This window comes from Aplidium turbinatum, chromosome 17, assembly GCF_918807975.1.
Source record: "Aplidium turbinatum chromosome 17, kaAplTurb1.1, whole genome shotgun sequence".
Classification (NCBI taxonomy): domain Eukaryota; kingdom Metazoa; phylum Chordata; class Ascidiacea; order Aplousobranchia; family Polyclinidae; genus Aplidium; species Aplidium turbinatum.
In genome coordinates, this window is record NC_137488.1 from 10,954,626 (window position 1) to 11,096,386 (window position 141,761).

The 141,761-nt window shown below is 38.2% G+C and overlaps 5 protein-coding genes across 8 annotated transcripts; 2 read left to right on the top strand and 3 right to left on the bottom strand.

Annotated features, from left to right (window-relative positions):
• Positions 1–316: 316 nt before the first annotated feature.
• LOC145786485 (oxidation resistance protein 1-like) lies at positions 317–38,810 on the bottom strand. 2 transcript variants are annotated; one of them, XM_082598150.1, is made up of 16 exons: positions 38,583–38,810; positions 38,111–38,218; positions 37,607–37,756; positions 35,787–35,852; positions 30,756–30,855; positions 29,630–29,760; positions 28,106–28,278; positions 25,522–25,676; positions 25,181–25,250; positions 8,337–8,492; positions 7,294–7,418; positions 6,592–6,701; positions 4,548–4,676; positions 4,033–4,191; positions 3,707–3,876; positions 317–3,260 (listed from the first exon to the last, which is right to left on the bottom strand). In XM_082598150.1, the coding sequence occupies exons 1-16, from the start codon at positions 38,664–38,666 to the stop codon at positions 3,122–3,124; spliced, it is 2,025 nt and encodes a 674-aa protein (XP_082454276.1). In that variant the 5' UTR covers positions 38,667–38,810; the 3' UTR covers positions 317–3,121. The 2 variants fall into 2 exon arrangements, with proteins under 2 accessions (XP_082454276.1, XP_082454275.1); XM_082598149.1 differs by having other exon boundaries at positions 25,435–25,676.
• A 22,077-nt stretch (positions 38,811–60,887) lies between these two features.
• LOC145786767 (SH3 and multiple ankyrin repeat domains protein 3-like) lies at positions 60,888–110,837 on the top strand. 3 transcript variants are annotated; one of them, XM_082598502.1, is made up of 30 exons: positions 60,888–60,988; positions 61,903–62,078; positions 62,225–62,372; positions 62,978–63,097; positions 63,369–63,440; positions 66,168–66,281; positions 73,211–73,400; positions 73,886–74,061; positions 74,443–74,610; positions 76,384–76,599; positions 77,383–77,452; positions 78,231–78,331; positions 80,539–80,603; positions 83,346–83,446; positions 88,110–88,238; positions 93,514–93,642; positions 95,310–95,355; positions 96,222–96,391; positions 98,662–98,786; positions 99,176–99,287; positions 103,922–104,047; positions 104,190–104,302; positions 104,422–104,542; positions 105,363–105,527; positions 105,856–106,120; positions 106,403–106,610; positions 107,031–107,218; positions 107,955–108,142; positions 108,319–108,375; positions 108,727–110,837. In XM_082598502.1, the coding sequence occupies exons 2-30, from the start codon at positions 61,972–61,974 to the stop codon at positions 109,449–109,451; spliced, it is 4,515 nt and encodes a 1,504-aa protein (XP_082454628.1). In that variant the 5' UTR covers positions 60,888–60,988; positions 61,903–61,971; the 3' UTR covers positions 109,452–110,837. The 3 variants fall into 3 exon arrangements, with proteins under 3 accessions (XP_082454628.1, XP_082454629.1, XP_082454630.1); XM_082598503.1 differs by lacking the exons at positions 104,190–104,302; positions 104,422–104,542; XM_082598504.1 differs by lacking the exons at positions 103,922–104,047; positions 104,190–104,302; positions 104,422–104,542.
• A 278-nt stretch (positions 110,838–111,115) lies between these two features.
• On the bottom strand, positions 111,116–120,254 carry LOC145786769 (uncharacterized). Its single transcript, XM_082598505.1, has 9 exons — positions 120,118–120,254; positions 119,180–119,356; positions 118,675–118,866; positions 117,680–118,023; positions 117,027–117,356; positions 115,636–115,845; positions 114,816–114,936; positions 114,218–114,501; positions 111,116–113,865 (listed from the first exon to the last, which is right to left on the bottom strand). Exons 1-9 carry the CDS (start codon positions 120,173–120,175, stop codon positions 112,609–112,611), a joined length of 2,973 nt encoding a protein of 990 aa, XP_082454631.1. The 5' UTR covers positions 120,176–120,254; the 3' UTR covers positions 111,116–112,608.
• A 3,265-nt stretch (positions 120,255–123,519) lies between these two features.
• On the top strand, positions 123,520–132,064 carry LOC145786175 (lysosomal alpha-glucosidase-like). The gene is made up of 6 exons (XM_082597820.1): positions 123,520–123,644; positions 126,328–126,475; positions 126,923–127,246; positions 127,528–127,789; positions 127,956–128,146; positions 128,742–132,064. Exons 1-6 carry the CDS (start codon positions 123,520–123,522, stop codon positions 130,353–130,355), a joined length of 2,664 nt encoding a protein of 887 aa, XP_082453946.1. The 3' UTR covers positions 130,356–132,064.
• Positions 131,925–140,132, bottom strand: LOC145786470 (putative ATP-dependent RNA helicase DDX27). Its single transcript, XM_082598133.1, has 17 exons — positions 140,032–140,132; positions 139,629–139,772; positions 139,492–139,557; positions 138,027–138,135; positions 136,922–137,079; positions 136,653–136,788; positions 136,220–136,393; positions 135,915–136,065; positions 135,469–135,568; positions 135,110–135,251; positions 134,489–134,589; positions 134,211–134,345; positions 133,668–133,845; positions 133,396–133,590; positions 132,873–132,958; positions 132,475–132,674; positions 131,925–132,103 (listed from the first exon to the last, which is right to left on the bottom strand). The coding sequence occupies exons 1-17, from the start codon at positions 140,110–140,112 to the stop codon at positions 132,076–132,078; spliced, it is 2,184 nt and encodes a 727-aa protein (XP_082454259.1). The 5' UTR covers positions 140,113–140,132; the 3' UTR covers positions 131,925–132,075.
• Between the last annotated feature and the right edge of the window lie 1,629 nt (positions 140,133–141,761).

The following is a 141,761-nucleotide window of genomic DNA, read 5'->3' on the forward strand; positions in this document are numbered from 1 at the left end:
CCCTGAAACGTGGCAAAGAGGTTATTTTTCCAAAAGCTTAAGGTCTACCATCAACACCCAGAAGGTCCGGATTTGGACCGCGGTACGCCAGTTGAGTAGCCCTGGACTAGACCATATGCTCGTTTCGTTGTCTCCCTGTCAGTATGGGAACTTGTGCCACTTTTGCAGTGTAGCATATAGGCTATACCACTTGCATATTTCGACCATGTACTGCTCCTGTTTCTGGCAAATAAACCATTGGATGATTAGTACTCTAGTCTTAGTCCACTTCGTCTGCAAAAAATTAACCAATAGCGATGCCTCATTCTAAACAAAATCTTTTTGCATTAGTTTAATACTTGCAAACGCAGAACAAAATTTAAAAAAAGAATTTAATTTACTGACAGAGGTTGTCTCAAGCCAAAGCCAAGGCATCATGAGCTTCAGGTCCAGGACTGCAATCACCAGGAAAATGTCAAATCACGACCAACAATATATTTCAAATGGACTTTACACAAACAGTTAAATTGCACGCAATAGAGACGATGTGATAAGCAGCATTGATGGAAACTGGGCACTGAATCCATTAACTGTAGCAATGTATAATCACATAGGCATTAGCTATAACAAAAGCGGAGACCACTTTTATTAATTTTTTTCAAGCCCGACTGAACTTTATGAATGTCGTGAAACATGCAAATCGTGAAACATTCACAGCACAAACAAAAATATGTCAAATTGGCTTAAGAGTGCTGGTGAAGGCAACTGGTTTCCAAACGCAGCGTAAGTGATCCAGTTCCTATTGGAAGATTTACAATGAAGCGATCGATGTACAGATTCAAGATTGTTTCCAAACTTCAAATATGAAAATCTGCACATACGTAACAGAAAGCTTAATTGAAAGCCATGGAATTCACACACACGACAGGCAGTAAATTACAGAATGCGTCTTGGCAGTGCTTGATAAAGATAGCTTGGGTTTTTATTCACCTGCTACCCAGACCATTTTTTACACTGCAGACGGACGGTGAATCAATGTAAAAAACGGTTAATTTGCTGTCTGGGTATGGTGACTTACAAGCAAATTGGCTTCCACATCGGCTATCTTATATCGTCACAGCACCAACACAAACACAAAAAATTTATCGCAAATTGATTAACTTATTTTTTATACTAAAAGGGAACTTTCTTTTAACAAAACTGACGTGCAATCAACATTCCAATAATAATCGCAGAATTAGAAAACTACAACTCAATATTTCATGCAAATATGAAGAAACAGCATACCGATGTTAGGTAACCAGGAATGCCGTTGATTTTGCAAAAGCATTATGTTACCTGCAGCAGCTTCAAGGAGCAAGTATAAAAATAAGAAACCAAAAACTTGTAACAAAACGAAAATACTTTCTTCATAAATACACGTTTCACTTTCAATCATGTATTGTAGACCAAGGGTGTGCAAACCTAGGTTTAACTTTTTGGGCCGCGGTTTGGTCCGGATTTTAAATAATGTATGGTCCGCCAGACAACTTTCATTTATGTCACAAGTTTGCAACGTTTAATAAACATTATTTTTTGTTTGGCAACCCGAAAAGTTCAACCAGTGTGAAATTGGGCTAGCTAGGCGTGATGGTCGTTTATTGTGCACACATTCGTCATAATATAGTGAACAATGGGCATCCAGTGAACGCAAGTACGGGCACATGACAGTACAGTAGTATTGTTCTTTTTCAAGAATATAGCTAGTTGCGACAGTGCTGATGGTATGTTATCGCATGTTGCCTAGATTGAGGCTACCTATGTATTTTACATGGTCACAACATTGTCTGTGGAACACAATGTGGCCCGCGGACCAACCTGGTTATGTGTATGTGGTCCAGTAGTGCTGCCAGTTTGCACACCTCTGATGTAGACCCTTCGATAATTTAATTTTGGTATTGCAAATATATAAAACCAACTAAAACCGCAAGGTTTAACATGGTGTTTTGCGTAAAATTAAGATGTACATCCCTGTGGAGTTACTCGGTTTTATGTTTAACGTAATATACTTGACTACTGTGCGACATCAAGTTAATGTTTGAAAAAAATAAATCAAAGTAAGGTAGACGTCGAACCAAAGTCGTTTTGCATGTCGGCCAAACGTCACTACTCGGCCAAGCTGTCGAGAAGGCATTGAAGTAGAGAAACCAACAACCGTTTGTACATTCACAGTGGTAACATCTTGGCTAGCAAACCTTTTTTACATTAATTTAATATCTGCTGACGTTGAATTAATGCAAGAAAGAATTGATTTTCTGACTAGGAACGTGGACACGACGAACGAGGCCAGCCGAGAAAACATCTCAGGGAAAGTATTGACAAGCAAACAGAGCATCTTATGCGCTGCCTCTCCGTCAAAACAAAAGTGACCCAGACAGCAAAATTCGTCATTCTTGCGTTGATTCAACAACTGCAGACGTTAAATCAATGTAAAAACGACGAATTTTGCTGTCTAGCGAACCATTTAATTAAACAAAAATTAGCGGATGTAAATCGTTTAGAGCAGCGTTCTTGTAAATAAAATTATTTCAACAACAAAAGTATCATGCTACATTTGTGAAGGTGAGAATAAAAGTCTTGAATGTCGTCAAAGGCTGTAAATGTAAACTCGATCGATTTTCGTTCGATTGTACAATAATTTGCAAAGACGAGTTTTTTTTAGTTCAGTCATTACAAGTTCAAATTCTCTCATTAACTTCGTTTTCAGCAATACGTGGAACTTCTGTAAGCAATCTTGAAAAAAAATTACGGCAATAGCAAAGCAGCAAAATTAAAATTTGTTTATATTTGTTCCCAAGCCCCCCGATTAGTGTAATCAACCAACTTTTATTTGTTCCAGTTCAGAGGTGTTGTTTTTCGTGTTTGAAAAAAAGTTTCGCAGCTCTGATGCCGTTGCAAATGAACTGACAACGTTGTTCGTGAAAGATGTTTCCATTCAACACACACCAATCACCTTGAAAAAAATACTTATTTTATAACGAAACAGGATAACAACGTCACAAACAGTTCTCCTTCCCTATGTGTGTCCTACAACGCAGATTTTTCAAGCAAATCCGCAAACAGATCTTTCTTCACTTTAAAAACGCATATAAGCGTGTCTCGTTCAACCGTTGATGCCCCAAACTTCGAGGCTCTGAATGAAAAAGTCCTCTTTCGACGACAAGGAAGCGTTGTTGTACGTCAGACAAGGCCGCGTTCTTCCACGCAAAACGCTCTCATCGATCCAAAGACCAGCTGTTCCGCTGTAAAAAGTCACATGTTAGAAGCTGGCTTCTACTACGTGTGAGGGTCTTTCAGGCTTGGTGTTCTACCAATCGGGCTACAATCTTAGCACAGTTAGTAAAGTCTAGTTGTACGAAGTGGAACTGTTTTTTACTGTAAGGCAACAAATGTCCAGCTAACATAGGTTGTCCACTGTCACTTCAATTTCTAGACTAGAGATTTTGAGTAGGCAACTTAGTTTAGCCGGGGCCAGATTAGGAACAAGGGTTTACGACATAGTTTTCTGAACTCATTTTTCTTTCAAATACGAGATAAGATAAGAAAGTATGAGAGAAAGTACAAGTTACATCTGGTTATCAGACCTACAGTCAAAACACGTGGTATCGCTGTTCTTGCTGTCATACATTCGGCTGCCGAACCATCACAGTAGCCATATTTCACAAACAATGAAAACCATTGCACTTACTCTCCGCCACCGAACATGAGTGAGTTGTTGTTTCCTTTAATGAAGAAATTGTTTTCACCGGTCCAATCGTAGAATTCGATTTCAGGCTCAAGTTTAAAAAGAAAAGATTCCCCGTTGCCATAGAAGTGGTCACTAACACGAGGGCGAGATGGACAAAAAACACCAAAAACCTAAAGTAAAGTTAAAAAATCATTAACTTTAGATTAAAAATGGGAGTTATATTGTAGATGGTGGTAGTGATATTTTTGTATTGTTTCAACGTATAAACGCATACCATTAAAAATTTAAAGCAAATTTTATTTCGGTTTAAATCAACTTAAACTTACATTTTTGTCGCCATCTTTTATCAATATCACAGCCGAAGAATCCCGATCGATGTGATTCATCTTCCTGTACAATGTGCGCAGGCTCATGCCGTGTTCATCGGTGCTGTACAACAATCTCCATGGATAACCTACGGAACGAGCTGGTAGGTGCTTGCACAACTGGAAAGGAATTGACAAATCTTGAAAACGTTACTTTCGACATAAAGCTGTTTGAATCGTCACTGGTGTAATGCATCAAATGTCTCAACTTTTCAATTACCATTGTTTTATTGTTGTTACTTTTGTGCTCAGAAAAAGACATTGACTTTTCATTACAAAGGACAGAAATGCCAATATTGGGTATAAAAGCCAAACTTCTCATGCCAATTTTACCAAGCCAAACGTTCCCTACTAAAGAGAGAAAGTGCTAACATAAAACACCGAAGTCAGTTTGGCAACCACATAAAATTAATCAACTGGTAACATCGAACACTTCGCAGGAAGTTGATGAAAAGTGAGAACACACAAAAACTTACAGCGAGCAATGTGTCGTCATTCAAGAGCGGGCACGGGTCTAAAAGGTCAGGGATGAGAGATGAATCGTCATTTGCCAACTCCAACGGACTCATGGAGGCTCGCTTCTTTGCTTCATCAGAGCTGATGATCTGGGAAGAAAGGGGGACGGTGAGAGGATGAAAGACGCAAGGCTCCGCTCCATATAACTCTCTAAGTTAGTGAACGTTCAAGAAACGTAAATATTTTTTTTAATAGTTCTGAATTCCCTTAAACTATAATAGTACATTAAAAAAATCAAAGACAAAATTTTTGATAGAAACGAAGATCTGTGCTTTGACAAACATTGGAACCAAGACGATTACATTTTATCTATTGCTATCAATACACAAGCTTACGGTGTTTTTTGTCTCAGTCTATTAAATTTCGATTGATATCACGTCTAAATTGGGCTTAATGTAACATGTAACTCATCTAAACAACCGTACGCGCAGATAGAAGTTATTTACAGGTTTAAGAAGAGATTGCTGTTGGCCATCTTCTTCTTCATACGAAGACAGTTTGACGATGGTGTCGCTGTAGCTACTTGAGCCTTTCCTCAACAACGATTTCCTGGATGGACTTCTCTCATTGGTTAACTGGTTCATCACGTGAAAGAAAAGGTGTATGACGACACGAAGACCTTTGCGAGTTCCAATCAGACAAAAAGCAAGCAAGGTCCTGACTCGTTGACGAACCCTCCAATTGAACAAGGACAGGGCAAACAAGAAGGCTAATATATGCCACAGAGAGAACGTATCACCATGACGGGCTAAAGGCATACTTGTCTCCGAAGCGTGGTACTTGTCACAACAGAAGACACTTCACTGTATACTCGAGCTGGCAAAGTTGAAAGCTTCGTTTACTAAAAGCTGGGTTTTACCAACGCTGCTTTTTCAAAAAAAGTAATTTAATATGTTTATGAGGTAGCTCAGCTTTCTGTTCACTCGTCTGGTATTTGATGTTGACCCCGAACAAAGCTGCAGTTCGCTCACAAGTTTCTGCTGTGCATTATTTTTAAAAACAATCTCGCGACTCAATCCGTATTTTTCTAACATTGTAAAGTCTGCGAGAAATTGACCATATGCTGCACAACTGTAGCTGCAGTGCAGTTGGCTTCTAGCCCACACAGCCTTGATAGCACGTTGCTGCCGGTGCCTGAAGCTGACAAACCTAGACCTGCTGCACTGAACGACGGTCACGCAAAACTGAGCACACACACAACAAACACGTCATTGAACGTGTCACGTGATCCTACAAATTGAAAGCTCGACAGTTGTGATTTAGCGACATCTTCCGGCACAAGCACATTTGCAGCAAAAGAAACGCGAAGTGATTGCGCAAATTATATCGGCAATATGATGTTGCAATGCATTGAACGGATGATTACAACAGCAAAGCAGCGTGCGATTAGCAAGAAGTTAAAACGAAAAAAAACTCAAATTTCTGAAACTAATGGAAAGTGTTTCCTTAAAAAAATACAAAAGCGTACGCAATTTAAGTTCAACAACTTTCCAGATGGTAAATGCAATGTCAATGTAATCAATGTTAAAATGGTGGGCTTTTTAGTGATGTGGAGTTACCGGAACGGAGTTAATAAATTAACAGCTATATTAAGTTACGGCTAGATGCGGTAACAAGAAATTTCAACATGGTTTGACATTTTAGCAGAGAAATAGGAAGTTTGTTTTGGACGCAGCAAAAACTACGCGTCACGAAACACGTGGCAACATTGGTGGAAATAAGCTGGTGCTAGTAAATTTTTTGAACAGATGTGAGGGATTGGTGGAAACGTTGACACGTTGATGAAAAAAGATTTACCATTACCCCATTCACCTTGAGGTACTAGTCAGTAATTAAACTATTCTTTTCTCTTCAAGTGCAACAATAAGTTGGCCTGCCTATTCCCACGATATAGGCTAAATCTTTGGATAAGATGTCACAAAACTATTTCAACTCAGATATCAACTTTCGACTCGTGCAACGACTGAAATTATGCAATTTTATATATTTTCACTGTAAAATTACCTCCCATTCTTTATTGAAGTGCTTGTCCTCCAAAAAATAGTCGTCCACGAACTCTAATGCAGAGTTAGTGTGCGATCGAATGCGAAATTCCCGGTACGGTGAGTTTTTGTCTGCAAAACAACAATTTCGATAGCCAAAATACGTTGCGATAAAGCAGTCATTATTGTTTAATAAACTACCTGTTAGAGAACTTGCCGTTGGTGAACACCCAGTGAAATTTTTTTTTAAGGTTTTGTATTTTCAAATTTCATTTTATTTATTTTCTTCTCCAGTTGCACCACATGATCTCATAACTTGAAGAGTCGTAAGTAAAACACAAAATGGTGCAATCATCTTTTCTAGAAACCGTTGGTGCAGTAAATTAACCTACTAATCAAAGACTGATACTTCATCGATGGGAAACATAGAAACTTCATATCAATGAAAAGCACACGAATAAAACCAACTTCGAAAAACGAACAAAGTGAACAATTGAAGCTCCCACTACTGTGCCGGCCCCACAGTTGGTATGTTCAACCCATATTCCCCTGTTCTTGATCTGGCTTTCTCTATGTGCTTTTACACCGACTATCTTGTAAGTTCAAATTACGACGTCGCCTTACAAAACAAACATTGGAGTCACAGAACTGTTGTACTGACGAGTCAAGGAAACTCGCTTTAAATCAATTCCAAAGTTTTACAGAATTCAAACTAAGGACTGACCAGATTTTGTAGGAAACTCGGTGTCACCAAACGAGTCGGCTACGATGAAGCCGCTTTGCTCGGCAAAGTCCAATGTGTAGTTGTCCGGGCTCCACTGCATAAAGAACGACAAGAGACCGTCAGATCTGAAAGAGAAAACAGCCTTGAGTATCATAATGAAACCATCAGCATACATCTCTTTGCATGTTGTCGAAAAAATTTTTAAAAAAACTTCCAAAACCGTTGTTTTATGTTTGCTGAACTAAATCAGCAATTAAACGTAGAGGTATATTGGACATAAATCGTACTTTTTCCTGAATCAGGTCGCAACTAATTATAATTGAAAGTCATCCACAAGTAGAAGATTCAACATTAATTTGCGCAAAAGCAACGTTATTTCAGCTTATGTTTTCCAGCTACAAGCGTTCAAACTCAAGATATTATCTGCAATGATTTCCTGCAAAGTCATTAGCACCTCGCTTGTCTCAGTGCAAAACCCTAATCGAGTTTGTGGCTGAGCACTTGTAACAATTCTAAATATAAGGTACGATCGTGAATGCTTGCAATGACTAATTCAAAAATTTACATGTATCCTGTAAGTGGGTGTGGCCGTCAAATCCACCGCTGTATAGAATGCACTTCTAATACAACGCTATCTTTGATTTTAAATATCATTCAAATCGTAGCCACCAAGTGAAAGTTCGTTCAAACTTATTGTGGTTTCGTTGAACTGCTTTGACCAGGTTTATTCTTCATTACAGATGTGCTCGTTTTGCTCAAATGCAGTAAGGTACAAATTACGACACAGAAATGACACCCATGTGTTAACGAAACGATTTAGGGATGTTCGAAAAAAGCACAACGTAAAATTTTCCTTCTTTTGACGCAAAACTTCTTTGGGCAGGTTTCGTTTCAAATTTATTTTTAAGTAGTCGTAGTTTAAACCACCTTTTCATTGAAAAAATCTTTCTTCGTCTAAATCTGAATGAAAATCGTTCTGAGCACTGCTGCTACAATCTCGGTAACTTTAAGTATAGCAAATCAGCGTGATATACAAAAGTTACCTGATACGAGGCACTTGGAACCAACCCTCCTTGACTTCTTTCTTCTTCGATTCCGTGTCTTTGCTCTCTTTCTTTGGACTGTGCGTTAAATTACCCAGCAATGAAAACGTTTTCATCATAGGATTTCGAGATCGTACACAAAGAAACATATACTTTCTGAAATAAAATTTTTGAAATGTTACTATTAAAAAAAACGTGCAAATTGGTCAGAATCGTTGTAAAAAGTCAAAACCTGTACATTTGGCCTAAAAAAGCAGTGCTATTTTTTTTAACCACATACTGGTGGAGTTAATTGCCTGACAATGAGACTAGCAATGTGTTTTTCATCTGGGCAAATGCAACATGTCAGATTGCTTTGCATGCGCTCTGATGATTTGTTTTTTTGACCGGACGTTGCAGCGTGTTTGTCGTTTGAATGCATTTTCACGACTTTGTAACGACCTTAGTTATTTATTGGTATGAAACCTGCAGTGATAGACTAGTCGCGGCGAAGCAGCCCAGCTGACAAACTCACAGCTCTTTTGCACTTCGGAATAAAAAGCACTACTGATTTTACTGTGCAAAGGAAACTTTATTAAAGTGACGCTTTATAAAAACTTTTTATGAGTGAGATGATAACTTTACTCTTCCAAAAGCATTTACTCTTCCAGTTTAAGCTGAACTAAACTATCTTGGTCGTATATCAAGCGTATTAATTACTTTCTGGCTGGAGATGCATCCGTGCTGATTGCTGACATTAGACAGATAATAACCAACAACCAAATACCAAAGCATATATACGCCGCAAAGTTTCGCAATATTTCAAACCTTGAGGCACTTTCTAGAGCTGCAGAACGCCTCGTCACGAAGTGTTAGCGTTGGCGAGGGATTGCGTAATTTGACCGGTTCTAAATTAGCATATTCGTTACAACTATAAATGGAGCAAGAGTGAATGTGCCGGTTTCGACATGCATTCACCTCACACACGACGCAAATCGCGTACCAATTAGCATCACAACAATATAAAAGTGCAATATTCTGACTCATGTACTAATTCTAAACTTCTGACACCTGTTGCAAAGCATCGGGCAAAAAACGTATGCGAGCAACTGCAACTACCAAAGAATCATGCTCGTTTCACGTGTCATCCACTTGTCACCGACCAACTGTCATTACTTCGCTTGCCATTGCTCCAACTGCGGAAGATTAAATATCTCAAAAATATGATAAGCTTCTTAACTGAAGGTTTCACGAATAAGTGGAAAAGCAAGTTATTTTCAGATACTCGTCTCGAAAATCGGCCACTGATAAAATGGTTCCTGTTATTCTAGATCCGAGGCAGTATTGTTATTCTTCGTCGTATGAGCTGTTCTTCTGGACTATATGTTTGGGCATGATGTCATCAGCCACTCGACAGTCTCGTCATCCAGGGCCTTCAGTCCAGGCGCTCCATGTGGTGGTTGATGGATTGGGCAGTCATGGACGACATGATCTACTGTCTGGTCTGTGGCGCCACACTCGCATCCCGGTGAGGAAGCCAGGCCCCATTTGCACATGTCTGAACGAAAGCGACCGACGCCGGTTCGTAGGCGGTTAAGCCGGACCCACGCAAGTCTTGCGAGGGACATTCCCGGAGGGTGGGGATCGACGTCGGGTAGGAAATCACGGAGTCGGGAGGTGTTGTTTTGCCACTCCATGTTCCATGTGTAGTTCGTCCAGTGTGCCGCACTTATTCCAAGATCTTCAACGTTGTTCAGAAGCTGTCGTGCGGCGGGCACAAATGGGCGTCTTGATTTCAGTCGCTGCTGTCCTCCAGGTAGGCGCTGAAATGTACTGTGGAGGAGGTGGTCGGGGTCCAGTGCGCGACGAGCAAGGGAAATCATGGCTCCTTTACGGCGAAGCTCAGCAGGTTGGATGCCTGCAAGGATGGGAAGGCAGTCCGTTGGAGTGGGACGCAGGCATCCAGTCACAGTGCGTAGTGCGTCATTGATGGCGGTGTCAATGTGGTGGGTGTGAGAGCTGCGGCACCACACTGGTGCGCAGTACTCAGCAGTAGAATGGACAAGGGCCAAGGTAGCTGTGCGAAGGGTTTTCGCATCAGCTCCCCAACCGGAACCCGCCAGCCGCCTCAAAAGTGCAACGCGCGCAGATAGTTTTTTGCGCAGTGACTCCAGGTGTCGTCGGTACGTGAGTGACCTGTCCAGGGTTACGCCGAGGTAGGTGGGTTCGGCGCAGTAGGGGAGGTGTTCGTCATCGGTGGTAATGTTGATCTCACGTTTTGCTTCCTTGTTGTTTAGGTGGAAGGCCGCCGACACTGTCTTTGCCTTGCTGAGCTGTAGCTTCCATTTCTGGAGATATGTTGATATAGTTGACATGTCCTGGCTTAGGTTCCTCTCCATTGACTGCCAATCTCCGGCTGGATGCAGGAGAGCCAGATCGTCTGCATAAGCATACTTCCTGGAGATGGTGTCAGGCAGGTCATAGATGTAAGTGTTAAAGAGGAGGGGAGCCAGGACAGAGCCCTGTGGGACGCCGTTCCTGAGTCGACGTAGTCTACTTCGTCGGCCGCTACCGGTGGAAAGGGTAAAGCTGCGGTTTTGCACAAGTTCCATAATCATATGGACCATGTGCCTGTCAGGAAGGAGACGGAGTAGTTTGCAGGTAAGGCCGCTGTGCCATACAGTGTCGTAGGCAGCCGTGAGATCGACAAACACGGCGCCAGCCTTCTTTTTTGCCGAGAAGCTGTCCTCGATGTCTTGGGTCATCAGAGTGACCTGGTCTACAGTTGATCTTCCGTGGCGAAAGCCGGCTTGTTCCCGAGGGAGCTGAGGGTCTATTATCGGTTCGACACGGGCGTAGATAAGTCTTTCGAGTATCTTGAAGGGGATACAGAGCAGAGAGATGGGACGATAGCTCTTCGGATCCCCTGGGGGCTTCTTCGGCTTTGGGACTGCAACCACTAGGGCTCTTCTCCAGATTCTTGGGATGCGCAGGTGACGCAAGCAGCAGGAAAGGAATTCTTTTAACCAGGACCTCATAGAGGGAGCAGCTTGGAGTATTAGTTCCGGGCATAGGTGGTCAAGGCCCGGGGATTTGCCTGGCTTTAGGTGCTGGAGGGCGGAGGCAAATTCTTCTGGGGTAAACTCACCAGAGATGTTGCCCTCGACAGGTGTTGGGACCTTCCAGAGGTCCGTCATTTCCTTGAGGACGGACTTGTCTGATTCACGGTCTCTCGTTCTGTACACTCCATTTTTCACAAGTTGTGAGGCGATGGCATTTGCTGAAATGGGGCATTGGCGACGAGAGGCACGTGATCTGCCAGTGAGGTTGTTGAGTGTACTCCAAGCTGTGCGGCTGGAGTGCGTGAAGTCGATTGAGTCTATGGCTTCTGTCCAGCGCTTCTTCCTCTTTGAATCCAATCTTGCCAGCAGGGCTGTTGCTGAGTTGGTGGTGGCGGTACCCTGGGGGGAACGGAGGAAGTCGCGGTAAAGCCTGTCGCACTCCACATCCCAGCAAGGTATGTAGTTTTTCCGTCGACCTCGCGGGATGGAGTCTTTTGCCGCAGATATGATTGCATCACAGAAGTCCTGGTAGGCTTCATCCACTTTGATGGTGTGTGGGGATGGGAGGTACTGCGTAGCTTCGTTTGTGAGGAAGCTGTAGTATTCCCAATCGGCCTTTCTGAAGTTCCATCGCTTGACAGGCTTGCTCGGAATAGGTGTGGCAAGCAAGGGGGCCGTGATTAGCGAGGGTCGGTGTTGAGACCTTGGGAACTTCTCTAACACACGTCTGTCCGGCTGGCGATCATCGGGGTCATCACTTGCGAAAGCCAGGTCTGGGTTCGTGCCAGTGTTCCAACGACCGGAGTGGAAGCTCGGTGTGCCCTTAGGATCGTATAAGAGGGCGAGGTTGTTGTTGGTTGCCCAAGCGGCCAGACTATCTCCGTCGTTGTTGATGGAGTTGTACCCCCAGTCAGTGTGGTGGCAGTTAAAATCGCCAGCGTAGAGGCTGGGGTGGGGGAACACTGGGATGGCTGTTGATGTTATCCGCGAAGGTGGGGGCTTGTAGACATTGACGATGTTGTAGCCTGCTACATCTACACAAAGCCACTCGATCTCCGATTGAGCTTGGGATTGGTCAACCAAGGACCAGCTCAGCCGGTCATGGACAAACGTGGCGAGGCCGTGTTTCCTGCTGCAGGTTGCGCCTGCGAGTGTGAAGTTGGTTATTACCAACTTATCCACAGATGTACAGTGAGTCTCCTGGAGGAGGATGATGAGGGCTTGATGCTTGGTGGCCAGGTGCTCGATGATGTTGAGCTTGCTGGCAGTGATGCCCTCGGTGTTCAGCTGCAGTACGGTGGGTCGTCGGTACTTTTCGACAGTGCGAGCACTGCCGTGCCCTGAAAAGGGCATTTTCCTACCCACCCTGCGCTGAACAGTCTCATTAGCTCTTGTTTGACAGCATTGTATTGACAGTATTGTTATTGACAGTATTGTTTGACAGCATTGCATTGACAGTATTGTTATTGACAGCACAGGTCGCCAACTGCTTCCGATTTGTCATTTATTTCAACAATTATCTTTGTTCTGCTTAAAGTATCTCGCGTGGTTAGCCGTGCTTCTTAAAATAACTGACTTGGCTGAGATTTGTAATCTAATAGATTGAGATTCACGCAGTTTCAAATGCACTGAAAACGAGCACATGGATACCAATACAGTTCAAGTTAATGCTTTCAAAGAATGTAAAAAAAAGTACAAATAAGGATTCTCAATTTAGCGGTTCTTCCACTGTCTGGATATGAATGACCGGTGACAGCTAAAAAGCACGCCAACTAAGTATCTTCCCGACCGAGCAACAAAACATTCCTCTTTGAAAACTGATATGCTGGTTTCGCAAAAGCAAACGTTAGTTAGTTATTAAAGCTTTAACCCTACAACTACTACCTGTGGCAACTAAAGCAGCTATTTTAAGTAAATTTGTTTAAGGTTGAGCCAGCAGCAAAGATTGTTGCTGACATCAATCATGAGTTTATTGATTTCTTGTCAACTGAAAGCTCCTCTGTAAATGCAAATAAACACCATATGTATCTGGCAGATTTTTATGCTCCTGGTGACTTTCAAAGACTTGCCTGATACAAATGCAGCAGTTGGTTACTTTGTAAGACCAAGTGGTGAGATCCATACAAAACGCTGAATATATTCTTGCCATAAAGAAATTTTAGTGACTGATAAGTTATAGTGCTGCAAATTTGCAACAATGTGAACTTGCCAAGCATCAATGATACTCATGGTTCCTGGTCGTGGTGGTCGTAATAAGTTTGCAGAATAGGCCGCTGCTTGGCAATGGTTGCACTTGCTGTGCGGTGTTCAACTGAAATTTCGGGCAAACTTCAAGCATCGGCTTTGTTGAGAAAACTTTTGTTGATCTGATAGTGCAATGCACCTTCAACTGTTTCGCCAAAATGAATTGAAGCACTTTAAAAAGTGCTCGATCGGGTAAAGAAAATGTCAAGTGCGAAAACTCACTTGTAAAGGGTCCTACAAAAAGGAAGATTTGATGTCGGTTGTTGGCTTTTGGGATGGTTGCCTCTACGTCACTGGTTTGTAACGCCATCATATCTTGTATCATTTCTTGCAAAATGTAAATTATTTCAGAATGTTCTGCTAAAGGTTTTCATAGAATGAACGCTATTAATGATGACTTCAGGAACTATTAATAGACTACGCTGATTATGACGTTACGCTTTGTGACGTTATAAACTTTGCACGACTGCAAAACTGGTAACCAAGATGCCGTGATGAATTAATTATCATAGTCAGATCTTCGCTGCATTTCTGTTAACTGGTGCTGAGCACACAAAAAGGCTGACAACCATGCTTATGGCCGTGCGGAAAACTGAGTTTCTGGTCTCGAAGCAACGTCCAGAAGAATAATCCTTGGTTTCTTCTTGAACTTCATCCTTCACCTTGACCACATTGCTTCACAAAAAAAAGTAGGCACACCACTGTATTCCTCTGTTTTATAACTGTGAAATATGATATTTCCGGTGATGGAGTTCGTGGGTCTACCCTGTACACTGATATTATGTTTTTTAAGCTAAACATCAAAGGGATTTTCTAGACAATGGAATCTGATAGTGTCATTTTTAAGTAACTTCTAGCAAGAGGCAAAGATAAATACGCTATCAGCAGCTACAATGACTTCACAAATTTTGTAAGCTTTCATCAAGGGGATTACCGCGTGGGCTCCAAACCCACTTTGCTGATCTCCAACACACGAAAACGTTTCTAAAACGCAGTAAACATCACACAACTTTCAAAACTTTATGCCTAACTTATGCGCTTTTGTAGCATGTTGCGTGTGAATTGGCATCAAAAATAAATATTGATACAAGAGTACAGATATGGTAATACTATGTAACTGTAATCTAGTCTAGTCTTGCCTTGACCTGCAACGGAAACGTTGCTCATCAACTGTAGCACGAACGTGAGGAAACGAAGACTTTTGACCAGAAATTTGTTAGCAGCTCATCTCTCCATTTCAAAAATCGATTAAGACATAGATAGACCAAAAATGGTTCCAACGTTTCCTTTCTGAAGGAGAACTCGGCATCTTCTTATTGCCTCGTTTCAGCTTTCGTAAATTTCATAACGTGTTCAAGGTTACTACGGCACCACAACTCTTGCAACACACCTTAGCACTGTCTACACTTGCAAGACTAAACCGTTTCGTGCCCGGCGTTGTCTTAAATATATTTCCTTTATTTTCACATCTATGATGAAGTAAAAATTGAGCTTCTCAGGGTGTCATCTCTTCAGACTATCTGCTCTTTGTCTGAAAAAGAGGGAACTTCATTTTTCAAACTACTTCATAACAAACAGCAAGTTGATCTATTATCCTGAATTCTCGCTGCATGCAATTAATGGTTTCATTCCTTTCCTTTCGTCAAGCTTGCTTTGTTTACAAGCTGCTGATATAATGTCTAAATGAAGGGAAGCTGCAACTTTTCAAAGATTTTATTCTAACAAACAGTCTTCAAACAAGCCCATTATTACTGCGCGTGCGCATAAAAAGTCAAAGAGTGTAAAATCAACAAACGTAAACTTAGCGGAACAATTTCTATGAAAAGAATTAAAAACAGTGACACGTTTTCCATTCCTTTCCGTCATACTTAAGCCAAGATTTAATCGACCCCATAGGTGATTTCCGTAAAAAAAAGTTTCGGAGGCTCTCAGAGAAAATAGAATCGCCAATGCCAAGAAGATGATTACAATACTGCTGAGTATAATACACCCTTTAAAGTTTAAACCAAGCGTCTCAAACACGCGGCCTGCGACAATATTTTCTTGCTGGAAAGTCGATTGCAAGATGTCTCCAGGTCCAGGTCGTTGTTTGCTTTTTTCGTTTGCATTTTTTTCTTGTGTTTTCAATGTGTTTTTTTTACTTCTTTTTTCTAACTACTATGCATATTTCTTTTATTGCGTTCTTATACTTAATTATTTTGCTAACTGATTTTTTATTGTGTATTGCGGCCGTCGGGTTAATTTTCGAGTATTGATTTGGTGAGTTTGAGACCCCTGCTACTGCTTGTCAGAAAACATCATTGAAAAAGCTGACATATATCAAGAACTGAAAAACATCTAATGAACAAAGTGCAGAGGGCACTGCCGGTGCCGGTAGCTTTGATAAATAAATTCAGTCACAAAGCAACGCAGGCGTTTTCATGTCCGAATGATGTCAGAGCCGGTACACACGCTCAGTGCAACAGCTGCAAAAAACTCGTAATTTGCCGGTTTACGTTTAGTAGACATTCAACTCGACAACACAATATTGTTGTTGATCAGCACTGCTACTGAAAGTCCGTGCTACAAAAATGCTGATGGCAATACAAGTAAGCAAAGTTTTGACATGATTATTATCTCTTTATCTCTTGGTATTTTACTGTGTTAATGGTTTGTGCTGTGCTTTTTTTGTCGTTTATGACGTGCAAACAGAAGTCTGTTTGTTCAACAACACAACGCAAACTCAAATTAAAAGCGTCAGAAACCTTGCAAAAAAAACTGGGAATAATGCAGGAATGTAAAGTCGGGCGAAAAGTATACGACTCCGACTCCTCGATTTATAACTGGCAAACTCTGATTTCAGTGTTGCTAAGTTTTTTGAAAGGTTTTGTCCTTTTTCATTTTTTTTCAAATTGAAGTTTACTTAAATTGCGATAAATTACAAATCGGGATCTCATCCACCAAGCAAACGTGACAATGACTTTGTTTGGGGAAAAAAGGTGTCTTTACTTGACGAAACAAAAATTTTTGAAGTTCTGTTCACTTTGTAATGTTCTTAGTATAGAAACATAACATTTGGCTCAGCAACGCATTTGACATAGCTGCTCCAAACGAAATTAAAAAAGTTTTTCAAAATTGCTGACTCTGAAAATTAAATCGCTTTACTTTGGTTTGTATTTTGAAGATTTTCTTTTGACTTTTTCTATTTGCAATGATATTTATGCGGAGTTTGTTGCAGTAATGCAGCTGTGTACTAGCCGCGGGCGTAAAAATCCTGCCACAGAAATAGCAGCTAACCCACAGCTTAAAACTGACAAGATTCAGCCAATTGCTCCTGTTCGTTGGTATGCTGGATTAGTGCATATGCTGTACCGGAGATTACATTTCTTGTCACAAAAACACATCGAAGGTAGCAATAATACGATTTAGAATGGTCGAGTTCAAGCATGAAGCGATATAATCGAATAATATGAGCAAGATGTCAAAGAGCTGATATTATTGAAATGTCAGTTGTTGCCAAAGGGGCAGGATATGACATATGTTATGAAGCTTGAGAAAAGGGAACAAGCCAATACAGGTCTTTATTTGGTCAAAACAATAAGGAACCAAGGACTCGAAGCAATCCATCAACTTCGCGTTAACTGAATAATCAACTTGCAGGCTTGATAGCATGTTGACAACACGAATAGGGATGCGGACAGCCGGACACGTTCAAATCATTTATTTTTCCTTTTTTCAAATTAATGTTTGACTGAAACGAGAATTTTTTGAACGTTTTGCTCATGCACCGATTATAATTATCTGAATGTTACCATTCTGAGAAAAAAAAACATTGTAACACTGACGTTTCGTACGTCACGTCAGAGCGCATCCTCACAGCGAACTCTGTGCACAATTTTGAGGCAGAAAAACATACTCTCTGCAACAACTGATGGAATTTGAAGGAGTAAACGAAAGACGCTGAATGAAACATTCTATAAAAATCCATTCAGGTCATTCAAGTGCAACCGACCTCACCAATACCTTCATATTGAATAGTGCCGATAAGCAAGGAAACCAAGATTTTACAAAATGTAACAACCTTGTTTTTCAAAAGTACGTCAAAGTTGTCATTTGTTGAGAAGCAATCTGTGACACAGGGGCGTATTCACTATTCAAACGTCCAATGTTCAGCAATAACAAAAACAAAGTCGCATTTTCAAGTTGTTTTTGATGTATTCATAACAAACATAGGTAGACATAAACATGATTCTTAACAAAGCGAATGGACAACACATTTGGACATATGGCTTTTCTCACCACAGACCTAGATAATAATCCTCTTTAGAAATTTGGAAAAAAAAGTTGACCGTCACGTTGATTAAACATTAAACTGCACAAATATGACAACGCAATATCTCAAAATAGCAACACTGAACAAGGGAATGGAACTGGTTGAGGGCGAGGTCGTGTTAGTTGCTGAATCAGTGATGATCCACGAGTTGAAGGACTCAGACAGGCAGGAAGCACGGGTAAACATCAACAGCTCAATCAAATCAACTTTATTGGATCTTGATGGCAAACCGTCGTGATATTTTATCCGTATCAGCAAATTAAAATAAAATCGAGCAGACAAAAAGAAAATAACAAACGAACGCCACAATAACATGGTAGATAAATACGATTTATTCAAATTGTAAACTAAAACGGTAAAGCAACAAGCAAACGGACATTGTTAGCAACGAACCATGCTGTTTCGCTATAACTCTGAAAAGGCGGTTTGCTCTAAGTTGCGTGTATTCTATTACGCGTTACGTTTCTTCAAAAGTCAAGAGTGCTGATGGAATGTCCTGTAACCGTGAGAAAACAAATTTTGCAAGCTGAAACGTACTTGCTAGTGCTACCTTATTTTCCCACCCATATGTTACCTACAACCAGCAAAATATTTTGCCTGATATAAGCCAATGTACGTACTGAAAAAGTTAAGTTTAACGTTGTATCTTAAATACATTATCTAACATGTATTCAGGGGCTCTATCCACTTTTAGAATTCGGGGGGGTGATTTTTGGACAGTGGGCTAAAATCGTCATAGTCATTTCAACTTCTGGGGGGCTGCGCCCCCCAGACCCCCCCATTGCAGCATCAGCTTCTTTCTGATCGAAGCATAGGGTTTCCAAGTAGTTTCACAAAGTATGTTTCGGAAAGGGCATTTGTGGGTAAGCAAACTGGTAGGCACTGCAAATGAAAACTCGAACCAATCATAAACTACGTTTTCCGTGACGTGAAAAAGGGCGAAAAGAAGATGATACAAAGCAAATCAAGTGCTGGATTTTCTATCAGCTGTTTGTTTGTTTGTTTATTTGTTTTCATATTTTTACCCTGCATTGCGAGAAAGCGGACTTGAACGCTATGCATCGGTGTATGCCTTCTGACGTACACCTGACCCACGCTGCAGCCGACGGCAATGTCCGTTTCCGGTTGTCTACTCTACTTATGACTTAAATTTGGTACTACCCATTACTCGAAATCGATCACTGAGTAGAGGCAATTATACTCATAGTGAAGTTTCTTGCCCAGAGAAACAACAGCAAGTGCGGGAGGTTGGAGTCGAACATGCAGGCTCTCGACTGCGAGCCCAACGCGCTAACCACTCGGCCACTGCTGCCGACTAAGTTGGCAGCTGGTTGGCTTTTTAGGGGTTAGGGTTAGAAAGTAGTCATTTCATTGGCGTGGGTTCGATTCTCACAACTGCTATTGCTCTTTTTTCTTCTGTAATTACCAAATAAAGTTCAAAACAAAGATTAACTCTCTGGCTAAGTGCGAGAAAGGTCACAATTGGACGGTAGCCTTATATAACATGTCCTGATTGGTTGGCGGTGTCATTCTAGTCATTTGCAGTGGCAGAATTTATTCTTGTTGAAGTGGCTACCATGCAAACTAAGTTAAAACACAGTGTAAACGCCGGTAGGCACTTTAACATTACCCACTAGTCGAAAAGGTACGCAATCATGCGTGACATGTTCATTCGCGATTCAGCTGATTTCAGTCATGTGACTCGACACGTGATATTCTGATTGAAAATTTTTGATACAAAGAAATTTAACTGAATGCTTCACCACAACCACCGTTGCCTAATGGTTAGGGCAGAGGAGTAGTAATTTCGATTTCGTGGGTTCGATTCCCACCCTCTGCTAATACTATATTTTCTTCTGCAACTGAACTGAGTGCAAGAAGGATCTTAATGACTGCAATCAATGGAGTTTATAAGGAAAATTGTGACTAAAACACAAAGCAATTTCACATTGAAAAGCAGGCACTCTTCGACGAGTGGGTGATGTAAAAGTGCCTATCGTAAACGCCTGGCTCGTAGTTCAGGGTTGCCAAACCAAAAAATCATATTGAAATGAAATGTATATTCATATTGATAAAAAATTCAAAATGTGCTAACAGCGAAAATATATTTTTCAAAATTTGATCAATAAAATATCACAAAACCTTTTCAAAGCCAAATGAGTGGGGGGGTGATTTTGCATTGATCACCCCCCCACTCCAATTAGTGGGGGGGTGATCACCCCCCTCACCCCCCCTTGGATAGAGCCCATGCATGTATTCAACCTAAAGTGAAAGCAATAGACAAAACGAGCAAAAAACAACAGACTGCACATTTTCAACAACTTATAGTCATTTTCAAGTATAAGACGAAGATCACTTTTCTAAAGTCATGAACAGACAATATTATATTGTTTAGACGAAAGGGCTGTTGACGTAGTTCTTGCTTTATCAAGCGATTAATCTCACATTACTCAGAAGTTAAGTGGTTTTATTTTAAATATACGTAAATTTCGAGAAAAACAAATTTTGTTTTCACTTCATTGAACATTTTTGTGGTCCACCTGACAATAAAGGACAAACATATACAAATCTATAACGGTCTTCGCCTGGAGCGAAAACTAATACTTTCTTTCAGGTTTCTGCAATGTTCAGGCAACGCTTTTTCTAGGTATACAAACGTTCTTCCCGCAGCCAAACGAGTTTGCATAAATATAGTTCAGTCATCCAAGTCACATTCACAAAAAAGAAAAGCTTTCACGTTCTAACTTTAACTTGTTGCTTCGAGACGATGATCCTTGGAGGTTATTTTCTGTTTATTTCTATCAACTTATTTACAATTTTTGAAAGAATGGCTATCACAACCAACCCAATCGGGACTTTTGCACATCCAAAAAGCAGTTGTTTGCTAAAAATCTGCTCCTCGTATTAAAAAGTCTTTGATATCAAATGTGCCATTGGAGACAATTGTTCGGGAAATTTCACTTTCTACCTCACTTTCTTTCTGTGAACCATGGCCACCTAAAGATACGGCCTGATTTGTCACATTTCGCAGAAATTTCCAGGTTTTTCTAACTTTGGGCGAACGTTTAAATAAACTTTTCTAAAAATTAGATTTTTACGCTTTCTTTATTCTTTTCCTCAGATGACACAATAGGTTTTAACATCCTCACATGTTGAAAAACAAAGAAAATTTGATTTCGTAGATTTTAGTCAGACTGTTAATTTTCAATAACAGTCTGATTTTGCGTTTTTCAACTTACTTTTTCTCATTTGCTACTGCTTCCCCAAGGCAACAAAAAAGTTTTATGTCATTAGGAAACCGTAAAAAGTAAAAACATCTCAAAAAATGTCAGCCAAGCACTAGCAGTAGCTGTAATAAAAATCTGCAAAATGTGACAAATCAGGCCGCATCTCCAGGTGGCCGTGTGTGAACCTAGGCGGTGTCAATGCAAATTTGCTAGAATATATTCTGGCTATGTTGCGGACAAAGTTGCGCTTTAGTTCCTTACAAAAACTTTTGAAATTGCAGACGAGAGGACAATTGGAAACGCTACCTTTGAAAAGTTTCATACCTCTTCACCTTTGGTCGCTATTGACTTCATTTTCAGTATTTTTCACGATGATAGAACTAAAATCACTGAAACATCACTAAATGCACAAATTCTCAAGTCATCGCAATCGAGAAGTCAACAATGTAATTGCTGCTCGAAAGCTATTTTAATGAAATCGCATTACTATTTCAACAAGATTGCCAAAACGTTTTTCACTTCTTATTGCGAAGAAGCCTCTTCCATGAAAACCGAGTGAAATATTTTCCAGCAAAGACAAGCCGTTCTTTTTACATCGATCCATCGTCAGACGACGTTAAAAACAACTCGTGCTTGCAGGGTGACAAAAGTCGTGCCTAGCTGGGTTTGATATGTTTTTCTATTTATGGAGATGTGGGAATTTCATAAAGTCATTCAAGCCCCAATCAAACGAAAAAAGGAAGACGTCACAGCTCGAGATTCACCCTAATTTGGAATCATCAGTAATGCATGCTGCATATCCTTGTTGTCTTGAGCAAAAATCAAACTTCCAACTTGATGGGAATTGTGGACGTCCCTGAACTGAGTGGGAATCGAACCTCAGTCGAGGTTGTACTACGGTGTGTACTGTCCAGCATGCCGTTCTTCGCCGCTAGGCCACATCTCAAATCAGTGACATTGTTAACTTTAGTCTTTATTGCGTTCAATACATGGGAAGATACCTGGATTTCCAATTACTGGTGGTGAGGTCCTCGCGTGGAGATATAAGCATGTGGATTCATGCGGCTCAGCAAACAACAGGTGGTAAAAGCTTCAGTTTATGAGCAATAGACACGAAAAATAGTTACAAAATCGGACAGTTTTAATCAAACCAGTCGTGAACTATCTCAATGCATATTTGGAAAATTTTAGTTTAATTTACATTACTGTCAGTGCAACGTGTGGTGACGTGGAAACGATGTCAAAACATCAACTGTTATTAGATTGAGTGAAATTCCATCGTAAACCAGAAACCTGACGCTGAGTTTTAGCCGCGTTGAAAGATTTTCTCCCAGCAAGCACACCAAAGTCCGTTCTTTTTTACATTGGTTCAACGTCTCTAAACGGCCACAAATACGTATTTTTTCACTTTTTTTTAATACGAAAAGATACCTTTTCGCTTTTTTTACCGTCATTCTCACTTACTGGTGAGATTTCTGGTAGCAGATGGCCTTTGCAGATTCCTACACAATTTTGTGTTTTCCCCGGATAGCAAGATTTGTTATTTTTACACTGATTCAACATCTGCAGACGTTCTTTCTGTCTGGGTTGCTGTTTTCATCCAGGTGCAATACTTGCTCTTGCTATCAGTCATTTTTTTCTACTTCTCTTCAAATTTCTTGGAGTCCATTGAATGGTTATCTCGGCTCATCTGTTGCACTCGCTTCTTGTTACATGCCCACTTGCCCAGCACATAGCTGATGCAGTTTTTTATCGTTTCAATAATGTTAATTGTAATGTTAATTTAGGTATTTTTTTGCCAGTTTTATTCTGATATGTGAATAGAATCTTGCCTTGTTGATAAATGAGACTTCCGTTGAGTGGAAGTTGTAATTTTCACACCGATTGAAAACGAACCATAGTCAGTGAAAGCTCAGTTCAGTTTTTAACTTTTGACCAAGATATGGGATGGAATCATGGAATAGATCAAATGAAAAGTAAAGTTTGGAATAGAACATGTCAAAGATAATAAGGAATGAAAGATTAGAATGATGGGTGAAAAACATGCTTCCGTCATAAACTCTCACTCTATTTATCACATTATAGCTTATAAAATTTGCAAAGTAACTTGCAGTTAAAGGTTCCATTTAATTTTGATTCTTGGCTGAAGCAATACGATTCCTAGTTTGCTGTGAATGAACGCGACTGTTGCCCAAGTCGTTGTTTACAAGGTAGAAAATACATTTAAAATGGTAGAAACGTTGACAAAACACTTTCTTTCCACGTTGGTAATCACTGCAATTTCACTACAGTTGAGCCACGGAGTGCATTGCATGGCTCTTGCATAATTTCATCCGTGTGAACACCTGACTGCTTTGAGAAACAAAGTGAAAATGCCGCATCATGCAGATGATGACTGCAATAATAATAATAGCATTGACGGCAGCAATAGTTGTGCTGTAGTGTGCAGGCGGGTTTAAAATAAAAAATTATGAACGTTTATGATAGACAAACGAAAAAAGACGTTCACAAGCAGGTAATTGAGCAAAGCAGTGTCGTTTCTTTTTCATTATTTTCTGGTTTAGAACAATATGGAGAAACAATGGTACTACGACAGTTTATCGAGCGACAGTTTATCGAACGACAGTTTATCGAAACGACAGTTTATCGAACGACAATTAATCGAACGACAGTTTATCGAAACGACAGTTTATCGAAACGACAGTTAATCGAACGACAGTTTATCGAACAATTTATCGAACGACAGTTAATCGAAAACCTAACCCCTAACCTAAAACTTAACCCCTAACCACTAACCCCTAAGCACTAACCCTAACCACTAACCCCTAACCCCTGAGTATTCCATTGCATATGTGCTTCGTCGTTCGATAAACTGTCGTTTCGATAAACAGTCGTTTCGATGAACTGTCGTTTCGATGAATTGTCGTTCGATTAACTGTCTTTCGATAAACTGTCGTTCGATTAACTGTCTTTCGATAAACTGTCGTTCGATGAACTGTCGTTCGATAAATTGTCTTTCGATAAATTGTCGCGTCACGAGAAACAATACCATATCAAGCACTTAGCATTGCGAAATGCAATTCTTGACTTAAAAAATATTGTTGTTAAGTTTGAGGTCAAAACTGTAATCTGCACGGATGGGTTTGTGGCATATACGAATGCAACATTTTCAAACTCTATAGATTGTAGATGGAAGAAAATTTTGGGATAGAATAAAAGATTTCTATGATTGAAGAAAAGAAAATGCCATGATAAAAAAAATGTTCATTCGATGCCATACTTCTAGCTGCAAACATGCTCACTGTTGCCACTCAACGGTTGAAATGTTGATAAAATTACACGAATAGATGTCGCTGTACAACGAGTGCATTATTAAAGACACTTTACTACGCGCTTCAAGTAGCTGACTTTAAACGTTGTAGTTGACAAACAACGTAAAACTAATGTAAACTGCCGTCCTTGGTGCGACAAGTTTGGGAAAAGTACTGGTTCGATATGACTCATGCATCAAAAGGAGAGTCCCACTCTTGCAACTGCTTAATTATTCTACTTAATTCTATTTATCCGCAGCAGGCAAAAAACAACAGACAGTGGCCGCGTCCGTTGAACATGCTTGCCAGGGATGTGATCGACTTGTATTGGCAAATGGCAATCCACTATCCAGCCAGCAAATGCCCTTTCTTCTATTGAAAGAACTTTGTCTGAGTGAGAATTTAAGCTTTCACATTTATTTATTGCGCAAGGCTTTCTGAAAAGCCGGATGTTTTCTTTTTACTTTCTTGTAAAGCAGTAACACTTCAAATTTTACCCAAGATAACAAATTCAAACGTGGCAAAATCTTGAGTAAAATCAGCCAACCCTGTCTTGCACGTTGTAACAATGTGAAACACGTTATAACAATGTGAAATAACGATAAAGCGGCACAATCAAAATATGGAAGGCGAAATAAGATCTTTCGAATTTGGTGAAAAGAATAGTTAACTGTATTGGAAATATCCTGCTTTGAAGAAATAAACTCACCCTTTGTTGCCATCTGACGTGGTTGATTTGTTGCCGTCTTCAGCTGAATATCCGCTAAGTGGCAGGTATTCTGCAATTACAAGGAAGAAGCGGTTGATTAGGAAGAACGTGTCAGAAACGCAACACATAATTACATAAACCGATTTGTCAATTGCAATTATCTACAAAAAGCGAATCGAGCTTTTGTTAGGGTTAGATCAGCCATGGGTTAGATACACAAATGGCGCAAACTGTATCAGGCGATGCAAAATCACCTCCGACCGTCTTTACTATTGAGTGTAGCAATGGAAATTCATATACGAGTTTGTTTTCAGACAGCTTGCCACTATCGCTTTCCGTACTATGAGTTCCGCTTGAATCGTCATCAGCAGGTGTGTTGTAGCTTGGGTTTGTTGTTTCAGACGCGGGATTTGTATCCTTTTCTTCACCGTGCTCGGAAAGTTCGCTATTTTCGGCTTCAGACTTCTTCGTGGATACTGACCCTTCTGAGCAAGTGCTGCAATGATAAATATCTGTTCAAGGCTTCTGAAAAAGTCTCCCAGACGGCAAATTAGTCTTTTTTTACAATGAGGACGTTAAGTGGACGTTTATAGACGTTAAATGACTGGTTTGCTGGCTGGGTTGTAGGCTGCTCGTGCAAGGACATGACATTTCAGGCATGCTTGTGCAATGTGTAAGCAATTTCCAAAACCACAATCAGTTTTGAAAACGAACATAATAAGTTACGCATGCCAGACAACAACAACAACAACAACAGCCGTGTTGAAACATTGCTTGTTTTACGTCAATCCAACGACATGAGATATCCGATCGCTCATAGCAGCTGTTCAACAACTGGGGGTGCAGCAACTAACTAGCAAAGTTAATCTTTTTTCAATGCGACCTTTGTTCTTTAAGATTAGTTTTGCTAGCAGGGTTACGTAATTAAACTTTTGTAAATGAGCATGGAAAAAACACAAAGGTAGTGGATTTGAATGAAAATGTAGTTTTTTAAACCTATCTGCGCCTTCAAATGGGATTTTGCCTTACCGTTACCATGCAATTTACCATCTTTGCCGTTTGTTTACATTTTTAAACATGATCTGATGACATAAAGTGAACACTGAACAAACATATCTTGTCCAGCCATCACATTTACACCAGCTCCACACAGGCCTCGCAGATAATAAAATAAGACCTTTTTTGCATTGATTCAACGTCTGAAGACGCTACATCTGCAAACAGGGCTGGTTTTCAGGATAGGCTGTGTTTTTTCTTGTTTAGTGAAAGATTAACGAGCTGTGCCGGCCAGAAAAAAAACGCTCTTTTTAAATTGTCTTGAAACGTTGAAATTACATAAAAAGAGCATCACAGACGTTGAAATTATGAAAAAGAGCAGCTTGACATGGCTGGAGCCAAATCAATAATAATTTACATAAGGAAAGCGACAGCTGAACAACATAATTCATCGCCATAAAAGTATGCCAGACAAGGAAACTGCAAATATGTTTTTGAGGGCCTTGTTCTAACCTGAATAAACGCAAAAACACGATATTAATTAACGGATTTTTAAAAACACAAATTTTTAACGAATTTTGTATTTTGACTGCCGAGCGCGAAAATTTGGACGCCGGAATGGAGCTATGGTCGGCTTTGCTTGGTCACCGGAAAAATAAAGAAGCTTAGAGGCCCAAGATACAGTAGTATATAGCCGCTTGGGTTGTAGTTATATTACTGTGATTTGCATCACAGTTAGACTAAAAACAAATCGAAGACCATTGAATTCCACAGCACCAGGGAAGTACACATACAAATCAGTCAATTTGGTTTCGGGAGAAACGAAGTACCGGTATCGAATTTACCCACGTTAAACTAAGACTTCTGAACATCAATACAGCAAAATATTTCAATCTCTGACAAAAAGCTTCACTTTGTACGTACGCGGGTGTATCTGTATCCCAGGCAGCAAAATCCGTCATTTTTGCATTGATTCAACGTCTACAAACGCTAAATGACGGATTTTGCTGTCATTGCATCAAATTAACGGATTGTCATTGCAAAAAACGCATCATTAGTCAACTGCTGTCCTGCAATACTCATTGAATGAAACTAAGACGTCTATTTCTTAGAACCTCTCAATGGTGTTGACTGATCATGAGGTTTGGATTGTTGCTCACATGAATGCTAGAAGAGAATTCATTATTACCAACGAAACATCTGTTCTGTGGCGTTGTTTCACGTGCATTGTGGAGTTTCAGACCGAATAGAAACCAGCAATTACTTGGCACCTCATTCCACTGGCATTGTACGATGAAACATTTATCAACTTTTGCTTCAGCCAGTCAACACATAGGCCTACTGCATAGCACAGAAAAATTAAAAACGCCTGTGAAATTGAATTTGTATCGTTAATAACACACCAGTCAGCATTGCCCAATTTAAGTGTATAATAGAACGTTTTGGCTTCCGCACACCTATCATTAAAAGTTCAAGAACGTGTCCATAAAGATCCAGCAAAAGGACGGCATGTTACATAAGTGAATATGGTGCCACGTGGTTCTTGCCATACTGCAATCGTAAACCTTGCTGTGCTGTTTAGTGGTATATATAAAATTGTGTGAGAATATCCCATCGTCTATTGTGTGTGCAGTTGAATTTTGCAACGGCTAGGCTGCCGGTGCAGCGAATGGCAAACCGATGATCTCTGTGTAATACAGTATCATTTTGTCTACAAACGTTGACATAATTTTAGAAAACTTACGACTTCCTAGTTACTAATTTTAGACTCCATTTTCAAACACCTCAGGCGGTACCCGGTCGCCTACATAACTACAACAAAGTTCAAGCACTACGTAATGTAATACTATTGATCTAGCTTAACCAGAAACACCCAACATGTACAATTTTTCTACTGAAATGTTTTCATGCACTTTAGACATGAACTACCTTGTGCTACGCAAACGGGTTATGTCATTGTACATGGCAGCACTGGTGATGTCGGATATGTTGCACATTATCCCGTACTTTTCGCACCCATTCTCCTTCACCAATTGGTCGGTTTGGTCAGGGTCGAACATCACTGTAGTCGGGGTGACAATCAGAGTGCCCTGGACCAGTTCCTGCAACAGTGAAGCACTTTGTCACCTTGTTCGAAATATTTTCTCTGAAACTAAACACGTCAATCAATGTGTGATGAATATAGAAAAACAATTTACAAACCTAGTTTAGAAATTCAAGGAAAATGAAGGGGTGTACCAGCAAACATCTATAGGATTGGCCCATGATACAAGAGAAGGATCCCCAGAGGATACAAACTGATATGAATGAATCAACAAGTGAATAAAAAAATAACAGTTAACCTCTCAAGTACATGTAGCTCCACACAGAGTGAAATTTACATGCCTTTTGACTCTTTTTTATTTCTTTAAAAGTATTATTGACTCAAAAAGAATGTCTCGTAATGTCTTTTTAGACATTCTTTTTGAGTCAATAATACTTTTAAAGAAATAAAAAAGAGTCAAAAGGCATGTAAATTTCACTCTGTGTGGAGCTACATGTACTTGAGAGGTTAACTGTTATTTTTTTATTCACTAGTTTAGAAAGTTTGAAATGTCTACTTTAAGACAAAATGATGATAAAAGTTTGCAAATGCGCTGAAAGAACAGGTTGCTTTTATCTTTTCATCAACACACCGAAAATTTGTTCTTGTTACTTCATTTCAATGTAGTCAAATGTTTAAAAGTTGAACTACGTGACAAGAGCAATTTTTACCAGCTGGTGAGCATATGTTGAGAAGAACAGCACAACGAAAATGAACTGTTGGAATGACGTCATGACGAGTGGTTGCTGTGAAAGGAAGTTGCAATGCAAAAGTGATTGATTGTTTTAGCAAAATCATTTTGTATTGCATTGGAAACATTCTGATTCGAACGTTTCTCACAAAGCTTTTCAAATCAACCGTGTTTTACATTGAAAATGGTGGATTTGCTGTCTGGCTATTGACTTGAGGTATGCTTTTGTTGAACCGTGTAAACAGGGGTAGGTTGCTCTTGAATAGATATACGCAGTGGAAAGATTCGAAACTTAATTTCTCGAAGATTTTTTCAGCACGACGCCATGACTTATGTCATGTTGCATTTATACAATGTAAATTTGCCACAGTGTTCTTACGAAGACCTTAGAAGCTCTTGATTGGCTTTGCTTTAACAAATACACAGTACACACACTTATGTCCTATACGAGTACATTCAGTACATGCATGAAGTGTTGGAGAGATAGGTTTTCGTATTCAATATCCGTTCAACAACCTTCGTAATTATTCCGACTACTTTAAATGAATTGACATTTTACATCAAACCTTTAAAAGTAGGAAGAATCGACATTCCAAAATGTTGAACCTCACATGCATAGCACGTGCAACAAAATAACAGTTATATAAAGCCTTTGTACAAGCATTGTCGAAGTACCCACCGAGGCAGGAGTGATGTAGTGCACTGTCATTTTGATAAAGTTTTCTTCAAACGTTTCAGAATGGTTCGACTCGTACGATTGGGTTCTTTCCAACTTGGCTGAGTCTTGGATTTTGTTGCTGTCCTCCGGATCTTTTTTGATACAAACAGGCAAAAACGGGTTAAACAAATTAACATAACAAATAAAACTTTATTGATTTTAAAATTACAAAGCATACTTTGTACGAGATATTTTTCCATGGTTGCATTTTAAAGCACTAACCGCTGTTGAAGTTTGAAAAGTGTGCGTGAATACCAAACGCGGAATGCATTTCTTCACCACAGTTATTACCTAATCGCCATAATCGGCTTACCGATAGCACCCTTGGCAGCTTAAGAACATATCATAATTTGAAGCAAAGCGGTTTAAATGCATGTCAGCTGATTTTCATAACTGTTCAACGATTGATACAAAATTGATCGGTGAAGTATCGACTTTCACAGCTAGCAGAACTTGTTATTTTGTGGATGGATCCACAAACAATAACATGTAAGCAATTGCAATCACAAAAAAGCGTTAAAGTAACGTGTTAATGTCTATAGCTTAGCTACATTGCTTTGTGATAACATATATCAGAGCCATGTGTGTGAACTGCATTTACTCTTTTGAAACCCTGCCATGACAACAGAGCAAAAATAAATTTTTAAGCAAGAACAGTTTTTTAACAAAACATTTTAAAAATGTTTCCATTGTAAATTGCTGCCTTTTAAATGCGCTATCGAAATTCACACTACGAGTCTCAACAAAATTTCTTAACTAAATAACTGTTACCGCATTAAGCATTACGTCATCAAATCCAAAGACTTATTGTGAAAGTGTTGATGCAGTGGTACAAGATTAAAACAATTACTGAACTGACTTCCCTTTAGCTTTTGAAAAATATGTGAAAACAAAGATGAACCTCTAAACCAGCCAGAAAAGGTTATAAAAAAAAATTTCTTACTAGCTACCCATACAGCAAATCTGTCGTTTTTTACATAAATTCAGCGTCTCCAGACGTTGAATCAATGTTAAAAAACGACAGATTTTCTGTCTCTGTAGGAAACTGTCATATCGCAATGGACCAGAAACTGTATGGCTGCCAAACCTTCATTATGAGACGACAATCTAGTCCCTAACAATCCAGCCATCATGGACGAAACACTTTGTTGTATGCCAGCTATTGTATTGTGACTTCCCGCAGAAATCTGCAAAAAAAGATAAGACAGATTGCACGGTGATCGTAAACAAGTTTCAGTTAGTGAAAAAAAAATTTTTTTTTTTTTGTTATTTTTGTTAATTCTAAAGTTATTCCAATCCACCAGAAACTTTATAGTGTATTTTAAAGTTATACTCAGTTATTGAAGCAACATAAAAAAATTTTATCTTTCCTTAACAACTGGTTTGGGGGATGCTATTTGTATAAGATTTTTCTGAAGATCCACCAAGGGTGACATATGGGTCGCGATCCCAAGTGGGGTTGCCTTAACTTTTCCTGGGGTCGTCATAATTCACCATTACAGAAAAAAAAAACTGATACTTTTTTGTTCTAGTTCGCAACCAGGGATATCTAGAACAACGGGATTGCTGACTTTGCAAGTTTCGATAAAGCGATGGACACTAGAAGGGTCAATGCTGTTAACGCCCGAAAATGAAAAAGGCGAAAGCGCGTGCCAATTACGCTGTTGAGAAGTCGCCTTTTCTAGATATCCCTGCTGTGAAGCTAAAATAAGGTCTTGAAAGTGGGCACTCCTAGGCATCTTTCCTAGCAACGCCCATAGCAACAACTAACGACTGGCCTTGTCTATAACTTAAGATCGTCATTTTAAAGCAAACTTTTGCTGTTAGTCATCCAAGACTATTGAGTATTGAACATAGCTTTAGTTTTCATATTTAATTGATTATTGCATCACTTTTGGGCAAGTTTTAGTCATCAAAAATAGGAAATAAAAAAAACATGAAAAGAAGTAAGAAAATTCAGTTTTGTGGTATTGCTAAACAAAGAAAGTTGGATAAGGTTGGTTGTAAGTCTAACAATGGTGGTAGACTTGATGAACAGTTACTGTAACACATGTGTAACCTTTCCTGTAACACCAGAAAGCCATCCAACAACAGAAGATCAAAGCCCTTTTTGCCAACCTTCTACTTCAGCAAAAAAAATTAGGAAAACAAGACAGTGGCAAAATCTCTGCATATTCAGAAATCTGCCAAATACTCGACAAGTTTTGACTTGACAAATCAAGAAAAAGAAGCTTTGACACATCCAAGGCAAGGAGAAAAACATTAAAAGCACTTAAGAAAAAATTACAAACCCAAGTAGAGGCAAAAAAAGGGTCTACTTATGATAAAGGAGGCTTTAAGGTGTTGAAAATGTTTATTGTTGTTTTTCGTAAAATGTGATTTTTGACCAAGTACCAAATTTTATTCCCAAATATCTCTTTCATTTATTTGCCAATCGCTTTCAAATTTTTAACACTATCAGATAGAGTAAACATGCAAAGCCTCTGGTTAAAAAATTTTGGAAATTTTGTCCATGATGCTGTCGGCACCCATTTGTTTCATGTCCGAGGATCAAAAAAGTTTGAAAAAATGCAACAATTCGAATAACTTTTTATTTTCTCAAAATATCTTCATTACCTTCCATAGAGCTTCAATCTTGATACTTATAAACATTCTGCTACAATTTGATTCAAATCCAGTAAGTGGTATTAAAAATATTTGTGTTTAAAATTTGTGTATTTTTCACCACTTGGTGGCGGTTTGGGGAAAAACGGCCACATTTTCAATTTTTTTTTTGCTTTTTTTAAATTATTTCATCTTCAAGCATCATTTTAAAAACAAGAAATGGGTTGTATGTTGAGAAATCCACATTTTAGTTTGTGCAGTAATGATCCAGTAACCCTCCTATTGTCCATTTCAAAACAGAGTCAGCAATCCCGTTGTTCTAGATATCCCTGTTCGCAACCTTAGCCTGTGTTTTGGAGTACAGCTTGCTACCTCACGTCACAATTAAACCATTGTGGTGTAATATTCAAAGACTGAATAGTTGCGACAAGATAGAGCAAAAGCATTCACGATGCTAGTTCAGGCTAACTTTTTATTACTCAAGGTGACTCCAGAACGGGCGAATAGTTATTTATGCATGTGTAGTGTGCAAACATTTCACCGGCTGTTCACGGTTTGCTTTGCAGCTGATAATGGTAATTTGTCGCTAGTAAGGATAGCTAAATAATAAATTATACAAAAATGGCAGCAAAAAAGATCATATGACAAAAACTTGGTTTCACTGAATTTAATGGCAAACCAAAGTGTGTAATCTGTCTTAAAGCTCTAGCAGAAAGATCGATGAAGAAAAATAAACTTAAACGTCATTTAGACAAAAATCATCCAGGCTGCGTGGATAACCGTCTGAGTTTTTTCAACGTAAATTGCATCTCCTGCATCACAAGCAAGTGTGATGAAAGCATTTACTGCAGTAAATAAAGCTGCTGTTTATTCTTCGTATGTCGCCTCTTATCAGATTGCAAAGCAAAAGAAAGTAGCCCATACAATTGGAGAAAAATTGCTGATGCCAGTAATGAAGGAAGTTGTGAAAATCATGATTGGATTTAATTTCACTATCACCTACATCAGTGAAACGTAGAATTGAAGATATTTCCAATGACGTTCTTGATCAAATTGTAATTCAAGTAAATACTTCTCCACGGTATGCAATTCAACTACTGACAATTAGATGAATCTACCTATGTTGCCGGCCTACCTCAACTTTCTGTATCGATATATCAACGAAGGAGAAGTATCAGAAGAGCTTCTGCTATGCAAATCACTGCAGCTGTATACTAGATGTGAAGATATAGTCAAAAATCAAAAGTCTTGATAAATTCTTTAACGAAAATTCTATATCCTGGGAAAAATATGCTGGAATATGTACCGATGGTGCAGCAGCATGTAGCTTACTGGCATCAATTCGGGTGTAGTAAAAAAAATTCAGGACAAAGCACCAAATGCAATATGGACGCATTGTTTTTTGCACAGATAGCACTCGTCGCCAAAAATTTATCTGAGGAACTGCTGATACTTTGAATTCTGTGATAAAGTGTGTAAATTACATTAAAGCGAGGCCACTCAACAAGCGTTTATTTTCCTGTTTGTGTGATGAGATGGGTGCTGATCACACAGGATTGCTATAGCATATAGAAGTACGTTGGTTCTCTCGTGTCTCAAGCGAGTTTATGAACTGCGAAAAGAAATTTTTATTTTTCTATACAAACAGGATCATTTGGCCTTGGCTCAACAGTTTGGTCAGGAAAAGTTCATTGCAGACGTGGCTTACTTAGCCGACATATTTGATTTGCTGAACTGTTTGAATCCATCCATGCAAGGTTCTGGCTTTACAATTATTGATCGCAATGCTAAAATTATCGCTTTCTACAAAAAACTTATCCTGTGGCAAAGTTATTTGAAACGAAATGTGTTTGACATGTTTCTAGAACTACAAGTACAACAATACATTGTCTACAGAGATGTGTCAATGCAAACTAGTAAATACGATACTCGGACACCTTCAGCAGCTTAGCAAAAAGTTTGAGCATTGCCATGGCAATATCCTGACGGCGTCCAAAAAACAAGACTGGATAATAGAGAAGAATTTACAGCAATGGCAGCTGATGCGGCAAACCGCATTTCTTTTGACTCGTTTAAAGCAATACACGGTCACCCAAAGGTCTCAGCAAATATTTACTTTTGGGTGTCAATGCACTAAACGTACCCGAATATGTCAAATTTTATTATTCAACTACTTATCCCTTTTTCAACCACATGGCTGTGTGAAGCCGGAATCCGCGCAATGAGTATATTAAAAACGAAACATCGTACTCGATGGGAAGTAGAGCATGACATGCGGTTAAGCTTATCAAAGTCAAGTTGCGGCTTCAAAAATTCAAGGACAGTAGGCTAGCCTATTGCAGGCGCAACCATCGCAGTGCAAATTAAATGTTGAAACAAATTCACAATTTTGTGTCCGTGAAATCAAGTTCATGTGTTATTCGAAACTTCTTAAAACAATGATTTTGGAATACTTTTGTGTGGCCACATTCCTCTGTAATTGTGCATATACGTACTCGTATTATTTAGTTTCAGTATTACTTGAAATATTTTTCTCCGGATCGGAAAACAAAATGGGGTCGCATGGAAATGCTGATTTCATTTTCATTTACAGTAAATCGGGGTCGCTTCTTAAAAAGGTTGGAGACCACTGACATATACTGCTCATGCTTTAGGTTAATAGCATAGCTATCAGGGTTGCAATGGGTAGCTGCCCGGGTGGGCAGGGGTTTTTATAAAAAAAAAAACGTTTTTTTTTAAAGGACGTGGCTAGATCTACAAAACTAGTGTTGCCAAATGAGGAATTCTTCTGTAATTTGAGAAAACTTCAAAGCTGTTAAAGAAAAAACCTATGGCAACATCTGTTATAAAACAACTTTTTTTCAAAACATTCAAAAGTTTTATCTTGAACAATTAATCAAATAAACACTGCAAAGTTTGGGTGTTCATCGGGATTGTTATCTTTTCTAGCACTAGGGTAGTTTTGTTGCAACTATAATATTGCTAGGAAAAAAAAACTAATCAAATTCTTGTTATGTTTAGCAGGCTTAGCAACTCACTGCCTCGGAGCACGATTTTTCACATATAAATGTGTATACATTGTATAAACAAAAGTCAACTTATTCTTAAACCAAAAAACAAACTCCGCAAAAAAATATTTTTTGGTTATTTTCACATGATAAAACCCATTTTTGCCATAAAACCCGCTTTTACCCATAAAAACATGGGTGGGCTGGGTTTTACTGAAAAAACAATCCTGATGACTATGGTAAGCAGTAACTCTTAAGTAAACTGGTAAGTAACTGGTAAGCAGTAAATTTTATGCAACATCTGACATATTATATATACAGTATTATACTTCATCTTTTATTCCACTTCCACACATATACTGTTATGTCTGTTAACTCACACATGCTCATTAAACAACATGCTAAGAGCTCATGTTATTAATGTACTGCAATGTATACATACCAATAATTACCATATAGCCTAAGTACACCAGTAACTATTCGTAGCGTTGTAGCAGTTCACTTACTTCATCAACAGGTTCTTCTTTTAAACCTTTTTGGTCTGAGGAAGACACCATCACCAAATCCTGAAACTGTAAGAAAACACGTCAAGGATAATGCATTTGTATCGCGATGGTAGCAGATTGAATAAATTTACTTTACTCGTTTATATTTGATATCTTCTTAACAATCGTGCAGATGCATACAGACATACAAGCAAAAAGAAATTGAAAGCAGTTGTTTAAAATTTTACAACAAAATTGCAATCAGGTTCTATTCTAAAATTACTTTCCCGGTAACACAGGCAGTGCTTCCACTTTGAAGGATTTTATCCCGAAAAAGGGATTTTTCAACGCTTCGAAGGATAAAAAAGGGAAATGAAGATCGGAAGGATTTTTTAGGGATTTTTGACAATTTTATAAGGAAATTTTGTCTTAAAAAGGGAATTGTAGTTTTTAGTAATATTAAAGAAAATTTTATTAATATTTCCATTCAAAAGTTCTCAAAACGACTAGAATAACGATGATCAGCTGGTTCCGTCGCCACTCGCTATCCGAAACCTCCTCTCACTCTTTTTCCCATTCTCGCCTTTCGGTCACTTGATTTTTATTCTTGCCATTTTGGTAATTGGACGTGAGTGAGTTAGTTTTCAGGGTACGAAATGAGGGTGCCAAAACCAAGTGTTCAGGGTACGAATTAGGTTGCACCCATAATAGGGCTAGCTAGGCTGTGTATACGACATGTATAATTGTACCGTATGGTGTACAGTGTACACAGTCAGACTGAGTCAGTATCATGAATAGGCCTAGTATCTTAAAGTTTTTCATCAGTCTCAGATGATTGTGAAGACATTACCGACAAGGAGAAAAAAGAGATAGCCTCGCCTTATAGAGTTGAACAAGTTAGCGCATCAAGGAAAACCGAACTAAACACAAAATTAAATTTGTTAATCGATGGATAATAATTCGTTACTGCACATTTACCACCTGTATATTTTCGGTGTTAGGGATAAGTTAAAGAGCCCATGTGGGAAAGATGAGAGTGGTAATTGGTAAATGATGTCCAGGACTCCAGGTGATAAATATCCCAGAACCGACTGACAAGCGGTTTTTTAGCTAGACAGTGAACAAAGGAAGTAAACCATGTTATTGTAAAATATGTGCTGCTTTTGTGTAGCCTACTGTTCTAATTAAATAACGTTGCTTCGACATACCGTTGCTACTGAAAAAATTAAGCTAACCTTTGTAATTTATTCAGCAACTTTATCTTATCAGATTGGGTTTGTCAACTAAATCAGCCATGCTAGGTACTGCCTGCAAGGTTTTGTTTTTTTGTAGCGATTTGAATACTGTACGACTTCTTCAATTTACTGATTTTCTGTTCTTTCAGGTTAAAACATAACTTAGGTGAGATTAAAATAACTTTAAAGTTGTATTGGCACTTTTTTTACGGTAGGTAACTTAATAACGTCAAAAATAACCTCGCCTATGAAGAAAATTTTGAAGGATTTCCGACTGAGAAAAAAGGGATTTTTCAAGATAAAAAATGAAACTGAAGAGGATTTATCAATTGTCAAAAGTGGAAGCACTGAACACAGGACAAGGAAACTTACCAAATACAGCACAACACTTAATAAAATAGTCATGTTTTAGTGTTTATGGGATGTTGTCACTAACAGGAAATTAAAAACTAGGAGGTACAATAAGTTAATGTAAAAGATTTCTTACATCTATTGTGGTTGTTAGTCGTATTGAAATAGCAATGCTATATGCAGAAAAAAGTAAATATTTGACTTTAATTCAATATAAATGTAAATAAAGGCTGGTTGAACGCATTGGTGTCTCACAGGCTTGAAAGTTGATCTGATGCATGTTGGTGACAAAGGAGCCAAAAATGAATAGTCATCTTGCACAGCTTCTGCATTGGATGCAGAGTCAGTGAGTGAGTCAATTTGCGCATCATCTTCATCAGTCTTCGTTTGTGGAAGAAATAAAATCTAGAAAAGTAACGTGATTCTTAAACATCCCGGTAGTATAGAAGTAATATATACATGGTGGAAACCTACTAAAAGTCAACAAAAAGATTTTGTGCTTATATCCATATTACTTTACCACAAAATAGAAGCCTACTACTGCTACTGCCCAAAAATTCTTCATGGTAAAAATTGAACAAATATGAAAAAACTTGTAGGAAATACTTACATATATATGTACAATATTCTACTAAAAGTGTCTTACCTCTCACACAAACAATCAGCAAAACAAAGCAAAAAATAATTCTATTTAGCCACCTTCATACAATAAATAAACAAAATATCTGTTTCAAAACCAATCAGAAGGGCCTGAATTACCTGACCAGGAAAAATATGCATGGATGACAATTTATTTAGCTTCATTAAAGCAGATGTAGTTGTGCTACAATTAACGGCAATGCTTCGTAGTGTGTCTCGACTTTTAACCTTAAAAAATACACAAAAACTTTTGAAGGTCATTTCTTACTTCTGAGTAGTTTAAAAATATATTTAGCTGTGATAATAATCAATCTACTGATAAATAACTGAGGCAATTGACCATGTAATCTACTTATGTAATACTGTAATGTATTTCATAAAAGAAGCAAAAAGACTTCAAGACTACCGGTAGTATGCTGCAATTTTGCAACGTCAACTTTGTAGATTGTAGTGTGATTTTAAGAGCATAAAACATGCCAACTAAGCACAGCAATTAAGCAAACTCTGATATTCTCTTCATACTTTTAAAACACCACAAATCATTTCACTCTAGAGACAAGGTTTTGAGAGCTAACTGCATTAAAACACTGACCTCATACTGAGTTGTTCCTTCAGGCTGATGTGAAACTTTCAGCAATTCACAATTGTGCTCATGGTGTTCGTCTGAAGATATCATTCTGACGTCAAACTCTACTCAGTTGCACTTTAAACCGTGGCAATATCTTTTCCATAAAATGATGATAATTTACAGCAATTTGAAAATACTCACTATCCACAGATACAGTTTCATGCAAAGAAAACTACCATCATAGATTTTTTATCGTTCTCTAAAAATATGTAAAATGAGTTTATCAAAAGATTAATCTTAATCATCAAGTAGATGATGTAGCATGCAATACTGCAATTAAAATTTATGCTTGAAATTGAAATTGCTGTTACGTGTGTATCTCAGCAAGTCAAATCTAAATATTCAAAACTTTAGGGACAAAAAAGACGGCCAGTAAATACTATTTAGAATCAACGAATCCTTAACACCTCTGGACCCTCAATGGTCGATCAGGAAAGCACATCAGAAGCTCCGGACTGAGGTTGCTCAATACCGAGTACCCCCTGGAACATTGATGTACTTAGTGAGATTACTCCTAAAGTTGGAGCTCATCTGCTAATTGACAAGAACATGATAGGAGAGGCGTTACAGCACATAAATAATAGCAAAGCTCCTGGCCCTTCATAGATCGTTGTTGAGATGGTTAAGAAGCGTTCACTCGACAATACTCGGGAAAAGCTGCGACTGAAAGATTTTGTTTCAATCGATCCTTAGGACAGAGTGGCATGGAGAAATGTTATCAGACAAGGTAGACATTAGCCAGCATCTAACCTTTGCTGTACAGGGGAGAAAGGGACGTTAAATCATATAGATAAATACATTAACAAACGCAAACCTAGTAAATTGTTAAATGTTACGCCATCATACATAAGCTTAAAAACAATCTAATACGCTGAGAACATAATGACATAAACTGTATAGTGTATACGAATGATAAAACTTTCTTTTTAGTTTAATTGAAAATATATATCTGCTGATCCGTAAAAGATATAATTTATCATGATGATCAAAATTTTATAGCAGTGGAAAAAATATTGACTTTGAGGAATGGATCTGGCTTGACAAACAATTGAAGAAGCATAACATTTACACATAAAAAAGTAAAAATAAAATTGCTCAACGAATGTTTTTGTTGTTGAATTTGTTATTTTTTTCCTGTGGCAGTTCATTTCAAGTACTACAGTTAGGGATGGGCAAAATAAAATAATCAGCTATTTTAGAATATTCTAAAACAGGGTTACTCAACTAATCTCAACCAAGGTCCAGTTTGACAAGTTAAATATGTTTAGCGGTCCAGTGAATAAGTTATTTCACACGCAACCACCAAAGTTAAACTATCTGGGAGTGACTATTGGGGAGTCTGGGAGTCGAAGCCCCCAGCAACTAAGATAATCACAGTAAAAATTGCTTCCTCCCTGAAGAAATCTGTTTAAAGAAGCCCTGAAATGTGGCAATGAGGTTATTCTTCCAAAAGCTCAAGGTCCACATCAACACCCAGAAGGTCTGGATTCGGACTGCGGTCTGCCAGTTGAGTAGCTCTGTTCTAGAATACTGAAACCGAATATAGAATACAGATATCTAATATCTATTCTAGAATAATTTACAGTTTTTACCATCGACACATTGTAATGATTTTTATGAGTTTATAAAAACAGTGAACATCACAAAAATTGCTTATTGCAGTGTAACAAATTTAGGCTTTCTAAATATTCACCAGACAAACTGGATCTCAACTTGGTGGCAGTTAAACCTGCACTTGAAAAACATCTCTCTAAAGAAGCAGATGTGGCAGGTAAACAAAAATATTTTAAAATTAACTGATACAAGCAAGACAATTCGTTTTTGTTTGCTTTCCACCAAACAAGGGCGTTTTCAACAGATGTAGTGGATGCTTTCAACAACGTGAGATACTGAGATAGGTAGTTATTTCTGAAGGTGGAGAAGCCAAATTTGCTGATTCATCTTCAATCCCACAGCTCAACACGTCGTCCATGTCACTGTAATGGCATAGTAGAAGCTAAGACAAAGCCAGCTACCCCTACATACTTCTGCAAGACTGTGAGGACTGCAAAACACTTTACAAGAAAGATCTCTTTAATGCGAACAGCAAAACTCGTGCGTTTTTCCTACACCGCATTGCACTAAATCGATAAACAATTCTACTTTTGCTGCAGCGAATTCATTGCAACCAGACGAAGTGGTACGAAGTCGATTGTTAAAGCGGTTTCAATTATTCGATTTCATATGCATTTTGAAACCGGTTAGGCTTCACAACCGGTTATTCTATATTCGGTATTCTATTTTGCCCATCCCTAAAACAGTATAACAATTTGCCTCAGCAAGTTAATGAGTGCTGTCAATCAAACGAAGAAACATATGAGTAAGTAACTAGCTCAGAGCACTCTCGTTTGATACTGCGATCAATAAGTAACTAATTATTCACCATGATATTGATTTATCCAAGACATTTAAGCGACGTGTCGAAAACTATTTATGATTGTGTCTTATCTTCTCTGCTCCTTGTGATTTTTGTTGTCGCTTCATATCAATTGTTATTTGCGAGTAATCCGAGTATGTTAATGTTTTCTCTGTAGTACCATGTGTACTGGACCAGAATACAATATAATAATACTAATTATGGGGTTGATATTTGTATTTATTTACAAATATTACTACTCACTGAAAGTCAAGATAGATTTGAGGATTATAAGATTTGGATGATAGGTTGATGGGATGGAAGACAGTCTTCCATCACAAACTTTCTAACACCGTTATAAACTTTGTAAAATAAGTTGAGTAAAAGTTTTTGTTTGATTACAGTATATTAAACTGAAATAATTCGGTTTTTGATTTATATTGAACCAGCACTACTGTTGCCTGGACGATTCTATTTGTGTGAATATATATTTAACCTTAATATTCAATCTAACAGTCTGAGAAACAATTACATCATATGGCAGCATGCAGAGCGTTAGAAAAATCAAAATCTTAAGGTAGAAAAAAAATCTTCCAGTCCATCTCATACCCTGGCTATATCAGGACTGATTTATCAGTTTGATTAAAAGATTGTGGATAGTGTTATTCTCAGACTGAGAAATCTTCTTTGTTAGATACTATTGACATTTTACATGTCATCAGTGATGTATGCGTATACAAAAAACATTGACGCCATCAGCGTAAATGCAAACTTTCGAAAAACCATACGCTGCATGCGTCAACGTAACTTGTAAAAAAAGTTGGCGGCATCAGCGCATGCACTAGCATAAACTCATTTTGTTTGCTAGGTGCCAGCAGCCAAACATTCACACGGTATACACCACTCGAAACAAACAAGTTTTATTTTGAATTTCCACGAAAAAACACAGCATCTGAAAGTGTTCATCTGACAAATTGCTGCGTTTTGGTTTCAATATGTCTTTGCCCATTGAAAACATTCTTTCAACTGCAGCGCTGGAAGTTATTGGCGTGTTGTAACGAAAAAAAAATACATTAAAAAGTTTACGTTGACGCTATACACTAAAAAAACACGAAAACTCTACAGCGTAGCCTCAAGCGACAACTACGGTATCCAAAAAAATGTGGCTGTAAACGTTAGCGTAAACAAAATGTCTACACCGCAAGTCTACGGCGTAGAATTTGCGGCGTAGCCTATATGTACATCTCTGCATAGCATACTGTTTCAGTAAAGCCTTGAATCAATCACCAAGCCATTGTGACGAGAGAGCTATGACACAGTGGAAATTTAAACCAAACTTTAGTGTTTGATACCAATGTCACCAGATGTTTTTTTGTTAATTTCAGCACAATTGCCATCAAAACTGGCGCACAAGAAACCTAATCATTACAATTTGAAACAGATTTAACAGTAGCCTAAAATTAGAAAATTCATGCAAAAGCCAGTTTTTTAGAAAAAGTACCGTAGTGTTTATACCGGTATGGAAGTTGTTTAAAATGAATTAATACCAAACAAATCTACCAGCTCACACCCTGCAACTCGAAAACAAAACTAACTTAACTCTGTGGGGGAACTGTGGAAATGGCAACCCTTTTGATACCTTTCCAGTCCCACCTGAGGTCAACATTCAGTTCATATGTGAAACTTATTCAAGTAGATGTTACTCACAATAACATCCATACAATGCCAAGTAAATGAAAAGCTTAGCTAGTGAGTTTATTGTTATGCAGTAAAATAGATGGAAGCGTCAGCTGCATAACCCACTGGTGAGAGCATTAGCTCAATTATCAATAGTTGAAAGACCTCGGTTTGTCTCTAACTGTGGTCATGTGTCTACTGAAAGGCTGTAAATTAAAAATAAAAGCTACATACCGTACTCTACTTAAAACACTTCATTAAAATTAAAGGCTAACGTACAATACATCCCCGTTAATTTTGTATGGTTTTTTTCCTGGTCCATCACCCCTTAGTTTAGTGCTGTGCAATCAAATAAATCCTACTAGAAACACACTTCACATCACAAAGTCATAAAGCACAGATAGAAATCAGAATCACAAACGCTGCGGTTAGCCTTGTAAATGTAATGTGTGGACGTGGTAACTTTAGTCTTGATGCTATGGTTCCCTCGTCACTCGAGCATGAAGCTTGTTTTTGTTCTTTTGCAGGTTTTTCAACAATGAGCGAAAACAGACTTTAAATAACCTCGATATTCATATTTTCCGCGATGGTTTACACAGCTTATCATCTGAATCTGTATGCTTTGTTGGCTCAGTGGTTTAGCGCCCCATTCAAGATTAAGTGGCGCCAGTTCGGCTCTCGGGGTGTGCGCTGATGCAACGCATTTTAGGACTACTTTCCATTCAGTGGCACCACTGAGTGAATTGACTAATTCTTCGACAACAAGACTATTTTTCAATCAATTTTACTTTTCTTTGTTGAAACGCAAAAGAAACAATACTGTAGAAATAAAATAAACTTTAAAAAAAAGGAAAACCAGCGAAACAGTAAGGGTTTATCAGTTTATGAAACTTTAAGACGTAGGCTAGGCTACATGTAGGTTACACAATCTAATTTTATGGTATTTGTAATGATGAATAAAATCAAGCACGGCCACAAAACCTGATAGTTGAAACAAATAACCTGGATGGAATAGTTGAAAGAATCGGTCGTCTCCTCACTTTTAAAACAACTGGAGTGCCAGACAACTGAACTAATAACTTCAACAACATTCGAAAACTTCACTCTGTCAATGTCGGTAATCGGCCTGGGTCATAGTGGTTCAACGTTTTTACAAGATTATATGCAAAACTGCCCTGGATAACCTATCAAAAGCTTTGTCAGTCCGAGGATAAAAATTTACAACCAACCACAATGTGCTTTTTAATTGCTTTCATGAACACAAACTAAAATCCGAATATCTTTGCACTCGTTGACATCCATTTCTCTATCTCGGAGCAGGGCCTGCAAGAGAAATCAGAACTGGTCCGGAAAGAATACGAAAAATGGGCCCATAAAAAACAATTTACAGCAAAAAAAAGCAACAAATTTGTATAGGCTAATGCCTTTTATCATAGGCTATCTCTTATGCTAAACGTGGCCTACTTTCCTCAGTGTGAACCTGAATTTCTTTAAAGTTTAGAGTTTCACAGCGTATCGTTATAAAAAGAAACTACTTTCAATATGAAAATCAACCAAAATCACTCGACTACACTTGCAGCAAAATTACTATTCTTCCTCACTATTTTGTCTAGAACAATTGTAATTGGGATGGTGTAATATAGTCGTAGGCTATGGTGTGCACATTGCATGTGCGGTGCTTTTTGAATGAATGAATGATTGAATCTTTATCCTCGGACTGGGAAAGCTTCTTGCAGAGCTTAATCCTGGCAGTTTCGCATACTTGTAGAGGCTTTGAATCATTGACGCAGGCCCGGTCACCGAGATTGACAGAGTGAAGTTTCCGATTGTTGAAGTTTTGTTGCCGGGGAATTATTCCATCCATTAGATGCCGCTTGGTCCATAAGATGCCGCTCGGTCTACTCCACAAAGTCGTGGGAAAATCCAGAAGACACCTTGAGCCAGGACATGCAAACCATCTCAGCTTATCTCCAGAACTGGCGACTGAAACTCAGCGAAACCAAAACTGTGGCGGCAGCTTTCCACCTACGCAATCGGGAAGCTGATCGTGAGCTACGTGTCCACAACAACGGAAAACCTTTGTCCTTCTGCCCCGAGCCAAGCTATCTTGGGGTGACACTAGACAGATCGCTCACATACCGCCACCATTTGGTGTCACTGCACAAGAAACTGACATCCCGCGCTGCACTACTGAAGCGCCTGGCAGGCTCTAGCTGGGGGGCGAGGGCTGACACTTTGCGAATAGCAGTCTTAGCCCTTGTCTACTCTTCTGCAGAGTAATGTGCACCTGCCTGGTGCCGCAGTGCTCATTGCCACAACATCGACACTGCCATAAACAGCGCCCTGCACACAGTGACCGGATGCCTGCGTCCCACACCATTGGACAATCTCCCCATTCTCGCTGGCATACAACCTGCTGAGCTTCGTCGCGAAGAAGCCACTCTGTCCCTCGGTCGACGGGCACTGGAGCTCAACCATCTTCTCCACCACAAGATCTCTGCCTTCGCAAACGGGCACTCCCGCCGACTGAAATCAAGACACCCATTCGTGCCAACCGCTCGGCTTCTGATCAACAAAGCTGATGAACAAGACATCTCTGCGGCTACTTGGGCGGACCATAAATGGAATTCTGAATGGAGGTCAAGCACCACCAGACTCCATTCATTCATCCCCGACGCCGACACACGCCCCATCGGCCTGACACTACAGAGACAGGCATGGGTGCGCCTCAACCGTCTCCGTACGGGCGTCGGGTTTTCCGCTCAATCATGCACCAATGAGGATTGGCTTCTTCCTCCTCCTGTGAATGTGGTGCCGAGGAACAGACCGCAGACCACATCATCAATGACTGTACCATCTTCAAGCCACCTAACGGAGTGGAACGTCTGCGCGTCATAGATGATGAAACTAAAGACTGGCTGCTCTCTAGCAGCCTTCCAGTGTAGTCCGTGAACATCGTGAATCTGGGGCGGTAAAAGGATAGACCCTCGGCCCCAGAAGCTCAGACGACGACGACGACGAGATGCCGCTGAATGGAAAGCAGTCCTTAACGTGCGTTGCTCAAGCGCACATCCCGAGAGTCGAACCAGCGCCGCTTGATCTTGAAGCTTCTTCGTTCCAGAAGTCATGCGCTAACCATCTGAGCTATGAAAAACATCATCACATGCATGTAAGCTACTGCTCCATATCCGTCTCTGATGTTGGTGTATGGGCAATCCTTGACCAGGTGATCGACGTCCTGAATGTTGGATTTGTAGTGCGAACATTCATCGCTGCTGAGAGTAGGTCTATCTCATTTATGTAGGCCTAGTGTTTGCTGATGATCCTGTTAGCTGTTACCCATTCTTGTATGTTTGTTGTTTGAAATCTAGGAAGAGCCGTTGTAATTGGTCAGTGATAACGTGTCCCCCCTTAAAACAAGTTTGTGTGCCAGGCCAGTGTTGGTTCCAATCATGGTGCGAATGGAAATTGTTATAGATGGTAATTTTAGTATAGCCAAGATGGAGAAAAAATTGTGAACACACGATAGGCTGCAGGCAATAAAAATAGCTCAACAAAGCATTCAATCCAGTCCTGACCTTTAGCAATGCGAAGTTACGGATCACACCATCAAATGCAATCTCTGATTTGGTGCACAACATGTAGGGGAAGAGCGGGACCTGTGAACAGGGGTGACCTGCGAACCACCCCCGTAATTTTTTTTATACAATTCTTTAGTGCCAAATGTGGATATTTTTGGCTTTAACACGCTTCGCTAGGTTTTTCTAGGAAATAACGTCATTTTTTGAGCTGATTTGTGGACAGGAGACCTCATTGCTGATTTTTACATAATTTTGTAAATTTTTGAGGTTGTACAACATGTTTTCTAGTTTTTAACTTGAGTGATGTCTTGGCTTTCAGTGATAAGTGATTAATGTGTGATAAATTGGCATTGTTTTTAGCTATGTTGAATGGGACTAAAAGTTCAAGTTTGAGGCTTGGAGCAAAAAAATTACCGGTCATGTGGTGCGTGACCTGTGAACCTCCTTATTGGAGCGACCTGCGAACCATTTTATTTTGGGTCAACAACACGATCCAAAGAAATTGACTGATACCTGTTAACTTCTTTGTGTACAATTTTGAATAAACAAGTTTGAGGTGATGAAGTACAGTCATGTTTGTCCAATTTGCTGATTGCGAATTAAACTTTGTGCACGGACTATTTTGTGCTGATAGTAAAATCATCTGTGTTTTAACAGAGAGATTTTCCGATGAGCGCATACATTTACTGTTTCCCATTTGACGTTTCTTGTAGTAGCATGACAACAACACAACATAAAACTGTTAAATAAATGGAAAATCGAAGATACTGCATGTTTTTTTCAAGTGGCTTAGAGGACCCTCCACATATGGTCGTAGGACCCTCACTTGCGGGTCGTATGAACCACTTTGGAGGACGCTACATTTTTTGCACTAGGGACTTCCGCTTCCACCGAAACATGCTTAAAATCCATGAAAGTATGGAGACTGTAGGTAGGAAGATATAGGCTACGCAAACTTTGAGACGAATCTTAGACACTAAACAAAAATATATGAGATTTTGTAAAAATCGACTCGTAGGTCCCGCCCTTCCCCTACTGGCTGTTCAATCGGTTTTGAGTCATGGTTTACAAGCAATTCTTTACAAATTTCAATGTGCTTAAACCACGTTTTCAACGGGCAACTGTTGGAGGTACCGGCTTACGTAAAAAATTCTCAAAGCAGCAAAATAATTGGAAAAGTGTTTCGAAAATTGCGATTAATGATTTCTTTGAGTAAAGTTCCTTGGTGATGAGTTCCGGTTTAAAGCTCAAGTTTGCTGGGTAGCTTTTTTTCAAAAGTTCCAACCCATCCAAAATGTCATTATTGTAGGCTACAACTTGTTTAAATTGTTCTACATGCTTGCACCTGCACATCAGACATACGATGAAATTTCCATAGAACTTCAAACTGATCGAAGATGTGTTTGAGTTTCTTGATACATTTGTTAGGCTACTAGACTATCAACTGCTAGCGAATCTTTTCCAACATAGCCTGCAATAGAAATTGATTTCGTTTGTATGATTGAGCCGGTGAAGCGGTTTAGTAGGAGCGTTCCTTTCCCAGAAAATATTTTTCTTTAATTTATACTTCCCAGTATTTACCTTGCGAGTAGCCTGCTCTTTCCAGGTTTCTCTAATTTTGTTCACCTACATCTTCCTGTAATTTCATTAAATTCGTCAGCTGATTGACCACTGAATAGTCCTTTTCGCTGTATGAATAAGTTGCTAAAGTGAATCTCGTTTATGACTGCAATCCACATAAATAATGGCATAGATTTCAAACTGAAGGCTGCAAGTAGGCTATAGGCTGCTAAATAATAGGACAGCTTTCTTTAGAATTTTGATAAACTTTGCGCCATTTACGATTTGCAAAATTTATTGTGTCTTTCTGCGTGTCTAAAACAAGTCCTGGAGGATGTTAAATAGCCAGATGTCTTGGAAAACGATATAAATTTCTACAAATTTTATTATATTTTCAACAAAGGGCTTAACTTCGGAATCCAAACTTTGAAAATTTGGGGGGAGCATGACCTCTTTCGCCCCCTCCCTGGCTACGCCAATGACGCCACCTTCATATCATGCATCGCATCCATCTGTTTCGAGCTTTTGGTTTGGTAGTCGTCGTTCGTATGAAGCAGAAAGTTTGTGATCAGCCGAATGGAAGCTTTTTGGTTTGGTTTGATAATATAGTTATTACGGTAGGCCTATTGTCGGCACTCTCTAAAACCTCTAGGCCAGTGGTTCCCAACCTTTTGGTTGTCACGGACCCCTTTAGACAAATTATTAATTCTGCGGACCCCTACCTAAGTTTGCCTCAACTACTGTACTGTGTCATATTGTATTGCCGCTATGACTCCTGCGGCAAATATCAGGTTAAACAGTTGCTCAAATGAGAAAATGAATCAATTGTTCAAGAAATGTCAGCAGTATTTGAATATTAAGGTGACCCAAAGTGCCATGCCGAAACTTTTTCAACGTAAGCAAATTTAATGAGACGGCTGTTGTTGCCTTTCCTGAACTAAACGACTGAACTGTGGTTGAGTTTTTGACAATGCAACACGCATTTCATCTTCAACGTCCAGGCGATTTCGATGTTTAGTTTTTATTGTAACAAGAGCTGAGAATCCTGCCTCGCAAAGGTTAAGTGGTTATGAATGATAACAAAACAATAATCGCTTGCTTTACCAAGAATGGGTAGGTTTGCAGTTGTGAGCACCAAAATTCTTCTACAGTTTTTAAGTGAAATTCAATGCGTAATAACTCTTTTAATCTCAAATCAATTAGGTCATATGTACTGAGATCGTCATCGCTCATGTTGTTTAAGTCAAAAAGAAAAGGATTTCGAATCCATGTTTCAACTTCGTTCGGCAGGTGTTCTAAATTAAAATAACGTTGAAATGAGATTTGCAGGGTTTCCAAGTGTGCGCAAAATTTTTCTCTCGTGGAGATCAAAAGAGTACATTCTCTTTGAGTTTCATCCATCAAGATAAGATCTTCTAACATTGGAAAGTTAGCGTAATTACCTGCTTCCAATCTGCGTTTTCAAATCGGCAACTTGGTTAAAAATGCCTTCAGTTTTTCAGCTGCATCAATTATTGTCACACCTGGTCCTTGAATGTCACGATTAACATTGTTAATATGACCAAAAATATCGGCTAAGTAGGCCATGCCGTATAGAAAATTTTTACTCTCAAACAATTTTGAGAGGAGACTTCCTTTTGCTTTCAAAAGAGTTAATACCTCATTTTTTAGCTGCTGCAGTCGTTTTAAAACTTCTCCTCTAGATAACCAACGTAGCCTACCTCAAAATGATACAAAAGTACTTCGTAATCTGACCCTACTTCTTGACAGAGCGCTTTAAAAGTAGCCTACGGTGTACTTGACACATTTGCATTTAAACAGAGAAATGAAAGTAAAAAGATTGCTTTTCTTTTTTTTCCCAAAATTTATCAAGGAAATCACGGACCCCCAAATGCTTTCTCACGGATCCCCAAGGGGTCCGCAAACCCCAGGTTGGGAACCACTGCTCTAGGCCTACAGCCTGTTTTACCCTAAAGGGGATCATCAGAAGGTCCTGAAAAATATGCAAGAGCAATAGATCGGTAATAGGCTACCTGAAAAGATATTAACTATTATGACTTTAATTTAATCTGAAAAAAACAAAAACATGAGAATTTACAAACGGCTACCTCCATCGGTGGTGGGATGGCGCAACGGATAAGGCATTGGCTTTCCAATTGTGCAAACCTGGTTCGACTCCTGGCTAAGTTGTTGAAAAACACTGCTCACCTCTACCCAGGGTGTTTGTTTGTTTGTTTTTCATATCTTTATCCTGCATTGCGGGAAAGCGGACTTGAGCGCTATGCATCGGTGTACGCCTTCCGACGTACACCTGACCCACGCTGCAGCCAACTGCAATGTCTGTTTCCGGTTGTCTACTCTAGGCTACTTATGACTTAAATTTGGTACTACTCATTACTCGAAAACGATCACTGGGTAGAGGCAATTATCGTAAAGTTTCTTGCCCAGAGAAACAACAGCAAGTGCGGGTGGCTGGGGTCGAACATGCAGGCTCTCGACTGCGAGCCCAACGCGCTAATCATTCGGCCACTGCTGCCGATGAAATGGGCCACTGCTGTAATAAATTGGGTGGGCGTTTGAATTGCTGAAGTAAAGGCGGCCGAGAGAAAGGAACTGGCCACCCTACTCTCCTTAGTGCCGAAGGCTTAGTACTGTAGTACAATGAGAACCTTATCTTCTCATACCCAACAATTGAATCAAGTATGGGACCACCTTTACCTCCATCGGATTCGGTTCCCACAAAACTGTCAATTAAGACGTCCAAATGGAAACCAAAGAGATTGACAGGCCTACCAACACCTGGTCACAAAGAAGCAAACAGGCTGTAGAGGTTTTAGAGAGTAATAACTATACGTTATTTGATATAGTTCGCTTTACTTAGCTTCTTTGCTTGGCATTGAGCACTATGTTTAGTCAGGGCCGGATTAAGAGTAGGCTACTAGGCGTAAGGCTGTTTACTGGAGAAGGGCCTAATTTTGCCAACAAAGCTACAAAAAGTAATAAAAATACATAGCCTACATGAGAAATTGAAATTATTTACTCCAAAATAGCATAAACATAACAGAAAAATCGCTAATGATGGCGCGTAATTGGTTTGGGAAACAAACACAATTTTTAGTGTCAAATTTAAAGCAAATGAAAAAGATTTTAGAAAGAAAGAAATGGATGGTAGGTACCACGGCCACCTTGAGATGCGGCCTGATTTGTCACATTTTGCAGATTTTGATTACAGCTACTGCTGGTGTTTGACTGACATTTTATGAGATGTTTTTCTATTTTGCTGTCTCCTAATGATATAAAAGCTTTTTGTTGCCTTGGGGAAACAGTAGCAAATGGAAAAAGAAAGATAAAAAACGTTGAATCAGACTGTTATTGAAAAATTAACAGTCTGACTTAAAATCTTCGAAATCAAAATTTCTTTCTTTTTCAACATCTGAGGGTGTTAAAACCTATTGTGTCATTTGGGGAAAACAGTAAAGAAAGCGTAAAAATATAATTTTTAGAAAAATTTATTTAAACATTTGCTCAAAGTTAGCAAAATCTGGAAATTTTTGCAAAATGTGACAAATCAGGCCGTATCTTTAGGTAGGCATGTAGGTACCTATGGGAGGCCTAATACTCTACCTAATGACACTCTAAACCAGGAGTTTTCAACCTTTTTTCTGCCGCGACCCGCTCAGAGCAATCAATGTAGTCTAGCGAACCCCCTTAAAAGCATTCAACAAAAGCATATTTCATGCAAAATTTAACCAAATTTGATTCATGCCGACATCCAGTTATGTGTAGTTTTGCTGTTCCAACGTACAGTTCAGAAACGAAAAACGTTTTTTTTGCAATGTTATTACGGCTTTTATTACATTTCCTCCGATTGTTATTTCCATTTTTCTATCAAGCTTAGCTAGATAGCCTATGTTTTTTCCTGTTTATAGATTTAGTTAACTATTGTATTTTATTCAGATGTAGTTAAGTTGTATGTATATTATTCCTGAAGAGGTCATCTTGTGATGTCGAAAACGTTCGATATTTAATTGTTGCGTAGTTTTGTGTTTTTTTGTAAATACCCTATAATAATCTTTAAATATGTTAAACTTGATAACGTTGCTCGGCTTCGTATGCCTATGATTCAACAAGACAAACTCTCTACCGAAGCTGTATTAGCTAGATAAAAGGAGAAAAAATAAACAGAATAATCTACGTTTTCGCACTTTTACCGGTTGAATTTATTGCAATCTTTTATGGATTTATTTAAATCAATTGAGTAAAGTTCAGTGAGATGATTGGTGCCATTGGCGTAATTTTTTTAAAAAATTTGACGAAATTAGGGGTGCTCTAAGTTATCTTATGAAAATTGTCAATATAGGCTAATCCATGGCCACCTGGAAATGCGGCCTGATTTGTCACATTTTGCAGATTTTGATTACAGCTACTGCTAGTGCTTGACTGACATTTTTTGAGATGTTTTTACTTTTTGCGGTTTCCTAATGACAAAAAACTTTTTTGTTGCCTTGGGGAAGCAGCAGCAAATGAGAAAAAGCAAGTTGAAAAACGCAAAATCAGACTGTTATTGAAAATTAACAGTCTGACTAAAATTTACAAAATCAAATTTTCTTTGTTTTTCAACATGTGAGGATGTTAAAACTTATTGTGTCATCTGGGGAAAAGAATAAAGAAAGCATAAAAATATAATTTTTAGAAAAATTTATTTAAACGTTCTCCCAAAGTTAGAAAAACCTGGAAATTTCTGCAAAATGTGACAAATCAGGCCGAATCAATTGAAAACCTGACCGATGGAAAATGTTAAAACAAATGACTCAATCTAATAGTAAATTCAACCATGTTTAGCCTACTGTACGTCATGAAACGTCGAATCAACATAAAAGAAGATAATTTTGTCGTATGTGTAATCGAATAGACTGCAGCGGTATGTCAAACGTGTTTGTGCTTAATTGTTACGGCAGTTACGCAATAGTACAATCATGTCTGCCTTTGATATGTATGGCGCTGCGTGCCACCCACAAATGTAAAACACTGAAAATATTGCGCTTTGGTGAAACGACTTTCAAGAAAGAAAAAAACCCGTTATTTAGCAATGCAAATTTCCATTTGAATCGGTGTATTTTGTATGCAAACCAGGGCCCAGGGGTGCTCTCGCATTTATGTTGTTACCTCAGATTTTCATTTTGGGGTGCTCAAGCACCCTTCGCACCCCTGAAATGACGCCTATGATTGGTGCTGCATATTTTCAACTATCAAGTTTATCAATGCGTGCACTTTTTGCTGAAAGAACTTTGAAACAAAACAGCCGACACTAATTTTTTTCAATGCCATTGAAAACGATACTGAGAAATTTATATTTTGCAAAGGATTCTACATAATTTTACTTTTTTACCATAGCGTTGTTACTGGTTAACCCTAGTCTGCACAAAGCAACGTACAAAAACTTGGTGAAAAATATCGAAAGCTTTCCTACAGTTAAAGCCTTGCAACGTTTGAAAGCTTAAACGATATAATAACCTCAAGTAGAGGTCAAGCACCTCGCAATCCTACGAAAATCAGATCGCAACCCCCAGGTTGAGAAGCCCTGCTCTAAATTCAACTTGATAAAAGTGGCGCCTACGTGCTTTTGGAAATGGGCTCTTCATATGTATTGACTCAACTCAGTCATTCGTTTTCAGCAAAAACTGTAAAACTAGTGTACTGGATCTGTATAACTATCAGCCTCATCACTATCAGTGAAGCACCAATGAATTAATTACATTTTAGACTGAGTTTTAACTTGTAATTAATACATTTTTATATTAGTATTTAAACAATAAATACTATTAATCACCTACTACAAACAGGGCCAGATTAACCATTTGGATAATTAGGCTAGAACCTTAAACCCTGGAAAAATTCGGCTCTCAATTTTTTTAAAGGTTAAATAGTGACATGTCCAAAATTAAAACCTTCAAAACCATTTTCTCATTTTTTTATACGCTTGAGTAAACACCAGACAAAACTGATCGCATCATTGCCCACCTGCAATCAAAAAAAGTAAAAGACTTGAAGGGGCCAAGCCCATTGAAGCAAACCTCACTGAAAACACTCGAACGTGAATGAGAGTTGTGAAAGTAGGTATTGTGAATACTGCCGCTGGAGAATTGCAAGTGTATTGTTATTTGCTAAAGTAGAGAGTTATTGTTATCGTAGTAAGTGCAAATCATAGATTGTGTTTAGTTTTGGTTTTTAGTCTTGAAGATTATGGCAAGAATCTTTTGTTTAAATACCATAGCAATGATAGGTCTTTACCATTAGTTGCTACGGTAGGTACAGTACTTTCTGTACTGTTTCCATATCGAAGTAAGTTGTTTTGAAGAACGTGAATATATTTTTGGTTATTTAATGTAGGGTTACAATGCTTATTTTTTATTGTAAGATAAGTTAGGTTAGGTCCATACTGTAAAATGTATGCTAACTAAGTCTGTCTGGTCTATTATTAGGATGAAATTGACAGCTTAAACTGATCGACTTTTATTTAAATTGTAGCTATATGTAGGTTAATCTGGCTGGCTTAATTTGTAATAAAAGATTAGGGTACCGGTACTGGGACTGCAGCCTAGTTAGCAACAGTATCTAGCTTGAAACTTTTTTTTCATACAAACCCATGTGTTAAAACAATGTTTTAATTGGAAATATTGCAAGGACTTGATTATCTGAAAATCAAATATATACATTTTAAGTCAGCAGAATAAAGTTGGCTAGCTTGTTCTTAAATCTTACTGAAGCATCTGACTGAATGGTTTAAAGTCTTCACATCACATGACTGATCTTATTTTCTGTAATTGTTTATGTATGGTAAAGTGTTTAATCAGGAATCCAATGGCATAGCTTAGTGCATTAAAACATAATATTTGCTTGACCACTTCATTGCATTGTTTATAATGTTTAATTGGCATATAGCATGTGAAGACCTTTTTCGGCTATGTAGGCTATTTATCAGGCTAGCTGTTCTTCAAAGAATGATAATTGAACAATGAACATTGAACATACTGTACTTTGTAAGTCAGTATTATGAAATTATAAGCCTGAGACATGGTTTAACTTCACTGAACGTCAGGTGTATAATAATAATTATGATAAAGTTGTTTGTTACATCAGAAATTTTAGTGCGATAGTGTCACGTTTGTTTTTCCTGAGGACTTAATCATATCAAGTTGCATACTCGACACTAATTAATTTTCAACACTCTTGATAATGCATTAAAGCTGACCAACGTAGCAAGTTTCTAATTTTTCTCTGATTTCCCTTTTTTTGTCTGTTTCTATATTCTTTTGTATTTTTACTTCATTGATTCTCTAAAAGTGGTGTATCAAGTCTTTGTATCCTCAGCCACTTTCAGCCTTAATCATGTTGGGCTATAACATTTGCATTCTTAACATTTGTCATAACATTTGCCCTTTTGCCATTTTCTTAACCACTGTAATGTTATGACATTGAAAAATATATTTCTTTGACTGAACTGAACTTCGAATGTGTGTTCTATGTTTGGAAAGATTTGCTTGATTCTGTTTGCTTTTGCAACAAAATTATAATAACTCCAAAAGGTGTGTCACAAATAAGTACAAAAATTATTAGATTCATCAGTAAAGTGTTTTATGTTATGTCAAAATGTTGGATGGCAGTTGTAAAAAAAATGTGAAGTTGATACTTATATAGTTTTATGAAGTTTCTTATGCAATTAGAGCTAGTGTATTCTAATATTCTGTCTATTTGAAATACTTTGTTTCAAAAGCACATGAATGTACTTTCATATAGGCATAGCTAATTTATGCATACTGTAACTGTATAGCTTATTGCAATAAGATAAATGATTAAGTCGTCTGCAGTAGTAAGCTTTTTAATGTATATACCGTACTTAACCAAGGAATTGTATTCTTGTCTCTATAACGGTTTATAAAGGGCATGTTGCAGACTATTTTATTTTTATTCAAATACGATGATGAATGTTTTAGGTTACAGTAAGTAGACCAAAACTCGGGACTGACTATCCAGTTTCCATGAACATTACATTATTACATGTTTTTCATTTATTGCTTACATCTGCTCTTTATCTATAGCAGCGTTTCTTAACCTTTTCTGACTCTAGCACCCCTGTAAACAGGCCTGACCAGTGTAGCACCCCCTAACTATTGTTGACATGTGATTACTACAGTGCCGACCAAAAGTTTAGCAGAGGCCGAAATTTTGACATGCTTTCAGATCGCTAGTAATATATTTTGTAATGAAGTCTCTTGTTGTTTAATCAACAAACTGTGCAGTTGTTTTAACGAAGTTGATTCCGGATTTGGTATTTGACTTTCATTCACCAACAGAAATTCAATTAAAATCATATGTAAGTGAATCAACTCTCTTAAAACAACAGCACAGGTTGTTAGGCGACAAAAAAATACAAAATATACCGCCAGCGATCAAAAACCATGTCAAAATTTCGGCGCCGCTATTAAACTTTGGCCTGCACTATTGAAAGGAAAGCGATATACAAATTGATCATTGTGTTTATTTTTCAAAACTACTGTCGTCATTAGTGATAAAAGAAATAGGAAAACTCGAGAATAGTGAAAGAACATGGACAAACTTGAGCATACTTAAGTTACCCAGCTGGGTAACTAGTTACGCATGTATCAATGGGATTTCTATTGTTGCTTATGTGTGACCAATTTTTCTATTCGAGGCTTCGTGTTGGTCAAAACCACTCTCATATCGTGGAGCAACCCATGTTGAAGGCGATTCCTTTGTTTTTATTTGGAGCCAGTGGCGGATTCAGAACGTAATTTATGGGTGGGCCTAAGAAATATCTTGGTGGGCCTTCACCAATAATGCCACGGCGTGCCAGGATACAAAAACTAAGTGTTACCAAATATCTCTTACAAATGCTGTGAAATAGTGATGCCACAGACAATTCAGTGCCACTTGGTTGTTTTAGTATTAAACATTAATATGTTGTTTTTCATGAATTTGATTTTGGTTGGGCCCACTGTCAATCTGGGTGGGCCTGTACCAATCAGGCCCACCAGGTAGATCCGCCCCTGTTTGGAGCATAGTGGAAAATGCCTTTTCACACAAGTAGGTATAGTCGGAAATGGAACAATCAATTCCAGTGTTGCTCGTGCCAATGCAGGATATGCTGTCAACTGATCACACCAGAAATCAGCAAGCGGAAGGACAAAATTTTGTCCAACAACTCTGATTCACCTGCATGTCAATCAGCTTCTCCTTTAGTCTATTATCATCACTCATATCTGCCAAGAAGGGCTGCTGTTTCCACTCTGGATACGAGTGATTTGTGGGAATGTATTTTGTCATGGTGGTTTCTAGAAGTGAGAAGTGAGCAACAATATTACAACAAAGCACCCACCAGGTAAGTTCGCACAATCTACTCAGGATCAATTTGCGTACTTAACTGGGAGATGACTACAATAACAGCAAGTCATGTTGGCTACTTCGAAACAGCAATCACTGATATGACAACTGCTGATACTGGCAGAAAGATGAAAAAACGCAGAAAAATAAAATAGCATTTTTTAGTAGGCCATTATACTGCATGCATTTAGCACCCCTACAGTCTATTCCAGCACCCCCAAGGGGTGCTAGCACCCCCGGTTAAGAAACGCTGATCTATAGGTTTATGCAGTTTTTAAATGAAAAATGACACACATGGCATGGTTTGTTTTTCTGTAGCAAAATAAATAAATTTTACAACTTGCAAAATATTTATATACATTGTTATATTGCTTGCTTACTTTTAAAAGTAGGAATGTATGTACATCTCAACATGCTACAGTCATAGGCGCCGACTTTTATTTTTGCACGGGGTGGCGGATAGCACAATATGGCAACCTAAAAACTTTCAAACTGCATGTTTTTGTTTGATTTTTACTAACCGTGTTTCGTAGATGCAATTGTCTTTTCACACCTGATTTGTAGCTCGATAATTTACAAAGCAACTTTAAAACAAAGCACAGGAGGTATGTCGTGAATTTTATTGTTACGTTGCTGCTCTGACACTTAACATTTGGCAAAAGTATTTTTGCGAACAACAGCTCTGTCAATCCAACTGTTAATCAACTGGTCAAGTTGTAACCGTGAAGCTTCAGCTTGATAAACATTTAAAATTAGGACGTGGTTCAATCGCTGTTGCGTCATGGTAGATCGCAAGTAGGTTTTTATGCGCCTGAGTGCACTAAACGATCGCTCCGCCTCGCAGGTGGTGGAAGGCAACGATAAGTATATTTTCACAATGCAGACCACGTTTGGAAGCATTAATGAAATTGATTCATTGCTTGCAAATAGATCAAATCAAGCAGTTGCGACATAGTTGCAAATCGGTTAGCATCTATCGTATTCTAGTCACGGGAATTCGCTCTCCACAATATTTGATAGCTTCTCCGTTCAACAGCGATTATCCTGCTCGTGCTCGGTTCTTCCACCTCCCTGATCGTGCTAACGCCTTTTGGCAGTGGCACACTTTCGTTTCGTTCAGGCATTTGGTCACTTTCATGCTGACTGAAATCCTGACTAGACGCAACAAAAAATGACTCAATGGAGTGCTGCAATTTTGAATGCTTTTTTGGTGGCATCTTTAAGCTGAATAAAGCTGGAATGTCGGCGAAAACTTTTACTGGATGACGTTTCGTAATTTTTTCTATGATGTAACAAGCAACTCCTATGTCAGACCAATAAATTCCCGCCTCACAGTTTGTCACGCATCGACACGCAATATTACTGCATGAAGTAGATAACAAAATAGAAATTAAAGCATGAAGTAGATGACAGTACACTCCAATTGAAATCGGAAAATAATTCAAAATGCAAAATCGTGAGTAATTGAAAAAGGTTGCTTTTATTATTGGGAATTGGCAGGGGCCCAGGGGGTGTAGCTTTCCTCGAATAGAATCATGTAAACGTGTAAATTTGCAGAACGTTAGAACTGCTAGCCTACTTTACTAAGTGCACTTTTTAAATAAAACTCAAAAAGTTTCGAAAATTGCATTTTTTTTTAATGAAATTTGAAAATGAATATTCATTTATTTAGAGGGTGGAGCTATCAATCATCGAGATAATTTTATTTCCAAGTATTTTATAGCTGGCATAATTTATAGCGATATTATGAGCAGTTTATATTTTTCAAAAAAGATTTTTGAGGGAGACAATGGAAAGATCGTATTTTATTGATTAATAAATCCCATTGTAAACCTAACAAATGTAACAATGACTTATGACAAGTAACAAATAAAACGATCGCAACAACAAGGAAAAAAACTCGTAGCCACGTGTTGCGTAATCTTCACGTAGCTTGCTTGATGTTACGCGAGTATTATGCTTGTGACAAAAACAATCATTTTCTTTGCAATACTGTATTGGTTCACCTCTTGCTTTACGTTGACTTGAAGCGAAAACCAATGATCAAAAAAAGATTTAAACGTCCGTTCAAATTACATTTATTTGCAGTAAGTAATGTAACCTAAACGGGGTGGCTGCCACCCCGCCACAGCGGTTACGGGGTGGCGTGGCCACCCTGTAACCCCGTAAGTCAGCGCCAGTGGCTACAGTGAAAAATCTTGAGTCTCAATAGTTGTTATTGAGGAAGTATCCCCTACGATCAAAATGTGGTTGTTTTGTAAACCATTACATAATTAGTTAATACTACATTCGCTAAATTAGTATAGGCTAACTAATTTATATGTTTTGAAGGTTTCCTCTATTTCATGAAAAGAAAGTGCTTGTTTTATATGTAGTAATGCTTGTAATAATGAATACTGGTGTTTTAAATCAAGTTTTTTATTACCGTACGTACATACTGTATTTCAATTTGATTTTATAGAATCTATTTTATTTAAAGATGTTAAACCACATGCTTATGTTGCTGAGCTTGCAAATTTTGTACTGTATTATAAAATTATAATGATAATGCAATAATATAATCATAATGTCTCTTTGTTTTTAATTATCATAATGTATTAGTGGTAGATTTTGTTGCACATGCTCATTGCTCACTAATATCTGTTGTAGTGTACATGCTCACTTATATGGACTTGTACAATAAATATTCTTTTAATTGTAATAAACAGACTGATTTTAAGACCAACTCATTTTAAGGATCCATTTTTTGTATTTTAATGTTTTTCAAAAAGTTGTGTAGATCCTACTCTAAAGAGCAGTACAAGATTGAAATAATTTTAGATTTACTAATCCAATGGAAAAAGATTTTAATTTCGGTTATGCCCCTCCTTTTTCTTGTTTACTGATGAAAGAACAGTGATTGCTCTTTAAATACCTTTTGTTTGCTTAGCCTATAAAGAATAGCTGGACTTTTGGGTTTATAGGTCTTAACACATTTTAAAAATTGCAGCTAAAAAGGTAGTCACTTTTATTGAGAAGGGAATATAATTTAATGGTGACTTTGGCATAACTGTTTGAACATTGTCTTCATGTAGCCTACTTTTTATTTGCAAACTTAAAATCATCGCAGCACATTTAATATTTCATGATGATGTTGTAACTTGTGATGTAATCTTTTAAAAAGTTTGTGCAAAGGTCACGAGAGCAATCCAGGAAGTAATCCTTAGTATAGCTTTATAAGCAATTCTTTAACCCAAATTTATTGCAATTTTTTACTCAGTATATACATTGATCATTATGAAACCAAGCATGCTTTAATGTTTGCGTTTTGTCACTTCTACCTCTTTCTAGAACCCTGCTATGTTCAAGTATTATTTTTGCTTAGATGGTCATTGGTCAGAAATAAAAGTAAACTGCTAATGGTGTTTTTACATTGACAACTGTATTTGCTGATAAGCATAACATTTTGGTGTTAAACATATAAATTCTACCGGTTCCAACATATGATAGGCTACTTTATCAGGATGACGAAGAGTGATGGACGATGGTGGTTTTAAATGTAATGTCACATTCGCACTGTCAATTCTACTTTTTGAAAATTTCTCAGTTGTGTAACAAGAGTTTCATATCACACATTATTATTTTTTTTTTTTTACAACAACGATTATTTTGAAAAGAGATGCAAGTGCAATGTTAGTTTTCTAAAGATATTTATGCATTTAAAGCAGAAGCTGTGAACTGTTGGAACCATTACAGCACTCCTCACTAAAACTAAGGTAAATGATGACACTTTCAAGCCAAGTGTACCATTGTTGAAATTAAAAATATATCAACTCAGAAGGCTGATAATTGGTTATTTTTACATGTTAAGTATATTTTTTATAATGTAAGAAAGAATTGATTTGCGCATTGCAATGGTTCAAGCTTTGCAGGAAAAGGAGTGTTAAGACTCGTGATTAGATTAATATTCTGTACATATGCTTTCTGTATTTGATTTTTTTAAACTCTGTAACAGTTTTTCGAAACAAATGCTGCAGATGTATCCATCGCAGGTATGCATTGCTCCTCAGCGCTTTACAAAGCAAACAGTATCAGTGCAGCCAAAAATGTGGCGCAGCTGAGTACATTATTATCCTGAATCTACTCCTTTTGCTGAGTGCCAAGTAAAACAGGATTCAATACCATTATTCAGTAACTCTTTGGTATGACCCCACACGGCTTCGAACCTATGCCTACCGATTGAGAGGCCGAAACATTGAGCCATAAGCTCTGAAAATATTTTTGGTGTCTAGCGTAGCAGAAGACATTGTTCTGTCTGGTATCTCACACATAGTGAAGAAGGATTTACGTTTCTAAAATTGAATTGTGGCCAAGCTTTTAGTTCTCCTTGGGACACTACAATGCCGACTTGCTGTTGTTGTGCATGATCACTTGATCAGGTTGTGCCATTTTCGAGTTTCCACGCTGTGATACACGATATATTGATTTAGAAAAACGATTTTCTGCTCTGCTGTCACTTGAGAATACTTGATTAACAAAAGTTCAATTAACAAAGTTATTTCTTTTTCGTCAATTTACCATTATCAAATGTGCATTCAATGTAAAGATGGCTGTAGTTTATTCGGTTAAATTTAATTATGATGAGACTCATGATCAACCAACTGCAATGTGTGTGTGTATCTCTTTGCAGGTCTCGAGGTTTTCCAGCTGTAAATGCTGAAGCAAACAGCTCATCAAAGATTTATGAATTTTTGAAATCATGAGCGGCAATCATACACAACAGTCAGCAGCACAGCCAGATAATGCAGCTTCTCTTGATTATCGAGCCTTTCTGTTGATGAAGAGAAACCATTCGAAACCAGTGTGGTGAGGCTCTGATTAAAGTCGTGACAACATTTTCTTGAAATAAATTTACAGTGAATTAAACAGAAATATAATAGGAAAAGTCAAAGGTTTCAATTTTTCGGTTTCTGAGGAGCAGAATTGTAAAAACTTTGCTTTGGTGTTTTCAGGCGTTTATCAGAAGAAGACACAGAGTCCGACTACTCGGACGATGATGAGGTTGAGGAAAATCAGATTCCCATAAATAGTTTGTCTTCCGCTAAAAGTGCTTTTCTTGAAGAAAAATCGTCAAACTCTAGCGAATCATGCACTTCATCTGTGAGTTATATTTTGTTTGTTTATGCTCCAAGATAACATTGGGAGATGCCAGTAGCCCCGTAAATTGTTTCCACAAGGAAACACATATTTATGGAAAGTCATAAAGTTGTTCAACAGCATTCTTAAATAGCATGACCCTGTTTTATTGTTTTTATGGCTGCCTGTTGTTGTAGCAACCTGTGGTGGCAATCAGAAACGCAGCACAAGCCGTAGCAAGTGATTATTTTTAGATTTAAATAACCAATGTTAATTTCCGGCGAATACTCATCTGTGGAATGACAAGCAAGAAGTAACGACGAATTTTATAACATGATTAACGTTTTCCGGTTTATATCAACCTCATCTTCATGAGTAAGTATTAGCACAATTAATTTTTTATGTACGTTGCATAATCATGGCGTTTAATTTATTTATACCGGTTGAGAATATGAATTGACATAGTCTACGTAGAAACATGTCAGTCATCCCCTATAATAGGATGTTTTTATTTTGTGTTTTTTTTACGTCTTACCCATTGTTATCCTCATAGTTTCCGTAATTTTGATGAACTATTGTTAACCATTTGTTCTTCAGAACTCGTAACGTAAGTCAATTGTCTCTGATAGGTTTCGGACTATGACGTGATAACAGACTCCTGTGGTGGCCCGCAAGCAAAACCTCGTTTCATAGCCACGTCTGACAATCACGCCTTGCTCAAAATATCTGTGATAGACCAAAAATTGACGGTTTGTTGATTCAACTGAGCTTCGTATTACTGTATTTTACGATATCTGCTTGCGCTTTTATTATAGCCTATGCTTTATGAAAAGAATTAATAAGACCATAAGTTGGATTTTTCCGTAATTTTATTTTAATTGTTTTGTTTAAACCAGTTTATATATGTCTTTAACTAACTCGCCGCCAAATGTTTTAAAAACAGTCTTTCAATATGAAAAAGATTTTAAATTAGTAATTGAAAAACATTTAGTAGATTACTCACTGCTTCTTTTTTTACAGAAATGCTTACAAGTAGACATTAACGACACAGTTTGGGCAGCAAAGCAAAAAATAATACAATCTCTTGCTAAGGTAGGTATTCTATCTGTTTGCTCTATTAACTGAGACATTAAAACAAAGCTACGCATTAAAGCCAATCAATGTGTTTCTAATATTGTTGACAGCACGTGGTATTAAGCTTTAGTGATAAGAATTACAGGTGTCACAGACTAATATTCCTGCTATTAACAGCCAAAGTGCTGGTTTACTTTAAGGTGGCAATTATTGAAATAGCAGGTCATACTGTGTGAGGTAAATGCCCTTCACCTTGTTCATTCAGAAGTTTTTTAAAAAAAGTTTAAACAGCTCTGAAATAAACTTGATTATAAAAAAAATACATAAAATTAGCAGCTTTGGTTGCATAAATTGGGTTTTGAATTAGCGAATTTCACTAGTTGTTAATTCCTTTGTAGCAATGCGATTCTTTTCTTTGCCCGTCTGGAGACCAAATAAGTAGCAAATTGCCTTGATTCAGCTCCTTGAAGAAGTCAATTGTGCGTGATCAATAAAACGTCAGAGTATATGCAGATTACCGCTCACATTCTTACGACATCATGCGATAGTTCAGCGTATTTTACACCAGAAAAAACATATCATAGGGTACCTCATAACCACGAAAATTAAGCATAGCAACAACAGCAACCTACGTGCGTACGTGTCATGCCAAGTTATTACATCAACTGTGGGTTTTTAGTTGTGGTTAAAATCATCGGTGTTCCCACAATGCAAAATAATGTGGCTAAATTTCCGCTTTGTCGCAATGCGGAAACTTAGACGGCCATGGCCCGAACGAGCGTGGCGTGTAGCTTTTTAGACAACAAAACCCGTTATTTTTGCATTGATTCAACGTCTGCAGACGTTAAATCAATGTAAAAATTTGGATTTTGTTATCTGGGGATGAAACAGCGTTCACACAGTTTTGATATGACTAACTTCTTTCCAACACGATTTTAGTCTACTGCGAAATACAGTAGTGTAATTTGTTCTCTGGTAAACGTGACGACGCTTCATTTATGTGAAAATATAGATCGAGTAGTTTCCATGCCAAGACTATAGTCGTTCGACAGCTGCTGACATTAGCAGATTGTCCTTAAAAGATGATATGGCAGTCAAGAGTGTTTTTTGCATTGGGCAAACGATGTGTATATTTTCGAATGGCATATCGCAGTGAGTCTAAAGTTGCATGAGGGTTAGCTAACTACACAGCAGCGCGTATAAACAGCCACAAGTACAAGGTTACGTTTGATAACAGTCTAATTTTCCGGTTTTGAGTTGTTTTCTCAGCTTGACAAGCGTGTGACAGATTACAGGCTACTTCTGTTTTTTAAAATTTAACAGTGAGACGTTTCTTGAACCTCGGACGACGTTAAATCAACCGCAGCTATTTTGAATCTCCTTCAAAGATAGCTTATCGCATAAATAGCTCAATTTTGTTCCCATAGCTCAAAACACGACTAACGTTTACGCTCGTTTGTCAAACATAAACAATAAAAGAACATACATTAACAGTTTATCATTGAACTTAACAGAAACTTGCTTTTCTTGCGAAAAACACCTCTGTTCCTTACAAAGGTACTGGAGCCAGTCATGCTGTGACTCTTACAACACAAATTTGCCCGGGGTAGCTGGTATGGTGTACTGTAGCAAGTTCAGCTATGATAGAAAGCTCTTGGGATATTTGCCATTTGGTTTTAAGTTCTTAACATTCCTACCGTAAGTGCTTGACAGAAAAAGTCTCGCAGGCTCGCAACCTCACTGAAAGTTGATCCGATTTTTCGTGGTTGCACTTGCACAAGAACAGTGAGACGGCTTGCCAGCTAAACAATCTGGCGTCTGCAAACGTTGAATCAATGCAAAACGGATGAATTTTAATAGCTGGGTAAACAAGGACACACCAAAAAACACATTGCGGTAACGGGCAGTTGCTGTGTGATAATATTCACAGTTAATTACGAAGACATTACTTTCCTTTTTGGTATTGCTTTTAATTAAAAGGATACTTCGAAACCGTTGTATTTTGACGGCAATAAAACTTCATGACCCATCCTTATGCAAGTGTTTATTCAGTTTATGACCAAAATTGCTTTTGTATCTTGAAACAGAAATTTTTTTCTTGACTTTCTTTGAAAATCTCATAATGATGAAAATCGTTTCAAAGCGAAGTACTTGTTCAATGTTCATGTTCACTACTTTAAAGTGTTTAATATGGCAATTTTTTGCATTAGTAACAAAACAAGAAAAAAAACAAAAAAAAAAACACGGTGAATATAGTTTAGTTTATGAAAAATCAATATGCAACAATCAAGCTCACCAAATGCAATTGTTAAAATTACTTTGAAATTAGAAGGATTGGCCTTTTGCAATTGACTTAAATTGTTTTGCGTTTTTGTTTCGTTTACTTCCTTATCAAAAGGAAATCAAAACTATAGAGGCACTGTGTGCACTGTCCAAGTTTACAGCTGGTAGAAGTTGCAACTTCGTTGTCAGAATACTAATCTTTTCACATTGATTTAACGAAAAGTCGTGAATTCGATTCATGTAAAAGACAAATGCTTAGTCAGCTTAGTATAGAATTTGCACTTTGCCCAACGCAAGTAGAATCGAAAATATTTACGTCTATAAAGCGTTTGTTTGCAGATATTAAATCAATTAAGTGAAGGCCACTTGCCAAAGCTTGTACTAAATCTACTCTATCTACCCAAGCAATGGTTTTACCACTTTATTCTCATGACTCAATACTAATCAAAAACAACAACACAGAAACTGACAGACCCACTCAACCACGGATTTTATTGCAAAAAGTTGGGCAGTTTCTTGCTGGATCATAAGCCAGTGTCGGAGTACGTGGAAGCTAAGTCCGTGGCATCGTATGAGGTATGTCGTCGTTATTTCACTTATTTTATTTACTTGTATGACAAGGGATAATTTTTGTCTGGACGCTGTTTGAGCATCAGCATTCAGCAGACGTTGAGTAGTTGATTTGCTAGTTGGCGTTTTATTTAATAGCTTTTTTTATCCTACCCAGGCTTTATGCTCACAAGGTAGTAACTCTTGCCAGCCTTAAAACTTATAACAAATGCAACTTCGTTAAGTCGTGGTGTTTGGTCAGCTTTTACCAAGTTCGATGTAAGCTGTATAACTATTTTTCACGACTCTTGTGAATTATGTTTTACCTTTAAGTTTATTAAAACAGGTTTTTTACATGTATATTGTATATTTTTCGGTCGAGGGAATAACTGCACCAAGTTATGGTTTTATCCTTGTCTTCGTATATTTTACGACATGGTGTTGAGGCCTCAGTCAGTAATCAGTCCTTTACATTGATTTATCCTCTGTAAACCTTGAATCAATGTAAAAAAGGACTGATTCCTTGGCCAGGACAGTGGTGTTTTGTAGAGTACGCAAAGAACGTGGGCTTGCCAGGGTGTACTGTATACCCTTGTACCAGTTTTCTATATTCTCTTATCGTTTGCTTATGTAACTCCAGGTAAAACGAATTGCTCTCTCGTCAGTGATGAATCAAATTTTGATAGTTTGTCATTCTTAAATCTAAAGTTCTAAACAACTGTTCCTAAAGTGATTCTGAAATGCTGCATTTTTTTTTATTCGCGAAACCTCGCACAATTTCCCCATTGAAAGCTTAGACAAAAACCATGTTTGTTCAATCAATGCCCAATGAGTCTTTCGCAGTTCAACTGGTTCATGAATCTGTCCCCTTATCAACTACCCTGAAAGCAAATAAAATATAACATAATAACTCAAACGTTTTCGACACGTACGTGTGTCCTCATCAGGAATTACTTAAACCTGCACTATACATACAATGAATAAAATGAAAATTGTAAGATAAATTTGAGTTTGACTTTGCACTATAACTACACTCCGGGCTGAAAAGCACGAACTAAACATTAAAGAAGTGATACAACAATGATTACGAGTAAATTATACGGCGGAAAACAGATCACATGAGGTGTAAACTGCAGTTACAGAGCGTGCAAAGTCAAATTTATCTTACAATTTTCATTTTATGTATATTGCAGATTTAAGTAATTCCTAACGAGGACTAACGTAGGTGTCGAAAACGTTTAAATTGTTATGTTATATTTTTTGTGTGTAATACATTATGTTAAACCTGCTAAGGTTACTTTGTTTTGTTTGTCTATGATTCAACAGAGCAAACTCTCTACCAAAGCTTCATCAAATGAAATATCTCAACCTCAATTCCAAACCATGTTTTAACGATGCTTTAACATCACTACAATATCATGAGTAAACGAAGATTAATCTCAGAGGGCATGAACGCGATTCACTTTGAAATTTGATCCTTGTACTGCCATGATATAAGCCGGTTATTGCTGCCATTATTACTGAAGGTGACTGTTTCAATTAACAAACGCTGTGTTGCTTGGAGCGCCAGCTTCAAGCTAGTTCGCGGAGGCGCAAGTCACGCATCTACTTTACGTAACCAATGCAGGATCGCAGAAGTTTCATGCAGACTTCTAATTGCTGGAAGGGTCAGTTCAGTGAGTACTCAGTTTTGTAATTTGAAAGACCTTGAAGCGAGTTGCAATGTGGTTTTGAGACAAGTTGTGCGAGAGGTGATGTCTGTCACTGTAATTCTGGTTGATGTGAGGAAGATTACTCTTGGAACTGCTTTACTGTTAACTTGACTATCATTGAGCACTGAGCAGTCTTGATTAATTTCGAGTTGAACAAAGGATTCATCAGGCATCTAAACAGCTAAACTCGTGACTCCAGTGAATATAAATCAGGCACTGAGAACGTGTTTACAACCACGAACAGTAAGTCAGCAGTGCAGAGAAACATTGTTGCCTTTCATTGAGTGTTTTAGCGTTGACTAGAGATATTTTTTGTCTTTTGTGAGAAATAACCCACAGTCTACAAGTTTTCCACCACTGGGTTATGAATTAAGTTATTCTTTTGCTTTAACTAGCTGTTCTCTTATGGGCGAACCAAGTGAAACGTATCAATCGGTATTAGAACTGTCACGTATCTGATCCATTTTTTCGCAATGCCGCGACAACAAGCGAAAAGCAAACTTAATTATTTAAATGTCTTAATACTGTGAAAGGTATTACCTGTGCAATGTGCATTCAATGCATGAATGAGATTCTGAAATTTAAACAATGGTTTGCCAAAAACTAACAATGTAGCTTGACACAAAAGAAGCGAAATTTTTCTTAACGATGCCTTACAAATGCTAGAGCTTGACATCAACCGAAGGGCAGTATGCAGCAGGACAGCGTCTTGACATTCAAACCAGTTAATTTATTTGCGCGCTAACTATACATACCTGTCCAAGTGTGCAATCAATCAATACTACATTCTTTTAGACTTTAGTCAAAAAATAATCAATTTAGATGATTGACTACTTAAGTATTTCAAGTATGGGACGGCACCATATTCTTTCATAGTTGTCGCTATTTGCAGACAATGATTACTACTTGCACATTGCCTCTTTGTTCTCTGGTGTTTTTTTTTTGTGAATTCAACGTTGCCCAATGTGAAGCCATCTTCACTCGTCAACGTCGGCCGGTGCGTTTGATGCATGCAAACGACCGTTTTCTTTAGGCAGTAAATTATGGGCTTCAGTGCATGATTGTCATTCGTTGGACACTTACGAAATGGATGTGCGGTAACCTGTTGACGTAGTTCGCTTGGCTTGGGTTGCTCATGATACTGTTTACAGTTGTACAGCTTCTAATGATTCAAATGGCTTTGACCGTGAAACTTAAGAGCTTAAAATTTTGTTTCATTTACACTCTGCTAATACCAAATGAAGATTCCAGATAACAAAATCCGTCATTTTTGCCTTGATTCAACGTCTACAGACGGATTTTGCTGTCAGGGACGGCTTCATTCAACAGAATTAATGTTGATTCGAGTTTTAACTTGTTCAGCTAATTCTTTCAGCTGCGCCTTAAACTTTATCATAAGCGGTCGGTCGTCAAACATGTTTTGAATGTCAACCCAGCAGCCGATAATACCACCTTATCTTCGTGTCTAAGTATAAGTACAGTTCAGCTTGCAGATTACTGCATGTCATACCCACTACCCATATATATGTTTTTTGGAGAAGAAATTTTGTCATAGAGCGTTGAAAATTTGTTGCTATACGGTTCCCTAATGCGATAATTTCTAACTTTTATACCAAAAGACCATGAGCTTTTTTTGCTTAGAGTTAAGACATTCCTTGTGCTAACATGACGTAATGCGTTTTTGATTGAACTGAGCGAAATGCCGAACGCCGTACTTGGAAAGTAATTTTTCATAATCTTACCAGACAGGTTTGTTGCAAGGAATGAACGGCTCGATATATCTCAACATAGCCTTATCAGACCATCTCTGTCTTCACAGACGTGAATCAGCATCTCAACAAGAAAATTCATGTTTTTTTACTTTGTTTCAACGTCTGCAGACGTCGAAACGATGTGAAAACATGGATTTTGCCAGCTAGGATGGTGAGACAGAACCAATCAAATTGTGAATGAAATGCCTTCAAGATCAGCCTTTTGGTGTAAATTTTAAGCGGAGATGATAATTTGTGCTACGCCCTGTGGACTGAATCATGACCAAACCTTCTCAAGCTGTGCAATCCGCGGCCAACTATGATTTTATGGTTCATTTCTTAAAATTTTGTTTACAGGTTCTGGAACATTACGTTTTGTTTATTGGAATGGCTGGTTAATGCATATATACTATAACTAGGTAACCTTTAAGTTTTATTCTAATGTCTAATTCAGGTTGAAATGTTATGACTAGATTTCTGAGTTGGAATATTTAAGAACAGACTGAGATTTCAAGACATGAAAGCATAGTCCGGTAATGAAGAATATAAATAACTTTTTAGGAATAACAGGTTAATAATGTGATTTTGTTTTCTAAGGGTCATCGCGAACAAGTTGATTGACTGTTCACGGTTGTGTGCAGCCTACTGATAAGCTATGGTACATTTAGTTACGTTGTTGGGAATTAATAAATAAAAATCGCAGTGTTCTTAGAAAATATCACAAAATCGTAAGGAATGAAACGTGAATGAAAGCACCTTGAAATACGAAACAATATAACAAAGATATGTTAATAGCAGCCCGTGGACCGTGGTGCGTACATAATAATTAATCCGGAGTCTTAGTGAGCATGTTTTTTACAAGCAGAGATATACAAATCAAGTTATTTCCATCGACATTCATTCAAAGTGCTATGCAAAATAAATCAGCGTGGTACTGGTACTATCAAATAAGACTAGTCTTCAAAAAACATTTCAATTTTTCAAGTAGTACTGTGTCTGCTTCAAAACACTGCATGGCACACTGGTTCAATAACCGCTAATGTTGACTGTGAAAGATTGCTGAGTAAAACATCCCAGCATGTCAGTCCTTTTTTTACTTTAATTCAACCTCTGCAGGCAGAAACTGCAAGCTTTGAATACAGTTTATGCAAAAATAGACTAGTTTGCTGTTTCTGTGCGTGTGTGATTGTGTCCAACATATGCAGCACATTTACATCTAAGTATGATGAAGTCTGTTTCTCGGCAGTCGGTAAAATCTGTGAATTTTTTTGCTTTGTTGATAACCACTCAGCAAGTTAGTCATTTTTTTTATTAATTCAACGTCTGCTGACACTCATTTCTTATCACAATAAAAAAAGTTATTTGCAACCATTTGAAGTTAATGTGATAACTTTTTCGTTTTGAAATTTAATACGTAGAATTTATGTTACTTAAAATAACTTTAGTCTCGCCAAAATAAATTTTACTGCTCTTCAATAAAACTGTCTGTTATATGGTGATTGTTTGTATAGCAATTTTTCAGAGGAAATTATAGTTTTCTTGGCCAGTAATAAAACGAGCTTTAAAACTGTATTTGCACGACATTTCAAAAGGTGGTCGGATTTTAAAAATTACGAGTTCATGGTGAACAAAGTGAGAATGTGTGTTTTGCCGCGTATTGACATTTGGGTAAAACGATCGAACACACAGTGCCTGCATTTGATTTGTTTTTATATGATATGCATTTTTTTAAAGCCTATCATAGTTTCAAAGTTGTCTAAGTATAATCATAAACCTAACCACACTTTTGCTTTTTTCGGAATTTCGTCACATTTGTTTCACTTTTGTGTTTCTTTGTCGTCGATTTTTGAATAAACAGTGGAACGTACCATTGTCATGTCACTTGAAGGCGAACAAGCAAAAACATCAAAAACAAAATGATATATATTCTTGCATGATCCGTAGGCCAAGCACAATTACTTGCCATATCACAAAACTCACTAACACTAATCATAGATGCAAAGGTTTCGATTTTCCAAGTATCGAACACAATAGACAGCAGTCTTGTTACAAAAGGCACAAGCCAACCCTCTTTTGTATGGATTCGATGGATTGTTGCTGCTGTTCTCTATTTTTGTGAAACACAGTATTCCGTCATTGCGCAATGCGGCATGTAAGGATCTCACGGATTTTCAATCCATTTTTTTGTGCTGATGTCCGCAGCTGTGTAAATGAAGTAAAATAAAACTAATCTGAAACACAAAAGTAGGCTAATAGTTTTATCGAGGCCGTGCGATTGTCTTTCTAAAACGAAGCTTATCAAGGATAAAGATCTTCCTGGAAGTCACTTGGCGTGGTTACTAGTTGCAGATTTGTCCATTCGGTCGATTCTCTAATTATTGTCAGCAGTCTCCACGGTCTTTGTCTACCAAAACACTCTTACAATGGATAGCTGACAATAGACAGTAGCTTTTCGCCAAGTGCCTGTTTCACTGGCGTTGTAAAAATGCCATCACAACAGTCTGCATTACGTTCACTCTTGCTGTGATCTTTTAAGTTGTATTGAAAGCAAGATCGCAACTTTGTATCAGTAGCTTTCAAAGCTCTATGTAATTTTGAATTTCTCATAATTCCATATGCTTTCCCAGTGAGCAGAAGTTGCCATTTTGTACATTGTTTCAACGTATGGTGATGTTACATGCCATTTTCGTGCAAGTTTGAAAGCTTTCAACTGTGTTAAACAGGAAGTGGCGAGTTTCAATTATTCTCTACGAAATTAAAATTCACGATATTGTATGTGGATGTAGAAGTTTTTTTCAAAACACCTGAAAAGAAAAACCGTAGAAGTGCACGTCACATTATAGCGTTAGCACGCCAATTATGTTCTTTAGTTTTTTGTCTTGTGAAATTTTAGCTCACTGAAGCTGAATCTTTTGAAGAAAAGTGGATGATTATGAAAGAAAGGAAAACTCGGTGTCATACAAATGAAATTTATCGTCAAACATTGTACAGGCTGTTCCGTGTTTGTTGTCTAATTGTTTGCGTATTGTATTGTCATGTAGGTTACTATTCAGTGGCTTTTTCACGCTGGTAATATTTCCATTTTTGCTCTTAGGAATCTTAGCAGGTTTTATTAAAACGTCTTTCTGCCCCGTCACCCTTTCCTTTGCTGGCTATTTATGTCACGTATCCGTTTTCGGGAAAAGATTTTGATTTTCACAATTCTCGGTTAGAATTTTTTCAATGCCACACAGCTACGTGCTGGATAGTGTGTATGTTTATTGTGTGAGCGCACTTCATCATCACAATTTGTCTGTGGTTGATAAACCATCCCTTGTCTTTTCCACTTAGGAAGTTCATGTGACATACGCCATGTATGTACGCATACGTCACACAGCATGGCTGAGTCGTTCTCATCACATGTTCTTGCGATTTTGTTTGAAAGAATTTTACCCCAGCTTCCTAATGAACAATCATTCTGATCCTTTTTTTTAAAACAAGGTTTTTCTTGTAGCTTCGGTACAAACGCCGTGTCTACAACGAGATTCTGCGCTCTGGCAAGGACTCTAGAAGGCTGTTAAAGATGCAGGGGGAGGCGAAGAGGAAGGAATTGATGCGGTATATTCGCCAGCGTAACGTGGAGAAGATAAATCACCTCATCAAGAAAGGAATTGACCCGAATTTTCATATCCCTCCATCTGGAGGTATATTTTGAACACCGTCCCAGCCCGCAAATTTGTCTTTTTTACATTGTCCAACGTCTGAAGCTGTTGAATCAATGTAAAAAAAGGATTAATTTATTGGCTAGGATGAAACATTGCTTGCAGCTTATGTTTTATTCGACATGTTATCTTTTCAAACGTTGCGCATTCCAAATCAACTAGATTTTAACAAAATTTGCTTCTAAAAAAAGCAGAGAGTACAGCACTCCCACTCGGCATAAAATTTTTGACTTTTTGGCATAAAATCATAAAAAAAAAGAAATCTTCAATAGACTCCTGAAATTATTACATTTCAATTGATATAAACAGATTTATTATAGAGCGTTCGTCACATAAGTGTGGCTTCGTCAGACATTTATTCCTGAGTTTTTGAGGCTCGCTACACTGTTACCCATCATCAATTAAATGTCAGAATGTTTAGAAATGAAATATTCCAGAAAACCATGACTCCACTTCTTACTTTCCAGAAACTCCTTTGACGCTCGCTGTCACCAACGAACAAGCAGAATTGTCAAGCACGTGCTCGTCATCGCCCATCATAACCGCTTTAGTGGCTGGTGGGGCTCACACGGACTTCCGCAACCAACAAGGATTTACCCCATTACATGTCGCTGTGAAGACATGCAATGTTAACGCTGTAAAGGTAGTTTCAATAGAAAATACCCAGACCAAAGAATTCGTTATTTTTACATTAATTCAACGTCTGCAAACGTTGGATCAATGTAAAAATGACGTTTTTTTTGTCTGGGTATACTTAGCGACCAAGAAATGTTGTATTTGTAGCGTCATAAAAGCTTTTGAAGCGATTTGAAATATGACAAATTTACTGGCCGAGTTGCCAACAGACAAGATACTTGGAACGCAGCTGAATTGTGTTTATCGATCTTGCACGCTCAACGTGAAAAGCTATTTTAAACGTTTTATGAATCACTGTTATTAAAATTATCGAAGCGTCAAGAACCTTGTTTTTCTAAAATAGTTTGTCGTGTTTCATTGTACCAGATGTAGCATTTTTTTCTGACAGACTCTTCTAGATCTTGGAGCGTGCGCAAATGTAGTGGACAGCAGTGACCTGACTCCTCTTTACCACTGCAGCTTGTTAGATGATGCCGTTGGTTGCATAGGCCCACTGCACCAAGGCAGCGCAAACTTAGACTGCGCAAACTCTCAAAAATGGACGATATTGCATCAAGTAAGGTCTATTAACGTTTAAAGCAACTTAACCAATTGATGTGGCTTCCTTTGTGTGAGACGGAATTGTTCAGATTTCAGGGCAGGTGATGGAAAACCGAAATGAGTGCTGCTATGCCATGCATTCCATTTGGCGCCTTGTAAATGGGACATTCAAAAACTAATGATCAGCAGTTTGTTTCTCCGCGCCGCATTCTTTTGGGTTCTTATGTTTAACTGATATGCGTCGCAGATTCACATAAGTCGATTGGCTGTAAAAACTTTTTTTACCACCAGGTAACGTTGAGAAACCGTCACAAGGGGTAGGCTACAAACGACGTTTGTCTAATCTTAATTAATCTTCTTTCAGCATCGATTGTGCCCAGCATCAGTATTTGCATCAGATTTTTAATCAGTCATCGTTCTATTGTTGCCCGGCCAGTAAGGCTCGCCCTGAGGCTAATCAACTTAACTCTCAAGTTAAAATGCCATGAAAGAAACTTTGTTTGCGGTATTCGTGGCCTATGAGAAGTAATCCTAAGAAAAAGAACATTTTTTAATTCGGTTGGTATTTGCTTTCATGGAAATATCTTACGCGGTCCAAAAATTGACGCAAATGGGATTTTAAGCGTACGTAGTTTTACGTCATGTAAATCGTAGAGAAATTTTTAGTGAATGTGGTTTACGTCCACAATACGTGATACGTTTTTTTATGAACTTCAGAATTATCCGGCTGGTGTTGTTTTGACGCATCTGACCACATCAAGCTTGTGATATCTAATCACTTCAACATGAATTGAATTTAACTGAAAACAAATTTGCAAGTTTTATCTGAGCCCTAAATTAAATTTAAAATGCTTACTGGTTTTGTTTTGGCAAAAAATAACGAAGACTTCGACAAAAAGGGCTACTAAAGGTTGCATACGTGAACGATGATATTCAGTGTAATGAAGACAATGTACATGCTTGCCCACAAGTCATTGTTTAATGTTCATTCAACATATTTTCATCTGATGCCTAACAACTCAGCACACACTACTGTTGGACACAAAACAGTTACTGAAACACTGAGGTGTCATATATAATGCTGTATGTACAGTATTTCCAGCTCGTAATATCATATTGACTGGGATGGTGCAAGGCAAACGAACAAAGGGACGACAAAAAATGAAATATTTTGACATTATCAAGCAAATTTCCGGAATAAAAAATATGCCAGAAGTACTAGCAAAAACAAAAAACAGAGCAAAATGGAAGGAGTAAATATGGGAGGCCAAAGCTGATCAAATATGATTAATCTGTTGAAGAAGAAGTAGAATATCACATACTTTGAATCGATGTAAAAAAGGACTGATATTCCCAGTCGCTTTAAGGCGTTTGAAACACCATGGTTTGAAATTTGCTTCAGAATCCTGTTCAACCTAGCCACGTAATCCGCTTTCGGAAGTCCAAAGGCTTGGCTTTTAAACTGCTCTATCAAACACGATTTTACGAGAATGCGAACTATATAATGGTTTGTATTCTCCAAACTTAAGAAATTGATCTTTAAGTTAGGCTTGACGCATTATTTTATTTTTCTGACGCGTTTCTCGCAATTTCTTGACATAGTTTTGTAAGCTCAACGTAAACATTCGTTGGAGAAATAGCTGGAGTGCTGCTTTAAAGTTTATTTTTAACTTCTGCTTAATCTGATCGTGTGCAGATACGAATGTTGCCGAAAAGTTTAATATTATTTTAATCTAAAACCTTGCGTTGTACTTGGATTTATATGTTAAAGCCAGACTATATTTTTCAGGTATGTCGCTACGGGCGGTACTCACATCTCAAAGTCATACTGGACATCCTGGCGTCAACTAAAGAAAGCGAAAACATCTTGAATGCTCAAAACGAAAGTGGCAACACTGCCTTGCACGTGTGTGCCTTGTACAATCAAGAGAGGTGCCTGGTGACGTTGCTGAAGCACGGCGTAGACACGACAAGAAGAAACTACGCCCATCAGGATGCTTTTCAGGTGAATTTCATGTGTGACTAAAATGACAAGAATAACTCGCATGTGATATCATCGCGATTTATTAACACGTTGCATTGTCGAGTGGCGAGTCGTTGTCATTGTCGTCGGCTGCGTAGTCGAGTGGTTAGGGGCCTGGTACGACACTCGAAAGGCCGCTGGTTCGACACCATTCAAGAGCATGTGGCTGTGTTTTTCTCAGGGCGCTTAACGGCATACCTTAATATGAGCACAAAGATTGGCTTCCTGTCCACTTCATATAAATCTTCAACCACCGATGGACGGCAAAAACACGTTGTCCGATACACGCATTCCCAGTAGTGGTGTTCAAAACCAAAATATCAATAAAACATGTTTCGTTTTTATACAAAATTCTTTTTTTTTTATTTCGTTTCATTTTAAAAGAAAAGTAAATTTCGTTTCGTTATGAGTTCGAAGACTGTAATAAACATTTCGCAATTTCAAAATGTTTCGTTTCATTTCGAAACAAATTTTTTTGCAAGAGATTCTCATTGATAAAAGAGTCGTTTCGAACAGACCTCTTCTTAAACTGCATGTTAAATTTGTAGCAGATTAACTTACATCATGTGTGCAACTGTGCATCTTTCAAGACATTTCACACATTTTTCGTCTTCACGGCTTCAGCCCAGGTTAAATTTGTCGATGTTTAGCCAACGCAACGCTCTTACACCGACATATACGGTTTTAAGTCTAATTAAACTAACTTTTGTCATCTGAAACGCTACTTCTATCAATATAAAACTAATCAACCCTAATTAACTATAGGTTGCCATAGTGGCACGAAACGCGAATCTTGCCAACGTCATCAAAGAATTCCCTAATCTCAACGAGCAAGGTTGGTGTTGTTCTGTTTAGAAGCGACCCAGGCAACAAATCAACCGTTTTTGCATTGATTCAACGTCTGCATACGTTGAATCAATGTAAAAAATGGTTGATTCGATGTCTGGGGGGAAATGCTTGCGCGTCAGCACCATTTGTGTTTTTACAATCATTTTCTTAATTGGTTTTCAAAGGTAATCATTAGTTTATACTGAATTGCACTGCCTGACAGTAAAAGCTGTCAATTTCATTGATTAATTTCCACAACGGAACGCCAGTTGGTTGCGTTTGAGTCAACAAATTATTTTTTTTTGATTATACCTTTCCTCATTTTTCTTGATCAAAGCAGCAGTTTTGAAACCCTGTTTAGTTTAAGAAGACAATACTTGAAAGCCTGAGATCATTATTGATTGATAAAACACAGGTTTCAGTGTTGGCTTGACAATAGACTTGTTTGGGCAGTTTGTAATGCTTTTAGAACATCTGTTGGGCGATTTAAATCTGGTGCTTCTAATCCCAGCTTGATCACAATGACATTTCATCATTGGGCTGGCCCCAGGAATTGATTTTAAGGTTGTGTTTGTTTATAGGATGCTCTATCAAAATCTATCATTTTTACATTAATTTAACGTTTGCAATCGTTGTCTCAATGTTAAAAAGACGGTTTTACGAACAAGGAATGTTAGATCTCATTTTCCTATTCATAACAGCTCAGAAACTTTGTCGTTTGTTTGAAATAAATAGTTCCGCATTACAATGTACATTGTACATGCTAACGCTTTGCCTCAACGTAGAAATCGCTTTGTGGATGCATCAATTCGACGCAGACCAGGGCGACATGACGTCAAACAACGATTGTCGACGTCACACAGTCACTGCCGCTTCTATGACGAAGGTAAGAACTAAGAACGTTTGTTATCGTTCACAAACGTATGCAAAAAAGCAAGATGGAATGTCTTCCGCACCAATCCTCGGTAGTCGAGATCTGGCAGCTTGCAAATTGTCGATACTTACTGGAACCTTTTTCAGCAATCATTTGTAGCAAGAATGGTCAGCGATAGACACGTGTTTCGCACATGAGGCAGGCCCATCAGTGTCACACCACCAATTCATGCCACAAAGTTTCGACCTCTGCCTCTGATGAGTGCTCAGCCTCACTGTTTTCTAATGCGTAGAAGCCATCCTACAAAACTGTCTCTTCTATTTGAGGAGACTACTTTGTTGCTCTTTGGTAAAAGTTTTAAAGTTTCTTTAAACAAATTCGGCTTCACGGCTTCTTTCAAGTTTCACGCAAAGGAAGTAACTGCTCATTCCTTGAAAGGAGTGACAATCTTCCGATATTTTTGTTTTCTTCTTGCACGCGACCCACAAATGCAAATGTTCACCATTTTGCGTTGTTTTGACGTATTCTGTGCGTTCTAAAATCTTTTTTGAATCAAAGATGCATGCACCACTGATGGATCACTCTTGCTTTCAAAGTACAAGTTTGTGCACATTGAGATAAGATGGCAGTTAGAACGACTACGCCCACAAAGCGAGAAAATCTTCATGATCATTTTCTGCTGAACTCTGCTTTATATCTTTCACTTTAGTTATTCATCATGGTTTTCAACACCATCTTTCCACGTTAAACTAACGAAAAGCTTTCGAATTAAGAGCGAGCCATCACTTAGTTCCGAGACTAGGATAGGCTGATATTCAAGTTGCAAGTACAATGGCACAGTGCGGGCACAAGTACAGGTGAGGCCTTTGTCATGTGTTGGAATGATTTGGATTACCAGATTCCTATAAGGCAAAACAATGCATGAGTGACGATGTATAGCTGGCAAGCACAAACCGCATTCCTGTAAACTCCTTCTGATTGTTCGCTGCTTTGTGATCATATCGTCTTTCCGATAAAACGAATACATTCTTGCTTCAAGTGTCGTCAGTTGTGCATGCAATGAGCAGAGTACGTCCAGAAAGCGAAGATGAAGATTTCGCCTGAGGTTTAGTAAACGTTGTAAATTGTGAACGTTAAAAGTAACTTATAAGCTCAAAATATCATGACAAGTCGTGACTCGTGAGTGCAGGCAGGAATACCCCAAACAGCAAAATCCGTCATTTTTACATTGATTCAACGTCTGCAGACGTTGAATCAACGTAAAAATGACGGATTTATGCTCTCTGGGCAACGCAATATTCATTTTTCAGAACAACTACCGCATAGATGCAACTGTTCGAGCAAGCAATACAACCATGCTTTAGTTGTAGTCGAGTAGTTACAATTTAAAGTTGAGTAAGCCGACCTGTGCTTTACTAAAGGATTTAAGTGGACACTTGGAATTTTAAGAAGTTTCAAGTCTTCAGATTCTTACCCAAACAGATGAATAAGGTTTTCTTAGCGAACCGGCTATGCTATTGTATGACTTTGACTGATTGAAGAAGCTGACTTATTGTGTATTTTAAGTTCTTTTGACAACTTCGTAACTATAGTACTTGAAAGTTATTACAGTTTAATAAAATCTGTATCCTGGTTTTTGTATGCCGCATTCGTTTTATGTGTTTATGTGATACAAATCTTAAAGTGAACATAACCTAAAATCTATTTTCACGAATTCTACATGAAAATTGTAGTTTTCATTTCAACAAGTTCTGAGAAAATCAGAAATAAAAGATGTATGAACTTCTGTCAAGTCAGCCACCCATACAGCAAAATCCGCCATTTTTACATCGATTCAGCGCCTGCAGACGTTGAATCAATGTAAAAATGACGGATTTTGCTCTCTGGGCGTGCATTTGGCAGCACCGGACGGAAAGAAATCTCGTATCTTGAAATAATTTTTTGGCTTAACAATAAAACCCAGCGAAATAGTTCGGAAATGTGTGAAATTTGGAGCCAAGCTTGCAAACGTTACAACATTTCACCGAACGTTGCTTCTGCCTTAAAGTTCATCATCGTGAAAGTTGATCTTATGCGCATGCGTAGGCGCAATATGTTGCTTTGCACGTAAAAACAAAAGATACAAAATCCAACAGTTTTCCTACCTTGTACACTATAGCCAAACATTAATCTCATTGTGGTTGATAACTGTTTGTTAATATTGTTTTATTTTTCTTCAGGCAAATCCCGGATTTTCGTTGAGGAAGAATCCTTTTTCAAAGGACAAACGCCAAAACAACGCAAAGTAAGTTCACATCTGACCAATCGATTTCTATCAACAAAGTACTAATCGTCTTCATAAGCTGGAATATTTTTGAGTGTTTTTTCCCCGCTATAGCGATTCCCACTTGCTTTTGATCGGTTTTGGTGCTTTAATAACCTTGAATTCATAGCAACTTTAAATGTGCGCCAACTTTCTTGTCAGAAATCATCGAAACAACATATTGAAATGTTTTTCCAACAATTTTCAATTGTATCTGTCTTTTGTGTTATTTTTGACCAGGTTCCTCAAGGCAGCAGCGCCATGTTGCTATTTTGATATGCCAACAATCGTTTGATGGCGCTACTGCGTCAAAGCAAGGGCCTCTTTCTTTGATGTTGGCAGACCTGTTTTAAACTTCAAAACTTCCGTTATTCCACGCAAACTAGACGCTGTAAAAAAGAATCGATTTGAAATAACACACCTCTCCCATCCCTGTTATCCAGCGAACCCGGCAACCCTAAATTCCACAATAGTGAAGCAATCCCTTTGTTTTTGGTGACAGCGATATCGGTTTTCTTTTGTTGCTTGTCTCATTGTCCGTATTGGCGTGGTTCCTACTGCTATGTAACGGAAAGATACAACTTAAGGATTACGATTCTTAATTGTTTTTGTTGGCATGAAAAAAACGATGTCGTCGATTGTTCATACGGATGCCTCGTAAAGCTTTTTCTGTCGCTCAGACGCTCAATATTGTGTTTGGAATAGTATCCCAGGCAGAATCAAAGCTTAGCAAAGGATAGGTTTGGGAATATTACAGCATTACGAGAACAAGTATCTGTACTGTAGTCTTATATGCTGCAACAAGAGGCGTTGTCTAGGAATGTTATTCATTCCCAGACAGTAAAATCCGTCATTTTTACATTGATCAACGTCTGCAGACGTTGAATTAATGTAAAAATCACAGATTTTGTTGTCTGGATTGTTTGTTCACTGTCTGATTTATTTCTGTACAAGTTTAAAGAGATTATTGAAAAGATGCTAAAGTCTGAGAAAGTCAAAGTTTGAAGAGACCATGCAATATTTGCACGCGTTTCAGTTTATTATAGCAATTTTATTGCCGTAATGATTAAAAGCTGTATTTAAATCGATAAAAGCAGACAAACAATATTTATCTTTAAGAATGAATGAAAGAGAATAGTCGTGTTTTGCAAAAGCGATTATGATTTCTTTAAAAAACTCAGTTTGAAAACAAACGTGATTATTCGATAATTTGGTACGTTCTTCACTTCAAAGCTAAAAACGCGGTTTGGGTTAACTCAGTCTGACAAGATTTAGACAGTCTACTTTTATTATTTCCATTTTTACACCGATTCAACGTCAAGTGACGTTAATCTGATGGAAAGATACTTACCTCACTACAAGTCCTTGCTTTTAAAATCGTCAAAGCATCCATTATTCAGCAGATATTTGCACACAAATCGATATCCGCTTATTCCTTCAGTAGTTCTTATGATTTAATAATTTGCATTTTCAAAAAATACTACGCACATGCCAAACAGTCTTTTTTATTGATCTAACGTTTGCAGACGTCGAATCAGTGTAAAAAAAGGACTGATTTGACAACTGGGTGCGCTCATGTAAAATGTGATGATCGGAAAACTTCGCACCTGCTGCAACACCAAAACGACGTCTCAAAACAACGTTAGATTGACTATTTGCATTCGAGAATAATTACCCAGACAACAAATCAACCGTTTTTTTTACATTCATTCAACGTCTGCAGACGAGAGCAACGAGCTCACGAAGTGAATCACTCTGTGTTTAGACACTGAGGCGTTTTTGTTTACTTTCATGAGATGATGATGGATTGGTGGGGTAACACTTCATTTTTTGTCCATTTTCAAGAATAGCTTAAGCTGCAACATATACCAAGAAACCGAATTGTAGCTGCTTGTTCCGTTTTTCATTCATTTCTTATTTGAAGATGAACTAATATTTACGTGTCATTTTATGTCAATTTTTTCCCCCAATTACCCATTTTTGCCGATCCATGCACTCTTAACTGTGGGTACCCAAATCATAGCGCTTTGGTTCATACATATTTGTGGTAGTTCTGTTTGTGATTTGTATTGTTGTTTTCTTAGCAGTTTTAATACTCGTTTTATCTAAATATGTACATTGTACAATGCTTAGTTGTTGGCAGTGATAAGAGTTCTTTATTGCCAGTAATGTTTTAATGAAACAAAATACAATTGAATACTTCACATTAACAAACTTTTATGTCTGGGGATACATCACCATGACTAGCTAGTTCCTGGTACGTGATTTCATCAAGATTGCTTACTGTGTCAATGGTCGTAATACTGCATGGCGAAATGTCCAATTTCTGCAGCTTTTTTTAAGTTTGCCTATTTTTTTGTAGATGAGAGGTGAAATGAAGCTCTTTTAGTTTGTTTAGTATTATTTTACTGATGGTACCACTACTTTGCATTCATCAAATGCTGGCATTTGCACAACAATCTAACCTCTTAGTGTAATTTATTAAGAATCGATTTCGCTATAGTGATAGCATCTTCAGCTTATTCAAATAGAACACAATAATATATTATACTGATGAAATATTCGTGGAATGAAGTTTTATTAATTTATTTCTGTGTCATCTCTCATAATTAATCAACGAATGAATGTCATTGTCCTGGAAGTTTATGCTGTATTGGAAACAACGCATTCTTTCAAGATTCACCAACCTGGTATCATCAGAACGTTTTTATTCGTGTGTGACAGGTTAAAGAAACACCAAGCCAGCACAACTGTTCTGCGTCACGACAAGCCTGCTTATCCGAACATACAGGAAATATACCAGCCTCTCAACATGGAGAACAAAAGTAAGAAATTATTGCCCTTTTAGAAATGCGAGCTGTTGGAAACAATGTGTTAATGACCTGTTAGCAAAAACCTTATCTTCCACTATTGTCTCTGAGGAGCTCATAAAGCCATTTTCGCAATTTAATAAAACGACAAAGTTGCCAATGTCTTGTTCAGGTTTTTTTTATCCTAACCTCTCTCCATTTTGCTTCAAAGAAAATGCTTGCCGATACCATTGCATTTTACTATTCTTCCAAGATTATGCTATTTAAACCGTTTAAAATTTTCAGGAGCAACTTTGTTTGCCAGAAACTAGCAATGTCAAAGTTTCCGTAAAATTAAAAAAATGCTTAAAATAATCTATTCTACTTAATGACATGAACTTTTAAGCAACCAGATTGCTTTTGTTTCATGAAAACATCTAATAAAATCGCTTAAAAGGACAAAACTCCAAGCCCAAGCTGCTTTATACAGATATCTCGTACACTTTTGACAATAGACCGAGAGCCTACGACAGAAGATTTCACCCCATAAGGTACAAAAGGTTTGAGCCCTTGAAGTTACTGGGGTCAACCATGTCACTCACAAAAAGTATGGAAGATTGACCGCACCGGGTGGATCTGGACCCTAGAGCCCCCTAAAAAGCCCAAAAAGGGGGTTAATTTCACCCCATAAGGTACATGGACCAAACTTGGTGAAAACGAAGTTCTATGTCAGGACATCACAAAAATATCAAATCTAACAATATTTTCGAGTGGAAAGGTGATGTAAGACTCCCCCCAAAGTGACCCCCCAGGGGGTTAATTTCACCCCATAAGGTACATGGACCAAAGTTGGTCAAAACGAAGTCTTATGTCAGGACATCACAAAAATATCAAATCTAACAATATTTTCGGGTGGAAAGGTGATGTAAGATGCCTTCAAAGTGACTTCCCTTAATGTGACCCCCTCGGAAGGTTTATTCCACCCCATAAGGTACATGGACCAAACTTGGTCAAAATGAAGTCTTATGTCAGGACATCACAAAAATATCAAATCTAACAATATTTTCGGGTGGAAAGGTGATGTAAGATGCCTTCAAAGTGACTTCCCTTAATGTGACCCCCTCGGAAGGTTTATTCCACCCCATAAGGTACATGGACCAAACTTGGTCAAAATGAAGTCTTATGTCAGGACATCACAAAAATATCAAATCTAACAATATTTTCGGGTGGAAAGGTGGTGTAAGATGACTTCAAAGTGACTTTCCTTAATGTGACCCCCTCGGAAGGTGTATTTCACCCCGTAAAGTACATGGACCAAACTTGGTCAAAACGAAGTCTTATGTCAGGACATCACAAAAATATCAAATCTAACAATATTTTCGGGTGGAAAGGTGATGTAAGATGTCATCAAAGTGACCCCCAGAGGGTTTATTTCACCATAGAGTACATGGACCAAACGTGGTCAAAACGAAGTCTTCTAGGGCACCACAAAATATCAAATCTAACAATACTCTCAGTTGGAAAGGTGATAAAAGACCTACCCAAAAGTGAATCTCCTCCTATAGTTTAATTTACTTCATCCCTTTCTCGAACCAACCTTGGTGTAACGAAAGTGCTATGCCAGGATAGTACGAATGGATTAAATTTAAAAATATTTTTATATAGGTTTTGATGAAATACATTCACAAGCTGTCCCATGATGCATGAAATGGAACTATAGCCTACTTTACAAAAAGTTTTTGTATAAATCATATTAAGTCAATCGAAAAAAGGCAACAGGACATGACAATACATGGCTTTGTAACACCAAAAACAGAAAGTACGTAAGAAGCATATAGGCTACAGTAGCCAGAAAATTGATCCAAGATCTTGATACCACCACTAAATGTGGACTTAATCGAACAACTGACTATCCAAATCAAAACGTTTCGAAATGAATCATTTGGAACGTTAATTTAGGCAGTAATGAACATTTTCCAGCTGCTACAATAAATAACCCAATAAACCCAATGTAGTAAATTTTTGTTTAATGCCATTTGCTTCATGTCTCCAATCAGTTATTGTAACTGTTCATTCATAAACAGAGATTGTTTGTGTAAATGTAAACGGTAACTCAATTGGTTAGCGCGTCACTTCTGGAACGAAGAAGCTTCAAGATCAATAGCGGCGCTGGTTCGACTCTCGGGGTGTGCGCTTGAGCAACGCACGTTAAGGGCTGCTCTCCATTCAGCGGCATCTAATGGATGGAATAATTCCCCGACAACAAGCCTTCAACAATCGGAAACTTCACTCTGTCAATCTCGGTGACCGGGCCTGCGCCAGTGATTCAAAGCCTCTACAAGTATGCGAAACTGCCAGGATTAAGCTCTGCAAGAAGCTTTCCCAGTCCGAGGATAAAGATTCAATCAATCAATCAATCACTGGTGTCGCTTTTACTTTCTTCGTCTTATTCTTCAGATTCATACAATTCTCCTGTTATATACAGAGAAATAAAGACTGTACGAAACAATTGCTATTATGCACTACAGATATGCGTAACATACAATAGTAATTTTATTATCTTTTACAGACGTCTATTTTTCTTCGAATAATGCAACATTGCAACTTACTATTAACTGGAAAAAGTTCAACATTTATTTGTTATTTAGTGCACCCAGGCATTTTTCTCAAGATTGCAGAAACTATTGGTTATAGGTTCCTAAAACGAAACTTTACAGCCAGTTATTGGCTAATGTTTACAGTAAGAAAGTAAACGACTGATAGACCAGGAAAAAGTTTTATATTTATAAAGGGTAACCCAAGCGACATCCAATGCTGTTTACCTTCTTCTTGACTTTCCTGGATGAGATCAGATTCCACGCAGAGACATCTAAAGATGCTTTATACCTTTACCTTCAAACCACACCACTTTATAAGAACCTCCTTCTTCTTTCCAGCCATACTCTAGCAGCAACGTTGCTGCTTGTTCACTTCTAGTTGAAGATAACCACCATCTTGTGATGAGATGTGTGCGCCTTGTCTTCTGGAGAAGTACTCGTAAACAAAGTGGTAGAGTACTACTATCTACAGTAGCTTCTGGTATGCATGATATCCTTTCATTTTCTTTTTTGGGTTTGTAGCCGTCTAAAAACATTTGTAAACGGACTTCGTTGACATAATTAATTTTCTTGTTTTTGTACATGTTACACACAAAGTTCTCTATGGCGATGATAGTGTCTTCACTAATTTCTTTGTCGTGTCCGAGTTGGCTAAAAGCTGCCTGCGCTTCGTGGTTTCCTTGGAGTAATTTCAGCGGCCGCACTTTCCCTTTCCTGCTAAATGACGAGGTGTAATCAGAATCTGTAAAGGCATGATATGCAGGTAAACACTTGCAAATCGTCACTCCAAGTGCGGTAGGCCTATGCAGCTGGTTGATGTTGATGTACCGCTGCGTGTTATTGCTTTGCAAGCCAGCTTCTATCCATATCTTTAATGAAGGATCAAAAGTTCCATGGCAACCTAAGCCAATTACAAGACAGTCAGTGTCAGACGTGCGGATAACCACATTGCTTGGGGCTGGTACATCGCAGACAGCTTGCTTTATCTCTGTATATAACAGGAGAATTGTATGAATCTGAAGAATAAGATGAAGAAAGTGAAAGCGACAGCAGTGACAATGAAGAATAAAGAAACGACCGTTTACATTTACACGAACAATCTCTGTTTATGAATGAACAGTTACGATAACTGATTGGAGACATGAAGCAAATGGCATTAAATAAAAATTTACTGCATTGGGTTTATTAGGTTATTTATTGTAGCAGCTGGAAAATGTTCATTACTGCCTAAATTAACGTTCCAAATGATTCATTTCGAAACGTTTTGATTTGGATAGTCAGTTGTTCGATTAAGTCCACATTTAGTGGTGGTATCAAGATCTTGGATCAATTTTCTGGCTACTGTAGCCTATATGCTTCTTGTGTACTTTCTGTTTTTAGTTTTGACCAAGTTTGGTCCATGTACTTTATGGGGTGAAATACACCTTCCGAGGGGGTCACATTAAGGAAAGTCACTTTGAAGTCATCTTACACCACCTTTCCACCCGAAAATATTGTTAGATTTGATATTTTTGTGATGTCCTGACATAAGACTTCATTTTGACCAAGTTTGGTCCATGTACCTTATGGGGTGGAATAAACCTTCCGAGGGGGTCACATTAAGGGAAGTCACTTTGAAGGCATCTTACATCACCTTTCCACCCGAAAATATTGTTAGATTTGATATTTTTGTGATGTCCTGACATAAGACTTCGTTTTGACCAACTTTGGTCCATGTACCTTATGGGGTGAAATTAACCCCCTGGGGGGTCACTTTGGGGGGAGTCTTACATCACCTTTCCACTCGAAAATATTGTTAGATTTGATATTTTTGTGATGTCCTGACATAGAACTTCGTTTTCACCAAGTTTGGTCCATGTACCTTATGGGGTGAAATTAACCCCCTTTTTGGGCTTTTTAGGGGGCTCTAGGGTCCAGATCCACCCGGTGCGGTCAATCTTCCATACTTTTTGTGAGTGACATGGTTGACCCCAGTAACTTCAAGGGGTCAAACCTTTTGTACCTTATGGGGTGAAATCTTCTGTCGTAGGCTCCCAGACTTACAAGTAGAAACACTTTGCCTAGTTAACCGCTTCTTCACTAGTGAGCACTTCTCATTGCAGATGATCCAGTTGACAGCGAGAAAATCTCTTTATCCAGCTGCGATGGCGGTGTTGTGTACGTCGTGTGCCAGGACCACCGAGCCACTGCTTCGGATCAAATCAGCGTTAAAATAGGAGAAACTGTGACAGGTAATTGAGTTAATTTGACACTTTTTCACATTTTTTTCTAAGTTTTTGAGGAAATACTAATGAAAAAGAAGTAACAAGTTTGTGAGTTTAGTTTATTTATAGCTTTTGCCATAGTCGTTTAGCTTCCTCAACAAATGCTTATTAAACTAAAAGTTGGTTTCTCAAAGCCTCTTTGGTACATTGCAACTTTTGTTTTCACACCACATCACAAGCTAAAAGGTTTTTTTTTCCCTTGTGAGTAATTGTACTGTAGGTACTGTACTAGTTGTACTGTAGGTATGAAAGACGTTTTTTGCCTCCACATATATGCGTATACTTCAAGCAAAACCCATTTTTAAATACATCAGAAATGGCCTATTCTGTACAACAATTCACACGGCTTTGCTTTTTTGCATTTGAACTTCACATACTTGTAGCTACAAGCTTGCTATATTATTTGTTCGTGGACAATTGGAATCCTCATTATCCGTGGTTGTACTATTCGGGCAAACACACAATGGCGCAATTTATTGAGCAAATTCCAGCTGGGATGCTATTGTTCAAAGGAATGCGAGTCTTCGTGTGGAAATGTACTTGGCTGAACCAACAAAAGAATGAACAATGCAGCCAAACTTAAAATCGTCAGACGTCTTCATTTTATGAATATATTACATGTATAGTATACATCAAACTAACGTTTCGAACCAGCTGCATTGACAAGTCACAACTATTTACTTGCTTTTTCTTTGTTAAGTTGATGTTCTTTCTCAATATACTGTGGTCTGTAAACAAAAAGGTTTTTATGCATTTTATGTAAAATGACTTCAATTCCTACAAAGCCTTTCTACACGATGTAGCTGCACATCACAAGCTAACAAAAATCGAGTCAAAAATTTTTGCATTTACAAGTGCTGTTGCTTGTGGGAGCTTGCAGAAAAAATGGATCGTTAGCAGATTGAATTTGACGTTGTAGGATCTATTTTCTGTCAAACTTTCTTCAAACTATACTGTTTCATCAAGATTTGTTTGCACGTCTTGAAAAGGAAGACGTGACGTCACGAATGTCCAAACAATTGAGTGAATTGTCAAAATAAGATAAATAACAAAACGTGAGCGTCTCTGCGTATCAAAGTTACCCTTTTTGATTGTTTCAACGTAAGATAGACGTCTAAACGATGGCAAACTTGCCAGCTTGGTTTTGAATATTTCTGATTGTCATTTGTCACATTCAGAGGCTAGTGCTTATGTTGGAATTCAGCAATGCAGCCTGTGCTTTCTTGCTTTTGGAGATTATAATGTACTATGACGTTTATTTGACGCAAATTAGCACGCCGTAGCAACCGTCCTTTCTTCAGGTCGTTATAATTGGACAACGCAAGAGTTCCTTTTTTGATTACTTGCATTTGACGTGAAAGGCCAAAACACATACAGGAAATGTGTTGAGCCCTATTTGTTTCTTGCAGTATGTTAATGCAGCTACGATACTAGAAGAGCATTGAACAGCAGGCTCGAGAAATATCCTTTTTGCTTTTCCTATGGCAAACTAGGGCGGCTGAGTGATAACACAGTCGTATATGTTCTTGTTGTAGTCTTTATCATAAAGGACTAGTGTTCCAAGAATCCATTGCGTGCTCTTTAAGCAGCACGATTTTTGAGAAACACAAAAAGACCCATGCTGTTTTTAAAAGCTTTATTTAAAACCGTTGTCGGTCGTGACTGTTTTGTTTTCAGGCAGGCATGCTATTTGTCAGCATTACATTGCGATATTGCTTCGTTATTGCAGGCTAGCCATTAGACAAGTTGTTCGATTGGAAACATAACTGTTGGATGTTTCTTTTTCTTTGAACAGCAAATCTTAAATCGTAAACGATTGTAAAATGAATTACCAACTGTAGACTCTTTATGTTTACACAGTGACAGGTTGAAGAATGTCTGATAACTGATAACTTAATCTGAGCAAATGTTGCAATGACTAAGGTGGGGCAGTGGGAGACTATCAGAGTCTTACTTGAAAAGAATTACAGTATATCTTGTTGTTCGCTCAAGTTAGTACTCAGCTTAGTAAAATTTCAGATTCAGCAAATGTGCTAGGGAAGCCCGCTGTTGTGAAAGTGACAGGAAGCATTCTACAGGAAAGAAAGTCATTTTTTACGTCGGTTTGTGAAAAAAATCACTATTAATACTTCTGTTTGACGAATTTATTGTTAGTTTTTGTTATTGACTTATTCTGTGTGCCACTTTCACCGGTTACTTTGTTAGCTTTCCCAGAGTCGTTTTGAAGCAGGGTGATTTGTATATTTTTGAGATGCTAAACCTGTTCATATTCAGCTATTCATAGCACATGATGAATGGAATTTCATAAATAACATCATTCATTCAAAAACTCTGTTAATGCTGTGTTCGCTTCTACCCTTTTTGTTCGCCTTTGTGGAACACAACTCAACGGTGTGGATTGTTTATTGTGGTTTAGCAATTTCACATTTTCTGTTCAAAATAGGAACGATTTCCCGCTTAAGCAAACGAAAAGAAAAATTATTTCAAACGGAAGAAATCTGTTTTTCATTGCTCGTACGTTTCGTAACGTTGTTTGTTGATCTTTTGTTAACTTCGGTTACTGTAACTTTAAAGTGAAACTAAATCGACAGACAAAACTTGCTTCTTTGAACTCAAACCACATTGTTCATCTTTGTTTCATTAGTCAGTTGTGAAGTTGAATTTAACGTCAATAAATTCCAAGTCCCAGGTCGTTGTCCTCGATCTGCCTGTATTTGTGGCTGCGCTCAGCACTGGCTTCAAGATGTATCTCAGTGTGTGCGCTGCCGAGGGCTTGTCACGTTCAAAAAAGCGTTGTGTGGTGCTCTTGCTCAAGGGTAGTGCAGTGCGTACAGTATATCTTGTAAACGCAGATGTGTTAATTTTCAAAGTCAGAGGTGCTCCGCCTTTTACGTATGCTACCAGTCGAGTCTACGTGCAGTCGCAGAAAGTTATCGTTTTCTCGCGCGAGTGTGAAGACTGAAGAGGTGTATCGTTAATAAATTTGTTTTGTGTCTCTGCTAAGGTTCGGTTATGCTTATTTTTGCCTTTTTTATTTGCAGTATAGCACTGGAGTGTTGCACGTATTGTAGCTTAGTATAGATCACCAAGTGCTTACTGTAAAACATGTTAACTGCGCCAGTGTTTCACAGCCACTCTGGGCACGCTTAACTTGAAGCAACTCACAGGAGTTTGCATCATTTGACGCCGCAACTCACCAAGTTATTTTGATAGAAATAAATTTCTTGAGACTTAACTGCTGTGCGGTCATATGTGCTGGTTTGGATTACATGCTTGTCACTAAAATTAATTATCAACAATATTTTAGCTTACTTTATTCCTGACCGACGTATACATCGTTTTGATGCATGGCGACGTTAAAACGATGTAAAGTTGACAAGCTTTGCTAACTGGACTTTCGATGAAATTATTCGTTCCGTGTGAAAGATAACACTTTCAAATGATTGAGATTTATTGTTGATCGAACATTGATAAAACATTGACAATAGTCGCATTGTGGTGAGAACAAAACCACTTGCACTTTGTATCAGACTTTGTTCGGTTTTGTGTGACGCTCATACCACAAGGGATTGGTAGTCTTTCTGAATTGGGTTCTAATTCCTGCATTGCGTCGTTTTCTAGGCCGCGTGTGTTTCATACATAATTCATGACCTATAATCACTGCTAAGTATACGCGCAGCCATAAGCCAACAAGCGACTGTTCAGGTTTGCCATTGTCGGTTTTGTAATGAGATTCTTTTCAGTAGTGCACAACTTGACTTTCAAACGTTGGCAGCGAGAGCTATCCAATATGCTTCGTTTTGTTGCCTGAACATACAGGATAACAGTTGACCGCCTCAGAAAGGATAGATTTTGGAAATATGATAGTATCAAGTTTATGGGAAATTGACACAGATGTCTGCTATCCCCTCTAAGCCTAGTTATTGTTCAACAGCATGGAAAGCTTTGCGTCAACCGCTCACTTTTCACTAGCGAGAACGTAGCCTTGATCACCATCTCGAGTGTGTTGTAGTAATATGAAGGACGAGTGAACGTCAGTAGCACTGCTTTTTAGGGAGGCTAGAAGATTAAAAGGCGGCCAGGGGTCGTGTTATCTTGAGTGGATGGTTGCGAGTCTTTTGAATTTTTTGGTGAGGTTGAAAATGAAACGTTGACGCATCTTGCGTGCGAAGGACCATCATCGCAGTATTTAAATTGTTAACAAATAATTAAATTCCAAAACAAAGCTTCGTACCTAAACTTTTCATCAAATTTTCCTATAATTCAACTGATGATCCACTGGGATGCACGGTGTGACAAAACATTTTAAATAAAGCAAACAATATCACACCAAATCAGAAGAATCCGATTCTTCTGATTTGGTGTGATATTGTTTACTTTATTTAAAATAATTAAATGTTTCTGTAAACCCATTTTTTGAAGTTAACAGTGCTCAACATTTATACAGCAATCAGTATCGAGTAAAAATTCATAGCAAGTAATTGCATTAGCTATCATTGTCAAAACAATGTTAAAAAAAAACAAAGGTCAATACATGTTACTGAGCTTTTTTTAATATATCAAATTAAATTAGGGCGGTCGTCGCATCTGCACAATACTTTACTCAATTCATTTCAACTTTAGAAAACTTGTTAACTTTTGTGGTGGTCATTTCACCATGTGTTGAACGAATACACCGTAGTTGGCGTGGCAGGGAAGCAAAACCCTTTTGCTCCAAAGAAAGCTATAATTATGGTCAACTGAACACATTGTCATTTCATGCTTGAACTGGTTTCAACCGGAATCTCACCGTTGGCCTTTCATCGACGATTCCAAAATCAAAGAGTTTTTATCTTTCACGTGAATTTGGAGTGTTTTTTTTTGTCCCAAAAATTCGAGTTCAATTAAAGATGTGTGACCTTTCTCAAGAACGCCAGAAGTTTTCCAACGAAAGAATTTATGATTTTGACATCGTTTCAACGTTTGCAATCGTGAATCAAATGCAAGAACAGACGTATTTGCTGGTTGAGTTGATGAAATATCAATAGGCTCTCATAATTCAATCGATTGTATCATTTGAAAATGGCATTTTACAATGTATAACTCCAAAAGAACCAAGCCAGCAAAGTATTTCCTTTTTACGTTGATTCAACAACTGCAGATCATTTTTTATAAAAATGGCAACCCTGAAGTCGATAACGTTTTCTTCTGCAGCAAACTCTTCTAAGTAACCTTGTCTTATCTCTATCGTTTGTATATTCAGTTACATCACTAGATAAGAGTGAGGTGCCCGAGGGATTTTGCAAAGGCAGCGTCGGACAAAGTTTGGGATATATTCCACTGCGTTGTATTCAAGCTGTCAAGCTTAGAAACCAACAAAGTTATTCTAACGGTAAGTAATAGAATAACGCTGTTTTTTGTTTGTCATATCCAGACTTACGTCCGGTGATTGAACATTTGGATTAAGTGAACGGGCAGGCAAGGAAGCCAATCTTCGTGACCACCTTCACTCCTTCAGGCATGCCTTTAAGTGTCTTGCCCAAAGGTACAGCCGAATGCTATTGAGCGGTGTTGAACCGGTACCCTTTCGAACGTCGTTTCAGGACTCTCATCACTCGGCAATGCAGACGACGACACTAACGCTGTTAACTGAATATTATAAAGTTTCTCGAAGATTCCCAAAAGCTGTTTACCATAAAAATATCTTCAGTTGAATATTCTTGACTGTGTCCCGGTTTGAGTAAACTGTTGGTATCATGTTTCCGTTGGTACAAACAATTGAAAAAAGCATCAGGTGGAAAGGTCTAGAGTTTCAATTACCTCAACGAGACCTGTTTTATTTTTCTGTTTCCTTTAATAGCTTTCACGTTTTGAAAGGTTGCAGACGACTACATGCTGACGTTTGTCTGGCACAAATTGCGATTGCCGTCTTTTTGATAGCTTGCTTAAAATTTTAATGGCAAGATTTGCTGTAATTTTCATTCCAACCAGGAAGCTTTTTGACAGATTACACAACCGTGGATACTATTATTTGATTCACTCAAACAGGTAGCCATGATTGAAATCAAATAATTACCCCTTGCTCACACTGCTTGCAACTGCAAAGCTCATGATATTAGTATCTCTATAATTTTATGCTTTTCATGTTAACGTTTAAATTGATAACGATGCATTCCCCTCTGAAATGTACAGATTTTTAAAAAGAAAAGCAATTGAAGACCTGAGTTGTAGATCTAGTTTAGTCACCTTTTGTGGAAAGTGAGTTAGCACCAAAAATATGTTGTATGATGGTCAATACCTGTCCCGCGCAAAATCTAAATTAAAAACGGCTTAATTTTGCTATAACACACGCTGGTGTTTGCATAGAAATAAAAGATTGAACGTTAAAAGAACTATAACTTACTTCCTCTCAAAAGTCTTAGTTCTTCAACTCAGGTCTTCAATTACCAATATCATCTGCTTTAGCTACTTAACGAAATGCACATACCGGTAGTTATCTGCACGAGAAACCGCTCGACATATGTTGCTGAAGATTTTTTAACCTTGCGCTGTGTGTCGAGGTATCTTCGTGATCTACAACCCTTTATGTCCTCATATCACTGAATAAGTTTTGCCTTGCCAAATGAGATTCCATTCTTAATGGAAGAGTTGAAGCTGGGTGCTGGCGGAGTTGGCAAGAGAGTGACCATCCAGTCAGCAAATCGGTCCTTTTTTTTGCATTGTTTCAATGTCATTTGTTGTGCGGAAAAGATGAAACCACGTGGGCTTACTTTGTCATTGAAAAACTGACCACCTGACATGAAACGTTCGTTCAGCTAAAATGGCAAAATAGCTGGAGTTTGATAGTTATGTTTCATAAAATGTGCCTTTGTTTACAACTGATGTACAGTTTAGCCTACATTGAATTTAAACACAGTTTTCTGAAAAATAGGTGCCCATGTTGTTGTTTATTTATCCTTTGAGTGTTGCAATTTTGTACCTCCAATATGTTCTTATAAGACACTAAGTAATATATTGCGCTGAAAATGTGTCATAATAGTTATTCTACCTTTATTGCAGGAGATAAAGAAAGCGACAAAAACAGTGACGTTCTTTCTCTGAAAAGGTAATTCACATTTTGCTTTGTACCATTGTTGAACTCTCAAATTTTTGATGTTTTCGGCAGAACTGTACTATCTTATATGTCTATGCGTTCTCCTTCAAACAAACAAGCATGCTAATTGCAGAAATAGCTTTTTCAGCTATGACGTGTTTCCGGTTCAAACAAATCACTTGCAATTTGAGCGTTGTGCTCACACACATCCTTAGATCGATCAAAATGTTAGCTGAAGTTGCTTTGGAAATCAACGGACAAAATTAAACTCCAAAACTAGCAGAAACATTTTTTCGAGAAATTTTAAGCTTTGAACAAATTATTGCCAACAGCAATAGTAGACTTCTCTTCAACAAATATTATGTTGCGGAATATAAACGTGTTCTGCATTCCCACGCAGCAAGCAGATCGTTCCTATTTTCACATTGATTCAACATATGTATAAAAAGGTCTGATTTACTGCCTGGGAGAAGCAGCAACATATAATTGAGGCGAACCATTTTGTGGTCAAATATGGGAAATATTTGGCATCCTTTAGCTCTCTTCTGGAACACGCAGCCCAAGGTTTCTCAAAACTTTCTGCAAAAATTATTATAAAACTTTAAATACAAGAAATCTTGAAGAGTTTCTCTTTCTGACACTCGACATGTTGTGAATACAGCTTGTGGTGTGATTCGCACAGTTTCTCATGAGTAAGATCATGAAAACGTTTATGGAAACACCTAACAGCATTCAATAAAATGCGGATGGCAATTTGTTATTTTGTTTCATCTATGCGAGGTTTGTCCACTGTGAGTTGTCTTCAGCGTGTTTTGCCTCATTGTTTTAGCATTGTTTCACGTCGCAATTGCATCATCATCGTTGTCTTCATATTTCAGTGACGACAATGAAAGTTCAAGGGTGACCTTAACGCCGGAAACGATGATAAACGAAGTTGGAGAGGTCTCCTTGCAGGCTACTTCTCATCCTGACGTCTTCCATCGTCATCGTGACGTCACAATCTCCAAGGGAACAGACGGATACGGCTTCGTGCTCAGGGGGGCGAAATGTAAGCACTGGATTTTCATGTCTCCATTGTTGTGTTCCATTATAAAATGACTTGCAATGGTCAACTTGTGTTGGTTTGTTTTCACACTCTTCCATCATGTGTGAACTTTAGCATCACCAGACCACTGTAGCTGGAGAAAGGTTAATAGTTTTATCTTAAACTCTCGATGACAAGTCGCGTGCGTGTTGCAGGGTCATAATAACTTAAGTTATATGATCTGTTCCTATATTTTTAACGATTGTTTGCACTTTTATGAAAGACAGTGCCTTATTTTACTTATTTTACTTATATTTTGTGAAAACCATTTCGTTTGGTCAAGTTTTCGATACAACATTGAAAAATAACAAAAAATACACTGAAGAAATGCCTTTGCTTTCACAATTCCATGATTGATGGAGTGTCTTGTGGTATCTTATCTCAAAATGTCTCAAAACGTGTTCCAAAGCTTCCGTTACCGGTTTGTTGACATTTTGCTGGAGACCTACCAAGACAGAAAAATCCGTCAATTTTACATTGATTTAACGTCTGCAGCACGTAGGAATCTAAATGATAGATAAAATGTCGCAAGGGCCGCTTTGAAGTTGTGTTGTCCACCAACATGTGTGCTGGACCCTTTCTCTGTTTGATTTGGGTAAATTTTCTACGATTCCGAAATAAAATACTTTTACCCGCATGGTGGCAGCAAATACGCGCTAATTGCAGTTGGATAAGTTCAAGTTCAACTCGCATTTGAATCCAAAATAAAAAACTTTCTTCTTTCAAATTTTGAACTGGTTTGTCTTGTCACTTTTCGCTGACCAGTTTTTCGTTGTATCAGAAACATCAGGCGACATGTTTTGCAATGATAATAATATTATTGTAAAATTGTCAAGCGCGCTTTCTTGTACGAACAATAAACTAAACCCGAGGTAAAGAAGCTGAAAGTCGGTTTTGCATAACCCTGTCATGGAAAATAAAAGACACAGGTAATATTGAAATGTTTTTTGAAATCTAAATCTTCCTTTGAAAAATCATTCTTATGCTCATTTTCAGACAGCAAATCAACCGTTTTTACATTGATTCTGCAGACGTTGAATCAATGTAAAAAACGGTTGGTTTGTCGTCTGTGTTGCAACAGATGCAAACTATGTAAGTGAAAGAATTGTGATCTTCAGATTTGTGGCTCAGTTATTGCTTGAGGCCAAAGATTATTATTTCAACATAAGCCGAGGTCGTTGCTCTTTAAACAGCTTTTCACTGTGTACGAGCACTTCTCTTGTTCTGATCCAAAAAATGACATTTTTTATGTCTTTTTACATGTAAACAACCTAAAAATGATGAAAAATTGTAGCTAACTATAAACGTGCCTTGCCACTCTAAAGCTCATATTAATATAGCCCTGTCAGTTAAAGAAACATAAATCAACCGTCTTGGGCCATACATGGTCTTACTCTTAGTGGGCTGTTTGCTGTGGTTTCTTGAGACTTGTACTTTATCGCTGCAAATACGAAATTAATGCGATCAACTTCCATTCTGCCTTTTGTTGAAATGCCGTCGATAGCTTCCAGGCACACACTTGAAAATTCAGGTTTGCTTAAATTACTTTTGTACGTTGCATGTGAAGTATATTCCAGTATCAGGTTTAAAAGGGCTATTTTTTTTATCGATCTTATTTAGTTGTTGGCAAAAAAGACCATACTGTAATGCTGTGTTGAAGTGCCATCAACACGCCACTGACGTCACTGGTCTAATTTGGACTCACAACCAAAATAATGAACCCAAAAATGGCTGCGGCTGACACTGTGCACATTGTGGAGCACTGATAGCAGCACAAAGTTACATTGAGTGTACAGTACAGTGTACACTGCACAGTCGAATTCACATTTTATGCCAATTTTAACTTCAACTGCAACGACTATCTTAAAGTCTTAATTGTAAACTTTTAACTTCCTATGAACATTGAACAACATACTGTACAAGACCTCTGAACTTAGCGCAAAAACTATGAAAATAGTTTTCCAGTTTATCAAAAATTCAAGCTGTAACATGCTGTTTAAACAAACCATGTGCAGTGGCATCGATGTTTTGTTTTGAGCATGGGGCAAAGGTCTTGATTTTATACTTTTTGATGCCGTCCTTTTAAACATTCATTTCAACCGATCTACGTTTTTAAGTGGCGAAGGTGGCTTCTTCACCGCATCACAAATAGTTCCTGAAAAAGCTGTTGGATAAAGAATTCGACCAGTGCAGCTTGTCTACGTTTTTTGATTCTTAATTGTATTTTCTTGCAGCTGATGGACCTATTGAGACTTTCTCTGCTACCGCTCGCCATCCAGGCCTACAGTATCTTGAATCAGTGGAAGTTGGAAGCAATGCCTACCGTGTTGGGCTTCGTTCTGGCGACTATGTCCTGAAGGTAATTGATGTTGATTAAAAAAGATACCTGACTTTTTAACACGACTTTTATTCGCTGAGGAGTTCTACAACTTCATGTCAGAAATATGTTCATTTAAAGAAATATTATGCCAACTGAACAGTTCTGAAATAGAACCAGCAATGTTAAGGTAAGTTTTTGTTTTAATTTTCGCGCATGCGCAGTTTTCCGCAGTTTTCCGCATTGTTCCGTTGCGGCATCCAAGCGATAGAATTTGTTGTCGTTCCTATGCAGGAACCAGCAAAGAGACGTCTCGCTGACGGAAATGTTTTATCCAAGCTATGCAGCCAGCGGAATCAGTCATCACGAATGGTAGCGCATAGTTAGTTGTTTACTCCTGAATAACTTCGTAAACAAATTTTGATAATCAGATCAACTCTACGGATGTAACATGCATGGGTCACCGACAGACTGTAGAGGTTATTCGACGAATCAGAGACCCGATCCGTTTACATGTGGTTAGTGTTGTTGAAAGGCCAAAAGGTGAGGATCTTTCTTGCTCGCTGTTTCAATGTTATTTGCATGCTGATTTTTGTGAATGCGCCATCCATCCGCAGTTTCATAGGCTTGTGTAGCCTTGTAAACTGCTATTAACATGAAATATCATGTGTTTTTTTGTTCATTCTAACAAACTTTTTGTTCCAGCTGCTTTGTTGGCGACTTGTGTGTGCTTATTGTTTCCACCTGCCTTTATTTCAACTAATTTTTTGTTTTGTTTATTTTACGTTGATTTAACATAATGGGCGGGATCAACCTCAAGTTTTGACTTTTCTAGCCTATCATCACAAACCTAAAAAAAACACTAACACAACAGCCTCAGAACAAAAAAGAAAATACCAGTCGATCTCATCGCTTTCTCTTTTTGTTGATGCGCCATTTACCGGTTAATTTTATGTTGATTCGCGGTATTTTGACACTTAATAGATTTAAAATCGTAAGCAAATATTGTTCTAGCTATCCCAAGCGCAATAAAAGCAACAAAGTCTCGAAAATCTCACTAGATTTCGCTCTGCGTTTAACTTTTTCTGTTGTGACAAAGTTTCAATTCACTAAGGAAGTTCATTCACAAATGCGAGGTAACGTCTACAGAACAGGATCAACAAGTTAGTTTAAAATATCAAAAGATAATTCAATGTCTTGCGGTTCCTGACCTAGGTGAAGCGTATTTGCGCATTGTCGGCTAATGCGTCAGCCTTGGTGGTTTGATGTTATTAAGTAAACATGAGTACTTTTGCGTTAATTTTTCTTTGCATGACGTTGAATCAGCGTACATCCGACGCATGGAAATCCCAGACAGATAGACCTGTCGCTACGGGCGATTTCATTCTTCCCCAGCTCGTCTGCAATGTCTCAGTGTATGAGCCTACGAACAGGACAGTTTTTCAAGAAAGAAGAAAGCAGTTTGCAGTATGAGATGCAAGCTTTATCTTATGTTATTGTGACTGCAAGTTTAAATGCTGATTTCATGAGATGACTAAAAATGCAGATTTTTTTCTTAGTTTGTGGAGTACGAAAAGCCCGTTTTGTCACCAACACCAGTGAGAAAAATATTGTTTAGAGTTTGGCAGCAGGAATAGCAACGCAGTTGCATCCATTTGACATTCATGCGTTCTAAGTTCAAAAGGAGGACAGTTTTTTCAAATCACGATAACACTGTTTTTGTAGCTTCAGGATAGTCTTGCGTTAGTTAGACAAAGATTGTGACGTAAGCTGCTAATTCATTACAATATGATGGAACTGTACGACCAATAGAAACTTTTAGATGAATTTTTTAACAAAAAAATTAATTCAAAAACTTAAAAGTCTTGAAGCGCGAGTTTTCAACATGGTGCAGATTTTCACAGGTTTATTTGTATTGCGGTATATCTTTCGCAAGCCTAAGAGACTTGTGTTCTTTTTTAGTACCAGCAGCATCAAAATGATGCTAAAAATTGAGTTCGATACCAATTAAGTAGATACCAATGTTAAGGCTAACTATTGAATACAATTTTAAGACTGAGTTGTTTTATCAGGCAGTTGAACCGAACAATAGGGTAGGCTTATCTGGTCGATATGAAGGTTAGCGTGAATCGATTCTTCGCGTTTTCTCTGTAACAGTGGCGTGTCACTTTCTCAACCCAGCCAGTGTAAGAAAACCAAACAGCAAACTAGTTTTTTACATTGATTCAACGTCTAAAGACGTTGAATTATTTTAAAAAGAATGATTTGCTGTCTGCAAGTTCTGGTTTTGCTGGCTGGGGGTAGTTTTCAAACTTAATTATGATTTTGCGTTGATCATTTTTTTTAATTTTCTTTGAACAAAAGAAAATAACAACTTTTGCGTCAATAAGAAGTTCTGCTATTTATTTGCTTTCTCATAACCTTTGGTTAAAAATTTTCTGCGGCGTTTACGCACGTATCGTTTTGCGTTTACGCACGTATAGGTTTACGCACGTATCGTTTTACAAAAGTGGCTTACGTTTTTGAAACAACAATTTGATATTTCGAGGCAAACAATCAATGCCCAAGACTGTACTTTTACGTTGCTCTAACATCAAGCAAATTCGCACAACAATGCACCATTTCAGTGTAGCTTTAATTGTGGCACATGGCTAGCTCTTCTGCTATTTTATTAAAGTTCTTCCACATGACAGGACTGGTGCTTGGCTTCTGTGACTTGGCTGGTTTTACGAAGCTTAGTATGCCACAAATGTGTACATGTTATTTTCTGATCACATGATATAGTTTTTCAATGTAATGTTTTTTAACCGATACCCAAAATAAGAAATCCACTCCATCAAGGTTAAACGAAAAACCGAGTAACTGTGAACTAATCTTGCAAATTCAAAAAAGGATTACTGCTCATGGTTATCTTTGGGCTAAAGAAGCTGTGTGCGTTTTTATTTTGCTTGGCTGCGCCGCACGTGAAAATTTGAACTTGCATGTTCATTATTTCTAAATCATTGTATAACTATTTTATACCTTCAACCTGCCATGCGTGCAAGTAGCCGATCATTTGGAATGGATCGAACCAGTGTAGAAATGCTCCATAAAACCCACACGTCAAAAAACAAAACTCGATGAAGCTTATTATTTAACTTTTAAATGGAAATTGCTCGATAGAATGTTTCGCTTTTTGTAGCAGTAGTTGCAACATTTTTCTAATGAATGCGAAAGTAAAAGCAGAAACATACAAGTTGATTTATTGCTTTACTAACGTTTCGGGCTTCATAACAATGCGCATCTTCAAAGCGAATAACATACAAAACTAAATTTGCGAGACAATATACTGCAGTGCGGTTGAAGTCAAGAGAGAAAAGTGAAACATCTCACACAGCAAATCAACCGTTTTTTACTTTGATTCAACGCCTGCAAACGTTGAATCCATGTAAAAAAAACGATTGATTTGTTTTCTGGGATCCCCAGCCTATGAATGTTTCGTTGACACAACTGAAAATCTTTAAGTTTTGTCTATTAGTCACACCGAATCTATATTTAGACGCCATGTAGTTCTAAAGTTGTTATTTGACGCATGGTTATTAAATGATTTTTGGCGCAGATTATTGTCTTGCCAGTAGACGTGAAATCACGAACATCGATTGGATTGTATTATCAAATCAATCAACGTTGAAACGATGTAAAATTCAATCATTTGTGTTATACCTTTCGCGATATTTTTGATGAATTTCCGTGCTGACCTTGAAGTAGATTATTTTAGTCAATTCAATCTTTTCCAACGTAACTTTGACGCAAAGCTTGCGGTGTTAGGCGCGCCGGATTGGAGTTGTTTGTCAAGGTGGTGGCTTTACCTTGAGGCTTGTATTTGCTTTAAGCTAAATTGGCTTGAATAACAACTCCTAAATTTCTAATGGATTCATTTCAGCCGCGCGCGCATTAGTGTTGTGGTTCAGAGATTCATTGCTTGACGGTTAGAGTTAGTTGTTAGGTAATGTTGATTTGGTAAAAAAGATAGAATCAATTTTTAGCTAGTTGTCTTCATTTGATTTTTTCTTTTGCATGATAGAAACTATGATTTTTTTTGAAATTTTATTTTCAGTGCTGTGCTTTCAAGGAGAAAAGAAACAGCTTTTAGTTTATTGAAATTGGTTTTGTGATTTAGTTTACGAATCACTTAATAGTTTTCTAAGCTTTTGAATTGTTTTCTAGCCTTTGTTTATTGTTTGTTGTGTGCTATTAAGTTACTAAACCGATCTGTAGCTATCGTAAAGTATGCCAAGCATAGGCAGCTATGATCTTTCCAACTCATCTCTGCGAAAATCCAAGAAAAAGAGCGTGAAAGCAAAAGAATCAAAGAAATCGAAAAGTATGTTCAGTATTTTCTGCTAGCTAAGTGGCTTGCACAGAAGTGGTCAATCAAAAAAAATAGTTTATAAGTAGTAGTAGTGTGACAAGCAATACTTTTTAATAACATTGTTTAAAATTTCCATCTTGGAGCATGAAGGAATGTGAACAAATAAGATCTTTTTGGAAGATAAACGAATTTCCAAACAGTTTCAGTGCAGTTGTGTTTGATTGCAGGATCAGACCATGTTGAGCAGAGGCCAAAGTTAATATTTCAGTCACAGAACATGACTTGTAGATGTGGTTTATTTGCGCAGCCGCTTTCATAATATCTTACACTTGTTAGTTGTTGTAACTAGCTGGTTGAATACCTGTCCCTATGTCATCGCTAAGCTAACAAAACTTGGATCTGAAAGCTCAATTAACATCGCTGATTGAACGAGAAGAATGTTAAAGCACACCAACGCATCGGACGTGTTCCAACATGTTCTCCAGGTCGTGTGGGAAGTATAGGTATTTGGTCGCGCCCGGCGATTCGCCTTCCGCTGCCGATGAATTGACGACGTTGTTTGAAAGCTGTTTTAGTGAAGCAAAAAAGCTGCCACAAACAACCACAGTCGTATGCAAGGTGTTTTCAAAAAGATTCGACATCGTTTGTTATCAAAATTTTACGAAACACCATGGCATACGTACACGCACGCATGCACACACACTCATGCAAACACATATACACACACAACCCACATGAAATGGTATAACAGTTTTTTTCCACTGTCATCTCAAGCCTTTTACGGTTGTTCGCTTTGCCCTTTGTCAATTTCTTGTTTGTCCTGTAGAGTCTTCAGCAGACGGCAATGTTAAGTCGTCTTCAAGTGATGGGTCTATGACATCATCATTAACTCAGAAACCTCCATCTCCACGTCATCAGTTACACAGAACGGGGTCAATAGTATCGGCCATAGGTGAGAATGCAATAAAATGGTCCAGTTTGTACCAACTTGCTTGTGGTGGTTGGTGGGTGTAATTTTTGATAGTTTTGTTGATTCAACTTCGCTTGACGTTGAATTGACATAAAAAACATCTTCATTTTCTGGTTGGGTGTAGGAAAACTGGACAGTATCTTAGCAATGGAAGACTCTGACGATAATCAAGATGAAGCGACCGCGACTCTCCGCCGACGGCCGATCAGCCGGCGGTTTCGTGCACAAGATCTCCAGGTGATTATTTCTGGGCCCGATCGTAGCAAAATCTTTTTTGCATTTGACGATCGTTGCCGATCATGCCGACGATCGTCTGTTCGTCCTTGGCCCTGGCACCAGCTTCTGTTTACTCGCAGGACATTTTCGATAAGGAAGGGCAGAAAACTCGTCCCAATCCTCAAGAATCTCAAACGTTTTCTGTCGCAACGAGCCGTCGTCTTGTACGTGTTGTACCACCGGCTATTCCTGGCGATTCAAGTAAATGTAGTGCTGCTGGATTTGCTACTAACACCGTGTTTCCGTGAGCTTTACACTGTTTGCTTGCATGTAGTGCTGTACGCGTATTCGACCATCACAGGTTTGCTGACATTTATTTCACTTGACACGATTGATGTGCCTACAAACAATTAAATTTTCAACGTTTTTTATGTGAATAATAAGGTCTTTGTTAGTTTATTGATCTACTGTTTATGGTCCATGAGTGCAGAATTTATATCAGAAATCAGAGAGTCAAACTTATACAGCTGAAGTATGAAAGAGGTCATATCCAATTTGTATTGTTGTAGTTTAGAGGTAGTGAAGTAAAATCCAACCAAGGGTTATAGTAATACTGTGATTACAGTGCAACTGAAGGGATGCGAAGTCAGTTTAGTAAATGCAAAACCTTCCATTGTTTTCAACGGCAACATAACGTTTTAGATCGATTCAAGATAATTTACACCAAACACTTCTAGCTTTTAGAGTATTTTGCATGTATTCAGATTTTTGTTTCTTTTACATTTTTAGTTTGCTGTGCTCTTTTACATTGTTTATCAATCACTAATTGCTTTACATTTTTGTTAATATTTACGTTTAGATTACTGATCTCAGAATAAGTAGCTGCTTTAAATTGGCTTAATGCTGCTGGTGGATTTTTTTGCTTTGGCCAGCTAATTAAATATGTGTGATTTATCAAAAATGAGCTTCGCTTTAGTGCAATTTTGGACGCTAGGAAAAGTTGAACACTAGCAACAGTGTGCATGTGTGATTTTCTGTTGAAGTTTGTCAGAAACATGTTGTAAATTCAAAAACTGTTTAGGTGTGGTAGTGGACGACATTGTTGAAAACGGAAATCCGAAAACTACTGCATCTGCAGAAAGAAACAGCACTTTCGCTGCCAGCGCAATGTCTGCGTCTGCCAGCTCTGCAGCTGCGTCAATGGCTCACCCTGGTGGCGACAATTATAAAAGTCACACCTCCGCAGGTATGTGTCGTGTTTCGACCACTGACACAACTTTATGGGATAGCTAAAGTGCAAGGTTTTGGATTGTCCCAGAGTAGTACCTTGTTGAGCATACGACTTGTTGTATTCTGATTGTAGAAAATGTTGCCCTACAGTCAGCTTTGTCATTGGATCGATGTTTAATTGCCTCGATTTTACCAGCAACTTCACCCCTTATCGAACCGGTTTGACTTGGTGTAATTGCCATAGGATTGACATGACATTACCATTACCTATAGTCTAATAGACACTTTTATACATCATCTGAGCTACGAAAAGAATCCAAATCAAGATTATTCATTTTCTTTAGCATCCTCCAAGAAGCCTCCACCTCCACCTACAAGAAGAACAAGCCGTCTTACCAACGATCCTAGAGAGGAGAGGGAACTACGCACTTTGATTGCAGCTCAGCCTCCTCAAGTTCCTCCAGCATCATTTCAAACTCCTGCTCCACCTTCGTCTTTCCAAGTCCCGCAACAGCCCCCTCCACCGATTCCACAAACCTACAACCCTCCTAAACTATCCCCACAAACCCATCATGCGCCTCGTCTGCATTCACCAACCTCCACCATGGGGTGAGTTATTTCGGTGCCTCCGTTTATTAGCACAGCAAGCATTCACAAAAATAAACTTGCTAATTAGGTTCATTATTACGTAGTCTAGTCACAAACTGCATGGAAAGTTGAGGTGAAATTGCTGCTGCTCATGACAATGGTTTACATCTATTCAAGAAGGACTGTGAACTCTTGTATGACAAGTCATTAGCGCCAAAGCGTTTTTGTTCATAAATTCATTTCTGAGTCACCTAAAGTATGATGTTAATTTTAACTTAACGACTTTCCGTTTCACTTTTGCAGAAGAGGAATGCTTGCGGGTCCACCACGAGGAGACCTGTCAGGCATCGCCGCTGCGGTTGCAGTGCAAGCTCAACAACGACGTCAGCGACTCAGTTCAGGGGAAGCCTCCAACAAAGTTGACTCTGTGCCAATAACTCACAACCTTGTGTCGAAACCGCCGCCAGCTGTCGCCCGTAAGCCTGACAGAAAATCGGATTCCCACAACAGAGTAAGTTTCTCTTGTTTCTAAATTTTTTTTTTTTGCTATTCAAGTGTGTGTTGAACTAGGCAGATGTTAAGCAAGGAATAGGACGTTTATTAAATGCTTTCAACAATTTCCTCATATCCGAAAGAGGATTCAGATTTCATCTTATCTAGGACCGAAATTGGTCAAATGTTTGATAAATACCATACAACCACTAAGCTTTCAACATAGGTTGAATACTTATATAATTGTGCAAAATAATTGTGCAAATATGCCTAATACTACGATGCATGGTGTGATCACGTGGTTTATTTGAGATTCCCTCCTTTTTTGTTTGCTTACGGTTGTTCTATCTTGCTCACTTCGACCAATGCGACAAATAACCCGCTTGCTCATTTAAGGGTTAATCATTTTGTTACCTTTTTTTTTCTTCAATCCAAACAGGTAACCGCCAATGGAGAATCTGCTCTTTCAATAGCATTGGCTGCCAAGCAGGAAAGTTTGAGGCAACGCAGTCAGACAGAGCCACAGATACACGTGGCTGCAAGTTCAAAGCAGTCTTCCACCGTTCCAGCAAGCCAGATTCACAAAACCAACAAGGCAATACCGAAGCCGACTACAGAAGAAATGCGGTAACTTTACGCCTTTCATGACGTCCGTTACGTTATACGCTGATTTACGCATCGTCAAACGGCCTTTACGTTTTTAACTTTAACTTACACAACCTTGTTGGATACGTAGCTGAGTGGGAAGAGCTTTTGCATCAGGCACGAAATGACGTTGAGTCGATACTGCTCGATAGTCTCTAGCTGTTTCTGCTGGTTGTGTTGTATCCAGGCTTACGCCTGTTGGATAAAGGTTTAGATTCAGTAGACGGGAAGGCAAGGAAGCCAATCTTCGTGTCCACCTTCAGGCATGAGGTTGGGTGTCTTGCCAAAGACACAACCGCATGCTCTTGAGCGGTGTCGAACCGGCGCCCTTTCGAGTGCCGTACCAGACCTCTCACCACTCATGTATGCAGGCGACGGTTGTTCCGTCGTGTTTGCACATACGTCGCATTGCAATGTCTTTATGTTGTACGCTGTTACAACGCACACAAAAGAAAAGGACTATTGTTATTTCTCGAAACTGTTATTTAACTGTTTGCTCGACTAAAACCTGTGTGGATAACTTTTCCAAGCGCTGCTGTGGCGTAAACTTAAAATAGAACTTTATCGGCGAATTTGTAAGAGAGATGTCCGTTGATCTTTGGAGCATACATCTGAAAAACTATTACTTAATTATCTTATAATGCGTTTGCTTCAGTAGAACCGCATCCGAAGCCACATCTTCTTTATTGCTGATTAAACTGTGATTCCTTTTACTCAGGGAATTAATGCAGCTCCCACCTCCACCACCGACACCTCCTCAACAACCATCCGTTCCTTACAATCTCCCTCCACCGCCTCCCCCTACATCTCAACCGCATCCGATCTCCAGTCACGACCCAATGATCTTGCCACCTCCTCCTGACACCATGCTGGGAGCCACGATTGCTCCTCCAGCCAATTTTGCAGGTTAGTATTTTGATGTAACTTAGTAAGTTGACACAATTTCAACTTCACCGCTTGGCATGTGGTCCATGGTATCGCGCTGGTGGTGGAAATTGAGAGGTGGTTAACTGGTTATTGTCTTATTTGGTCATTTCCTCCCAACTACCTTGTGTGTTTATTTTTCATTCTTTTTCTTTCAGTCAACAGCAGACCTTCGAAAGCACCGTCCACCTCGTTCCAGCCTGCCAAGCTTAAAGGTTTGTGCTATGTTGGAGTTGATACGGTAAACAAAGCATGCTATTTAATGAAACTTTCCCATGGCCCAGGTACTCTGGTTACGGTATGGGAATTTTTCATTTGGAAACCTTTCTTCCCTAGCATGCGTTATCAGTCTGCCTCGTTTGTGTCAGTTTCCAAATATTTGTTTTCTTATCCCAATAGCTTATGCACGATGTCTGTTTTATAAGAGAAGGTTAAGTAAATATGTATTCAAGCTCGCTTTAAAATTCTTCCCTAGCTTGTTGCATATTGTTACATCCACAAGCAGAGCTTGCTGCAAGCTTTAGCCTTCCTTGTACCACTGTGACGTGTTTTATTTTTTCTCTTAGATCACTTGACCACTACGAATGACCGATACAACAGCCAGCCCTCTAATGGCCTGGACAACGTCAGCAACACAGACTCGGGGGTGGACGATATTGGGCCCAACAACCGACACCACCCCCATGGTGAGAGTAAATCGAATATTGAAACTTTGTCGGTTGTGTCGGCTGTATCGTCGGAGGAAGGTTCCGATGTCGGCGTGTCGCTTTCTTACGACCCGAAGAACATTTCAGAACAGACAACCGGGAATATCTATCGCGACGCTTTGAAGAAAACCAAATCTCCTTTCCAACAATCGGAGCCGAACAACCCTGCGAGCAGCATTGTCCTGACTAAGGTCAGTTTCACGGCTTCAAAGTCCGAACCGGCGAAGTCGTCCAATCTGTCATCGCACAACTACGTGAACCACACCCCTTCTCGGGTAGACGTCACGAACCACACCTCCGCACCCTCCAATAGCAGCGTGCCGGCAGCAACTCCCGCGCCGACTCCTGAACCAACGAAAACTGACGCCGGCGTCAAACCACTGTTGGAGTGGGATGTCGATGACGTGTGCAAATGGCTCAATGATCTTGGGCTTGGAAGTTATGCTCATGTTTTCGCCGAGAATGAAATCATCGGTGCCCACTTGCCGGAGTTGGGCAAAGACGACCTACAGGAATTGGGCGTTACCAGAGTCGGCCATCGCTTAACAATAGAACGTTCCCTAAAGAAGCTAGCCAGTCAGTAGTCTACAATGAAGATTTAACTCGTTCTTTGTTGCGCACCGTTATTATTCGTTGTCTCAACGTCTGCGGAGAGAGCTTCTTGCCGAAACTGAGTGTGCCTTACAGAAGCAGTCTGATTTCTACACGATTGCATCAGGGTTAGAGTTGGCAATAGCGTGTGGTCCAACAGCGCAGATTACCTGAAAGCTACATCTGGAAGCTATGCTTTCTTTCAAATCCCATCTTGGCAATGTCAAACTTAATATTTGTGTTATATCCACGCCGTCCACAATGCCCCAAGTGAAAACGTCTCGTGTTTCACTCTAGTCAGGAAATCACTTTTACATTGATTTGCCATCTGTAGATGCTAAATCAAGGCAAAATATTGATTTGCTGTTTCGGACACGCCATGCTTTATTTTTTACCAGTTTGAACAAATTTATCATTCTAGTTTTTGAGATAAATACCAAACCACGTTAACAATGGCCGAGTCTACAACATTGCTTTTTCGTTCAATTGCATCACAGCTGAGAACTTATGTTATCAGCAACTGTTTTTTCGTCTGATCTTGAAAATCAGTCAGTCCTTGCTAATCGGATATTGCTGTATTAAGTGCATTTCTACTTGCTCCAAGCTTTAGCGCTGTTGTGTTTCATTTTTTTACGATGCTCTTCCATTTTCTTATTGATCAGCCATCACGTGATGAAAGTGATTGCCAAATATCATTGGACATTTTTCCATTATCACTTGCAGTTATTATTGCCTTTTTCTTGACATATCAGTGTATGCGTTTTTAAAAGTGATCTATAAAAAACGATATTTTCTCTATGACGTAATGTGGTACTTTCCCCCTTTAAACTACCACGAGTGTCCTTCTGTTCGATGAAATGATCACTCCACGATTGATAAATCACATCCCCGCAGCCGATGTATATTTTCCCACAGATTTGTGTGACTTCAGCATGGCTGCATTTTGCGTTTAAATCATTTCAGTTAGTAAAATTGTTATTTATCAATTTTCTAGCCAGCAAATGTCCTTTTTTACATTGATTCAACGTCTGCAGACTTTGAATCAATGTAAAAAAGGACTGATTTGCTGTCTGGGTTAAGGTCTGCAAAAATTTAAGTCGATGCAAAAAGACCAGTTTCGCTAGCTGGGCCTTTTCTCTTTGGAATTTTTGAATTGTGTGGTTTATCGATGCAGTGTTTTTTAAATTACAAATTTAATGTTACGCGACGTTGGTTGACGGTAATGACAAAGTTACTCTTCACTGATGTGACTGTGATCGTCGGAAAAATCACCCAGTCAAACAAGTTATCTTTTTCCTTGGTTTCAACGATGTTCTCGGGACGTTAAAAAGGGAATTCAACTTTTTCTGTTTTCACAAAGTATCTTGTCAAACACTGATTGTAATATTGTTGCTACGACCAAATACACAACAACCCAGGCAGCAAAATCCGTCATTTTACATTGATTCACGTTGAATCAATGTAAAATGACGGATTTTGTTGTTTGGGAATATTTCAACAAGCAGATGGCGTCATTCGCTGTCCAGAAAGATGCGTCTTTTCACTGCACGATCCAACGTCTTCATTGCGTTGGATTGACGTAAAAATGCCGCAATTTTTTGGATTAGCTGCTGGTTTGTGAGCTGTGTATAAAGAAAATACAAACGAAATTTCACTGGTGTACACAATTGAGGCGACGTATTCCAGAGGCTTGGAAAGAGGAAGAATTTTGCACTTAGAGGTTTGGTTTGTTTGAAGTTCATGATGTCACAGTTAGTAGGCTACGATCACCTTTTACACGTCAACCTGAAGGAGTCAAAAGGTTCAGAACAAGATGCGGAGTACGTGGTTAGTTCTTTCGCCCTGGAGTGACAACGCAAAAGCAGAAAGCTGTTTTGCAATTACATTTCAGCTACTGTCAAGTTAGAAAATGGGATTTACGTGCTCACGTAGTACTTGCTTGCCAAACTGAATTTGCTAACTTGTGACTGCCAAGTTATGGCTTGCTCAGTTGTTACTTAGTTTCATCATTTATCAACTTCAGCCACTTGCTGAAATATTGCTGATGGTGATCTTACTCCAATTTTGCGGCTGACTAGTAATCAATAAGTTTCGCATTTCGAAACCGCTGCCCACGAGGGACGGTTAAAACCTGCACAAGGTTAATTTCCTTGTGCAAGATGACAGAAGTGCAAGGTTCGACCTGAATAAAGCATGACAACTCGGTATTATTACTGCACATGAGTGCACAAATGCTGTTATCAGTATCGGTACTATGTTAGTTTGTCGATCAATTTAATTTATTTTTCTTTGTGGGTTTACAATAGCAGGCTAAATGGTGAAGTTAAAAAATAAAGTACGGGAACAAAACCAACAAAAGAAAAAGGTGGCGAAACCCTAAAAGTAAGACGTGCATGCGATGGAGAATTAAAGGTTACGTATACGAAAGTTAGAAGGAAAAATGAACGGCAGACGAAATAGGGGCAGACCACCAAGAGTTTGGACTAACGATATTGAAGACTGGTCAAAACTTAATTACAAAACTGCAGTAGAAAAATCTAACAGAGAAACTTGGCGCCTCGTTGCCTCCAACCCTCGACGAGAGGAAGGAACTTAATAATGATGAGACGAAAGTAAATTCATTGTGATGCAATTTTGAATTAATTTCAATAAAGTTACGAACAGTGCTTAAATAAAACTGACAGACAGCCTAAACAAAAGATCGAACATGTGAGCAGATGAAAGTTTCACCTATGATTGCATAAATCGTTTAATAATCAAGACAGAACACAAAAAAGTCACGTTGAATATGGATAACATTTCAAAATAAGTTTAGCAGTTCTAAGTAAAACTGCTCCACAATGCACGAGAGAGCCGATGCAACATCATCAAAATCTAACCATAAAGGTAGCGTTGCTGCGGCTGTCCTGTAATACAATTCCAGCTCTCAAAATTCGTCTTTTTTTAAAGATTCAATATCCACAAACGTTGAATCGATGTAAACAGAATGGGTTTGGTTAGCTTGGAAAATCATCATTGCGTGCGTAGGCCTACTGAAAAACAAACAATACAACAAATATAATATTTTATTTAGCACTGAAGCGATAGTCCGAAGCTTTGCTGAGTTTCCATTGTCTGAGACTTCTAAGTCTTCAACTATTTGTCCGCGCTTCAACCAAATACATCTTGTCGTCGCTCGTTGTCAAGCATTGTCATTCTTTCTCGGTTGTCATCGCCGTTCGCTTGGCTCTTTTTAGATGAACAGAGCAGCATGGCCACTCTCTGCTTTCGAAAATGCAACAGGACAGATACAAGACCACAATTGACAGCCAGTGATAGAAGCAGTATGGCCTGGTACAAGTAGTCACTTATCGTGTTTGGCAGCAAACGGTTTACGAAATACATGACAAAGATAGGGATCCAAGCTATCGCCTCTGCAACAGCAAAAGCAAGGACAGAACAGTCAATTGAATGATTAGTTGAAACTTGATTTTCAGGAGATTTCAACGACTTGGAAACGTGAACAAATCCGACTGTCGAAACTGCTAGCACGTAGACGCAAATGCAACAATCCAAAATCATAAATATAAAAGAAAACCTTTCTGCAGCACTGTCGTGGTAAACACTGGACGGCGTAGATAGCAGCAGTGGCAAGCAAGCGGTTGTGTACGAATAGTACCCGATCACACCGTACAATCGAAAGCCAAGCGAATCCGAGTAAGTTTCCATGAGAGCTTCCATCTGTGTCCACGAAAACCTATTTTCTAATGGTGAAGAGTTTCGGCTCATAGCCACCGCTCTTTCTGACAACTGCATTGCTTGGTCGCGGCTGATGGCATCAGTCGGGAGAATATTCGACGCTGTTGTAAAGTTAGCCAGAGCGTATGTGTCATACTGGCTAACCGCCCACGCAGCTGACACACACATCGGAAGCCAAATCAACAGAAAAAATACAAAGGAAGCAGCTAACCAAGCTAGAACAAAACATCTCTTTTTCACTGATTTCTTCTTATTATTGCTTGGAAGAAATTCAGCTGAGCTTTCTTCAGAATTCTTCCCCGGGTTTATGAAGACCGAGAAGGTTTCAAACGTTCCGTAAACAAATAATGCAAACCAGCTGGTGTTTACACTGACAAAGGCGAGAGCACCAAGCACATTACAAGACTCGTCGACTCGCCACAAGCCGCCCATCCAACAGTTAACCTGGCTACTTGCATCATGCAATAAGACACCAGCCAAGTAGATACAAAATAAGCCCTTTGCCAATCCAACTGTTGGGAATAACACGCTTTCGCGGATGTACAGCACGAAAGCCTTAAACGATGGTTTTTGCTGTCTTTGCAGAGCAAGAATCGAGTTAATTATGCCGAAAAACATTCCCAGTAAGTTTCCTATTGTTCCGGTTGCCGCAAAGATCAATAGAGCATACTGTAAATAAAACAAAGTACAAATAAATCATATTACTTTTGTGTTGTATCAAATTCCCGCTGACGAAAACTTTTAACGCACATAATTGACGTCATTGCGCGGGAAGCCTTGTATCACTGTACGTCTTTTTGCCTTATGTGTCTTAATATTGTGAAATGCAATACTTCAAATTCAAATAGTTTCCTGCAGTTTAATTTGTGTATTTACAACTTATGTAAAATACTAATTGATTTAACATGCTACGCTTTCAAATGATATTTTCGTGTTTGGAAACCATTGATAAGAAGAAAAGAATTTTTCGGATATTTAATGGCAAAATACTCAGTTTAATTACAGCATAGCTCTTTCATACCTGCAGAATTGAATTTACAGCAGTGCTGTTTCCCATGTTCAAGCCTCTGCCGCCGACAAAGCTTTGACCCGCTGACAGGGTCGAAAGTTGCGTGCAATCCTGTGACGTATTGCCATCACAAGATTGAGAACGAGCCATAGAATGTAGACAGTCTTCCTTCCGACCATTCACGCAAATCATGGGATTTTCATCGGCTCTGTTGTCACAGTGAACTATCCCATCGCACAGCTGGTTGATATCGAATGTATCCGTTGATAAAGAGCCCGTACTTGTAACCACGCTTCCTGTGTACATCAAGAATATGATTTGGCTGAGAAGCTGTCGTCATTACCGTGTTGCGTGCAGACGACAAATCGCTGATTTTTGTAAATTTAACAACCCATTGTAATAGGTGTTTAAGTTGATTTATTAATACAATTCTACTTTCAATCATTTTTTGCTGCGGTATGAGGAATGGGTTCAGGCCACTACAATGCGCCTCTATAAAGGTGTGCTGACACTGTCTGGTTTGTAAAGTGCAGAGCAAGGCAAGTTTGTGATGGACATTACCTTATGTGACAAGCGACATTGCACGAGCGACAACAAAATACAAAAATACCATTTCTTGTGTTCAAATCTTGACAAGGAACACGAGTTGAACAAAACATCTCATCCGTTCCATCGCTGCAGTCCCGTATTCCATCACAGGGAATAATATTGTCGCTCAACGAGTCTTCAGTCTAAATCAAGTGATGGTATTAATTAGTTGGTAGTCTCAACCAGCCTTCACATAGCTTAATGAAAGAGTATTGTCTGCTATTCATTGTACATCCATGGCAGTGTTGTTAAACCGTCTGTCGATATTTGGAAAGCAAATTGACCCCACACACCATTCCAATCAAGAACCGACAAATATAGCCTATGTTATGTATTTAGTTTTTAATGTAAACCCCAGGGGTATGTTGTCCGGATTGATAATCCCTGACTTCATTGAAAGCTTAAACTAGTCGTTGTCATGACGAAGGATTGGTAGTATGCTCAGTCATGTCACGCATAAAGGTGACACCTTAATAGGTACTGCAACGTTGCTGAAAGCATAGAAACTGTTTCGCACAATGATTGAAGTTTTATTTTCGACATGCACATGTTTGAAAAATGCATTTTAGTTCACTTTTAAAAAGGTTCGAAAGAACAATGGTATTGCTGACAAAAAAGAATCGAGATTTCTTAACCTGGTGATGACGTCATCACTCTTGTCATGTGCTCCCTATACATGCAGGATCTAATTCAGTGAAACAAAATATTATTCTTTTATCTGGCATCTACAGTACAGGATACAGCAACCTGTCAGCCTGATTTCACGGCGCTAGCAGTTCTATAAACAATGCAGTGCTTTTGTAAAAGAAAAAAAAAAATCAAAACGGTCAATTAATGCTGACCTGGCTTCCACAAACGAATCCATGATCTTGAATAAGATGATCACAAAAATGTCTCGCAACGTTAGAAACGGTTCGATTTAGTCGGACGCTCCGACATTCAGGGATACACTCGTCCTCACCGAAAAAGCATTCGGGACGATCGTCACACTTGTGAGCTTGTACAACGTCGAATGTCCCGTCTATGCTCAAGCATTCCAACAAATCGACTTTCTGCAAAGCATTAATGAAGTTTAGACATGTTGAAGCAGTATTTTGATGTAAAAAAACATGTAAAAAACTGTTAATTTGCTGTCTGGGGTTTGCTATTTCGAACACTTTTTTTCGAAAAAATCTGTAGCAAAGTACAAAAGTTTTAGTCGTTGGTCATGTAATTGATCATGGTATCACAGACCTGACACTGTCTTTTATCCGTCATGCGTCAGTAGAAAATGGTCAAGTGCATTCTTCAAAACGTTGCAGCAGTGCATCAGTTCACGAGAAAATACACAAAATCGCAAATTTCATCAAAAAAAAAATTGAGAAGTGAGTGACTAATTTACATATAACACGTTTCAAGTGCATACGCTTTCCTGTCATCACATTTTTTTTAAATTAGAGTGTTTGATGCACCAACAGCGGATCTACTACGCGGCCGCCAACCCTTTGACTAGTGAGTTGAGCATCAGTTTGCTCGAAGTTCATTGGCGGATCAATAAATTGTGGATTCTAATCAGCAGATTACGGAAATACGGATGGCAGGCTACACAAGGAAAAAACATCAGTCCGCTGATTGGGCTTCTTTGCCGATTTGCTTAATAGATGAATGGTGCACTGCCGGAGCATTGTACTCTTAGGTTCGCAACGCAACGATAATTACAAAAATCTTTTCCAAGCAAGTGTTCGTGACGTCACAGTACAACCGCATTCATAGCAGCCTGGTTGTTCTGTTTACTAATAAGTTACTACTTAACGCATAATACAGTCCTTCAGAAAGTTCAATTTTTATGGTAATGCTTTAATACGTAAGATCGTAACATCCCTGGATCGTGATTAACTATAATTCGTTACAACTATACAATATCTGCAAACTGGGAGTAAGATAAGTTCAACAAGATTTATTGTTTATGTTTGTGTCATGCTTTCTATACAACCATGGCAGCGCTTACACATTTGTGCCCTACAAATTTTTACTGGTCGTTGAATTATTCATCATATTTGGTGCAAGTAAGCTCACAATGATGTAACGTTGAGAAACGTTTATAATATTCCAAAAATAATTCACCTAGGTCCTAGGTTTATCACGTCATCAGCATTAAGTTACACTTCAACCATTTACGTACATTACTTTTTATAGTTGTTGCAACGCATACGTACGTAAACAATACAAATCGTTGCAAATAGAAGTTACCTACCTCGTCTTTATGAGTGATGCATACGCTTTCTTGGAGCACAGACCACCTTCCCAGGTGGCTGGTGGAACAGATACCATCAAGATCCACACATGTACAAGAGTCAAAACCAGAACTTTCTTTTTGCTTGATGGTGTTTTCCCCGTAGCTGTCGGGACACACACGAACTTGGAGCGTTTCACAGTCAGAGCAACTGTCACTGGACTGTCTGCTATCTTTATACAATTTTGGCCAACAAACGCTGTTGCAAAGTTGCCTCATAGCCTCCGAAGCTGTTTCCACACACAAACACTCGTCAGATAGATCAGGACAGTCTATAACTCCATCGCATACCTAAACAATTAAACGTCACAACTTTTTCTATGGTTTTGCTGACATTTATAAACAGCACCAAGTTGTTTTTGAGTTAATTCGAGACATAACATGATGTAAAGAGATACTGTATTATAAAATTAACACTAAGCAATAGGTTGTTAAAATAACACATGACGTCATTTTCTTGCAGTTTATAATCCCCAAATAACATCTGTCGCAAGGTTCTGACACCTCTACCCCCAAAGACGTCATATCATAATCGAACAACCCCTAAGTCTGTGGTTTACGTTATTGCTCGCTGACAGCAAAGGCTAATAACTTAGCCTAATACGAGCCATTACCTGGTGTTGGAAAATGGATATGTTGTAGTTTACGTTCAAACACTGAAACGCATCCTTTCTTGCACTTTCTCCTTTGGAAAACGTTGATAAGCTGGTCACATGTGTTTCATCGCAAGTGTCAGACTTATCTTCACAGTCAATGACATCATCACAGACCATGTCGTCCGGTAGAATGCAAGTTCTATACTGGTCTTTGACTGCACATTTGAATCCGCTTCCGAGTTGTTTCTCATCTAATCCAGTGGCGCAGTCTTGCCGACCGTCGCAAAATTTCATTCTTGGAATACAGAAAGGATTGCTCAGCGTATAAGTGACGTTTGAAGCAGCTTTTGTACTGGAAATTCCTGGAAATATAGCCATGAAAGTTATGGATTTTTACTGCTTTTGCCCCTATGGAAGGCTAAGCATTAGTAACCATACAAATAGTAACTGATCTCCAATCTCTAATTTAGAGACAGCACCACTTTCTACAATATTTACCAGTGACATTCAACTATTGTTGAAGTATATTTTATTTCACGTTATGAATTTAGTGTACTATAAATGTGTGCGTTTAGTTTAGACCATGGTGACCTCTGGTTTAGACATTGCTTCAACGTAACTGGTAAGAAATGCCAGTGGGTTGGCTGAATTAGACAGAATATGGAAACAAGTGCTACTACGTCATTACCAAGCGAATCAATCAATATTCATCCATCATGTACGATTTGAAGGTTGTAAACATTTGACCCCGATTTGGCCACATTCCAGTCACACTTAGTAACTATTTTATAAGGATGATGAGCTATTACTATTACAATAGTTCTTTTCAAGTAGTTATGTCGTATATTATATTGCACTGTATTCTTTGAAATTACGTTAAAACGCTTACAATAATTTATAAAAATTAAAACAAATAGGCTATGAACAGTACACACTGGCTTACCAGTTGGGAAGATATTTATAAAACTGAAAAACTGTTGCATATGGCGAACACATTTTAATTGCTCTCTTACCGTCTTTGTAACAATAAAAGAATTGTTCTATGGAAGCCGAACAGCCAGTTTCGTCAGAACAATCGTAACAGTCCCGAACACCGTCGCATTTCTTGTCGATTGTGAAAGAAATCTCGTTATTGTCGCAATAGAACAAGAGAGAAGCGTTGATGCTGTTTTTTGCTTTCTCATTGTCTTCTTCTATGGCTTTTTCTGCAGCACAATTGAAGTGCAATGAAAATAAGCGCTTTAAAATTCCAACGGAGACATTTTTTGATATAACAATTAATTGACCTACAATGAATTAACCAAAGAAAGAAAACTTTCTGAAAACTTGTAAGCTCGAAAATGAAGTAGAAATTAAGTTTTTGGTCTTGCAGACAATTCCGCAAGCCTTTCTGCTTTTACTGCGTTGATGTAATGGTTTCTTTTCTCCTCACGTGCAAACCTACTCATAAATTTGTAGCCTACTTCCTTTTCCATAACGCAAACGGTCACGTCATGTTGATCAATAACTTCGTCATACCGTCAAAATAATCATCCGTTCCATCAGGTTCGAGGTAATTGTCTTCATCATCAGTTGCATGATCAGTGTAGTCTCCACTCGCGCCAACATCGATACTATAGACTTCAGGGTAAGTCACGTTGGCGTCATAATTGTAACCGTAATTGATATCGCTCTGGTTTGAAACATCGCTGGCATCTAAAGGTTAAAAAAACTTATGATAATTAAGAGGCTGCAATGTTTTGGTATAGGCAAAGATACTGTGGCAAAGGCACCACAACCTCCCCAGCCAGCAAAAGTTTCACTTTTTGACTTGGGTTAACATTCGTTAAGATGTATAAACAAAATACTTTTATTGACTGGGCAGAGTCCTAAACTGCACAGTCAGTAGCCATGTGTGAAAACACAAACTAAAAACTATACGCGTGAACTTGGCAACAACAAATCTAAAGCAACAGAAACTTTTTTAAGACTAAACCGGACAGTGGACCGGTAATCTTGACCCTAACTGTAATGTGCCCGTATGTCTGCAGTTGAAGTTGCAATGTAATCATGTTATTACGGTGCGCTTGCCGCTTGCTCATCAAGTTTTACCATCTTAGTTAAGTTGGATTTTTTTTGTACAGCTAGAGAACATGTTCAAATAGTCGGAATAACACAATAAATAGTTTTATTGATATAAAAAGAGCACTTGATGTTAAGCAGTGCAAAGTCAAGTAGACGAAAGTAAATTCGTAGCGTTCTTTTGTACCCATCTTCAATTTTCTTAAGCGAGTAGTAGTTCTGCATCCCCACAAAGTACTAAATGATCAATTAGCGTCAAACACAAAGAGTTTGTGAAAGAAGACGCTAAAACGGTTCTCAAATCTCAATCAAACATGTAATTCAACAACATGCAAAGCATCCCAACAGGACAACACGCAACTTAAAATAACACTATTTTTTATAACTTTACTTACATGATATGTTCTTGTTCTCTGCAATTATAAACCACATCAACAGTAGTTTCCACATCATCTTTTTACTTTGTTTGTTGGACAAACACCACGGAATCGAGCAAACAACTTATGCTGCGCACATCTAAATCTTGTGCGTGTATCATTAACAGTGCTTCTATCTGCGCTTTGAAGTGTTTCACGCTTTAGTACACTCAAGTCTCGCAAACTTTTTTCCTAGGAAACTGATAATAACCAGGGCCGTCTCTCGTTTTTTTGACAACCAGGTCTTTTGATATCGAAGGTTTTTGCAATGTTTTTAAACAATTAAGTAACGTTGTAGAACTTCGAAAAAACCATTAGGCCTGCCCTCATGATTGGCAAACATTATCTTTTCTGCAATGTCAAGCAGCCTTTCTAAATAAAACGATCAGATGTCATTCGTTTTGTATGTTATTTTAATGAAAAACTCACCGATTCCTTTTTATTGAGTGTGTTTGCTGTCCAGCCACAACATCACTGCGCTGATGAAACTAGCTCAGTGGCCGAGTGGTCATCGCCTTTGGCTCAGTGCTGTTAGATCTGAAATCGATTTCAGCATCTAGGTCAGGTAATATCGCAGAGTTTAAAATACGACACTGATTTGTCTTCTTTCTTGAATAAAGCAGTGAAGATAAGTCGGGTAATAACGTGGTGACATCATAAATCGATAAAAGAGAGCTCTGTGCTAGAAGGCAAGAGCAGTTGCAGAGCGACAATAAAGAAAAACCATAATAATATTATTACTACTGGTATTTACTTTTTTACTGTACTATAAAAATTTCAATTCGTCGTGCCGTTATCGGTTACTCGATTGAATAGAAAAGTTTTACATTTTTTTTACAAGTGAAAGGTTTGCAGCTACGGTAGGCCACTAGGCCTACTTAAAAAGGACCCTAGGTTTGATGGGAGAAGCGCCAATGTGAGCATCGCAATCGCAAAACACAAACACGCAATGTAACAGAACAACAAAACTAAGTGTATGAGGTAACAGCCAGAATGCGATTGGGCATTTTTTTAAATTCAATTTCAATGCTTTTAATTCCCTAGCGAGGCGCGAGACTGCGCTATAGGCCTACTGGCCTTCTATGGTGTTGTACAGATTAAATCAATTCCAGCATTCTGAAGCAAGAGCGCGTGACCACCAAGAAAGCTCACGGGTGCTACAATAAAACTTCACTTCGGCTGTTTAAAAATAATAGAGAAAAAAAGAACTTTTGAAATCAATAAACTTTTGTAGCAAGGGCGATTAAATTTCAATACAACCAATAAGAGTTAAGCCAATAAATAGTAGCCTACAAGCAAAAATATTTTTAGGCAGTAGCCCAGGAGTGGGCAAACTTTTTATCTCGAGGGCCGCATTCAGAATCTGAATTTGTTCGAGGGCCGCAGTATGGTATAATTAAGATTATTAACCAAAACATCAAATCTAAAATAGTCAAAACACAAGCTTTTATTTATTTTTAAAGTGACAAAAGAAACGGAGATTTTATATAGAGTAGGCTACATGTATTACATAAATGATATAAAAAATGTTGGTCTCAATTATTTATTTGAATACAACCTACATCAAGATAACACTTTGCCAGACGCACTTTGAGCGAATTAAACAGAATACATTACATGTGTGAGCAAATTAATATAATCAGAAAAATTGTCGCAATCGCCGATTTTCTCTCTACCTACACCAAGAGTCTTGGTCTTGATCGAAGACTAAAATGAAAAAGAAAGTCTCATGATGTGACAGGCCGAAATCAGAAATTTCAATTGTGACGTAACCGACTGTTTAGCAATGGCTGCTTTGACACTAATAATAGCCATGCATTGATGCAAGATCACAATGTGGCTGGGGAAACAAACTACTACAATGCGACAAAAAGACTATAATTTATCTTTACCAAGATGAAATATATGAAGAAAAAGTTTAATTAAGTCATTGTAGTAATTAAAATTTTCAAGCAATTTTAGGATTATTTTTATTATATATTTGCTTCAGGTTTTCGCTGGCCGCACAGAAAGTTGTTATGGGCCGCATGCGGTGCGCGGGCCGTAGTTTGCCCACCTCTGCAGTAGCCTACTGCAAAATAATCACAACTTTAAAAAAGTTATATTGTTCTGTCATAACAGAAGTGGCTGAGTGACTTTCAAAAAATCTAAAGCTTTTTTGTTGCTATTTGATTATATTTGTAATATATAATAGGCTACTTATTAATATTACAATTATAATATTAAAATACTTATTACAAGACATTACAATATTTTAATAAGACTATTTGAATAAGATTTTATTTGAAGAAGACTATATTGAAGAAGCCACACTTGTGTGGCAAAAACTCTATATATAAATAATCTATTTTTCTGATTTAGTGTGATAGCCTACTGTTTAGGCTACTTTGTTTTTTGTTGCACTTGCAAATGCAAAGGTTAGCATTTAGCAATGTTGTCACTTGTCAGCATTTGCATATCTTGTCCAGCCGATATTCTATCATATTGTTTCTAGCACTAGTTGCAACGTTCATCTGATGAAATTGAAAGTAAAAGCAACAACAAACAAGATGGTTTATTGTTTCACTGACGTTTCGCGCACCATAACAAGTGACATGCTATCACATTTCTCTGAAATAAAATGAAGAACAAAGAAGTTGTCTCATTAATAACTCAGCACCTAAAATCATTGGAAGAAAAAAATAAGAAATATTTTTCCAGCTTGTCCAGCTGGACTCTCATATTGTTTTGAATCTTAAAGAAGAAGAAGAATTAATTGACATTCGTAACGATGGAAATTTTAAGCTTATGCACAAGCAGATGCCTCTCGACGAGTTCTGGATAAAAATTCAAAATGAATATCCTTGCATTGTAAAGAAAGCTATTGTGCTTTTGCTGCAGTTTTCCACGTCATACCTATGTGAGAGTGGATTTTCCGTATTATCGAACATAAAAACTAAACAACGAGAACGACTGCTTATAGTCGGGGAAGAAATGCGAGTGGCTTTATCGAATGTGCCCCCAGATATTAACGGACGTCGTGCAAAAAGTCAAGGCGAAATTTCACATTGACTTTTGAATAAGTACATTTATTTACACGCGCTATACTATACAACTCATTCTGTGTTATTTCATACAGTTATTTTTAATGCAGAAACCCCATAAAATTTATCCAGTTTTGCCAGGGTGCCGCAAGCTATTTATCTCTTTGATAGGGTGCCGTAAGGTCAAAAAGGTTGAGAACCACTGCAATAGGCTATCCATGGCAGAATGCGTTGCTCCTCAGCGCTTTACATAGCAGTGTCAATGCAGCCGCATGGAGGAGCAACTGAGTACCTGCAATTATTGCTAAATCGCAAATTGTGAACTCTAGTCTCCAAATACTGTATTTTGTTTTGAAAAATGACAGTAAATAATACATTGTACTGGATTAGAAAACTGCCAGTAGTTGGTTTACTTATCCTACTAGGCTTTAAGCATGCTTCAGTTGCTTCAGATGATACTTGCAGTGTAGATATCAACTGGAGGTAAGCGTGTATTTGTTTCAAAACTATTACAGTACGGTAGCCTAAGTTCTTATGTAGAGTTTCTTGTAAGTTCTAAAACACCACGGTTTGAAGCATGACTTTTTTCTTGTGCTGTGACATATCGTAGCTTTTCAGCTTACAACTCATGGTATGGTAAAATATAGAAAAGATGCTGGCCTAATCATCTGCTTGTCTCATCTTCAGTAGGCCTTTGAAGAGAGAGAGAGAAACCTTTTATTTTGTCTGTTGCGAGTCCCAGCGTTTGTTCCCTTGTGCAATATAATATTGACAGGGCCGGATTTAGCCTAAGTGCTGCCCTAGGCAGATGAGAAAAGTGCCGCCGCCAAAAAATTTTTCGATGGTGATTTTCGATTTTTCAATACAACACAGGCACTTGTTCTCACATGTCCTCAATGCCGCCATTTTTATAAAACTTCATGAAACTAAAGTTCTTTCGTATACTAGTCTTATTTTTTGGCTTGTTTACATACTTTAAGCATCAAGGCAAGTACACAAAATAGCCTGCAACTTTTCCATCAACCTAACATTGACTAAAAACATTTTTTCTAGGCTCTTTTAAATTTACTAACATTGAAACTAACCGAACAAAGATAATAAAAATGGCACAGACAAAGCCTAGTCCTCCATACTAAGCGAGACAGATAACTAAAAGAAGAGCTAAGCAGTACATATTGTTGAAAACCAATCAAGCGTGAAGTACTCTAGGGGCGATGACTTGCCATACATGATTTGCCGCACTGTTTATGAATGTGTGTGATGTGATAACATACGGGTATTTATTAATTGCTATATATCTGAATATATCTGTTGTGAATTATTATATTCACGTACAGTATTATCAATGTAATATATTTCATAATATTCGTATATTTTGCCGCCCCCAATAATTTGCCACCCTAGGCAATTGCCTACTCTGCCTAATGGTAAATCCGGCCCTGAATATTGACTGCAGTTTTGCAAAGCTTCTTGCTTGTAGTGGTTGAATCCACTCACTTTTTTGCTTTAACATTCCGTTCCCCTATTATGAAATCTAGCCGACTCTTTTTTAGCTCCCCAATTTTCTTCCCCAGAGAAATCATTCTTGCAATGGCTTTTAAGTCTTGTTATCAATCATAGACCATGATGCCATATTTGTTTGACAATTTAAGATATGAGTTTCCAACCTTTCAGTTGACTTGTATTGTTTTCATTCATGCAACTACTGTAAATTTATGTTTCATTTTTATTGAGTCGCTTTTAGCAGCATGATTGTTGCTTACTTCACAATGAAGGCTAGATATTAACGACCTGTTTTAGCCTGATGTGCAAGTTCACTGTGGTAATATCGAATTGCACTAGCTTTTGGAACACAGTTAGTAGTCATGTGCTATGATGAAATGAATATATAATATACTATAGTGTTGAAGTCAGTGGGTTGTTGTTTCATGCGACTCTTTTGTTTGGCTTGAGGCTGCTGTCTTGAATCCTGTCTGTTGTTGAGTTTATGATTATGTGTTGTTAGGCCTTATTGCTGTGAAATTTTGTTGAATCAGTTGTTTAATAGATTAGCCAAGGTGGTGTAATTCTTCCCTTTTAGCACGGTTGTTGATGTTTGGACTCTGTGTACTTATGAAAATGGACTCTTTGAAGCGCAATCGTACTGCCTCATTTTCTCTGGCAATGATTGTAAATTCAAAGTCGGCAAAGCACTGTTGTAGATGGTCAAAGACTGAACTTTTATCTGTACTAAGGTGTTCTTTCAGGCGGGAGTGCAGTGCCTATGTAGTATGTAGCTTTCCCTGCATTTCTTGCATATGATCTTGTAGACACAGTTCTTGGTGGTGCACATGTCGTCGTTCCAGTAGTGGGCAGTCTTATAGCCGGCAAGGTTCGGATTTTTGTAGTTTTTGAAGAGCGTTTTGGAGGGTTTGTAAGCATTGCAAGAGGCGGACTGGCAAATGTAGGTTTTTGAAGACTTTCTTTACTTAACAGTTCACGTTGTTGCTCAATATATTAACGGTATTAATATTTGTTATATCAGAATTTATCAACTTAGAAGAGTCTCATAAAATCTGTTCGTGTTCGTTTGCCTGGTCGCTCAATGAGCACGGGAATATCCTCATAATCAATTAATCATGTTACCTTTTTTATGTTGAATTTGCTACTTATCAACATATATACTTATTTTATCAACTCGAAGACCTCCCAGGTCACTTTCTACAGGACAGTTTATTTTTGGTATTGCTTTGTGAATGTGATTTTTTGAATAACCTATGTACCGGTACTGTTTTTTTCTAACCTCTGTGTTATTATACTTGCAACAAAATAAACCAATCAATCACATTGCTGTGTAATCGCTTCAGCTGATTTTATAGCAATTCTGTTGAGAGTTAAAAGGTATTAAGATTACTTTGCCACCTTGGTTGTTTTATGTTGACAACCCACACTGTGGGGTTAAAAGCAATAAGAAGTTAAACTCAGGAAATGTAGTAAAAAAAGACATGCACATTTTGTTTCAAATCCAGATTTTTTCCGATTCTAAAGTAGTGGTGATCCCTTAGGCTAGACAGAATATTTTTGAAAACATCCATGAACTCATTTCAATTTATTAAGTTTTCGCAATTAATGTGTTTTTTGTAGCTCACCATAATATAACGTTGCTACAAATTATTTTACATTCCAGGATTGATTGCCATCCTGAAGCAGATGTTGTCATCGAAGAAAATTGCAAATCACGCGGATGCTGCTTTCAACCACATCAGTTGGATGAAAATGTCCCATGGTGCTTTTACCCTTCAAATTATTTTACTTACCAACTTGGTCAAATGATAGTAAGTTTATATGAACTACTATATCTAATTTTTATATCTTTACAATAAAATAACTTACTACTTCCACAAACCACATTGTTTAACCCTACAGGTCTACAATGTGCGCCATCCTTGCTGTGCAATTTTTTTATGTAATTATGTTGTGTATATTTTGTTTATTTGCCAGCAGAAAAAATGAATATACTGAACCGGAACTGAATGTTAAGACTGATCAAGTTTTTTTTTTTATGTTACTATTGAACTTTGTTGCCTCAGAAAGACATGCAAACCAGCAAGTAATTGTAACATCTAAGGTGAAATGATACAACAAAATAAAACCAGTTTGAAAAAACAATGTTTCAGCTGCATACAATCCTGAAAGCTGAGAGAAATAATGTGTTGAGATGGAACAGTGATAGCTGTTTTGGTAAATTATGTAACATAACATACTTTTAAATTTCTCCTTAGAAAACCAGTTATGGATATACAGGAATGTTAGTTTTGAACTCAACCAAACATCATCCGTTTGGTCCTTTGATTCCAAAACTTTCATTAGACATCTTTCTTGAAACAAGAGAAAGGTTGCGATTTCAAATACGAGATATGCAAAACCCTCGCTTTGAAGTACCAATTTCCACCCCCATTGTGAAAAATGCAACAACAGATGTTCCTTTGTATGACGTCAATGTCAAATCTGCTGGATTTGCAATTGTGATTTCTCGAAAAAGTTCCAATACTGTGATTTTCAACTCAGCCATTGCTCCACTTGTTTTTGCCGACCAATTTTTGCAGGTAATTCTACTGTAACTTGTAAATTGTTAAATTACATTATATCGATACAAAAGTATGCATAAGACTTTTTTATGTTGCTTGTTTATTATATACCGTACAATCTATCTTCCCCTATTGCCCAATCATACTGCTGGGGTGGACTATGTTCCAGTCGAATGTTTTATTTACAACTACATTGCTTTATAGAAAAATATTTGCTTGCAATAATCATTATTATTCTTACAAAATAGGAACAATTTTGAAACTGTGTTTGAGTACTGGTAACCTACTTTATTTACCAGATCTCAACAACTCTTCCATCTAAATATATCTACGGCCTTGGAGAAAGGCATGAGCAGTCATTGATCAGCACAAATTGGAAAAGAAATGTGTTTTGGGCTCATGACCAACCGCCCAAAGCAGGGATAAACCTTTATAGTGACCATCCTGTGTATGTTGGCATAGAAGAAAATGGAATGAGCCACGGAGTCTTCTTCCTCAACAGCAACGCAAAAGAAATTGTGACACAACCAGCTCCTGCTCTCACTTGGAGATCGATTGGAGGTTGGGTGTTGTTTTTTTTTTGCGCTTTGTTATCCTAGATTAGAAGATTTTTATCCATATTTCTAAATTCTTTCTGGACCGTTAAAATTTGTTTAAGTTTAACGGTTCAGATACAAAGTTTAATTTTTGTAGTAATTTTCATCTTCACAATTATTCTTTTTTTTAGGAATTATGGATTTTTATGTTTTTCTTGGTCCTAGTTTTGAGTCGGTCGTGCAGCAGTATACTGATGTTGTTGGGAAGCCGTTTTTACCTCCATACTGGTCACTTGGGTTCCATCTATGCAGATGGGGGTATCACACAGCGAATCGTACATTGGAAGTAGTTGAAAAAATGAGATCCGCCCTCATACCACAGGTAAGCCATCCAGTATTGAATATGATGCCGGTGTAAAATGCAGCTAACTACGGGAAGAGGGGAGTAAACTTCCGCGTGAACTTCGGAATAAGAAATTCCAAATTGCTTCTCGTATGAATCTGTTCTACAATAGTTGCAACGAATCCAGTATACCGAGTTCTATTCGGATTACTTCTATTCAGCTAAACGAAAATGTAAAAAACCACGAAATTAGCAACTCTGACACCGCTCACCTATGTGCGCTTACGTGACATGCGCAATACGTCATTGATCCTAAAAGTGAGCTGACGTTTACACGAGAGACATAACTGAATTCTTATATTTGGTTTGATTGCATTCGACTACCGGGAGCTTCGGATTCTATTCATACCTCTTTGGAGTCCATATTTTGGCACTCGAGGTTTTCCATTCTTCCATGGAGTCTCAAATTAATCAGCGAAAGTGAATTTCGCTCTGAAATCAGATCGGCGTATCTTTCAAACATCGAGTCCTGTGAAACTGATTTTCTTTTACCCAATGCCATAGTAATAATTTGCAGATCATCCGGCTTGCTGAATGTGCTACCGTAATTCTAATCGCATTCCTTTATGTGTAGGATGTCCAGTGGAATGACATTGATTACATGAAATCTCATCTTGACATTACTTATGATCAATCAAAGTTCAAAGACCTTCCCCAAATGGTCGATAACCTCCATAGCTATGGCCAACATTACGTGATGATTATCGATCCTGGAATATCCGACACTCAAGCGCGTGGCTCATATACCGCATACGAGGACGGTATCACAAGCGGAATTTTTATTAAAAAAGAAGTTGGGGGCAAACCTATAGAAGGTATCGTTTGGCCGGGCAAAACAGTTTTTCCTGATTTTTCACATCCTAACGTGACGGCGTATTGGGAGAAACAATTGAGCGCTTACCATGATCAGGTTTCTTTTGATGGAGTTTGGATCGATATGAACGAACCGTCTAACTTCATTAAAGGCTCAACAAGCGGTTGTTCTAACAACAAGCTCAACAACCCTGTGTACGTTCCTCGTGTCGTCGGTGGTTCTCTTTCAGCGAGAACGATATGTGCGTCATCAGTTCAATACAACGCAACTCATTACGACATGCACAGCTTGACTGGCTTGCTAGAGATGAAAGCTACCAGTTCAGCGCTGAGGAAGATCAGAGGAAAAAGACCTTTTGTGATATCTCGATCAACGTTTCCAAGCGCTGGCATGTACGGAGGCCATTGGACCGGTGACATCACGAGCACGTGGGCTGACTTGAAACAGTCTATTGCTTCTGTTATCAACTTTAATATTTTTGGTATACCGTTGGTTGGCGCTGATATATGTGGGTTTTCAAGAGACACCACTGAGGAATTGTGCACTAGGTGGATGCAGCTCGGAGCCTTTTATCCATTCAGCAGGAACCATAACTACCTGCTTTCTAAAGCTCAAGCTCCGATTGACTTTTCTGCAGAAGCCCAGACTAATATGCGCAACGCATTGCTGTGGCGTTATTCATTGTTGCCATACCTCTACACTTTGTTTTTTGATTGCCACGTCCATGGTGGAACTGTCGCCAGAGGCCTGTTTTCTGTGTATCCCAGCGATAAAGTGGCTTTGACAATAGACGTGCAGTTTATGTGGGGAAGTGGTTTGCTTATTTCCCCGGTCTTGACCGAAGGGGCAACAACAGTAAATGCATATTTTCCAGCTGGCTACTGGTATCACATTTCCAGCTCTTTTGGCAAACTCATGACATCCGGTGGTCAATGGGTGAGCCTTCAAGCACCGCTAGGTGAAATCCCTCTTCATGTTTCAGGCGGTTCCATTTTAGTACTGCAAACACCGTCCATCACTACTACCAAAAGCAGATTCAACCCAACCCGTTTATTAGTTGCTCCCGATTCTGCTGGAGTTGCCGAAGGAATTCTATACTGGGACGACGGTGATAGCCTTGATACGTACAAAAACACAAGGTTTTTACAAGTTACTTTTTCGTTGAAAAACAACACTTTAGTTTCTACTGTCAATGTTTTCTTTCAAAATGTTGACCTTTCTCTTGCAGAAATCTTGATTTTTAATGTAAATTCTTCAGTACACTCGGCGTATCTTAATGGAAAATATATTCCTTTTGATCGCCGCGATAACGATGTGCTTTATCTTACCTGTTCAATTAGTCTTAAAGATTCATTTCAAGTGCAATTGAAATGAGGAAGTTATGTATTTTACTGAGATTTGTGAACAACTATGCAATTTGCTTTTTAAACGCCTTATTGATTCACTGTCAGGTATGGTTGCTAATAATTCCTGCCGTAGTGACGACGGCTCCAATCAGTAGCGTTGACAGTTGGTACTTTTAGACTCGGGATGATTTTAGGGGCCCTTAACCTTCCCAAGGGACTCGGCACTTGAAGAAACTTATTAGAATTATCTTAATATGTGAATCTCATTGATACAGGGCCCAAATTATTCTTAACGGCGCTGGCTGCAATCATGTTTATTCTTGTAACCACATTTTCATGCAATTTGGTCGTAGCTGCGCACTGTGTAATTTTTCTCTTTATGCGTATTCCACTTGTGCAATAGTTCAGTTTGTTACTATGGTTGTGCCATTCATCTTTGCTTGTCAACTAGGGCGAAGTGTTATACAGAATACCAGGCCTCTAAGATTCCGGCGGCCATGGCCGCTGAGAAGTCGTTAAATGGCCTCCTAAACTACCGCGCCGCCGGCTTCCACAACCCAATATTTCTCCACTCAGTTGATATTTGAAACATTTTTGATATCTTCACACGCAACCTTTTATCACAAACAAGGCAGTCAATCACACGCCGACGAGAAATATTGCCGATAAGTCTCGATAAACATGTTTCAGGGCCTGGTTTGCGTTGTTCTTACCTGAACAAACGCAAAAGCATGATATTAATTAACAGATTTAGGCTGCCGGGAAGAAGTTCTGGTAGGGCATGCTTAGTCGCCGGAAAAATAAAGGAGCTTGGAAGCCTGCAAGCTGTCTTTTATACTGCATTATTGCCTACCGGTACTTTGCTTAATTCTTCTTAATTTATAATGTTCAATATGTAGTTATGTAAACGTAAAAAAACGCACTGTGGTCACACTTGAGTGGTGAACGCTTTGCAATAAATTTGATTTATCTGCTTGCTGTGTTACTCTGCTCTTTTGCGTATCAACGATTCCCGGCTGAACATGATAAGATACAAGTCGTTTTTTTTTTCACTGGTCACGAAACATGGTTCCGTAAACTGAAATTATCACATGCACCGCTAAAACACGTCAGGGACACGGAAGTCATGGTAAGCAGGTGACGGATGAGGAGTAAAGGCAGCTGATATGGTTTCAGAACTGGTTTTATTTCTCACGGTGCTAGGCAGAAGATACTGAACAAGGTACAATGGCTAGGACCCTCGTCCTGTAAGGACACTGCCCACACAGAAGGCAACTGCAAACCACTGTGTGCTATCTTAAGACTTCGACTAGAAGCTGACAATTAATTGTAAGCTACTAGTCGAAGTATTAGTCTTGTTTGTGTTTTCTTTTTTGATTGTAACTAATTTGGTTAAATTGTTGATTAGTTTCATAACTCAAATTATTCTTTCCAGGGTGGCAACTGACTAGTTGACCGTATGGTCGTTTCGTTGTCTCCCTATCAATAACAAAACCTCAACATTGTATGTATTATTGTTTTATGTCACTTTTGTGTTTTGTTTTTTGATAAATAAACGATTGATTGATCTTTGCAAAGAAAATTATGGTCAGACGACTAATCGTACAGAAGTTTTATTTGCACATTATACCAGAGAAAAGGCACTCGCACTAGAGCAACTTCAACCGCGCAGGCAATCTGGATGCACATTGCCATCTGTGGTGACTTTCACCAGACCAAGCTCCCTCATCGAACAAAGAGTAGCAGGATCAACGACGGCCTTTCTTCATTGGTTTCCTTGAAAACAATGAACGGAGTTATGAATGAAAACAAAAGACAATCTCAACGATCGTCTGGAACAGTGCTCAATTTTTTCTGACTCTAGCACCCCCGAGCCGATTGTTACAGCATGAATTTTGCTTTATGATGGACAGTTGGATACAATTTAGCGCTTCACAGCACTGCCGGTGAGGAAATCTAGAACAGGGGTGGAAACCATGTATTGTCGCGGATCGTATAAATTGTAAAAATACCAATTTTAAAAGCCGTATGGTAAACAATAAATAACAGCCTACGTAAACTACGCCTGTCACCATACTATTCTACAAACATAAAGTTCACCGCTGAAATACGAACAATTTCATTGTAATGTGTAACAATATACGTACTTTCCTTTGAATTTAGAAGATTTCTTCGAGTTGTTAATTTCTATGTCGAACGAACTTTTCGACTTGGCGGTTTTTTGCTTTTTGACTTGAACAGGGTCCTCAGCACAGGCTCGCGCTCGCTTCTCTTTCCTTTTGCGCTTTTCGATTCTGTGCTGATACTGGTTCGTCTTTTCCAGTTCCAATTTTACTCGTTCTTCGGCCTAAAACATGAAATCCATTTATCATGCCACTAGCACGGTATTTGAAACAGACGTTTTTTGAAGCAAAAGTAAACACAGTCAATCGCAGATTACTGCGTTTTGTATCACGAACGCGGGTGGAACAGCTGTTGAAGAATTTGAACATGCATTTTAACGCGGACGAGAATTTCGGAATATCGTGAGGACAACAGCACTTACGTTTTGAGGGCGAGGGGTGGGCGCTTTTTTGATCTTTTTACTTCTCTTTCCATTCAGTTCGGAGTGGTTCCCCAACATTCGTTCAGCTGAAAAGTTTTGGACGTGATTTATTATCACGAGTCATTAGATGAGAACATCAGCAGGCAAACGATATGTGCCTGTGGTTAAACTCCACATGTGACAAAAATTAAATCGTTGAGGAACAGTGAGCAAGGGTTGATTGCATGCACTGTAAAAAAAGGTTAAAAATGCTTGTTATAAACGCATGACGTATCGCATTAGCGGATGTAGTTGGCTAGGTGGTCGAGTGAGAAGTACTGACGTATTCTTACACAGATGTCTTCTCTCACCAACTCCAGCTATCGCTTTTCTCGTCTCCCAATTTTCTTTTCCTGGATGTATCGTTAGCAAAACACTTCAAGGCGGTCAAGTAAATTCTTTACCCAATTTAAATCTTTATCAACACGATACAAGCCTTGATAGGACAAAAGAGTTTACAAAAGGCAAGAAGCTGGTAGTTTACCTTTGATAAGTTCTCGTTGAATCTTCGTTTGAAACCATTGCCGTTTCTCAGGGACATCTCCCTTCATAATTTTTTCAGCTTTCTTAACTTGATTTTCGGTGGCGACAATTTCTTTTTCGTGCGCTTCCAGCTTTAAAACCTCGCCTACCTCTTTTTCGATTTCTTTTAATTTTTGTGCAAACTTTGAGATGACATCTGAAGCAGTAAACGCGGTCAGGTTTAGCACGAAAAAAGAAATTTACGAACACAACGTAACAACAGCTTCCACCTACCTGTCGGAAGAACTCTGTTCTTAACGGGATTTTTTGAAAACTTGACAATTTCCTTCAATAATTTACGTTCACTTTCCCCAACAAGTGACACGGATCTCCCGCTCCGCCCTGCCCTGGCTGTTCGTCCCACCCGATGCACGTAATGTTGCTGGCTGTTCGGCATGGTGAAGTTGATAACCTGATGCGGAGGAGAACGAGGCGTCGGGTTTATTCAGATTAACAGTGTGTGGTTTGATACAGAACTGTAACCACCGAAGATGTTCCATGATCTGAGCAATCTTGAAGGCAAACAGTATCAGTGCAGCAGTATCGATTAGAGTCGCAACCGAGTCTATGATTAAACTGAAATGCTAAATCTCCTCAATGCTGAGTACTAAGTAGGAATGAAAATTAATCTTATATTTACAACGTCTAGGTACGATTTCTCACTCACAGCGTATCGAACTCATGCCTCATAACTCAATATTGCTAAGCCATCGACAAACTTAACATTCGACAAGTCACTTGGGTCTGATAGCAGCAGTACTATAACAGACAACTTACTGTTTTCACATTTTCTATATCAAGCCCTCTAGCAGCAAGATCGGTGCAAACCAAAATGTCAATATCTCCATTTTTAAATCTCTTTAAACTCTCCAACCGCTGCCCTTGTGATAAGTTGCCGTGTAATTCGCCAGCCTGAAAACAACAACTTTATTTTGGATTTTTTTTTTAAATTTTACACCAAACAATGAGAATGGAATTACCAAAGCAGCTGAATGATTTCAACAACTGAAAATCTACGTTCCGTAAACAAACGTATTACATAAATGCGGACCAACCTTTAATCCAATCAAGCCCAACACGATGTGCATCCTGTGAGCTTGCTTCTTTGTTTGGGTGAAGATCAGTACATTTGTGATGAACGACCGTGTGCAGAGAGCTAATGAGAAACATACAGTTGGTTCAACTTGACGTAGAGTTTTTTTGTACTTGACAGACACCGTGGCGACATTTATCCCCAGCCATGAAGGGCAGATTTAAATTTGACTGGAGGAGATTTTTTAACGTAATATTGGAAGTTTTGCAGTGATTCAAAATTCAGTGATTACACTTTGGCAATTAGGATTCTTAAAACTATCGTTTCAAAGGGATATGAAGTAAATTTAGCTTAGTTCAAAATCGAAATTACATCGGCCTCCAGTTCGCACGTTGGCAAGGCCTGTGTTTGTAATATATATAGATCGCTATGCTTGCCAACAAGACAAAAATTCCTAAAAAAAACAATAATCTAAAGCTGACCGCGTCTGGTTTGGCATTGATCGTGTAGCGATCAATTTGAACGAAAGTTTTAGTTTGGGCGGTCTTCAAATAAGCTGAATAATTCCACGAGGCAGCCACTGACATCACAAATATCGACTTGAAAGCGTATTTCTGGCATGCGTAAAGAAATGCACTCGAACCTGAGACAATTGCTTCTCTGTCGCCCTCCCTGTTTGCTCGTATCCTGATGAACTCCTGCCGCAGGAAAGGAGCCACGTCCGTGTTGCTGTTCACAAATATTTTCACTGGATTCTTCAACGACACCGCGGCAAGCTCTTCAACCTAAACAACAAACCAAGGTTCAGTTTTGATTCCTCACAATCGCACTGAAGCAATTGTTAAAAAAAACAACGACAGATATCATGACAGCAAGAGAGTCAAAACAAATTCCCTCGAATAATCAACTTATCAATGTATTTCTCTGCGGGTTGACTGCCGGGTTGACTGTTGACTGCCATGAGAAGTTTTGAAATATTCCTCTAACAAAACAGTGTCCCACCTGATCTGACATGGTGGCTGAAAAGAGCAGAGTTTGTCTTTGAGGAGAACATAGTTTTATGATTTCTTTCATTTGTTCTTCAAAATATTCATCCAACATCCTAAGAACGCAAACAGAAAACAAAGATTGACAACAATACAAAATTCACATGAAGCGAATCCATGTCACAACATATATTGTGTGAAGCTACGATTACAAAAGCTGGCTTTCTGTGGGTGATTCGCTTATCCGATTATTGAAATCTTGCAAACAACGACTTGTGTTTTATACATCAGCGTTTCAAATCACAAAATCTCTCGCACACCTTGTTTTTTGATCATTCGGATTTCGGTCTAATCATTTTATTATATAACCACTTTTTCCGTGATAGACTTGGAAATTGGAACAAGTGAATTTTAAACTTTAAATCAGCCAAAGCCTCTCGACGGAGGCCTTGTAGGTTATACCTGTCCGCCTCGTCGAGAATGAGAATTTCAATTGAAGACAAATCGAACGACGGTGTGTTGTGCAGATGATCGATCAATCTTCCGGGCGTGGCAATGACAATATCTGGGGATTGGCGGAGGGAAGCTTCTTGACTTTTGATATCAAGACCACCTGCAAAAGATAGTCGTCAGCACACTGCAAGCAATTCCTGTGCATTCAACCAACCGTGACAGAGAAACAAAAAGCGCACAATATAAAAAAATGTTGAAGTAAATACCGTACTGTAGGAGTATGGAAATTAGAAACTACATATTCATCTCTTTACCTGCCGCTAAACATATTCTTACAGAACTGTGTTCCGCAAGTTGGTGAGTAACACTGTACACTTGTACTGCCAATTCACGGGTAGGCACCAAGCACAACACTCGAATGAGGGGAGTGGATTGAGGTCGATAGAACAGCCTTTCCAACACAGGGAGCATGAAGGCCGCGGTCTTCCCTGCACAAAGTTTTACATGTCATTTAAATCTCATCATAATAGGTGGAAGTTAAAGACAGCTGATGTGCTATGAGAACGCAATGTCTCGACAATTCATCGAAAATAACTTTTCTTTCAATGAGGATTATGTTGCTACAGGAAGGGAAATCGGTTTAAAAACAGATCACGCCTTGCCTACTACAAAGAATTGTCATGTTTAAATGGAACTTCAAATTATTTGATCATTAATTATCAATTGAGCAAAAAAGCGTTGACTGACCTGTTCCAGTGGCAGCACAAGCACATATGTCTCGACCGAGCAGCCCGACAGGGATGGCTGCTTGTTGGATGGGAGTGGGTGTCACGTAGCTCATCTCACTAACGGCTTTCAGCAGCGGACGGGATAAATTCATGTCCTGTTATAACGCAAACGATGATACAGTGAAAACGAATGCCTATAAAAAGCTAAGAAAAAGGATTTACTCAAACGGTGAATTTTCTATAGGCTTGAAACTTACGTTTTGTTACATCAGTATCACGAACACAAACCTGAAAACTTAAATTCGGGTCCCAAGCTGCAGACTTGTTTCCGGCAATGCTGTCTTTCACTTCAGCAAGAGGAAGCATGTTCACGTCATCGTCGTCATCACTCTGCTCAGGTGCAACATATTTGTTGCGTTTCCTGGTAAGTTTTGGTCTGATGCAATCTGCATTTTAAATCAAACTATTAAAAACAATGTGGTCTCAACAGTGCGTTTTTTATCAAATCATGTGTAATGCGTGCTGCAACCTCCAAAAAAAAGTGAATGAGCACTGTATTTTGGCCAGCTGTTCTATTTTTCGCATTGGAACAACTACTCTGAAAAAACTAAACGTTTTTATAATTGCTAGAAGAAAGTGTGAAAGGTAACAACCATGATGACTTGTATACACAAGTCATGACAACGTGCAAAGTTGACTGAAGAGTGAAGGCGGATCTGTTAGTAGCCAAAATTGCTAGCATAAGTTGATAGTTTGAGTATATATGAGTTGATAAATATAGTCTTTGTCAATATTTTAAGTTACAATTGTGCTACTGTTACCATTTAAATAACGGACTAGATTTTAGCACTTATGCTGGAACTCCCAAAAGTGTCTGGCAACACCGGCAATTGAAAAAAAATTGTGATTTTTGTATGTAATTATAAGAGTTTTGCAGTGATTTGAGATTCAGTGATCACACTTTGGCAATTTAGATTCCCAAAACTATCATTTCGAAGAGATATAAAGTGAATTTATATTAAACTTCAAAATCGAAAATACATCGGCCTTCAGTCAGGTCTCCAGTTCGCACGTTGTCAAGGCCTGTGTATACACATCACTATGGAAACAACAGTGCAAGCACAACTAGACTTGACACCGTCAGCTTCAATGATCAAAAACCTGCACAGCTGATTAAAAGGTCCCGCTATGCACGCATGAGAAACAGCCACTTGAGATCAAGCTTCTAAAATGGCTTTCCCAGTTTAAAAATTACCGTTCTTTTAATCAATAATAATTATAATTTCCTCCAATCAATCAATCTCTTCCACCTCAACATAAAAACACAGTAGAAAGAAGTCTAATGATGTGTATCATGCAGACGAGGTGACTGCACTTTGAAACTAACACAAACCTCCTTTGACTACTTCATCTTCCCCAATGATATCGTCATCATCTGAAGGATTTTCCTCCTCATTAATATCTTCTTTGTCCTTGTCAACATTGCTTGATTCTTGAGTAACCTGAAAGACTCAGCTCATTTACTTTTTATTCCATAATTAATTCATTAGTGCCAATCATGGAAATTAAACTTAATAACATTGAGTTCTCTAAACATAAATACTAGTGTTCTCTTGAAATAGTTTAAGGTACAAATTCAACAAAATGCAACCCGCTCTCAAACCACCCTGAGAATACCATAAGTCAGGAGTGTGCAACCTTTATTACAGGCGGGCCAGATATAAATAACTGGGTGAAACCGCGGGCCGCACGTTTATTTAACATATGATTTCTAGTAGTTGCAGGCACCAAAAATTTTTTTTTGTGCTGTTCATGCTATTCTTACGGCATTATTAGGGGTTTCCTTGCAGAAATAATAAGTCAAGACGCATAAATTTCTGACGAAAACTGCTATTTAAATATATTGTCACACCGACTATAAATGAGTTCAGTGAAAAATTTGCAGTTTGCTTCTTTTCCCGACTGTTTTTTTCCAATTTACTTCATTGGAAGTGCTCGCAATTCGAAGTCCATTTTCCAAGTGTTCGTCTGTCAGAACTGATCGATAGGAAGATTTCATGACGCCTATTTTAGAAAAAAATTGTTCGCACAAATACGTTGAGCCAAAAAGAGCCATTTTTGAAGCCATGAGTTTTTTCAAATGTGGAAAGACATCTTGGTTGAGATGTTTTCGGTAAAAATCGCCAAGATTCATTTCTAAATACATTGCTTTCAAATCCGTTTTCTCTTGAAGATCAATCAGTTCAAGTTACATCAGCTGGTGCTTTGTCAATGTCTGTGTTGAATGGCGAAGACAATATACCAAACAAATGTTTATAAGATTTGAAGTCCTTGAAACGAGCCAAAAATTCATACAACAATTTTTCAAGTTGGTCTGCAAATTCATTTTTCTTCTCAGGATGCACTCCATAGTCTCTCAAAATTGGAAAGTGGAAAAATTTTCTGTCTGTATGTGAGCTTTCCAAAGTCGTAATTTGTTCATAAAGCTTTTTATGTGACCATACATTTTTACGTTCCAAATGATTAAATACAACGGATTTGCGGTGGCAAGTGGGAGATTTCTAAAATGGTTAACAGAAGGTGCTAAATTTACAATACAATAATCCACTCCACAATGAATTGTTAACACGTAGGCCTACCAGACTAAACTAAATTATAAACACGTTTCGCGGGCCGCTCCCAATTCAAAATTGGCACATCTTTGCGAGCTGCACGTTGCACACCCCTGCCATAAGTAGAACACTAGAACAGTCCCTAATGATGTATAATAACATACTTTCTGTAACAAGATAAACTAAAAAAAAATAAAATAGTTTGGGCATATATTTTGGGCCAGCTTGTTAAGCAGTGCACTGTACCTTTTTTGCTGCAATTCTTTTTTGTCGAACTTGCTCTATTTTTTGGTCCAACGTGGAATGCATTTTCTGAAAATGAACAAAAGTTTGAAATGTGCATTATCCTACTTTACCAAATGAAACTAAGAACTTCCTGTCACCTTTTGTTTGATAGCATTGTGCAATGCCGACTCCAGTGTCCACTTTGATTCATAGAAACCTTCATCGTCAAATTGAAATTCAGGGTTGAAACCCTTGGTTTCTAACTTTTTTTGTGTTCTTTGCTTTTTGCTTGCCAAAGTTAGCTAAAGAAACAAAGGTTATAATGATGCAAGTGATTAAAAATGTCATCCGATGAGAAAGCGAACAAATACATAACGATAATCTTTGCATAAAGACATCTTGATTAGAAAATTTAAAGATGAAAGGCCACCCATACTCTAAGCTACAATAGTAGCTTGCTTCAAATTATCTAGTAAGTTCATTGCTTTTTTTGCAGCACGGTAGGTTTTATTATGTGTAAGTATTTTTTGCCAGAAAGTTCTTACATCATCCAATACTTACTTCCTCATCAGAATCGCTGCTATCTTCCGAATCAACATTAACTTCATCATCATTTTCAATGGTTTTGACCAAAAAAGACATTATTTGTTACTGTCCTAACTGAACAAATAGTGTTGTACAAAGAGATTACACAAACAAGTAAATACCAGAGATGCACCCATACCAATATTTTCCCAATGCCTTAGTGTTGCAAAAATACATAGCAATGACAGTTAAATTCAATAACAAAAATTTTATCAAATGCCAAAATGAATTTGGTTGCACAAAACTGTTCAAAAAAAGACTTCATATCATATTCCTTGCATATTCCGGCTTCTTCATTGTTTTCATAACATCGTGATAACAACAATAATGAAATATATACAGTACACAGCACATACGTGTTTTGAAATTTAAACAAAGGATTTACACGAACCCTCAGAGCATTAAAGGTAAATCAAAGGACAATTGTTCAAGAATGCTTCATGTAAATGCATTTGAATCATTATATACATCATTTTCTTGTAATTGTTATTACTAGGCCATTTCAACAATAAAGAAATAGACATCATGATTAAATATTCTGCAAATTAAAATTGAAACTTCAAAAAATCTTGTAATCATCATCATGGATCAATCATACCGACTGTTCAAAAAGACTGTTTTGTATTACCACAATAGATTTGTTATATTCTATTTTTATATCTTAATTGTGTTTATAATGTTTATGTGATGTCAGCATTAATAATAAGCAGGTAAAATGTTAAAGGTTTTGCAAGGGTGTGGAGCAAAGGGTTCTAGTGAACCCTGTGAATATCATCACTGGGATTAAAAAAGCAAAATCAAGAGCTGATTTGTTACAATCCAAAAATTACCAAGCAAGTAGTACCTGACTAAATTGCTAAACTGTAGTAGAAAAATCTCACAACAGAGAAACTTGGCACTTCATTGCCTCCAATCCTTGACGAGAGGAAGGAACTTAATGATGATGATGAGTAGGCTACCTGACTAATTATGGATTTTGCACATTTTGATAACAAATGATGTCATTGACCAAGCAGTGCCGACTATAACGAAATATTCAATTATTAAATTTAATTATTTTATTAACAACTTCACAGTACTGTGAAGTCAGGATAAGCCAACATAGGTAAATCGTCTTACAATGGCAGGTTTAAAATCTATAGGCTAGGCAATGGCGCAACCAAGGTATATACAGTATATCATCATCACATCACTCTTATTTATATAAAACTTACACCAAACAACGTGTGGTTAAATCCAACTTTCTGACTTTAAGTGGGTGCTCCCAAATCATACCGTACTTCTTGCTGCTATCTTGATTATAGCCTAGGCTAGCATTATTCAACTTTTTGTCATGCAACGTATTGTTTTGAAATTTTTATTTAGCTAATTCTATTATATGGGGCTACCAGGACAATAAGTTGAATGAGTCAAAACTGGTAACAGTGAATGAACATAGAAAAACCTGCAAACTACAAACTTCACATGGCAACTTTGTTGCTGACAAAAACGGTAGACACTTTTACGTATTGCACTGCCCGAAAAGGTAACCGCAACCATGCGTGACATACGACATCGCTGACGTTAGTAGCGCTATCATGCGTGACATGACTCAACACGTGATTAACTGGTCGTCTTTATCGAAAGATTTTGATACAAAGAAATTTAACTGCATGCATCGCCACAACCAACATTGCCTAATGGTTAGGGCAGAGGAGTAATAATTT

Bases quoted from the DNA above. Each gene is read 5' to 3' on its own strand.
- LOC145786485 (XM_082598149.1), bottom strand. From the start codon at position 38,666: ATGATATCTTCAGACGAACACCATGAGCACAATTGTGAATTGCTGAAA. The intron at 38,219-38,582 runs GTCAGTGTTTTA...GTATTTTTTAAG, and splicing joins AAGGAACAACTCAGTATGAG to GTTAAAAGTCGAGACACACT. The intron at 8,493-25,180 runs GTGAGTTTATTT...ATTTTATTTCAG, and splicing joins ACGTCAGATGGCAACAAAGG to AAAGTATATGTTTCTTTGTG.
- LOC145786767 (XM_082598502.1), top strand. From the start codon at position 61,972: ATGAGCGGCAATCATACACAACAGTCAGCAGCACAGCCAGATAATGCA. The intron at 63,098-63,368 runs GTTTGTTGATTC...CTTTTTTTACAG, and splicing joins TGATAGACCAAAAATTGACG to AAATGCTTACAAGTAGACAT. The intron at 95,356-96,221 runs GTAATTCACATT...TTCATATTTCAG, and splicing joins GACGTTCTTTCTCTGAAAAG to TGACGACAATGAAAGTTCAA.
- LOC145786769 (XM_082598505.1), bottom strand. From the start codon at position 120,175: ATGATGTGGAAACTACTGTTGATGTGGTTTATAATTGCAGAGAACAAG. The intron at 118,867-119,179 runs GTATGACGAAGT...ATTGTGCTGCAG, and splicing joins AACGGATGATTATTTTGACG to AAAAAGCCATAGAAGAAGAC. The intron at 114,937-115,635 runs GTCAGCATTAAT...CACTTGATTTAG, and splicing joins GATTCGTTTGTGGAAGCCAG to ACTGAAGACTCGTTGAGCGA.
- LOC145786175 (XM_082597820.1), top strand. From the start codon at position 123,520: ATGACAGTAAATAATACATTGTACTGGATTAGAAAACTGCCAGTAGTT. The intron at 123,645-126,327 runs GTAAGCGTGTAT...TTTACATTCCAG, and splicing joins AGTGTAGATATCAACTGGAG to GATTGATTGCCATCCTGAAG. The intron at 126,476-126,922 runs GTAAGTTTATAT...ATTTCTCCTTAG, and splicing joins ACCAACTTGGTCAAATGATA to AAAACCAGTTATGGATATAC.
- LOC145786470 (XM_082598133.1), bottom strand. From the start codon at position 140,112: ATGTCTTTTTTGGTCAAAACCATTGAAAATGATGATGAAGTTAATGTT. The intron at 134,590-135,109 runs GTTCGAGTGCAT...GTTTCTCATTAG, and splicing joins CAGAGAAGCAATTGTCTCAG to CTCTCTGCACACGGTCGTTC. The intron at 132,959-133,395 runs GTAAACTACCAG...AAAACTTTTCAG, and splicing joins TCAACGAGAACTTATCAAAG to CTGAACGAATGTTGGGGAAC.